Raw genomic sequence first — 127179 nt, forward strand, 5'->3', positions numbered from 1 at the left:
GGAGGGGGCATGGTCGAGGTAGGGGGATGGCGGATGGGTAGCCAAGACAGCGACAAGCATTCGCGTTCGCATCCGCACCGATGACGAACGACAACGACAAACATGTCGAGATATTCACGTCCGAGTGATAATGAGATGCGCGCCTTTTTCCAGTGGCTTGCCTGCTGCTTGTCTCTCCTTCTCCGTCACATTTTTCTTGCTCTCACTGTATTTTCGCTGATAAACAAGATGGAGTTACATTTTTAGGTTAATTATGTGCTAAAGTGTGGGACGGCATTCGAAAAAAGGAGGAGTGGAGGGATAGCTGTTCTCCTTTTGCCGGAGAAAACGTCTTGCTTATATAACTGCATGATATCATATGCCTGAAATTATACATTCACCGCAGACTGATTCAGAAATTGGACGCATCAATGGCTCTGACATTTGGACAATTACAAGGGATGTAATTTTAAGTCAGTCCACTCAGCAACATTCAACGCCCTCCGTCCCCTCAAATACACAAATCTTGTTTGCTCATAAATACATGTATGGGCGGACGCATATGCACCTCATAAGTTAAGTATGGGCTAGATTGGACATGACCAGCAGCTTGAAAGTCCAGTTTTAAACATTATATGTAAAGACTTTTAATGCAGGGTCACTAAGATAAGCTAGCCTTTAAAAAGGTTACTCTAAATAATGGAATCAATAAATCAAAAGTTCGTTTAGTTTACTCTATAAGCATGCCGTCTAATAAACAACACACATATTGTTTAGCTTTTTGAAAATTTTACATTATTTTAAGCAATAATTTCAGAATATATCTTAAAAGAGGACTACAAGATGCAAGAACTATTTCAAAAACGTAAATAAATATTTATAATATATTTATTTAAAATGTTATCTTTCTCCTTATAATTTTTTTTCCCCTTAGGAAAAGCTTTAGATTCGATATCTGCTTAAATTGTACTTGTTATAAAACTTAATTTTGAAAAAGTTTTTTTACTTTAAAAGTTTTTTTTGTATTGAATGTTCGAGAATCCCATTTACGTTGGGTACTACAAAATTCGATCAGTAGCCATAGGCAATAATTTAGGCCTTGATTTGGTATCTGCTGAAATTGTGCTAATTTATCAAAAATGACCAAAAACCAGACATGGTTCAACATGGCACAAGACGTTTGCTGATGCGGCAGGTTGTCCTGGAAAATGGCCGAGCCCCAGAAGCAGAAACAGAAATGGTCGAGCTGCTGATTCATTAAATCTGTGCTGGGAAAATGCCTGTTGTGTTGCCTAGTTTATGGACACGGACACGGAGTACTCAGTCCTCTCAAAGCGAGGGCAAACCCACAGCAGTAGAAGTAGCTATGGCAAAAGCAAAAGCAAAAGCATAAGCAACAAAAGCAGCAACAGCAGTGGCGTTGCACTAGCCGAAAGCTGTGCAAATATTTTATGCAAATGTCCGGGCCCCGTCGTCATTGCACGAACCCGTACCCGGACTATAGCTATACCGTTATACGGTTTATACGGTTATACGGCTACGGCTTTGGCTACTACGGTTGGGGCCACTGAAACGAAATTAATTTGTGTTTATACATAATATGCCTGGGTCCGGGTGTGTCCTGTTTTCCACTCAGTGCATACACGCACACACACACTCCCTGGTAAGAGGGGGCGTGGCAGGCCCTGCCGCAATGAAATTTCATTATGAATATGCCGGCCAGCATCATTATCAAGAGCGGCAAAACAACGCAGTGCAGCGTACACACCAAAGGATATGCATACACACATGTGGATATGCTATACACAAGGATATGCGAGCGGTTTTATATGAGCTGATGTTGCTGTTGCTTTTGCTGCTGCTGCAAATGTTGCTGCTGCTGCTGCTGCTGCTGCGGTGGCCTTACCTCCCACTGTTTGTTGTCGGCACTGTTGTTGCGGTCGGATAGAGAGCGTCCGCCAGATAGGCAACCATAATGCACATGTGTCTAAAATTGAGTTTGAATATACATACGACCATGGGCGGCTCAAAGAGTTTGGTTTAGGTTTTTATGTAGTTAGCAAGTAGTTAAACATATTTTAAAGAACTAAACCTTAATTTTATTTTAATTCATATCCAAGCGCATCAAGTTTACGTATACTTGTAGCAGTAGGCATTATGTATATATCTAATAATTATTTTATTAGTTGTTTAATATTTATATCGAGTGAGATTAATAATCGCCTTTATGGCAAGCTAAAAGTAGATTTTTAGCTGAGATGGAAGAAATGGTACTTACCCATATACTGTAAGACGAAAATTCGTAACATTCTAGATTAAGATATAATTTAGTATATTTCATGTATTTTAAAGTAGAGTTTAAGCTGAGTATAATTTGTATTCTGTTTATATAAACCTGTTTTTACAAAGAAAACTAATAAAATCTGTATGATAAGGGAGTTCTCAGAGAGTTGTAATAGGGGAAACTGCCAATCAATATAGAAAATGTACTGTTTTTTTGTTTTTCCTTGATTAAGCCCTTAGAACTCATTAGACCATCCTCTAGCTATTAATATATATGTATACATAGATATATACATATATATATATATATATGTGCAGGCAGCCTGACGACCAAAATCTGAAGTTAAATATTTCGTGTTGCAGCGGGCCAGAAACTTTGTTCAAGTTGTGCGGGCGACAGCCTCGACGCACAATGGTCACACACCCACACCCACACACACACTCACTATAATTTGTTGATTTTGCCATTTAAAGTCAGCTACAGTTCCCACTGCAAGTCGTGTTTCACGGCTCCTTGAAGAGCTGCATCCTGGCCTCACTTCACCGGGATTTTCCTTTTGCAAAGAGTACACTATGTGTGTGTACATTTTTTTTGGAAATTATGCCGGCACAGCAGAAATCGTTGATTCATACGGTTGACTCCGCTATGCAAACGCAACTGGCTGTAAATCGGGTAAACTGTTGATGCATGTGGCAAAGGCAGTGGCAGTGGCAGTGGAAAGGGTAGCCCGGTAAATTCAGTTACCACCCCACGGGTACTGGCCAAGTCATCAGCCCAGGGCCGTATGCATATGCAGGCAACTGCGATATTGCTGCTGCACTTCCAACTCGCAACTTGCTACTGGCTACTGGTTACTCCACACTGACTACGATTGCTGGTGCTGCTGCTGCCACTGCTGCTGCTGCTGCTGCTGTTGCTTTTGAGCAATCAATCAGCGAGCAAAAGTCAAACATTGACTTACAATCCAATCCACGGATTTAAATTGACGTATTTACCTGCGCAACGACTGTGCCTGGGCAGTAGCAGCCAGCCAAAAAGCCGTATAGCCGTAGAACCGTAGACAATGGCGGTAGGTTGCGGAGTTGCAATGGCCTGCAACTTGGACCACCAGCCAGGCAGCCAGGCAGCCAGGCAGCCAGTCAGCCACCCAATCTCCTCTCCACCATCCTGATTCCCCGCATTAAATTGGGCGATTCGACAAATTATTGAGTTGTCGCCGGCAGGAGGATAGCCATTGAGCAACGAGGTTTACCGGCCGGGGTTGAGGGGTAGATGGCATTTCCAGAGGGGTTGCAACTTTGGACCTCGTGTGCGGGCACGCTGTTTGGCCATTAAAGCTTCATATTTGACTTCTGAATAATTCAAATTACTAATATTGATTCGGGCCACGAGAAAAAATGTGAACGCATTGTTGTTGTTGAGCGAGCGACATTTTGGGACATTTTCCTAGGCAAGAGCAACAGCAACAGCAACAATAACAGCAACAGCGACAATAAAACAGTCAACATGACAAACGCCGCGTCGCTGACGTTGACATTTGGTTGATTGGCGCCCCAGTCGTATACGTAATCAACGGAATGTTGACCACGTCCACCACGCACACGCCCATATAGAGCATATACATATAGTAGAGACTGGCCTAGCTACAAACGATATATGCTTGATTGGATACGCGCGTATACGGAAAACCGTCAGGCTTCCAACGGCCAACGGCCATCAAAATCGAAAATGGAAAATGGCAATGGAAATGGGAAATGGGAAATGGGAGGCGACTGGCCATGGAAATGACTGCTTGTCATGCGAGTGTCAGCTCCATTGGGGCCCCGGATCCGGATTCGGATTCAGTATGGATCCAACTGCTTATTTCCTTTTTATTGACAACCACCCAGATAGACATGGCCGGGTTTGGTGCTGGGGGGCTGTTGGCGGAGTCGTAGCTTTTAACTAGTGTAAATAACGTCCTCATCAAATTGTCATAAGGACTCGCCAACACATCGGCACACACACTCACACACACTCGGTCAAAACGTAATATGCATGGGGACAGAAATGGCAACCAGACACGCTAAGCAGACCCGACTCAATAATAGAATACACTATCCCAGATGAGCAGTTCTCACTTTGGGATTAAGCAGGAAGCATGCAACCAAATTCAAACTAACTCTATGTTATATACCAATAAACCTAATTATTGTAGTTTATACTGTTCAAGCTATTTTATTCTGTTTCTTTCTTTATTAGCTACTTTAAAAGTTCTCAATTTATACCAAAATAGGTTATAGATATTAGTTAATTATTTTAACTTACTTTACTAATAAAATACAGATTTACAGATAAATTATATTATTATTGTTAAATTTAATTCAATGGGTGTTTACATAATTTGACCAAATCAATAAATGTCTTACATTTGTGTTCATGCTTTAGAAGCTCAACGTTATATTATGATATTATGATTTAAAAACTTATTTTTACCATAAAATAATCTTCGTTCCTTTATAGGAACTATTCGTTATCTCTTGAATTAATAAAAATTTGTATTATATTAGCAGGGTATTATTTACGATCGTTCTTTTATAGGAACTGTTCCAGAGTATTCTTAACGATCGTTTATGGAATATTTCAATGCTCTCGCATTAGAAAATCATTTCCTTACTCCAACTTGAGCTTGACATTTGGGTCGCACTTGCTGTGGTCGCTGTCCTGCGGGAAAGTGTCTGACTTTCCCCACCCACCCACGCCCATTGATAGGTCGCGATAAGCAAGGCTAACTATTTTCATTGTCTGTCATGTTTGCCGACTTGTTCTTAATTAAGCCAGGTTGGAGAGCCAGGTATACTTGGTTGGGTCAACAAGCTGTTCACATTTCCGCCAGCTCATTGCCACCATTTTGTCTTTCGTATTTCGCTTTTCGTATATCTCGCCTTAATCAGCAGCCATATGTAGTATATAGTATGGTATAGTATAGTACGGCTGGCCGATAAGGGATTGAGTCTCCTGGAGAGAAGGAGGCATAAGGCATAAGACTTGGGTCTCTGAGCCAACGCTCTATATATAGCCGTGCACACAGGCCCGACCTTTTCGCCAGTGGTTTTTCCTTATCTTCGCGGCTGCCAGAAGAAAGAATTTGCTCTGTTCTTGGGATTGTTTGCTCGGTGTCGTCGTCGTCGTCGTCGTCGTCGTCGTGGTTTTCATCGCCTCTCCGGATGCATTCTCCAGCGGGGCTTATCGCTAACCTCGACGACTGTCTCATTATACGATCTTTCATTTATTTGCATTTATGCAGCGTGTGATTAGATAAGCGTGTACAGATACAGATATAGCAGATATATACGTTTTCCTGTTCTCAGGTACAAAAACCTGATTCAGATAATGAGGTGGTATATCGTTTGCCCACGCCAGAGATAAAAGATAAACGACCTGGGTCTTAGCGTTGATTCTCCGCCATGCCCTGTTTACAAAGTGCAATTTACAACTTTTCCGAGAAGTGTACAAAAAAAAGTATGCCGCCAGTTGGGGTTTAATAAATGCCGTAAAAATCCACCCAACCCATCTGAGAAAGTAACAACGTTGGGCTCTGACTTTGGCTCTGGCTCACTCCAAAACTTCTCATGGACAATCCCCTTAATGCTTTTGCAAATAGTCCGCAAACATCCGGTGAGCGGCGTCGATCTTGTCCATTTGAATAACTAAATTATTGTTTGCCTTGCTGTGGCTTTTGTAGCGAAAAAATTAAGATCATATTGCCGGGGAGACAATGCGTCAAAGTAACCAAAACCACTCAAATGGACAAACAAAGCCAAGGCTGAAAGAAGGCTTGACCGACTGAGTGCTGGCTTGGAGCTGGGCTGGCAGCCCGTCGTCGGTGTGAAAAGCAAAAGCTTAACGATTCCAAGAAATTCCTGCACTTTTACATGGGCTGGCCATTAAGGTGGGTTCCACTCGTTTGGGGAATGATAAGTATTACTTCAGGATGGAAGAGGCCAGAAAAAGTACCCAGGAAAAGTTTTTAAATGAGGCTTAAAGGTTTATTTTCGGTGTCCTAATAAGTGATTTGTTGATTAAAAGCATTCTGAAAAAAATCATTGAATCCCTAAAACTGAAGTTCTTCAAAATGTTTCAGGATTGTATAAAAATCTATCTAAATAACTATGTAGAAAATCCTAGTAAACCCAAATTATTTGTTAATAGTTATTTTAATAATAAAAATATTACAAATTTTTAGACATTTTTCATTAAACTAAGTTTGGAATCGATATTTATATGTATCTGAAAACTTAATTTAAATTTAAACCATATGTTACCAAAATTAAATTAATTTGAATCGAAAGGGAAAAAATTGAAATCTATTCCATGTAAATTAAAATATTTTAATATTAAATCATGCAATTTAATATAAACTGTATTTATTATTTTGATTTAATATTAAATTTAAATTTTAAATATAATTTTTTGAATTCGACAGTTGCATATTTAATTTTACTATAAGCAATAGTTTATATAACAAGGTTATATAATTAGTATCTTTTTTCTGCTTTCCTCTAAATGACAATGGTTTAAAACATGCATAGAATGCTTAACACATAAAGAGATATTTAATATAGACCAGATTTTCGTACAAGTTTCAGGATTTTCTCAATATACTAGATACTAAATCATATTATGCTAATAAAGTAAAACTAATATAATGTAACCCCAGATTTCGAGAATGTTTGTTATCAAAAACAAAAAACTAATCCCCAACTATGCCTCTCGTATCTTATCTATTACGCTATAGGATTTGTCTAAATCCAATGCATCTCGTTGTTTTATCAGCCTTTTTCCAACAATCAACCTAGAGAAAATCCCCCTGTGTAAGACTTGACTTTACTTTGCCCAGACTCAGACAGCTGAAACTCCCTAGAGGCTCCAGCTAATTGTAATCCTCATATTTACCTATGCATATATAGTATGTGTACCTATGCACCTCCCACAAGCACTCTCAAATCACTTCGATTGGCAGTCGTGGGCGTCGTGTTTCGATTGTTTATTATTATCACCTACAGGTGTCGTTCCATAAACATTTTCAAACATGACGACAACATCACCAGCAGAAGCAGCAGCAGCAGCAACAAAAGCCAGGGAGCTGTATATATAGTGGGTATGGCCCAAGTTGGAATTGGAATCGGAATCGTCTCCGTCTCCAATGCCTGTATGAATCGAACAATTGCTGCGTTCGTTTGCACAAAGCAAATATTTTACAAATCAAGCGCTTTTCTGATTTTGTAAATGTGGGCTACCAATTTCCCTTGGCACACACACACACACACACACACTGTACACTTCGTGTGTACACATGGACGAAAGCGCAAGTCATTGGCAATGTGGCCTCCTTCGGAGATCTACATATCCCCACCATCTATACTCACACTTTGGCGGCAGTAAAAAGTAGGAGACCGAAAAAAAGAAGACTCGTGCCGCAGCCAGTTGGCCCTGCAAGTCCGCAAAGAGGCATTCTGCTAACAATATTTAACTGAAAAATATTTATTATTTACCAATTTGTTTGCTAGACTAATAACAATAATCGTAGCAGCACAAGAACAACAACAACAGTGGCGGGCGCAAAGAGAAGCCACAGCGGAAAAGAAAAAGTCATTCATAGAGAGAGGTCTCCCCAATGCACATAGCCCCACCATCGATATACATATACCCAATACACAGCCACTTCCACTTCCACGTCCACATCCACTTCGATTCCAGCCAAGGACACTGCACCGCTATGAAAATCGAATACGAAACAATCACAAATATTGGCAGCCAGCAACTGCAGGCGGGGATTCGGAGGAACAGGATGGGCAGGACGGGCAGGAGGAGCTGGAGCAAAAGCAGGAGCAGGAGGAGCAGGTCGCCCCCATTTCGCACTTGGCAGACATGCGCTAGACGGCGGCTTGTGTACACTCTGCCCGCCATTTGCCTGTGACTCCAGCTGCACTTAAAAAAAAATACGCCTAAATATCACAAAATTCAATAAAAGATGTATCAAAGTCAGTATTATTCAGTTGTGTTATAAAGTCATTTAAAAATCTTGTGTTATAGAGATAATAAAACATTCCATGGCCACGGAAAAAATAACTATATTTATGTATTAACTAATAAAACTGACGAATTCAAAAATAAATTCTTATCAGCTTGCAATCCATGATTAACAAAGATGTTTATTATTATATGTGGTAATAAATAATATTTTTCAAAACAAACAAATAGTTTATAGAATCTAGATTGGGGATAAAGATCTAACAATGGAATAAAAATATAATAGTTAATTTAACTAATAATTAATTTTTAATACGATCAATTAAGTTATTTGTTTAAAATTGGTAAAATTGATCATTTCTGTGCAGTAACTAGAAAATAACTCAATTAATAAATTATTACTTTTTAAATTAAAGTGATATATTTATTAGATAATAATTTTAATTTATTTTGTTCTTTCATAATTTTCACATGGCTTTGAAATAATTTGATTTCCATTTGGCTTTGACTTAGAAACGATTACGTATATAACCTTATTAGTATTTTAAGGAAACCAATTTTTTTGTAGTGTTTCAGCAGCGGTATTGCCTTCTCACCATCGACATCCTTACTGGCACAGCGGCATTGTTTTTGTTTGCCTTTTTGTATTTCTATTTACTCGCAAGCAAGTTTAGTTTGAGTTTAAATTTATTCCCACCGCCGTCGACGAAGCGTCCTGGTTCGAACTGGCATGCGTGGGCGTTTGCCGGTTGGATTTCTTGTTGATTCCGCTTTGCTGCGATGCGACTCTCGCTTCGATCCAATTGGAACGGCCTTGCCACCATCCTCAGTCCCACAGTCCCCTTTACCCTCCTTTTTCTGCCGGGCTGCATTAGAGCCAAAGTTGTTAAGCAGCGCTAGATAAGTGCTCGAATAAACATAAATAATAAATGACATTTACTAAATAAAAATATTTGCGTTCGCATAATATTTGAGCAGCAAACTCAAACTCGACAGCCAGAGCTCCAGCTCCAGCTCCAGCTCCAGAGCTCTCTTCCATGGCTCTTTAGGTTTTGGTTTGGGTCTGGGTTCTAGCCGGGTTTTTCGGCATAGTGTGTGTGTGCTTTTGGTATGGCCAACTCAACATGGCCGACACACACACACACACTTTGCTTGATTTCGGAAGCAATTTTGGCACCAAACGACGCGCTTTTCGTCTAGCTATGGCTATGGCTATGTCTATACCATGAAAGCGGAGAAAAAGCAGTAGTAGTATCCGAAAAAGAAAAAAAAACATCGCAAAATTTGTGCTTTCACTTTCATTTGTTTGCTGTAATAACAAGCGCAAGGTAGCGAGCGCATTTGAAGACTGTATTGTATAGTAGTTGGGCTCTGGGCTTTGTGCTTTGGGAGATGGTGTGTGGAGCCAGTCGCGTTCTTTGTTTATTTTTAGCTTTGACTGTGCATTTGTCAATGCAAATATACACAAAATTAAAACTGGCTAAAGCAACTGCAGAGGGGCGAAAAAGTCATTGACATTGACACATCGATTAGCCATGGAGTTGCTTGGGCTCTTTCGGAACCTTGTTCCACTTTTATTAACCTAAGCAAACCCTGATTAATATTCAGATTCAATGACAATTAACCACGCTAATTATGCAAAGTCAATTAAGAAAATTTTCAAATGCAAAAAGGATGTAAACTCAAGCGGTTTTCGAGCCCTCAATTATAATTATTTCCAGCGATTTTCTTTTGGGCCAAGACAGTCAGTCAACTTTGTGAACCGCGAGTGCAATTAAGCGGAATCAAAAGGGCAGATGAAAGATTAAACTGAAATTGGCCAGGCCAATCAAGTGAAGCTTTCTTTTTTTTCCCGCCTAGATTAATGCAAAAATGCCGGCAATTAGCTTGAAGTGTCTGCAATTGCAATTGGCTTATCCTTCGCGGCGGACAAACAAATGCCGGAATAAAAAAGCAATCACCAACTGCAACAACTTTGCCTGTTAAGCCGCAACAACAACACCAAACAGCCAAACAAAAAAGGCTAAACGCAGTTTTATATTAGCCCATTGCTGGGAATATCAATTGTATTAACGTCGCCGTAATCAAATCAAGATCATCTGTCAGTCACCCTCACCCTCCTCCTCCGTCGTTCAATTCATTCGGGGAAATCAAAGTTCAGTCGGAGTACCGAACTATTAACTGCTAAAACGGCAATGTGCATGAGGGCCATGAAAGCCGAGCACAGTTGGATTAACATCAGCCCAGCCAGCACCACCCCTGCAATCAGTGTCGAGTCGTCACCACATCCACATCCACACCACCACCCCCTCCCCTCAAGGACTCTTACCAAAACCCCCCCATTGGTACGACCTGCTCACAAATTGCTCGCCCCTTGCAGTCACACAAATGAATAATGAAACGCTTATTGTCGCAATTATTTTATTGCCCTGATATCTGTAGCCTCAAACATACACCAAAAATGGGAAAAACGAGACCGAATGGGATGTCGACGTCGATGGAAATGGAAATGACGATGATGAAGAGGAATCTGGCATCAGGCATCACCGAGTTATAGCCTCCCTTGCTCAATAAAAGAAATAAACATATGAAACTTAATAAATACCCTTTAATTTCAAGGGTTGAATGTTTTACAAGATTTGCCTAAACGAAATTATTATTTTAGTTGTAATAAAGTTGACTTAAAAAATAGAGTATGTTTTAATAACAAAAAACCAGTTTTAAAAACATATATACCTTACAAAAAAATAAAAAAATAAATGCCAAATAAAATTTTTAGTTAAGCCAATTCAAATTCAACAAATGGTTGGTCGAAAGTCATAAAAGTTATTAGTTATAAAACAAATTGGTTTAAGTGAAAAGTAATTTATAGTTTAAGCTATTGAAAGAGTATTTCATCATTCACATAAAACCTTTTCCTTATTTTTCGTTCTGTCAGGACAATGCACTCTGTCTCTATCGCTCCTGCGCCCCTTATTTCGGCAGGACCGAGAACGCAGGACGCAGGACCTTCGAGCACGAACCCAAGTCTGAGTCCTGATGTATGGCATAATCCTTGCTATTATTTGGGGTTGATTGTTCGTGAATCGGGAGTGAGCGCGCAGACGGGCGTTTTGTTTTGTTGTTCAGGGGTTGTCCTGGCCAAGAACAACAACAGTGCATTAGCACTTTAATGCGGCTAGTGAGCATAAAATGTAGAAACAAATGCTCTCGCCCCCATTTCAATTAAATGTTATACAGGCCAAGGGTCTGAGGACAAAGCCAAGGAACATGGAACAGCATCAGCAACAATAACAATAACAAAAACAACAACGACGACGACATCCTGCGACATCCTTCCACAACCCACACACAACATTTACCACCCACTTTCATGTCCTGGCAATTTATTTCGAGGGTGTTGATGGGCGGTTTTGTTTTCATTGGATTTCTGTTGCTGTTATTCTAATGCCGGGGATATTTCCAATCAAAAGGCGTTAGCCACCACCGGAACCCAAAAGAACCATAGAGCCAAAGAACCTGCGTGTTAAATGCCAGCATATGCGAAAATAAGCTGTGACAAATGGCTTAATTTAGTTGTCAGTGGGTTTCAAAAGGGTCCCGCGTCAATTGTTTAACATGTTTTTAGGCATGTAAAAATATTGGCACATTACGCAGAGATAACAATAACCTCGAATTGGCCCTAAATAACTAATAAACAGGCAATATTTAGTGCTGGCTAGTTAGTTAGTTGACCTGCTGTTAGCATATTTGTTCAAGAGTTCAAGAGTTTTGATCTGACCCCGGGACTTGCACCTGTCGCTCTGTCGCTCTGTCGCTCTCTGACATTTATATTTGCATGTCAGTCAGGTTTAAAAACATTTTTTGTGGGCCCTAGAACATCTGCCTGGATTTTCCACTTTTCCACGATTCCACGATGATGGGGTTGCTTCTTATGGTACACTGGTGATTGACAGTAGTCGCCTTATGAATGGGCGCCCTTTGTGCCGTCGCAGAGCAGGTACTTAGCCGCAGTATTACGGATTTTTATTGGGATTGCACCCGCGGCGACAGTCGGTAAGCTTCGCTCCATGCGCCGATCAATTACGTAGGATTTGTGAGCCCTGACATTTACATGTGCTACCAGCTATGCGGTGAGCTTTACCGCCGGGGTGCCCATTTTTGCCCCTGCCATATAGATTCTGTTAGTTTTGAAAGCATTGTTGTGGCCCGGCTGCTCAATTGGCCAGAAAAACTGTCTGAGCACTCTCGAACACATGACTAGAAAAGTGCATTTATGCTGCTCATTTGATGTTTTGCGGGGAATTCCGCCTGCTTAAATCATTTTGACTTGCCATTTCGGAAATGATGGCTTATCCTGTTTTCTTTATTGGCTAAAGATGCCGTCTGAATGGTTTTTGTTTTGATGGCTTAGCTGGCTTAACAGTTGCAGTAGGTTCCCTCGCACTAGGGCGCTTTCATGCCGAATTGATTCTGTTGTCCTGTTCGTCCTGCTCATATCCCTAGCCATTCATGAATGGCTTTACCTTGGGCAAAAAGGTATGCCTTCGATCTGTCGAGTGAATGTATCTGAACATCCTGAACAATTTATTTTAATTGAATAATAGTATTTTTGATTATTGCAAGAAACAGTATGTATGATTAATTCAAATTCTTTTTGTTGACTTACCTTGGTAAAAATATAAAACGGAATGTTTGAATGAAAAAAATAATGTTTTTATTTTTGTAGGCTTATAATTTTTGTATTTTTTTTTTAAAATCATTTAAGCCAGATCTTTAAATATAGATTTAGTTTTTAGTTGCGGCTCAACCGATATCGGTGAAGCCATATTGTCCCGACAAAGTTGGTCAACTCGGATGTTTTTCGGAGTCTAACAAGCAGTGGCTCACATGCGATATGCCAAGAAAAACCATGGAAATAGGGCAGCCGGTCTGTGTGTCAGCCGGAGTCGCCTTTTCCCGGGGCTGTTGCTCTACGGCACTTGAGCAATTTGAAGGACACACATGGACCCTACGATTCAAGCGCTTCGGCTTGGGCTTCTTGCTGAGCTATGCAAATCCAAAAGCCCAACACTGGGGATGGGGGGTGGTGAGGGTGAGGGTGAGGGTGAGTGGGGCGAAGTGCCGCCCACTTGACAAATACCATTTTCGAAATTGAAAGACAAACTTTTGAACAGTCGACGTCGGCGTTCAGCTGCTGCTGCTGCTGTTGCTGCTGCTGTTGTTGCTGCTGCTGTTGCTGCTGAAAATGGAAATGGAAATGGAAATGAGACACAATGTGCAGCAGGCACAGGCAGTGGCGACGGCATCCGCATCCTGCTGACGAATTTGCTGAGTGTGTTGATTTGTTGATTCGTTTCGCCTAATCGCACCATCACCACCACGGGCAGCAGGATCCGGAATGCTGGAGCATCACTATATGTACTATGGTACCGGATGGACGAGAAATGGCAGACAAACTTGTCCAGTTGGCGAGCACATTGTGTCCCAAGTTGGAAACGGGCCAGCTCTAGCTCCAGCTCCTTTGGTCCTTCGTACGCAAATGTGTTTGTCCTGTGCACGGACATGTGTGTCTGTGTGTGTGTGTGTGTGTGTGTGTGTGTGCAGGAAAGTCCATGGGAAAGTTTGACTCTCGGCCCCAGAGTGTGTCGAAATGTGTTAAAAATTTATTGACATTATTCAATTAATGATTGTGCAAATATTTTCGCTTGCAAACACAGATACACATGCACATTGGTAGCAGTAGTAAGTGGCAGGGAATTTGTCATTAATTGTGAATTAGATTGCCTGTGCCAAATTTGTTTATCCTTGTTCTGTGCCCCGTTGTTGTTGTTGTTGTGTGTGTATCACATTCAATCGCTCACTCGTCCATTTATGCAGTGAGGCGTTTTTCGCATGTCCATTTCCGCTATACGCTTTTCCCCAACCGGAAATGCCACGTCCACGCCCACGCCCACACTTGCATTAATTTCGCCAGCGTATGCAAATACATTTCGAAACAAATCGAATTAATTTAATACGAGATTTTGATTTGATTTTTGCCAAACGCTATGTCAAATGTGTATATATTTTATCACCGTTTTTGTGGGCATTAACTTAATTGCATTTAAATTAAAAACACAGCAAGTGCATTTCGTGCGCGTTTTAATTAAAAGAAAAATAAATAAAGTAGCCCAGAGCGTGAAGCATTCAATCGGACGAAAAAAACTCTTTTCTCGTGCTGGCTTTATAGCCATTAGAAGACTTTGTTCCGCTGGCCAAACAGGATTCATTCATCATACTCAGGACCTAATGAGTTCCCCCACTATCCCCACTCGCTGGCCTGTCAAAACGCAATTTGATTATTAGATGCCAGCCATGTGGTCGTCTGAAATTTCATCCAATCGAATGGGCTGCTGCTCGGCGATAAAGGTGTGTTCGAACTGCCAATCGATAAGCTGGCTTCTCCTCCTGGCACATCAGTCACTGTCACCCCACCCACCACCAAACCACCCACCAACCACAAATGGGCAACCACCCACTGCCCCATTCCTCACCCAAAAAAGAACCACCTCCACATGCCGAAAACGTGATTAATGCGTTGATGTTGCAGCTAAGCCCGCTGTTTTTGCCGGCCATCAACATCAGATATGATCCAAGATATCGGCCCAGAAACGTATGGCATTTACAGCTTTTTAGATAATGCCCAGCAGATTTCACACCCAACCCACAGAGATTTGTAATGTTTTGATGGCAACGCGTGGCAGGACTTTTTCTCCTTTTTCTCCTTTTGGTCCTTGCACGTGCCAGCGTTTGGCAGCGTAAGGTTTCGCGGATTAATTTCAATTTGCCAGCTAAGCGAGGGGGTTGGCGCAGAGCTTTGCTGCTAATTATGTGTGGAATGTTTTAGATAAACAATGCAGCAAGAAACAAGAGCAGGCTGCAGCAGAAAAAAGGACAATCGCTGGATGTTGTTGTTGGTGGGTGTTGCTCTTGCTGTTGCTGTGTGTTGCTGCTGCTGCTGTTGCTGATGTTGCTGGCCTAATCCGTAAGTGTCGTTCTCAAGCACGCAGCAGCGGCAGGCGCTGATAGAGCACACACACAGAGTTCAGAGTCGCGTTGAAAGGACACTCAGGACATCGACCCCCCCTTCGCCCCCTTGGCCCCCTCCCCGGCCAATTCCTACATAATGATGTGGCGCTGTCGACATCGACGTGTCATCGACAACCGGCAACGGTTTTGGGTGGGGTCACCATCACAGTCACCCAGTCGCAGCCTGTTGGTCAGAGATAACAGCAATTTATTTTCAAGTCATCATTTTAATTATCCCGTTCGCATAACCTTGCGTTCTGGGCGCGGCTGGCATTAAAACGTGACAACAGCAACAGCAACACATTCACAGCAGCCACCATCGCTTGGATGGCAGCCATTTTGCTCATTAAAATATAATATGTATTTTTTAATTTCAGAGAAATGTTTGCACAAAAATTTTCTCGAAACAAAGTTGCGAGCCAGCCGTTGTCTGTTCCTTTTTTCCTCCCCACCAACTTTTCCCGGGCCTTGTACATTTCCATCTTTTATTCCCTGTCTGTCTCTGGCTGCCGAAAATCCTTTTTTTGTTTCACTCTTTTTTTTCCGTTTTTCATTTCCCATTTTCCATTTGCCTAACCGAGACCCACCCACCAAGGCGTAACCCCAAAAAGAAACCCCACCATTCCACAGCCCACTCAACACAACCCCATCCGCCATCATGCGTTTTTATAACCGGAAGCGTTCATGAGAAAGTTTCCGCTTTCATAACCGAATTTTAATTAACTTTCGAAAACCTAATTACAAAGTATTATTATAATGAAAAAGCAGTGCACAAAGCGAGTGGAGAGCCGCCGAAAGGCGGATGAGGGTCCATGGGGCTCCAGTTCCACGTAGAGACGCAGCCATCCAGCCATCCAACCATCCAACCATCCAGATCCAGCCAAAGCAGCCAACCGAGTGAGTGCTGCCCCTGCAGCGACATCCACGACTACATCCTCCGTTTCTCCAGTTTCCCATCCAGTAGATTCATACACTGAGCAAAATAGCGGAACCAACTTTGGGGACTACATTTTTTTTTAGCAAGAAAGTCTTAGTCAATTGAAATACGTTTAACACTTCAGGTTATTTTATATTTCAACTATCACTACCACATTTCCTGTCATTTTCAAGGCTAATGGTAATCAAATAATTAAATAATTAAGAATTGTTTCTTTCTGGATGTATGAAAAACCACTTAAGGTCATTTTAGGAGTGGAAATGTTCAACAATCACATTAATGAATTCTAAAAAAAAAAAATTCTAAAATTATTTCCTTTTTAAATGTTGTCTGTTAAGGTAGTTTAATGAAGATGGTAGAGTTTAAGATTTTAAGATTCAAACTTGTCAACAAGTAAGGTCTTTTTTGATTTTCTATTATGTGGTAATCAAATTAATCAGTATTACTTTCCAAAGTTCAGTAAAAATTATTAAAGGTATTTTTAAGGTATAAATTAAACATTAAAAAATTAGAACATTGATATTAAAGAATTCTTGGACACATGTTAAATGGTTACATTTTAGCTACTGTTAATTTTTAGCTAAATAATTTAAGTTAATTTTGATGCGAAAATTCTTCTGTATTAGTAAAATGGTAAGTTTTAAAACAAACAACAAATAAGGACCTAAATTAACCATTCATTGTTTCTTTCTAGAAGTTAAAAAAATAGTTTAAATTAATTTTAGGGCTAGAAATGTGAGACATTCACATTAAAAAATTCCATTTCAGTTTGGATATGTCCCTTTTTCATTTGAACTTGAATGTAATACCTAACTTAACACTTAGAAAGTGAAATTTCTATAAGTGATAATAGTTAATGGCTTTAGGGACATATAGGTAGTAAAATCTTAAAGTAACCAACTTTTTATAACAGTGAACGTGCGCTGTCTTTGAGTGCCTTGGTTTACGGGGAAAACGGGAGAAGGATAAAGGAGCTCGGGGGATAGCAATGGCACTACTTCCTGTGTATCCATCCGGCATAAGCTCAGGAAAAAAGGGTTGCCCGACCACTTTTTCTACGCCGCCAAAGCAGAGAATTTCCCCCACACTTTGTGTATGCCCCAAGTTGGCTGTGTCTCGTTTTAAAATTAAATATTCCATTAGAAAATTACTACAAGATTGTGGTTCTTTATTAGCAGCAACAACAGCAGCAGCAGCTCCAGCCAGGTCTTTTGGTTGCAAACCCAACCGAATTTAACTTTGCTGCCGCAATCTCTGTTGCGGGAACAAAATGCAATTTAAACTTGATATTTTTAGTAAATTTTGTCTATGCAAATAATACGTTTTATCAAAATAACACATGCACATTCAGAGACATGCAATGACTGTCATGGAACTGTGGCATTCATCAATTTTTAATGACCAACCAAATGTCATGACAATTTTTCCTATTTTGATATTGATTCCAAATGGTTTTCGTTTGTGTGGAGGAGGCTTTAAATCGAACTTGTTTGTGAAACTAGAATTTTAAATCTGTCCTCGGCAAAAATAATTGGAAATTGATGGTGGGCGAGATATAAATATGGAATATAGCTGGGCCGCCTTGTCTACAGAGCTCAATAAACTCTAGGGCTCCCGTGTATTTCAGCGTCTTTAGAGCGCATGTCTGGCATTAAGGCATCGATATATAAACTGTGGACAGGCTCGATGGGGGTTCGAGTGGGCGGTTGGGTGGTCGTCAGTTTAGCCGAACCAACCCCAAAACACAGATTTCCTAAGCCAGCCATCCAGCCAGATGGGGTTGTTTGCCAGCCGGGGTAAAATGAAGAAACTCCGCCAGAACGCCGACAGTCACAATGTCAAGGAAAAATCGAAATTGAAGCGACAACAAACGAAGCGCCATTTTGTTGTCGCTTTTAGAGAACGAAACCCAGACTGAGAACGAGAACGAGAACGAAACCCAGACCCAAGACCCATTTTCAATACCATTCCCCAGCGACAACAAAGCGAGCTCTTTATGGAACAGCTCCAGCTCGGTTTGGAGACTATAAAAAATGTATTAAAGCCAGTACGTCGCCCACATTCCCATCTCCATCCCCTTGCATATAAATAAAATGTCGCCTTTAGATATATAGAAAATTGTGACCTTCCTGCTTAATTAAAAAGAAGAGACACCAGCTTGTCAAACATGGCTTGCAGATAAGTGAATGTCCGAGAAGAGTAGAAACCGCAGGAATCGTAGGTTCTTCCAAATGAATCACACCGATGTTAATCAACGGTGGATGGTTACTGGTCCGACGGATCAGGCTCTGTGGCTTGTTTATATTTCTGCGATAAGGTCTGCGATAGGAAAGGTACTGGTAGTCATTCTACTCCACACTTAGCAAAGTTCTATACTTGGTTTTAATAAAAGCGGACTTCCCTAGTCAAGCTCAAAATGTTCTCCATTTTGTCAAAGTTTCTTGGTTTAAAAGGATTTTGAACAAAATTAAGGAAGAATTCTTATTGTTTTCATAGAATGGGTTAAGTACTAAATATACTTAATTTTTTCTTTTAATTTTGAGAGTATGGTACTTCAACTATTAAATCTGAGTGAGAATACTACTTAAATCTTTTTTAAATTACTTTTATTTATTTTTGTACTTATTTTAAATCTTTTAATTTCAGTGCAAATAGTATCTGTTTAAAGAATTGAACTTTTACTTTTAAAAAGTATTTTAGGGTCTTGAGAACAATTTTTTCTTGATTGAAATACGGAAAATACAAACATTTTCTTTATTTAAGCACGATCACATTTGTTTAAAAGTCCTACTTAAATTTAGAGAGTTTTTTTCTGAGTGCATGAATGTTACTAGAAAGCAAACAAAATGGAATAGTGGCGGGCAGAAGACTTCCCTCCCCGATTTCGGGAAGAGATATATTGGAATAGGGGGTTGTTGGGTTGTTAGGTTGTTGGGTTGTTGGGTTGGGCTGAGATGGGTTAGTCAGTCTATGAGGTCCGGGTGTTCCACCCATCCCAACGTTGTTTACCTTCTTGTTCCGTTGCAATTTATGAGTGCACCACTGCGATAAGGGTTTATCATATAGTGGAAAACTGCACTCTGCATCTGAGTGACAGCGATAAGATAGCGTCTCCTGGAATCGCTTAGCTATCGGTCGTTCAATTCGAATTCGCTGCATTGATATAGATAGTGGTATAGTGGGATAGTAGACCAGCCAAAACCAGACCAATCAATCTATAAATGATTGTTGGAGGTCAGTTGTTTAAATCAACAACGGTGTCCCCTACGATGATTGAAAAAAATGAAAACTAATTTATGATCTTTTTTTCTTTTTTCTTGTATTTCAAACATTAAAATAGTCGATTTTGTTGTCGTTGACGTTGTGTTTGTTTTTGCATGATTTATAATAATATTAATTTTTACTAGCTTTAGAGTTGGATTTTAATTCTTGCATTGACATTTATTGAATTTTATATTGTGTATTTTACAATAATTTTCATTTGTTTCTGTGTCAGTGTGTGTGTATGTGTGTTTATATTTAGACTATTTTTTATCAAGTTTTATTAATTAGCTTAGCTCAATGTAAAAATGGGTCTTTGTTTTGTGTTTGCATTTCGGTTTATTTTTTTTTTTTGTTTTTCTTTACGCACGATATAACTAATATTAAAAATTATTGAATAATAATTGCAGTTTTTTCGCTTTTTATGTGATTTTTTTTTTTTGCCTTTTTGTGTTTTGCTTTAATTATTTATGCTAATTAAATGTTAAATGCTATACAATATTTATATTTATATTATATTTACTTTCAAGTGGTGTGGCATAATTTCATACAATTTGATTAATTCTCGAGTTAGTTAAAAGTTGTTTTGTTTTTAAGTTTTTTTTTTGTTTGGGAGAGGGTGTTGCTTAAATTTATTTATTTATAGGTTATTTACAAAATGTCTTAAACTAACGAATTCGTACAATAACAGAAGACACACAATGTAAATGAAATGCGGGATTTTGCGATATATGTATATATGTTTAAACGCGAATTTGATAAACTACTCAATAAAAAAACATGTCGTTTTGCATGGCCAGATTTTTGTTTGCTTAGTTTGCTTAGTTTGAAGATTCTTAGGGTGTTTTGGTTGCTGGACTGCTGATGATTTAGATTTTCGATTTCTTTTTGGTTTTGATCATTTGCGATTCGAATTCGATTGCGATTGCGATTTGCCTTTGGATAAAGGATTATAGTATTTGTATCTCTCTTTTTGGGACTGTTTTAGTTAGGTTTTGCATTCTGAAAGAACATTACACACGATCCCCACTCTTCACCTCTCAGTGTTACATTTAAAATGTTTCAATTTGTAGTTTTAACCGCTTTGATTGTTATTGCTTGTTTCGAAACAACGAAAACAAATGGCACGGAATTATTATTTTGTGTTAGCAAAACGTAAAAAATGTTAACAAAAGTTCTGCTGCATCTGCTTACAACTACATCACTTTTTCTTTCGCTTTTCTGTCGATTAACTAACCGATATCTGTATAAACCCCCGGTAACAGAACTGAATGGTTGTTATTTTGTGGCTGGAACTCAGGGAACTCGGGAAACTCAGAGAACTCAGGGAAAGGCATATGTACAAGAGCGAGTCGCGGCCTGAAACTCACGTGCTCAAAGGATCTCGACCAGGTCCTAAAAGCCACTGGCCCTGCGCTCGCTAATTGGCCATGGTCGCTATGGCTACAGCTATAGCTACAGCAGATTCTGCAGGGCGGCGGCCCCATTGAAAGCCAGGCTGTGATTCCAGTTTCGGTAGCCAGCCGCTGCGGCATATTGCTGGTAGTTGTTGTACAACTGCTGCTGTGCCGCCTGGTGTTGCTGCAGTTGCTCCTCGCTCAGATCGCTGGTGATGTTCGAGGAGTCCTCCTGTTGCAGCTCCTGCAGCAATTGCTGCTGCTGCTGGTGTTGCTGGTGTTGCTGCTGCTGCTGGGCCTGCTGTTGCTGTTGTTGTTGCTGCTGCTGCTGCTGCTGTTGATGTTGCAGTTTCTGTGAGTAGTTGGAGCTGGAGCCTGATCCCGATCCCGATCCCGAGCCCGCTTTACCGCTGGCCTTGGCTGCTGCTGATGCTGCTGCTGCTGATGTTGCTGGTGTGTTGGAAGCGGATGCCAGTTGCTGCGCCGCCTGCTGCTGCTGCTGTTGCTGCTGCAGCTGCTGCTGTTGCAAGTGCTGTTGCTGCTGCTGGTGCTGCTGCTGCTGCAAGTGCTGCTGCTGCTGGTGCTGCTGCTGCTGCTGCGAGCGCAGCATCTGCTCCGCGCGTCCTTAAGCCAGCGGGTATTGGTGATGTCACAAGCTTGTGGTGCCGGCGGGCGCATGGTAGCCGAGACTCTGGTAGTAGGAGTCCTGGCCTAAGGCAGCGTGTGAGTTGGTCAGCGGACTGAGCGCGTTGTAGCCGGCGTACTGGCTCATGTCGTACATCTTGATGTCCGCCTTCGACTCCGTGGGCAGCAGGCGGTTGATGGAGAAGGGGTGGCTGGAGGGCGTGTAGCCGGAGGGCTCCTGCTTCAGCGGATGCATCGACGAGTGGTAGTCGCTGATCAGCGACGGATGGCACCTTTGGGCCATCATGGCGGACAGCTCCTCCTGCTGCAGCTGGTGGTGCTGGTGGTGGTGGTGGCTGGGCACGTGCTGCGGCTGCTGGCTGAGGCACAGCTCCGCATTGGCATGCAGCATGGCCAGTGCCTCCGCATCCTTGCTGTGCGCCGCACTCAGCACATTCACACCCGCAATGGGGGCCTCCTTGTGGTGCTGGTGGTGGTCCAGCCGGCTGTGATGGTGATGGTGCATGTGGTGCGAGTCCTCGTGGTCCTTCTTACCCGGACTGGTGGCCTCCAAGCTGCTGTGCGACGGACTCTTGTGCAGCTGCCGGATGGCCTCCTTCTTCTCGTCCTTGAAGCGCTTCTGCCGCCTCAGATAGCAGCCGTTCTCGAACATGTTGCCCGAGTCCGGGTGCAGCGTCCAGAAGGAGCCCTTGCCCGGCTTGTCCGGCGTCCGCGGGATCTTCACAAAGCAATCGTTGAAGCTCAACGAATGCCGGATGGAGTTCTGCCAGCGCTGCTGGTTCTGCCTGTAGAACGGAAACAGGTCCATGATGAACTGGTAGATCTCCGACAGCGTCAGCATCCGCGTGGGATTGTTCTGTATGGCCATGGTGATCAGCGAAATGTAGCTGTACGGCGGCTTGGCATGCGTGTAGCTCCTCCTGTACGTGGTGGGCTTGTCCACCCGTGATCTGCCCAGCGAATTGGGGCTGCCTGTCTCCATTTCCCGCGTGCCCGGCGGCATTGCTCCATAGCTGCCGCTCAGCCCCGCCGCCGACATGGCCATGCAGCCGCCCATGTTCCCCAGCGGCGATCCCATGCTGGCATAGCTCATCGAACTGGGCGTCATACAGTTGCCGCCCATCGAGTTCATGGCCGCCGCCGCACCCATGCTGCCATTCATGCTGGCATTCATGCTAGCACTCATACTAGCACTCATACTAGCACTCATACTGGCGCTCATGCTGGCCACCGCCGCTGCGGAATCCAGGACGCTGGAGCTGAAGGTGGCCGCCGCTTGGGGGGAAACGGACGACATGCCGCCCACCGGCAGACCCATGCTGTTCATTGTGTAGGCGGAGCGGGCCAGCGGACTCATGCTGCCTCCGTTGCTGGTGGGATTTGGATTGTTGTTGCTAGGCGGTGGCGGACCACCTCCTCCTCCTCCTCCTCCTCCTCCTCCGCCCCCTCCCCCTCCCGAGGGAGGGCCACTGGCCATGCTCACCGGAGCACTGCTGGGCGGCGGCTCCGCGTAGAGCTTCTGCATGATGTCAATGGTGGTCTGGTGGGGGCTACCCTTCAGAAAGCTGTTCAATAGTTGCGCCGTTATGTTGCCGGCTTTTGGACGCGCTGCCCTCTGGTCAAACGTTTAAAAAGGCAACGCGTTTGTGTCAAACGCGTTATTGAAAACGAAAAATGAATAAAAAATGTTCGTGTATTTTATGTTGTTTTTTCTTCTGTTGTTTTTGTTATTCGATTCAAACAAATATCAATGCACTAACACTGCTTTAAAGGTTTGGCATTTTTCTGGCATTTTATATAGCACTTGTCACTGGTTCAACGAAAGTTTAGATATTATATTTGTTATTTGCGATTATATATATTTGATTTGATTTGATTTGATTTTCTTTTCTATTTTTGTTGTCTGCCGCACGGCGCGGCCACAAAACACCGACGCACGAACGTGGATATTTAACTGAAGTCTGAAGCTGGGAATTGGAATTGGGAGCTGCAGCTGGATTGCTGTTGCTAATGTTGCTGCTGTTGCTGATGTTGCTGATGTTGCTGCTGCTGCTGCGGCTGCTGCTATTGCTGCTGCGGCTGCTGCTGGTGCTGTTGGTCCGCTCGAGTGTCTCTTTGGCTTGAGCTCTTGAATGTGACTGTTTGCAGAGGGGAACGCTTGTCTACTATTTGGCTTGCGCTTGCTGCCAACAAATATTGTTCGAGCCGCGCTCAAGTGTCTGCGCTGGCAGCGACGTCGACCGAAGCAGCGACTGCGGCGGCAGCAGCAGCAGCAACAACAACCGACTCGTTCTCGCCAATGGCCCAGTGGATAGGCCATCTCACCACTTTCGACCGGCGGCTTTGCCAATGAAATTCAGGGGTTCTCTTACGTACACAGTGCTGTGGCGACGCAAGCGCATTGGTCGAGCGGCCTCTTGTATCAACAGAGCACGGCCGGTTGCCAGGCAACTAAACCGAAAACAGGGGGCGTGGCCAGCGTCAGCCAGCGAGCAACGCCCTCCACTCACACACCCTTAAAAGATACGGATACGGCTACAGATACAGATACAGATACAAATACAGATAGAGCTGGCAGAGATACAGATACAAATACATTGGCTAATGCTGAGCGACGCCATGTTACAGTTAACGATTTTCCCTAATGCGATCAATAATCGCTCGCTCTCTTTTCAGTAACCGAATGTAAGAAAATAAAATTACAAAAAAAAAATTGAGGGAAAAATAAAAGATAGATTCTGGAGACGAACGCTTTGTTTTGCCAGAGAAACCAAAAGCCCACCTTGGCTCCCAAAGAAGACATTTAATGTGTATGTGTGTGTGTGTGTGTGTGTGTGTGGTGTGTCAGTGTTTTTTGCGTTCGTTTGGCTGCTTTTTTGTGCTGAGGTTAAGGCATAGTATGTTACTCCCAATGTCACTCTCATTCATTCCCATTCGCATTCGCATTCGTGGCGAGGCATCGCGACCGGCAGCAGCGCAGTTCTCCTTTTTGGCAAGTCATTGCGAAAGTGACCCAGTTTCAGCGGGCGGTCAACACCAGCTCATCATCTCAGCCTCAGCCTCAGCCTCACCTACTAACTGCATCACATCCACATCCTACCTGAAATACCCTGCCAGAATCTGCAATATCAACAGTTCATTGATAGCGCGTGCTGGCGGTTACTTCCTGGTACTGGTACTGCTACTACTACCGTGCATCTCCACGTTTATGGCCACGGATAAAACGCATTTTAATTTCGGCCATAAAACCAGACGCCTTTCATTGTGCATCTTCTCCGCTTAACCCTTTCGCCCGGCCAAGTGTATTTGTGTATCTGTGTGTGTCGTATTTGTGTGTGCTTGTGTTTGGTTGTGTGTGTGTGTGGTCCTGAGCCAGGTTCATTATTACGGCCATAAACGAACAATTGTCTCGTTTCTCAATGAAAGTTTTTACTCAATTAAGATCTACCTGAGTGGGAGGGAATGCGCGGAATTTCCGCATTACGTTTCGTTTTGTCAATGCAGCAATTCCATTTCCTCTCACATTTTGAAAGTCTACATCTAGGCGCATGGTCTATGAATTCATTTAAATGTTTAGAAACATCTTTACTGGGCTATATTCATTTAATTTTAATAAATGTATACCTTTATAAATGTGTATTTCTGAGTACAGTTGAGTTCAACTAACCCAAAGTAATAGTTAGTCATAGAATTATACAAGTTTCAGTCACTTATTGCTCGTAGTATTTATCTTTGAAAAACTGCGCTTCCTGAAAATAAAATCCAATTTCTGAGGAGTATTTAAGCTAAGAAAGATTGAGCTGAATATATTCAAATAGATTTACATAAGTAATCACATGATAAATCACCGTGTAATGATTCACTTTCGTTTTACATCATTCTCATTATCAGTTTTAAGATAAGGTAAAAAGATAAATGTAAATGATTCAGAAACAATTGCCTTTAAAGTCTCAATCAATTTCAGGAATCCCAAATTTATACCAAATTTTCAGCTTTGGCCATTTGGCTAACTACATGTATTCCATCATCATGATTATTATTATTTTACTATTACTTAAAACAAGCTTATAAAGATGATTCACTTTAAAAATCACAGTAAATTTTTAGGAACCCCAAAACTCTCCATAATTAGCTGCCTTCAACTTTGTATGCCCTGCCATTCGGATATCTATATCCCATCATTGTGATCATTAAACACCAAACACTTTTGGCGACTGAGCACACATTTGTACTTAAATCTTTATGTGCACTTCTAATAACCGTAATGTGCTTAAATATTTAATATTTTTATTGTATTTCACAGGCAATTCAAGTGGCTTTGGCTCATTAATGTTTGTGTTCGGTGTGGGCGGGCGCATCCAAATGTGTGTGCTTTTTTTTGGCGTAGACTCTCTGCAAATAGTAATGCCAGGCAGTCCAAAAATTGTGTATTTATTTACCTTTTAGTCATTTATCTATTTATTTATTTGCTTTAAAAGCGCGCCACTGTAGGTCGGATCCGTTGCCGTTTCGGTTGGGTTTCTGCAGCGGTACGATTTGATTCAGTTGGTTCGGCTGCTCTCGGCTCTAAGCCCTGCTCAAACTTTTTAATTAGTTTCAATTGTTTGGCGCCCACCCCGAAAAAACACCTACATGCATACCCAAAATGGATATTTATGGATAGTATTTGCTCTTCCACTTTTTTCCCGCTGTTGTTTTGATTTTGTTGCTGTTGATATGGCTTTAAAATGCGCTTTCTGTTTGTTTTAAGCGTTTTTGTGTGACGCATGCGCCGTGTGGCAATGACTTTACGAAAACACATATATCTATCAAAGCATTTGACCAACATTTCTCAGATAGATGACGTATCTATATCGGTGTATGGCCATAATATGTATAATATTTATTTTTATTGTTATTATTTGCTATTGTTGATTTATTTGTTTGTACAATATTTTCACACAAATTAAAATACCAGACCATCGCACATTGGAAATCGGACATCGGTCGACGAGCATCAATGTCGTTTAAACGATTTTTCGCTGTTTTATTTGTTTTGTATTTTTTTTTTTTTTTGTTTTACCCAATTATTGGGGCTTATTAGAGATTATTTAATCGTTTGCAACAACAGCAAATGATCACAATGTTCTAATATGCAGTTAAAACAAATCGAGATCTTGCAGTCGTTCTGTGAAAACTCAACGTTAAGAGTTTTTTTTTGGTATAATTAAATTATGCTACTCATTAAACATTAAATAAGAAATGCAAAAAGAAGGTGGGATTTTCCATTAATAAAAAAACTGGCAATATTTTGTTTATCTCATTTAAAAACCACATGTGTTGTTAAGCCGGTTTTGGTTAGCAGTTAAATCTTTAAAAAGAGCCGTATTTTTTACTAATTATTGATTCATTAATTTAACAGAGAGAAGTAAGTTTTAAAATTGATTGGTATCAACATTTCCATAATATTGATTAGATAAAAGTAAGTTTTAATGGTAGAATATTTGTTCTTTGTTGATTTCGTGCCTTCATTATTTTCTTAAATACTTTTACGTTACATGATTTCTTTTTTTCAGAAACAACATAGCAAAGAATCGTATTATATTCAATTCTATTTAGAACTTCATCGGATATTGTTCTTATTATAATATTAGTTTTAAGTGTATTGAATAAAATGATTAAATAAATACGAGCTACTCAATCTTTTAAATTGAGACTTAAATACTTTCCAAACTAATATATATTTTATATTTTATAATACGTAAACTACATTCCGCAAATTAAAACAATTTCAAAAGCAAACAACATATTGTTGTTTAAGATAAGAAAAATATTATTCTCTTCCGATTCTTATGTTTAATTTTCATTTGCAGAGTTTTATTGGGCATTGAGAATTTGAGGTGTATCTGCCGGGTATTTCTCCATGGGTCTATGAATTGGTATCCGTATCTCTGTGGCTGCGTGTGCATTTGTATATGTATCTGTAGATAGGTCTTTGTACTGCGTGTGCCTTAATGAGCGTTACCATAAAAGCGTCTTTTGTTTTACGACCGCATTGCGCGCGTGTTTACCGTAGAAAACAATGCCAATTTTATGGCCCGGCAGAACCGCATCCCGGCAGTCCAGCATCCGATACTATGCTCTATATATATATATATACAGTACTTAGTATACCTAACCCAAAGGTGACAGCGAAACTAGAGCAATCGGGTCGAAAAAGGGACGCTGCGTTAATTAGGTTTAAGGATCGCGGTGGAATGTGGATTGTATTACTTTCTTCGGGGCTATAAAACTCGGGGAATGGACTCAACTGGCGGCTCTTATCTAAATTAGGATGTTGCTTGTTTGCGGCTGTGTCTGCACATCGCCTGCACTATTTGCGTAGGTGTTTCATTTCCGTTTCACAATTTATCTGGCAGCGCACCTTTTCGCCGCCTAAAGATTTTCCATTTCCCTTACTTTCACATGTGATTTTCTTTGTTGTCTTATCAGTTTTTGGCGCGTCAGCCGTCGTCGTCGTCGTCGTTTTCGTCATCGTGATTCACATTTTCCTCGTACTGTTTGCACTCGAAACTGCACTTTCAAAAGGCGCTAAAGACGATGCAGTTTTTCAAGTCGAGTCGAGTTGAGTTAAGTTGAGGGAATTTGGCGCATTTCGGGGTGCGTGCCTTATCGGAGCCACTACGATATCGCATAAATCACAGCCTAGTCGCGCTTTTGCTTGATTATTTCCATTTTTATCTATAGTATTTCGCTGCGGTCTCGGCTATAAAGTTTCTGGTTTTTATCTTTGTGCAAACACGGGAAAGCAGCGCCATTAAGGCCCTGGCGACCTTATTTCCTCTGGCCCCAAGAAAACAGCGAATTCTATTCTTTTAATTAAAAAAGACCGAAGGCAGGAAAGAGCCCCCTACCCCAAAATCCAAACATTGAGGTCAGCATGGCAACATGGAATTTAACGATAAAGGTATAAGGGTTTTAAATCGATTAAAGACCGTACTTACAGAATCTTAAAATTTAAGAATCTTATAAATTAAGATTATTAGATTTTAACCTTTTGCCCCAAAATACTTTAAAAATGTTTTGAATTCTTTCGTTCATATAGTTAAATATACAATTTTAAACATTGTTATTTATACCATTTAAAATCCTGAGAAAAATATTATAAGTTTAATGTTGGCAAGTAATTTTTAATTAACATTAAAATAGGAAACAGGAAACTTAAACTTTATCTATTTCTTTAATTTTATTGATTTTGAACCTTTTTTTAAAAGGACCTACGTATTTGTCCAAATAAAATTAATTTCAACCAATTTTCTAAATTTATTGACTTAAAATGTATATGCAATTTTAACTTGCCTTTTATTCGCTTTTTAAGTAATTTTCCAAACAAATTAATTTTTGGCTTAAATCGATTGGAGTCGCTTAATTGATTAATTAGGACCCCGGAACCGGTTTTCACCCGCCAAACCTGTTTATGCAACCCCAAACTACAGAGGCGATTTCGAGAATGACCACCACCACCAGCATCGCCGCCCAAATTGATCATGCGAAAGAATGTTTTGTTCATCGCGAGATTTGTTGCCGTCCGCTCCTCTCAAAATACTCATGGAACTTAGCACATGGCTGCTAATTATTTATTCGTTGCCTGAAAAATTAACTTTCCAGCGTTTGGGCATTGGGCATTGTATGGTAGTACGCCAGTGGCGACAACGAGACTGCTGCCGGTTTTATAAAGCCCAAGAAAAAAAATTTGTGTGTTTTTTATCTACCTAACATATCTACCTATCTATCTAACAATATGTTACGGTCTGAGCCTGGGCCCAGAAGCCTCACGAAAACTCAATGACGAGCGTTGCGGCAGCCGAAAAGCTGTCAAATTGTCGAAAAAATTATTGTTATCGTGCTGCCGCGTTATTGAGTGGCCATGTTCACACGAAGCTCCAAGCTCAAGATACAAAAACAGCTACAGCTGCAGATACATTTACAGATACAGATACAGCCGACAGAGATACATTTGTATCTACACATGTCCGTGCAAACAATTCAATTAATTGTTGTAGAGCGGAATATGTCACATCGGTTGTGGGATATGGATGGATGGTTGGGCGTATTTAGGGGGCGGTAAGGCGGTAAGCCCCGAACTTTTCGGTAGTTTATTGATTTACAAACTCTGTGGCCCCCTATCGCAGATAGATGATAGTTTATGGGTGGCGTCCACTTCGGGAACTGAAACTGAAACTGAAACTGTATCTGAAACCAAAACTGGAACCGACTTATCGCGGTGGCGGCGTTGTGATTTTTGGAGTGTCGAAACGCCAAAGCAAATATGATTGGAGTTTTATTTACTCAGCCCACCGTCCGATTGGGTCTTAATTACTTCCGAAAACAATGACAACCGATGTCCAGTGGCGATAGTCCCCGCGCATTAATCAATTTACAACGAGATTTAAGCAATGGCATCGGTAAATAATAAAATAAATACAATTTGAATACCGGTTTGGCATTTTCTGGCTATCATTCATAAACTGTTGCCCCGGCTGACATGAAAATTAGCTCTTCAGCCAAGGCAGACAGATCGCAGAGATCGCAGTGATCGGAGGGTCCCAGCTTTAGGACTTCGAAGCAGACTATAGCTTTGGAGTTGAAGTTGGAATTGGAGATGGAGATGGAGATGGGGATGGAGATGGAGACCTGAAGAGCACCCGTCCCATGGCTGTTGATCATGGTGATGACTGCGTAAAAACGAAAAAGTAAAAAAACCAAACTGGCACACAGCTTTAGATGCTTGAGATGTGTTGGCCGTTTGTGTTAATCCCATCAAGACCCAGCACATTATGAAGTAGCAACACCAGCAACAATAACAGCAGCACCACCAGCATCGACATAGCACAAACTGGAGCTGCACTGGAAAAAAATTTGCTTAATGTTCTCTTAGTTAATTGCAACTTAAATTTTTATCTACCACAAAAAAATCTCAACATTTAACTCGCAAAAGATATAGATACTAGATTTTGTCTTGTAGAAAAGTTTAAGACAATAAAGGAATTACCTATACTGTGATTTAAATTGTGTCAGTTAAAATAAATTAATAACTTATATAATCAGAAGACTGTCTGCTACTTCGTTTACGAAGATACTAATTAAATATTAAAAAAGTATCAAATCTTACATCAAAGTTTTTACCTTTGATATTTATTTGATAAAGTAAACAAAAAAGTTAATTTGATTTAAATATAAACTCTGATTGTTTTAGTGACAATTAAAATTTGGAAAAGGGTCTGATACAAAGTAATATGAAAATTAATTTGAAATACAAACAAATGCATCTTATATGGAAGTTATATCTTTTGATATCTATTTTTCTTACAAAATATTAATAAAATACATGGTGTTATAGGAAATAGCAATGGATTTCTCTTGATTTCTCCTTGATGAAATATCAAATTGCTATAAATTTATTATTATTTTCTCTGTGTAGAACCTGAAGCTGCGACTGGAACCCGAAGTTGGAGTTGTAGTTGGAGTTGGAGCTGCATGTGGTGAGTGCTCGTGTGCTCCATTGGAGGCTCCATCTCTACATCTCTACATCAACGGCACAAGTGACATAAGTGGCGCTTACCCGATGATGCGTGCGCATCCAACGAGCAGCCAAAAGTCAGTCCCAGAGCTCCATGGCTTGTCTTCATCGTTTTGTAAGAGTCATCACGATCATCGTCATCTTGGTCGTTGGACTTTGGTCGTTGCCATCTGGTTTGGCGGTTCCCTTGGCTGATAAGAAACGTGTGATGTGCCATGGAGTTGTTAAATGCAGCGCCGCTGCTTCGTGTGTGGTCCATCCATCCATCCATCGATGGCGATTGATAAGAGAATTTAGGATATAGTTGGTCCATGGATTCATAACTGACTCTACTTAGTTTTTTTGGTTTTTTTCGGTTTCGGTTTTTAGCCTGGTACGCATGACGTGACGGGCCGCTGACGTGCCAAGTGCCATCGAAAATGGCAAGTCATTGGCATTTCAACTGGACATTGGACATGCGGCACCCTTGTTAGCCCGAGCTGTCTCTGTGCTTCCACTCTCTCTCTATATCTGTGGTTGTTGTGTGTCGGTAAAGGCACATCCTTCGACGCATAACGCATAACGCATAACGGGCTGAAACAGGATAGCCACCTCCAACCTCTCATCGTCCTGTAAGATGACGCAGCAATCGGCAAAAAGCGTTAATTTAATAAAGGCCAAAATTGTTACATTAATTTGGTGCAATAAGGGAAACATGTATGTGTGGCACCTTTCCGGCACGGGAGTTATGTTTGCTTTCCTTGTCACTGCTGCCCATAATTGTTACACTTGGCTGCACCAAAGTCAAAGCTACAAAGTCAATGACATCCAGAGCAAATAGCCCAGGAGCCAAGAGCCCGGCAAAACCGAAAGTTTAAATCAATCGATAAGTGAAAGGGAGGGAAACTCAAGGAATAACTACTGAGCGAAACTGGTACTCTGAAGGTTTATTATTTATTATTTTAATATAAGTTATCGATTTGATAAGATAGAAAACTAGAAAGGTGAAAAACTGAAGTAATTATTTTATATATAATTTTGAACTGTAATTTATTTTGCATTAAGTTATAGACTGAAACAAAAAGTCCTAACATATTCAAAAACTAAAGTACAGCTATTAAAATATTTTAAAGAAATCAGTAAAAGTAAAGACACAACCTTAAAGTAAACAAACAAGTATTTTATATTATACTTTATGATAATTAAATGTTAATTAGGTAAAATACAGTTATTTAAGACAAAAATTAAATAAAATTACTTACATTTCTTAAAACATTTTAAGGAAATCAATCAATAAGGTAGAAACGAAAGATTGAAATATCAGGATGCAAATTTTCGTTTCGCTAAAAATCAAGTGGCACTTAAGGCCCATGACTTTTATTGCCGGCCACAATAATTTGCTAGGCAAACAAAGTTCGCCGGGCGGTGGAGCACAACACTTCATAAATAGTTTGCACTTGACAGCTACTGCAGCAGCCGTTGATTTGATTGCTGCCCCAAGCCACCAGTCCCAAAGTCCCGAAGTCCCCCAGAATACTGGTGTGAAGTTCTTGTGATTCACTCGGTCGGTGCGAAATCAAAGAGATAGCCCAGCCAAAAGCATCATAAAAAGATGGTGTGGTATGGTATCTTGTGTCCAGCAGCAACAGAGTTCATTGATTTTTCTGTTGGGCAACTCAATCAAAAATCAAAAAAGAGTAAAAAAAATAAAGAATCGAGACAGAAAACATAAAACATAAAACAAAACGAAGAAGTTGGGAAAACGCGCACGGCGGTGGCACTCTATTAGCACCTTTAAAGCACAATTTACAACAAACATTTACAACTGTCAATTGGCAACAAAGCAAGGGCCCAGAACAGATCTTGATCTTAGCCAAAGAAGAGATCGGTCAGCACTGAATTAAGGATACAGGTCACACGGGGAACAAAGGGACCGCCAAATCGAAATGAGATGGTTTTTCGGGAACTGCCCGCTGACGAATCGCCGGCAATTTGTTAGCATTAAACAACAACTAAATGGGTGCCATTGATGAGAACGTGCAGCAAGAACCTTTTAATATACTATATGCACAATCGTGTGTGTGTGAGGTGCAGTTTAAAAACGAAATTAATAAAAATTTCACTTGAATTGACAAAGTGCCCGAACGCCGTGACGTTCAACTGACGACAAGTGCCACTTGACAAGCTGCCGAACTTGAAATTTTTTTTATTATTGTTTTTCCCTCGCTCGGCAGCTCAATATTTCATTGTTATATAGAAGTCTGACTCCTTGTCTGGCTCGATTCGCTGGCTAGCTGATGTTACCTGTCCTCCACAGCTGGCGATTAATCTTGACATTGAGTCGCAGTACCCAGATGCAGAGACAATAACCCATTGGCATATATAAATTCGATGACAATAAATAATTTAGCCATACCATAATGGGGCTCTGATGATGAGTGTTTAGTCGATGAAGAGGAGACTATATCCCACACTTTGGCCACTGGCCATGTTGCATGTGAGATCATTATCATGGGAGCTCACGTGCAGAGCACGCGGCGGATGTACTTTACTATAAAAAGACAAGTGCCAGGACATGCAAAGGGATGTACAAATAGATTCCCAGGCCAGCAGAGCTGGTGCTTCACGACAAGTGCAGGTCATCATAATCATCGGCATCATCATCGACATCATTACAATGAACCGCAACTACTTTAATTACACTACCTAGCCGCAGGCCAAACTACACTGGCAAACACGAATTCAAGGCAGTGAATAAAAAGTAAATAAGGTGAGAATTATAAGGGTTGACATACAGATATTTAATATTTATCTTTCTAATACAAACAATTATAATAAACAATAAAAAATTATTCAAAAGTCTTTTATTTATACAAAAAATTAGATTTCTATTTTGAATATAGAACTATAAAGCATTTGGATTTGGTATAAATAAACTTTTATTCAGCCCTCTCTTTTTCAGAGATGAATGTTATGACCTAAACATCTTAGGAGAAACTAGCTATCACGGAAAAATGTGTAGTCAATCAAAAAAAAATTTGTAACAAAAAATTTGACTGCTTGTAATGGTTTGTTAATTGTTATCAAACATATAAATCTCTTCTAATCTATAAACTTAAAAAGTTTGATATATTACTAGGTTTATATGATATGGTTCCCCAGCCCCCAAAAAATCCCTGAAAAAAACACACAACCTAAAATTTAAATAAATTTCCTTTGTAGCTAAGTGTAAGCTGAGGTTAATAACTGTAGCATGCCGTGGGCGTAGGTCGAGGGGGTGGGCGTGCCAGTTCGTCAATTGTAATGCAAAGCGCGCGCGTGTTTGTGCGTGAGTGGTGTGCCAGTGTGTGTGTAAGTGTGTGTAAGTGGAGTGGACTTCCAAGCAGGATCCCCTCGGGCGTATTGCAAAATTCACTACCATTCGATGGCAAAGTTGAGCGTCTCGCCGCTCAAGAGCCAGCCCGCCGGGCTATTGACAGAAATCAAAACGGTCCAAGTTGGGCGGACTCAGTGGGATCTGGCCAAATGGCAAGCGTTGCCGGGATTTTCATCTTCCCTTCCAGATGATGACGTCGTCGGTTGGCGGCTTATCACGGCATCAAAACAAATTCGTTTGAAATTAATGCGGAGATTTGCTTTCATTAGGCGGCTTGCCGGGTGCAAAATGTAACTGTTACAGGGCAAACACAATGGAGAAACCACCAGCCCAACACGCTGATGATTCTGAGCTGCGGCTAATCCCTAAGCCAAACTTTTGGCTGGTGGAAGAAGTAAGGTCGTTCCAAGTTTCAAAACTACCCCTTCCCATTCCCATTTCCACCCCCACCGACACGTGACCCTCAATTGTTAACATGCCACCCATTCAACCCTCCACTGATAAAAAATGGAATTATAAATATAAATATCTGGCTATTGAATCCAATTAAAATTTAATACATCTTAAACTGCATGATTTAATATTAAATTAGTTTAATTAATGTGAAATATTTGTTTAAAACAAATTATATTTAAGTTTAGAATGGTTTAAGAACTTTAAAGTTTTATTTTTTGTCTTTTCCCTTACGGAATACATAGCACTTTACTAATTACTAATATAGTAATTTTCATTACAGCAATTTTAAACAATAAAAATTGTATTTTTATGAGAGAGCTTGAGTTTTTTATTTATATAACATTTTCAGATATTAAAAAATGTTTCAAAAAGAGTCAAATGATATATTAAGAAGTTTGTTTGAATTTAAGAGTGTTAGGTACACCGTACACCAGACTATTTACCAAGAGCAAAAATTATTATAAAATACTTTGGATTTACTGTAGTATTTTTTATCAGTGTCTCCCACTCCATTTCGATTGTGTGCCCGGAATCGCTTTATGGGCTGCGTCATCGCTTTGCATTTCGGTGGAAGAAGAGTTGCTCCTAATGTGACAGTTTAATTGCAGGTGAGGTTCGTAGGTCGCGTGGCCAGGAAAGCGCCGCTGATGCAATTAGACAGCCAACGACTTTCCCATTGTCCTGCCGTGACTTCTTCACTGGGCGGGATGTGTGCGGGTATCCTGGGCTTCCTTGTATCGCTTTCCGTGTCCGGTAGATTCTGTTCTTTGGGGTCTCATTGTGCGGGTGCAGTGCGGCGTACCTGGGTAAAGCTCTTTTCTGGCTCAATTGAGATGACTTTCAAACAGATTTTGGCAGGGGCTGTTGGAGGTGTTGCAATTAGTAGTTGATTCGGTTCCAACATTCCATTGGACAAGCTAAGCTGTTTATAGACGACAATCCTTAAACAAAAAAGTATATTGTACTCTTTTAGAAAGCGGGTACATGTACAGATCAAAATAACAAAAAACTATTAAATAAAGATTTTTAAGGTCACTAAAGATTTATCCCTTCTTTATTTGGATTACCCCTTTTAACGTTCCATTTTAGACGATAATGCTAAACAAAATAGTATATTTATATTCCCACAAGAGTCTAGATGAAGCAAATATATACAAAATTCCTTCTTTTTTCAATTTAAAACCCAGTGAAGATTAGGCCAAACTAGTGGGCAATTAAACTTTGATTTTATACATTTCTCAACCCTGAAAATACGATTTTTGTAACAAAATGTAGTTAAAGAATCATGGCTTAATGAAATATTTTTCAATATACTCGTATTATATGAAAAACCAGCAAGTTATAAATCAGTCAGTGACACTATTCCCTTGGGAAAGCTAAGGTCAATTAACCCGTCGTTATTTTTATAAACTTATTCTCAGGGACTCGCCCTCACGGCCAAATAGATCAAAGGCGTTCCCCTGCGTCGAAAACCCCAGAGCAGAACTCTTCTACCCCTGCACTCGACCAACGACCGAAAAAAAAGTTTCTCACATTACATCACGGACCAGCGAGGACGGCTAAAACAACAAGGACAACTGGAGCGCTCTAAATGGACACCGAACAACATCGTTTAATATTGATGGACATTGTTTGAGGTCTTTATGATGGGAAAGTGAGGCCATCGCTCAGCCACTGCCTACGCTTGTTGTTGCTGCTGGTGCTGCCGGTTCAAGTGAATATTTAATTAAATTGTTTTCTAATAACCACGCGCAACTTTGTTGGACGCGAAACACGCGTTCGCAAGCGGCGGGCGGCGGCAGGACACGCGGCAATCGGTCCGCTACTGGGCCAGGACACACCTTGTTGTGCCAACAACATTAGCAGGGTCCGAAATAAAAAAATAAAAAAAAAAAATGGAAGCAAACTTCGGCTAGCCGCAGTTGACATACCCTTGCAGCTATTACAAAAATTATATATATTTTATAAAGACAATAAAACAATAGTTCTAAAATAGTACACTATTACTACATCTCCAAGCTTATTTGTATGTATTAAAAGAACGGCGAAGTTTTTAATTATTTATGTATGATAAATCGTCCGATTTTAAGAAAGTGTTGTCAGGACATGTTTATAACTGAGAGACTTGTTTGTGTAAAAACGAACGGACCGATAAACGCACAAACGGACAAATGAACAAACGGATGGAAAAACGGACATAAAGATGATGATGAAGAAAACATATTAATATTATAGTGTCGGAAATGTCTTCATTACTGCGTTCCAAACTATTGAGTGAAATTATAAAACCCACTGCAAGAGTATACAAAAAACGAGAGCGAGAACGAGAACGAAAACGAAAACGAGAGCCACCCTTTTTTTGCTGCGTATCCTGGTTCTAATTTTCCAAATTACGCACCATCAATCATCGCAAGCTTTGACGAACGTCGAAGTGGATGATGTTGATGATGACGTTAGAAACTACCTCCACCCATAGGGATAGGGCCATCCACCCAATCCCAATCCGATCCCCTGGCGCAATCACTTGAAGCCAGCGACGTTGTGGCAGCCGCAAGAAGAAATTAAATTAAACTTCAAGTGGCCGCAAGGACCTGCTGCATCCTCTATCCTCCATCCTCCATACTGAAACCCGTAAACCGTAACCCGTAACCATGGGAAGCTCTGCCGCTTCTGCTGTTTTCCAACGTAATTAACGCTAATTGCGTTTGGGTCATAAGCCGGACTTTTTGACTTTTCCACGTGTTTTTCGGATTGTCCAAAGGATTTTCCCACCTTAATCCGAAACCCGAGACTGTGTTTTTGTTATGGCTTGACTTTGGCTGACAGAAATATTTGCATTGCATAAATAAGCAATAGATAATGCCGACGATCGGAAGTGATTATTGTTTATGAGTTTTCTTGGGAAACAGTCTCTGCTGTCCTGCTGAGTCCTAATCTTGGAAATACTTTAAACTCCGGTGGTTAGATAACTCAACTGACCCCTACTACATCTGGCAATTGAGATTGTACTCCGGCTAATGAAAAGCGGTCATTGTGATGTGGAAGTGGCCAAATTGACTGGACAGTGGAAGGATTTGGGGGAGGCAACGGCTCAAGGATTAATATCGCAGTGCAATTAAGAGCTCAATCACAGTGACTCGACGACTCGGGTCTTGTTTGCCTCTCTCTGATTACATTTATGAAATTATTATTGATGTTTGGCAGTGACCACCACCGCCCACTGTCCACTCTTTCCCACCATACCACCATCCCACCGTCTAGCCCCATCATCCACCCCATTTCTAATTTTGTTGAGTAGCCGTAACTCCGATGGCTCGGACATTGCTTTGGACGGCCCACAGACAGGCCATTTTGATTGAAATGCAGACACAAAATGCTGGCAGGCGGCCATTATGTTTAAGCCAGCCCCGATCTATACATAAGTATGTGCAAGTGCGTAAGCACAGAAGGGGACACGTTTTTAGATTAGACTGATTAATTATTTTGAATAATATTAAAACGAATTTTAAAGGATTCAAATCTATGTGTATTTATAGTACAATACATTAAAAGTGTATTTCATAAAGTCGCTAAAATCGAAATGTATATGTTTATTAACTTTATATAAATATATATATTGAAATAAATTAAATCTGTGCAGAAAACATTCCGTTGCATATGAACACTTTAAATTTTAATCAGATTTGTCAAAAACTTATCAATTAGTTCAACGTGATATCTTATTTTAAGAATTACATAAAATGTATACGAATTCTTAAATTACAAAGCTTAAAGCTTTTTAATAATTGCAAGGTGGTTGTACAAAGCATTCCAATGTTTCTTACAATATAGCACCACATTGGATTGCATCCTTATCGCTATTGTTTTGACCGCAGCTGTATGTACATCCATTCCATATCCTCTCACACTAATCTGTACTATGTACACAGTTGATTTGCCTGCCACTCATCCATTCCCGCTACCATTTCGTCCACATCCTCCCCATGGATTCCCCTGCATAAGTAACGCCACATATGATTTCATTCATATGCAGAAGAACTATGCTCCACCCTGCTCCTCCCAACAAGCCACTCATTGATTTGCAATGTCTAAAATGTTTCAGCCTGATGATGGGTCTGCCCCATACCACTTCTAATGCTCCCCCTGAAATCACCCATTGCTGTTGCTGTTCCGCTCTGCCTAACTGCCTAACTGCCTAACTGCCAAACTGCCAAACATTCCCAAATGCCGAAGTGCGTGTGTGTATGTGTGTGTGAGTGTGTGTGCTGTTTGCCATCGTTTTTGGAAATATTATATGCTCATACCTCCGTTTTCGAGTAAATTGTGTAAATATTTGCGCTCGTAAGTGGATTGGAGATGGATGAGTCTATCAACAGAGAAGTCGGCGTCGGCAGCGCCGTTGGCATCGCCATCATCATATGCGTATGGGTTGGCACTCGTATTCCGCACCCTTAGTTCCCCAGTTATCCTCCCTCAAGGAGAAGTTTCTCCCAAAGCCCACTTGCAGCTTGTTGCATTTTACAGAATTGGTACTCTTTGGCAGCTCTTCAATCTGACAAAGAATTTATTTCACTATTACATTGAGAGCAACTTACTTAGTGGGTCTTCTAACAAAAGAGCAAGACATAAACAAAATCAGCCTCATTTAGTGGCCTTCTTGCCGGTTTCCTTCTCTGGCTCACTTTCCGTGGTCTCATCCTCGTCTTCATCATCATCATCATCATCGTCTTCATCGCTCTCATCCTCGTAATCCCCATCGGATTCATCGTCATCATCATCACCGCCGTAGGAGTAGCCTCCGCTGGCTGCACCGCCATAATAGCCACCACCACCGCTTCCACTGGCTCCAAAGTAGCCACCATATCCCTCCTCGTCATCGCTATTGCCACCCTGTTGCTGGCGTCCAAACTTATGCGAACGCGTGGACATGCTGAGGTCCTTGGTCACCGAGGTGTCGTAGTTGCATTTGGGGCACGGAATGGCCTTGTTCTTGTCGTACTTGAAGCCCTTGCGGCGCACATGATCCTCGCAGTAGCAGGTCTTGCAGCGCAGGCAGGAGTACTGACCCAGTTTGTTGCACGACTGGCACTTGTAGTTCTCCGACTCCAGCACCTAGAAGGGATGGAAAGTGAGTTTTAAAAACGATTCAAGAAAGAGTAACTAAAGATGGTTGTAAACGGTGCAGCTGGGATCTTTTAGTATCGGTTTAACTTCTACAAATTCTTGTTAGGTAAGCTATAAGTCCTCTTGGGGAAAGATTTAAATTAAGATTTGTTCTTTAATCTCTTCAACTTTACTTCGAAACACATCAAAAACTTTCAACATGCACACATTTGGAAGTTTGACGCCTCTTAAGATTTCTTGTTATAACTTGGGTAAATGATTTAAAAGTAAAACCCGGACTGCGCCAAATATCTGTTATTTGAACATATTCATGAGAATTACGTTGAAATCTTCTCATATGAGAGAAAATCCAATTTGATAGTTACATAGGTTCCTAGCCAAGAAGCCCCACAATCGCTGCATCGTCTACAAACTGGATGGGGTTACCCACCTGACAGCTGGCCTGGTGCTCGAACTGGTCGTCCTCGCACAGGAATCCGTTGCAAAAGGAGCACTTGAAGATGCGTCCGCCGTGCTCCCAAACGCCCCGCTCGCACTCCAAACAGGTTGCATTCTGCAGCGGACACGTGCAGGCGTGATTCTGCAGGCACTTGCGTCCGTGGCACACCCACGCTTCGCAGAAGTCGCAGATGGCGCCCACCATCCCAAGGCCGGTGGTGTACACCCCGGGATGCTTGACCACACAGTCGCCGGTCTTCAGCATGCACTTGATCTTGCCGCATTGGGCGCAAATGGGCAGTCGCTGGAGGCTCTGGCAGAAATAGCAGAAGGCCCGCGACTTTTGCTTCTTCTCGCACTTGTCGCACTCCATCGGCGCGTTGCAGGGCACATCCGCCAACGGGGTCTCTCTGCTGCGGATCTCCTTGAGCCGCAGCTTCTGCTTCTCGGCCTTTTTGCGCTGCCCCGTTTTCTTTTTCGGCATTTTGCTAATTCAAGAAATTTATTTTCCTTACGTGTGCGGCAGTGTGGCTGCAGCAGGTGCGGCAAAAAATACCATATAAAGCTTTCTAACGGATAGTCAGTATTTTTCATTGCAATTTAATATTTAACCTATGGCCACTCTAACTGCTAAATAACATTTCCTAGAGTTGCCATAACTTTCCAATAAATGGCTAAAATAGACGGTACGAGATACATTTTTAACTCAAGTTTTATATATTAATTAAAAAAAAATTATTTAAATAATGAATCGCTACATCTGTCGAATAACTTGCTGAAAAAGCTATGCAATAAAAGCTAAAAAATACAGTTATAACCATAACCATGTTAAAAATATTAACTTCTTGCAATAATAGGAAATAATGCAATTTGAGAGTATATAAAGAAATACAGTTAATAATTGAATAATGGATCTCTTCACTGTTTGAATTATCATTAACAAATTATTCCTATATGTTGTAGTCCTCCAAAGAAGACAACGAAAAAATTAAGAGACCAAAATATTTTTGTTAAATTAAAAACAAATGTTGGTGGAATCTAGCTATTAGAGGTTGATTTTTAACAGTCGATTTCCAGCAGGTATTTCAGAAACTATGAGCATGGGTCCCTCTTAAAAATATATACGACGTTTTAATGTCACTTTTCATTACATTGTAACTTTTAAAAGAAAAGACAGCTAGAGACAGGCGATTTTCTCAACTTTTACAAAGAAAAACTGTGCAAGTGCATAAAAACAAAACGCATAAGAAACGTGAAATGGGCGGCCACGACAACTGGAACTATAAACGCAATTCCAACGGCAATAGCGACGATGTGAGTACTAACAAATTCTTTACATTTTAATGGCAGATTCCTTTAATTATTAAAATATGTTGTGCAAAAATGATTTACACTTCTTGTAAAATGTTTTAAAAATATTCAGGGCTTTGTTTTCATTTTGGCAAGCTGAAAGAACAGCTTAAAAATAAAATTAATTTATTTGCGAAATTTAGTTTGGCCGGTAAAGCTCGAAACTAGTATAGCTTTTTGGTCATGCGGATGGTGTAAGCCCTAGATAAGACCCCCGATTCTGGTGTTGATATTTGCAGTTTTTATTTCTTTATTATTTAGTACCAAACGAACGTTGTTTTTTTTTGTCATATTGTATACTAATATTAAACTCTTTAATAAAATAAAATAAACTCGGTTATATATATCACTACAGGCGTTCGATTAAGGGGACCATGACATGTTTAGGCAAATATATGAGAAAAAACGAATTTTTTCAAGAAAATATATTTTATTTATAGGTTGTCAGATTTATTGCAGATATTGGCTTAGTTTTGTATTGTTTTTTTTTTTTTGGGGACCGTTTATTAAATTTTCAAGACTCGTTAGAGATGGGAAACTATCGATGATGCACTGTCAAAGTACCGATGGTTCAAAAACATCGAACTTGGCATCGACGTTTCGCCATCTCTAATTTTCAATTTTTTCAACGAGAGAGGTTGTGTCAGGGGACTTTCTCCGTTTTGAAAAGGGAAAAATAGTCAAAGTACAGCTCACAAACGATTAAAAACAGTAAAATGGTGAACAACTCGAACCAGAATGGAAATTCCAACGGCCACGATGATGTAAGTACCCCCATATATAGGAATAGAAAAAACAATGCGTGCTGGTGTCTCACCTCACCGGCCGCCATTTTGAAAATTACGCATGTGTCCCATGGGGGCAGAAGAAGTGAGGTTAGGTCTGAAGGTGAAAAAATCAATAACTTACGATTTCGCTTAGGATTCCATCACCGAGCCGGAGCATATGCGGAAATTGTTCATCGGTGGGCTGGATTACCGCACCACCGATGAGAACCTGAAGGGTCACTTCGAGAAATGGGGCAACATCGTTGACGTGGTGGTCATGAAGGATCCGCGCACGAAGCGATCCCGTGGTTTCGGATTCATTACCTATTCCCATTCGAGTATGATCGACGAGGCCCAGAAGTCGCGTCCCCACAAGATCGATGGCCGCGTGGTGGAACCCAAGAGGGCTGTGCCCCGCCAGGACATCGATTCCCCGAACGCCGGCGCCACCGTCAAGAAACTGTTTGTCGGCGCCCTCAAGGACGATCACGATGAGCAGAGCATCCGGGATTACTTCCAGCACTTTGGTAACATCGTAGACATCAACATCGTCATGGACAAGGAGACGGGCAAGAAGCGCGGATTCGCCTTCGTGGAGTTCGACGACTACGATCCCGTCGACAAAGTTGTGTGTAAGTAGAAGAATTTAACCATCATAAGATAGTAGCAACGTTTAGAAGATATCCTCTCTTGAAGATTTACAAATCAAATAGACAAAGAGCCTTTTATAAACAACATTTTAAAATTAATATACAAGTGACTTGCACAACCTTAACCTTTGAGTACAGTACCATGTTTAAAATATAAGAAGAATATCCATTTCTTAAGATGGAAACCATACAGATGATACACTATTCCCACAGTCCCAGCTCCGCATAGCAATGTTTGATGTGTTCATGCGGCGTTTGCGACTGTTAGATAAAATTCGGCTCATATTATATCTTTGTTGCCTGCTCACCCTGCCTGTGCAGTCGATGAAAACGTATGCGCCACAATTGGCTTCTGGTTAAAACAACCCCTAATTATATGCTCGGACAGCACTGACAAATTGACGGGCTTCATGTAAACACCCGGCCAGTTTTCCTTTAAACGCTGTTAGACAAATCATAGCGTCGGCTAAGCTATGTTATGCGAATGTAAATTATAACCCAATTCAGTTTAACACGCAGCCTCGTTACAATTGCATTAATTAGATTAAATGCACAGTCCCAGCTCCGCATAGCAATGTTTGATGAGCTCATGCGGCGTTTGCGACTGTAAGATTAAAACCCAGCCAGTATTATATCATTGTTGTTGGTGCTTTGCTGTGCACCAACGATGAAAGAGTATATGGCACAATACCACCTGGATAAAGAATTTAAATTACAAATCAGATCACAGTACTGACAAATTGTCGGGCTTGAATCCGATGCCTGGATAGTTTTCCTTTAAATGCTGTGAGATGAATAAAAGCGTCGGCTAAGCTATGTTATGCGAATGTAAATCTTTACCCTATTCAGTATAACACGCAGCCTCGTTACAATTCCATCTTTTAGACCTCTTTTCACAGTCCCAGCTCCGCATAGAAATGTTTGATGAGCTCATGCGGCGTTTGCGACTGTAAGATTAAAACCCAGCCAGTATTATATTATTGTTACTGGTGCTGTTTCGTGCACCAATGATGAAAGAGTATATGGCACACTACCATCTATATTAACACATCATCTGGAACTATTTATAATCTTGTTTAGGAATCGAAAGTACCCCTTAATTTTAACTCCACAGTACTGACAAATTGACAGGTTTGAAACAAACGCCTGGATGGTTTCCCTTTAAATGCTGTGAGATTAATAATAGCGTCGGCTCAGCTATGTTATGCGAATGTATATATAAATCCTATTCTGTGTAACACGCAGCCTCGTTACAACTTATAAAAGTTCTCTCTTTCTTAGTTGCTTTCTATGTGACTAGAAATCGAGACGCATCTTTCTAGAAGGATTGATAGGTACTCTATGGACACTGAAAAATATAGCAATGTTTTATATAGAACTCGAATTCCACAGTCCCAGCTCCGCATAGCAATGATTGATGTGCTCATGCGGCGTTTGCGACTGTAAGATGAAAACCCAGCCAGTATTATATTATTGTTGCTGGTGCTGTTTCGTGCACCAATGATGAAAGAGTATATGGCACACTTACCCCTGGATGCAGCAATTGTAATTTATTTTTGGACCAATTATTAATAGCATGTTTCTTCTACCATTTGCAGTGCAAAAGCAGCATCAGCTCAATGGCAAAATGGTGGACGTGAAGAAGGCCCTGCCCAAGCAAAACGACCAGCAGGGAGGCGGCGGTGGAGGTGGACGTGGGGGTCAGGGAGGTCGTGCCGGTGGAAACCGCGGCAACATGGGCGGCGGTGGCGGCAACTACGGCAACCAGAATGGAGGCGGCAACTGGGTAAGTACAATTAAATGGGTTTTAACACTCGAATTGTGTTTTCTATAGCTGGTTAATTCGACTTTGCAGAATGGCGGTGGTAACAACTGGGGCAACAACCGCGGAGGCAACGATAACTGGGGCAGCAACAACTTTGGCGGCGGCGGCGGATACGGCGGTGGCAACAACAACTGGGGCAACAACAACCCCTGGGATAATGGCAATGGCGGCGGCAACTTTGGCGGTGGTGGTGGCTCCAACTGGAACGGTGGTGGCAATGACTTTGGTGGCTACCAGCAGAACTATGGCGGCGGTCCTCAGCGAGGTGGCGGCAACTTTAACAACAACCGCATGCAACCCTACCAAGGAGGTGGCAACTTCAAAGCAGGTGAGCCCGAGAACACACTGAATTAACTTAACACCAGATAACAAGACACAGTACCCTGACACCTAACTGTTAGAACGTCGATAGAGTTTGGCAGTTAGCTTATTGAAATGCTGTGAGATTAACTGACGATGGCCATCGCTATGTTATGCGTATGTAAGATAAACCCAATACAGCGTAACACGCAGCCACGTTACAGTTTTGAAATAGCCATATCCACTAGTGTGGATTAGTTGTTAGAGGAGAAAGACAAAGATTGGATGCTTTCCTAACGAACCTCCTGGGTTTTCTTTTAGGCGGTGGCAATCAAGGCAACTATGGCGGCAACAATCAGGGCTTCAATAACGGTGGCAACAACCGCAGATATTGAGACACATACCAGACGAGGTGAGACACTTCTATTACCACCATTAACACATAGTTATAGTCCAAGGCGAAGTTAGACCATTAACCAACCAACAACTAACCCGTATGATCATTAACATTTGGCTTGATTTGACAAGAGTTTGTCGTTTTTTTTTTTTTTTTTTTTTTTTTTGTTTTAAACTAGCGCCCTTATCGGCATTTTTGGTAGTCTGTAACAACATCTCTGGGACTGAAAAGCAAAACCGGCTCAGACAGTCCGACCCACGTCAACTCAACAACCTAAATTAAGCCTTACGTATTTACTCTATAAACGTATTTAGCGAACAAAACCAACCCATCATCCAATTAAGAAACCCTCTTTTGCATACCAATTGTTTTAAATAACGTTTCTCATTTATCGACATTTTATAGGTGATAATGTAAAAGTCGCTCAGTATAAGCCCAAAATTCAAAGTCAAGTAAACGATACGCAATTCAATGATCAATAACGAGTATGAACGCACGTTCGTTCATAGACCTAAGAAGTTTTCCGAGCACCACAAACCAAACCAAACCAAACCATACATGACAGAGAAGAGAAGAGAAGAGATTGATCAGGATCAGTGCAGTGCAGTGCAGTGCAGTCGTAAGGAGTTTGGTTCAGACTTGGATTAGAACAGAAAAAGAGAAATATCAGTACCAGAACCAGACCAGTGCAGTACAGAGCAGAGCAGTGTGTGAGCTAAGCAAAAGAGACTTACAAATCCAAATCATTCAGAGAGAGATCGCACACAGCAAGTGGCAGTACACGTACACAGCAGCTGGCCAGGATTCCGTTCGATTTGTGTTTGCACACGGTGATTGGTGATTGATTGATTTTTAAGGCGCATCGAAAACTATCCAATTACCCATAGAATTGTAATCTTATCTCACATTGTAGCAAACCCACTCTTAAGTAACATTGTAATTAGCAACAAGCCGACAGGCCAAACATTTGTATCTCCACACAACAACCAACCTATATAACCGCAGCCATATAAATGAATCAGCTATATATGTAAAATTCAAGGCGGCAGCCGAGAGAGATATATGTTTATTTGTATCTAGACAGCTCATCCAGCCCATCGGCCGCCGAAAACTTTTGATAATCAGTGCAGAAAACACAAAATATAAAAAAAATGTATTACCATTTATGACTTCACTAGACTAAGTTCTCATAGATTTAAATCGAGTAGAGCGTGCGGCGATCTTCAGCAGTCGCACGCTGCCCTAGACTTAATTATTTACTATTCAAGTTCTAAGCGAACTTGACGGTGTGTGGAGGAACCTAGATACTTAGATTTCTTTGTAAGTGTCTTGACATGGAATTAACCTATCCCCGCTGTTTAGATGTAACCAATGAACAAAAACAACACTTAATGTAATCTATACCTTTTAGCAAGCAGTCTGTCTGAGGTCAGCGCAATTATAATTAACAAAATTTACATTTTAATGTAGCGAAAAAATACAAGATTTCAAATATACACAAGTGTCCAGCAATTGATGTAAACTTCGAGCGAATAACCGAACCAACTTTTAGCTATTTAGCTAAGCCTAAGCATCGTAGTTTTGTATTTATTTTTGTAGCAGCAGCAGCAGAAGGATCTCGATCAGAAAAAGAGGAGGAGTATTGGCGAGGTAAAAAAAAGGAGCAAGCAAGCAAGTAGGACCAAGTCCAAAAGCCAGCCAAAAGCAAAGCAATTGTTGTTACCGTAGCGTTTGTTGTGGGCGGGCCATTAACATCATTCGATTCGAGAGTTTTCTTGTTATTCGCTTAACAGGTTTCATTCTCCCCGTTTATTTGAATTGCAATTGCCCACACCGCCTGTACACCATGTCATTTACAACCATGTATATTATTGTAATTTCTGTTGCAAGTTGGCTGTGAAAAGTATGCGGAGCGCTGAAAGACTACCGCCGCGCTACTAAGCAGCCACGGATCTTCGCCTCCGCACTTGCTTGCAACCTCCTCCAGCCATGGGACTCGATTCCTCCCGTCCTCTGTCCCTGATACAAAGGGTAAGTAATTTTCCGCAGATCCCAAAACTGGAAAAAGTTGTAACTTTCAGGTGGTGATGGTTGTCATTGTCTGTCTGGTCGATGATCGAAGTTGAAGGAAGTTCCAGTCCAAAGCGGCGTAAATATACAACTAATTCTTATTTTTGATTTTGTTTTTATTTTACATATTACATTTTTTTAATAAAGAAATTGCTGAACTTATTTGAATGGTTTTTATTTCAACGGTTCTGGGTTTTTTGAATTTGAATAGCGCAAGTGTGTGCACACTGAAACATTCTAACAGTTCTGCGCTACTGTTAGCAGTGACACTATAACAGTTTTCTTTGCTGCTAACAGCACTAAATTTTGTTCACAAAAAAAATGTTTAAAATATGGCTCGGAACTAAATGTTAAATTGTCTAACAGAGTGCAGTGTATTACAGTTGAATTGGTTTGAGTCCGTGCTAAACGAAATTAATTATTTCGCGGTATTTTTAAGCGGTCGCAATGCGGTCTCACTAATTGCATTTTTTGGGAGGGGGCGTTAACTTGCGAATTAATGACTCTAACTAACTAAGAAACCAACAAGAGACCCCCAAAATGGACTCTACTGCCACTCGCACGCTGCCGTTTGTGTATAAATACAAAAACCATGAAGGCCAAGACTGCGAATCACGACTGGACGTCACATTTCCCTTCGACCAGGAGAATTTGGAGGAGTGTATCACCCAGTTGATGGCTCCCAACCAGATGGATCCCATGATGCGGTATCTGGACGAGAATGTCAGTGAGTATCGGTGGGATACTGGCATAAAGCGACCTTCTAAAGAGATATAAACATCTGTAAAAAACAGATCTGGAGAAGCAACTGCAGGAGTTCGTGGACACGGAGCAGCAAAAGTTCATGGATGACCAGGCCGAAAAGCTGATCGATCAGGCGGTCAACGATGAACTGGACGTGGAGGCCATTGTGCGGGACACGGAGCGACTGTACAAGGAGGAGCTGCTGCAGTTTGCCGATCGCGTGGGTCCCAGCGATGCGGACATCTTTGCCCAGAGTTTCCACCGCCTGGTGCACTCCTCCTCCCTGGAGGAGATCCTCAAGCGGGAGCGCACCTACGCCAAGGTGGTGGCCGACATGACCGAGCACATGGACAGCGAGGTGGAGACGCTGAACAACTCGCAGCAGCAGGAGATGGACAGCCAGATCAACCAGCTGGACATCACCACCACCTCGGAGGATATCAATAATCTGCTGGCGCAGCAGTACACCACACAGAATTTCGTGCGCAAACGCTATGAGTCGGAGCTGGAGGCCTTGATGGGGCATCAGAAGAACGAGTATCGCGACTGGATCACCAGCCAAGTCAGCCAGATGTTTCAGGTGTCACCGGTGGCCACGCCACTGGGCAATCGCTCCTCCATGTTCGTCTCACAGCAGCCCTCGATGGAGGAGAGCTTCACCATTCACCTGGGCTCCCAGCTGAAGCACATGCACAACATACGCATCCTCAGCGCCAACGTCACCGAGCTCTGTAGCCCGCTGCACGCCGAGGAGAGCCTGAATGGCCTGAATATGGCTCTGGGCCTGTACTCCAGCTCCTTGTGCGGCGTCGTCGTGCTGACCCCATCGATTCAGGCCCAGGCCAACAAGAGTATCATTAAGAATGCCAACAAATCCACCGAGTTCCATTTCGAGCAGATCGATGTTCAGCTGGAGAAGATCGAGAAGCAGATTAAGAACCTGAGCACGGCGGGGGATTCCAGCGGCAGTAGCAATAGTAACAGCAGTGCCGAGGGCAGTGCCACACCGTCGCCCACCAAGAAAAGCGTGCCCAGACTGAAAACGGGCGACTTCTTCATCACCAAGCACTCGAATCTCTCGCAAACCCATGTCATATTCCACCTGGTTTCGGATGAGCCCATCAACAGTCCCAGTGAGATCAACTCCAGGCATCCGGTGATCTTGGGCCTGCGGAATATACTGAAGACAGCCAGCAGGCATGACATAACCACGCTGACCATTCCGGCTCTTTTACGGCATGAGATGAGCGAGGACATGACCGTGCAGTGGTGCATCCGCAGGGCGGAGCTGGTTTTCAAGTGCGCCAAGGGATTTATGATAGAATCTGCATCTTGGGGAGGCGCCGAACTGAGGTGGGTTATTGGCAGAGTTTGAAAAATTGTGAGCAAGGAAGCTGTGCTGTGAAAGCAAAGCAAAAGCAGAAAAATCTGTTCTTTCTGTTTTTATTGTAAAAGCTTTTAATTTATCTTTCGCTTTGCTTTGAATTTGGGAAGCAAAGCTAAGTTAACAGGATTTTTAACTTCCAAAAGCGATTTTAATGCAAATCTTACATTCATAAACAATGTTATAGTTATCTTTTTTCATTTGCTGTTGCTTTCAAAGCTTTCACAAAAAAATCAGAAACATTGCTTTTGATCATATTACTTTTGCATTGCTTTCGGCTCTTAAAATGTTTTCAGCAAAGCAAAATATGTAAAGCATTGACTGCATTTTCAAACCCTGTTTTCTTTTTTGCTGTTAAAGCTAACAGATTGTAATTCAATTTATAATTTCAGCACTTTGCAATTGCTACTGCCTGATGACATATCGGAGAGCCTATTCACCACGTTGGCGGGAATGGTTCCTAGTGTTTTCCATGTGGCCAATCCCAAGATACTTGTGGACACCAGCAAATAGACGACTGCATCAACATTCCTCAAAGAATATTCAAAAAAGACTTTAAATTATTTGTATGAATATACAGTTTATTCAGATTCAGAGTTATATATGTATGTATATGCTTCGTTATTCGTCGCTTCGCTCAAAAAGTGTTTTTTTGTTTTGTTTTTTTAGCTTCAACACACTCAGAATTTTCTGTAAATGTTCCTGTATCAATTTTTGTCAATAATTCATCGCAACCTTTTTCAAAACTACAACACTACAATGTATAAGTACATATTCTCATATATATAGTTATATGTTAGGTATAGGTATCATGTGTATATTACTTCCAAATGTAAATGTTTATCTTTGGTTTCGACCCCTCGTGCATTTTGTGTGTAATATGTGTGTATCTCTGCGGATTGTATTTTAGTCTGTTCGGTTATCTGTTATCTGGTTATAATTATGATACTTTGAATAACTCTGATTGGTAACTTGTAAATATGCTTTTGAAATATATATATATTTATATGTATCTCTAAACAATTGTATTCTGCGGTATTTTATAGGTTTTGTTTAACAATTAATTAGGTTCTGTTCTGTTCATTAACATATTTCGCTGTTCGACTTTCTTCGTTTCTTTTTGTTTTGTTTTTTCTTGGTTTTAGCCCAGTGCGTTGTTTGCTGCGTGTCTGTGATTTGCTGCTTTGCAGTGGGGAGTAGAGTTTCAGAAAATATTTAATTAATGCTTCAGTTGTGCATTTGATTGGTTTTTTAGTCCGGCTTAAGGGTTACATAAAATTAGTGACAAGTGTTAAGGTACAGGAACGGACCGTTTTGAGTTTTAGGTGCGAGCAATATAATACACATATATTAATCATTTCTCTTGGATCTCTTGCGTGCCATTAAAAGCACTTTATGGGAAAGGATAATGGATTATGGATAATGGGTTTTTGGTACTTTGGGGTACTGCATTTGAAAAAATTGACAGACAGCGTAATTAAGTATTAAAGTAGCAAGTATAAATAAATTACATTTCTATAGCCGTTCGCCAATAAATTTCGCATTGGAGTAGTATGGCTTTCAGAACTTTATCCCTTTTTTTTCGGGAAGCTCGGTTTCAGCACAAATTATTTTATCGTTAAATTATAAGCCATTGCGCTCTGTCTTATGCAAGGTGATTTAATAAATACTTTTAAATTAATTCTGAGAACAGTGTGGTGATCTGAGCCCTCTTAAGTATACATTCGTGTTGTGATCTATTTAAATTTCGTTAGATTTTTCGCTACATTAAAGAAGAATTCTGCCTACAATTCGCATGCCAAAATGGTAATGAAGTACTTTATATATGGGTTTTTAGCTTAATACTTGGCTCGTGCCTTAAACTACTTTGTATGGGTAGTAGTATGCCTAAATATATTTAGTTAAATCAGAATACGTATTAAAAAAGTTTACTAAAATTGAAACTATCACAAAAAACAAATACTTTATCAAAAAGTACAATGGTATAAAAAACTCAAATAAATTATGGGTGTAAAGGTTGAGTATGCAAGTGGGTGTTGGTTGCTGTGTAAAGGGAGTGAGTTTATTTTGTAATCCGGCTTTTTTTCCCGTGCTTGCGTTTACATTTGACTCTCCTTGCGCCACTGGAAGGTACCGGACTTGACGCCAATGCTGGAGGAGCCCTGATTGCTGCTTGAGGAGAGTATGTTGTTGGTGCGTCGGATCAACTGGGAGGCGGCATCGAAGCGACTGCGGATGAGCCGCATCGCCGGGTTACTGGATACCCCACTGCGCTTGCTTTTGCTGTGGGCGTAGAAACATAGGAACGAATAAGTTATTGGGTTCGGTAAATCGACTTTAAAATAGTTGTACTTACCCCGAAGAGCTGGGCTGGTTCTCCTTGAGGTTGCCCAGAATAATACGCATGTGCGTGTCGCGGGCGAAGTGATTATCCGGCAGCTTGGCCCCTCCGCCACTGCTTGTTCCCGCTCTTTCATCGTCCACGAAGGCATTCAGACCTGGTAGTTGGCCGGGTGAGCTCAACTCGCTGCTGGGAGAATGTGGGGGCGTGGCATACAGTGGCGACATGCACTCCATGTCGTACATGTCCGCCTCGTTGGTCATGTTGGATGCTATTTGGTGGTAAGTCAAGTTAATTTGGTATTTAGGTGCTTCGATTAATTGCACCTACCAAGCTGATGCTCGCTGAGATCGGGTAGAACCTGCGAGTGCCGCTGAGCACCTCCGCCTCCTCCGCCACTGGACTTGTGTCCAGCTGCTCCTGAACTGGAGGCGTGCTTCGAGTTGACCATCAGATTGTTGCGTGAGCTGAGTTTGCTTTGTCGCTGCAATTGCTGGGTGAAGGTAAGCGGCGCTTGCTGTGGGGAGATTATACGGTTAAAGATGGGCTTACAGAGTTAAAATATAACAAGATGAAATGCTAAAATAAAGTGCCCACTTCTTTTAGGTGACCGTTACTTAGGGGCTTTATGTGGCGCCATCTGCCGAACTGCAGGGCCAAGTATAGCAATTGCGTTGTTCAACAATGACGTCATATTTAAAACTTTCCTAGTAACTTCTAAAATATTGGTTAGATCTGAACAATTTTTGGTGTGTCGATAGATATTGACAGAATAAACACACATCGCCCAAAAATTAGACTCTACCATGACAGAATTGAAATAAACTTGCGCTTCGTAGGTATTAGTATAATCTTTTTGTTAAATCCCTGGACTGGCATGGCCATTGAGTCGAAAAGTTTTAAACGCTTCCTTCTTCCTGGTAAATACTTTTCTACGAGTACAATATACCCTTTAAATCTAAATCAGTTACTCACATCATTGCTGCTGCCCGTGGACTGACTAGAGATGACGCTCTTGCGCTTATGCAAACTGCTCGTATCCGACTGCATGGTGTTCTGATAGAAGTTGTTCGAGCTGTGCGTGGAGCTGGAGGCATTTAGCACGTGCAGGTGGCTGCCATTGTGCACCGTGGCCGTGGTGGCCGCCGAGCAGACCGACGTGGCGGAGGCGTGCGCCGGATAGGGAGCCAGGTTCTGGTGGAGCGGCAGTGCCGGCGGCTGGTCTGGAGATCTCAGCATGCTGGTATGGGCATGGAACTTGGGTTCGTTGGGATTGCTAGCTTCATCTAGATAAGGGGGATAGGAGATTGGGAAAAGCGTTAGTAACAGAGCAAGAGGCTTCTCCTGCGGTGGACTGGTGGACTACTCTTACTTTTGGTGTAGCTCTCGAAGATCTTGAGGATGCTGGTGCGACTCGACTTGGCCGCCAGCTTGATGGGCGTTCGTCCGCAGTGGTCCGACTTGTAGGGATTGGCACCGAACTGCAGCAGAGCGATTACACACTTCTCGTGCCCCTCCTGGGCCGAGATGCCCAGTGCAGTGGCTCCCTGTTTGCAGGCATGATCCGCCAGAGCTCCGTAGTAGAGCAGAATGTTCATCACATCGTGGTTGCCCTGCCAGGCACAAGAGTGCAGTGGCGTTCGCGCCTCCAGGTCCATGGAGTTCACATCCGCCCCCGCCTCGATCAGGGTCTTGACCATGTCCGCATGTCCCTGCCAGGCGGCCACATGCAGAGCCGTCCGGCCCTCGCTGTCCGGAATGTTCACATCCACATTGGTCATGTCCAGCAGGTACTTGACAATCTCCAGCTTGTTCTCCAGCGCCAAAATGTACAGAGTGGTGCGCGAGTCCGCATCCTTGGAGTTCACATCGCAGCAGAACTTCAGCAGGAACTCCACGGTGTCCATGTGTCCCTCCAGGCAAGAAAGTCGAAAGGCTGTCTTGCCATCGTGCGCCTTTTGGTCCACGAAACTGGAGTGGATATCCAGCAGGGCCTGGACGCACTGCAGCCGTCCCTCCTGAGCGGCCAGATGCAAGGCCGTCTTGCCCTCGTTGTCGCACTCATCGATCTTGGCTCCCGACTCCAGCAGTTGCAGGCACACCTCGTGGAAGCCCTCGAAGGCGGCATAGTGCAGTGGCGTCCATCCGGCATTATCCCGGTGCGTTTCATCCAGCCCGCGATCGAGCAGCTGCCTCACCGTCTCCACATTTCCCTGGGCGGCGCCAATACTCAGCACTGTGCGTCCCTCGGAGTCCATGCAATCGATGCCGCAGCCCCAGAAGAGCAGTAGTTTGACTACCGTAGCATGTCCGGCCGTGCAGGCCGCCCACAATGGAGTGCGACCCATGAAATCGGCCAGATCCGGATCGGCGGCGTTCTCCAGCAGCAGTTCGCACACCTCGGCGTTGCCCTCGAAGGAGCTGACCAGCAGTGGCGACATGCCATCGTTGTCCAACTGATCCGTGTTAGCTCCATGGTCCAAGAGCGTGGATATGACCTTACTATAACCAGATGATCCACACAGGGCGGCCACGCACAGGGCACTGCGTCCATCCAGATCCAGATGGTTGACATTGGCACCATTCTCCAGGAGAATCTCCACGATGTCATAGTGGCCCATGTAGGAGGCGGCTATCAGGGAAGTGCGTCCCTGGCGATCCACCGAGTTCACGTCCGCCCCCGACTCAATCAGCAGCTTCAGGATGTCCTCGTGCCCGCTCCAGGCGGCGGCCCTCAGAGCAGTGCGTCCCTCCTTGTCGGCCAGATCGATCTTGCAGGCCGGCTGGGCGATCAGCAGGCGCACCACCTCACTGTGTCCGCCCCAGGAGGCGGATCTCAGGGGTGTCCAGCCATCGCGATCGGCATGGTTGACATCCACCCGCTTCATCCGACCAGTGCCATCGTTGCAGGGCTGGGAGAAGCTCAGGAGCAGCTTGACCACCTCTAGATGCCCATTCCGAGCAGCTATATTCAAGGCAGTCTGCCCGTTGTAGTCCTCGATCTCCAGATCAATGGGACTCTTGCAGGCATTGAGCGCCCTCTCCAGCAGCTGATGGTTGCCATCGTTGGCCAGGATGTGGATCAGAGCCTTGCCCTTGTGCAGTTCGATGTGGTGCGAATCGGACAGCTGGTGCAGCGTGCTCGAGGCATTCTCGTCCTGGCTCTCCGCCGGTGGCTCACTGTGCTCCGAGGGACTTCCAGCCCGCTGGGTCTCCATCAGGCAGCTCTTCTCACTCGACAAAAGCAGGTCAGCCAGCTCAAAGTCTATGTTTTGCGATTTCTCAGAGAGTTCCGGCGACATGAGCGAGGATTCACAGGAGTTCTGCGATTCGGCGTTATTAATGCCCGTTTCAATGAGCAGCTTCAGCATCTTGGCATCCGTGGGCAAACTAGGCTTGAAGAAATCGCACAGGAACTGGGCGAAAGGTTCGCTCAGCTCGCTGGACAAGAAACGCTCCAACATGGCCCGCGTCTTGGGCAAAAAGTTGACATCGTACTTGAAATCATGCTCACACTGGGCACAGCAGTTCATTTGGTTTGTGTAGAAACAGTCGCTCAGATTGAGTCGCGATTCCAAGAGCATCAGGATGAGATCCAGGTCCACATGCCGACTGGTCAGATACTCCCCCGATCTTATGAGATGGTAGGCAAACCTGCGAACCGTATTCGCACAGAGAGTGTCCGCCACGAGCAGGTAATACATGGAGATCATGACATGACCCTCGTTCACATCGCAGATGAACTTCTTGGTGGCGAACTTCACGTCCACCAGCCAATCGGCAAAGGAGTTGTGGAAGATCTTCAGACGCTGGGCATTGGAGTCGTAGGCCAGGATGTTGCGCATCAGCTGCAAACGCTTCTCAAACTCCTGACAGTCGATTGTGTAGTTGTGGGTACGCAGGCAATTGAAAAGGAAGAGCTTATCCACGTAGCCAGAGGAGGCCAGCAGGACATTCAGCAGAGGTCTGATCTTCATGTACTGTTTCTTATTAAAGGACTTCTGGCAGATGTACAAGTAGAGGCCATTTAGAGTGCAGGGAATCAGCTTGATCTCCCGGAAACTGAAAAAGTTGTCCTTAATGCCATGCAGCACCTTCTCCAAATACAGGATGCAGCCATTCGACTTGATGTACAGCTGATGCAACGATTCGATTATCTCCTTGGTTAGCATTATGCTGTCCTTGAAGTCCGAGTTCAGCCGATTGATGATGTACTCCTGGACATCCTTCACAACATGCGACTTGCGCAGATCGTCCAGGGTGATCTTCTTGAAGCCGGTAAACATCTTGGTGATCTGCTTCGTCTGCTTCTTGGTGGTGCACACCAGGAAAAGCCACTTGGGAAACAGGTGGATGTGATTGGAGAGGAGCTCGGCCACATTACGACTCTTGTGGTTGGTGGCCGTGCCCCTGCCGCCCTTCAAAGTGGAGATCAGGTTGCCCTCGTTGATGTAATTCTCATCGATGGAGTCGATCAGCAGGAGTAGAGCCGTCTTTGGAGGAGTGAGTTCCAGGAGGGGAAACAGAAATGCCTTTTTGAAGCACTCATCGGGATTCTTCTCGATGCTGTCCACGCTGAGGCACTCGAGGATCTCCGGATTGGAGAGCAGTAGCTCGTAGTAGCCATCGGCTATGATGGTGCGACAACTTTTGGTCTTGGGCAGCGGTGGTGGCAAAGTGTTGGTGCTTATTCTGGGCTTGTCACCTGGCAGTGGCGGCGGTGCCTGCTGCACTTCCTCCAGTTTGCCATTGGCTTTGGTCTCTGCGAAGTCAATCAAGGGTTCAGCGCTGCTATTGGTTGCACTCTCCACTTTGGACTCCACCGCCTTGCCTTCCCCATTTGTCGATTTATCCAGCTCCTCTTTGAGGCTCTCATTAAGATCCTTATCCACCTCGGGCTTATCCTCCTCTTTGTCTTCGTTGTTGCTCGGTGGCTCTTCAACCTTGTCATCCTTGATTGCCGCTTCGATTTCGTGCTTTTCCTGGTCTGTATTTAGATCGGCTATGTCCTCGCCACCACCTTGTTGGATGGACTGGCTACCATTGCTGACGGTGGCTAGTTTCGAGGGCGAGAGCACACCGCTGCCAGAACGTCCTCGCTTGACGGGTATCTTTGACTTGGTTTTGGCGGGACTTGCCTTGACAGGCTCCCTTTGTTCCTGCGCTAGCTTCTGCTCCTTCTCGCTGCCCATGTCCTTGTCCTGTTCGGGGTCAACTGCTCGTTCTCGGGAGACTCTCTTCGGTGGATGTGTGCCATAGTTACAGGTGGTCTTCTCATCCGCATCCACTGCCAGGACGCTTTGCAAAGGAGCCGGCTCCGATTGCTGACGTGTGAGACTCGTCCTGGCCGACGCCGCCTTGTTGACCGTGGAGGTACGCTGCGACTGGAAGTTGTCCAGCTCCTTGGTGTCGCACTCACTGGCCCCCCTCTTCAGCTCCTCGATCAGCAGCTCCTCGGCATTCTCACTCAGACTAATGTTGTTCATGGCCTCGTCCAGCTTGAACTCCTGCTGCTGGGCCTCTTCGCGCAGAAAGGAGAAGCCCTCGTCGATGATGCGCTGGCTCTCGTCCCGACTGATCAACGAGGCATGGCTGAGCAGCTGCAGCACAATCTTACGCATGAACAGCGATAGACTATGGCACTCGGGATTCTGGGACTCGATGAGGTAGCAGGCCAGCAGCTTTCGGTTGAGTATGCCCTTGGTGCCGGAGTTGCCCTTCATGATGGCCTGGCAAATGGAGGTCTTGCCGGAGCCGTTAGACCCTAAAACCAGGCAGCCATTGTAGCTGGAGCTGGACACGGCTGCCGCCTTTGCTCTGGCGGATACATAGCTGGAGGAGGCTGCTCCCAAAGCCACTGGCACTGGCTTCTTGCCCGCCGTTCGCTGCTCCAGGCAGAGGGCAATCTTCTTTAGCACCCACTCGCGATGAATGTAAACGGTGCTCACAATGCGATTATTTGGTTCCACTCCGCCACTGTGCACCAAACCATTGACCTCCTTGTCCGGCGACACCTTGCGTTGCATCAGAGCCTCCAGGTTGCCATCTGTGTCCTCGGCACCCTGCGGCTTGGCTCCACCTCCGGCCGCCTCCTGACCGTCCTCCTCTGGCGCTGATCCGCCATTGGCTTCACCATTCAATGGGTGAGAGCCCATTTCCTGGGGGAAATTCTGCTGCACCAGATTGGCAAAGTGCTCCTCGCGCGCCAAGTTGGAGAAACTGGCATTTGGACAATCGCGTCCGCTGATCTCCAGCTTCTTCTGCAGCTGTGTGGTGTCCTTGAGGAAGTTGAGGATGCGCCGATCCTCCAGGTGTTGGTTGGGTGTGCCACCACCACCACCACCCGTGGGCTGATTGCTGTACTTGGAGGCGCTGGTCGAGGCACAGATGTCCACACCCACACCCTCGCCCTTGGCCTCCTCCTCGTCCGCATCTAGATCGGTGACTTGAACGGGGTTGCCATTGCGAGCACTGGCCAGGCGATTGGAGTCCCTGAAGTTTGACAGCTTCGTTTCGGGATTTCCTGTGGTAACCACATGACGACTCCTTTCGCCGCTCTTATACCGATCCGATTTACGCAGAGGTGTGGCATACAACATCTCCTTGGGCAGATTGCTTTGGGCTGGCTTGGTTATCGCCGGCGTGGAGTTACAGTTGCCAATGGAGTTGGCATTTTGGTTGTTACTCACTGCATTCTGCTGCTGCTGCTGCTGCTGCTGCATCTTGCGCACCGAATCGTTGTACATCGCCTGACAGGGCAGATTTTCGTAGATGTCATTGCGCAGATTATCGTTGTCCGTGTGCTTAGACATTGTGGTTGGAGCAAAAGAGTGCTCTGCAGGATGTGCGTAATCCGTTTGCCGACTGTCTGCTCCCCAGTGGCAAGTTCGTTGGCTTTTGCCGCCTGCCTTTCACTTATAGTAAGCCGCTCGCTCGGTTCGGTTGACTGCAAAGAGAGAAGACAGGGGAAATGGGCTTAGTTTTATCACTTTAATATGCAAGCAAGCAGGCAACTCGAAAAAACTAATCGCTGCAAGCGAATGGCAAATGGTTTTAATTGCGTTTTTATGAGGAGATCAGTTGATGTTGAGTAACTCGTTGGGTAGTTCGCTAGCTTGCACATTGATTTGATTACCAAATGGTAATTCAATTTATAGAGTTATCCATTTCGTAAACTCTTCTAATCAGTAAACTCTTAAACTTGCACATTGATTTGATTACCAAAAGGTAATTCAATTTATTGATTTATCCATTTTGTTAAATATTATTGAGTAAACTAAATTGAATGAGCATGCATAATTAATATAGAACATCAACGTTAACATAAATGGGCATTGCTACTTTTATTTTGAAATGGTAGTTTGAAGCAATGGTAGTAAAATGGAAAGCCTCTACACATATTTTCAATGAAGCATTAAAATGTTTAAAACTTCTTCTTCCCCGTTAATTCTTTTATGTAAAAAAAAAGCACTTTAATTAAATGGTAATTCAATTTGATTTCTGGTAATGGTAATGCTAATTCAATTTTAATTGATTTTTATGAGTCTTAAGGAGCATTAGACTTTAAAGTCTTCCCATAAAACTTAAACTTGCATGTACCATAAACCTATTTAAACTTTAATAACTTTAACTTTAAACTTTGAGAACCTCCAAGAATGCTGCTAAGGGAAAAAACAAATGATAATCATCAAATGAGATTTAAAATAAAAAACCTTTATACACAATCTCATGGAAGCATTCAAATGATTAAAATTGTTACATCCTCGTTAGTTCCATTATATCCTTAAGATAACAGAAATTACGTAGCATCCCCCCATCTTGTGACTTTTGTGTGCCATTACTTGAGCTTAACTACCACTTTCTTCTACCATGTTTTCCAGTGGCTTCACTTTTTTTAGCATCCTGCAAACAATTGACCTGATTTCTATACATTTTTAACCCTTTGGCAGCTCTGGCGGGGCGGGACGGGGCGGGGCGGTTTCTTTCCACCCAGTCCAGCCATTCACCTCATCTACGCCCACTCACTGCCACCCACTCGCTGTGCACACAAAAATACATATACTTGTCATCATTTCTCCTGCGCTTGTCTTTACGCGCAGTGTCTTTTGTTCTCGGGGCTTTAGCCACATCTAAGCTTATATGCCATTTATGTACGTCGTTCAAAGGATGAGTAGGAGCTCGGAGCTCGGAACTCTGTGTAAATAATGTTCTTCATGCCACAAAGTTTTTATTTTAAACTTCAATTTACTCGTTTGGGGCGGGGGTTTGGTTGGTGCAATGTAAAATGTAACTAATGATACGTCCCAGCACGCTTGTTGTGCAACTTTCAGCCAGAAAATGGAGCAAATTCAGCACGTCCGCTGATGGCGAGGCTACGAAACTCTTGCCCGTAAAAAAAGAATCCGGGCCAAGTGAAATGAATGATTTACGCCGGCCTGTAAAGGAGAAAACCATTTCCAAAATGACAGCGTGGAAAGGACCAGCGACGACGGATTACCATAATGTTCAGCAAGTCAGCTGTAAAAACCAGTGATTGAGTGGGATGCTTCAGGTAGACAGGATGGCAGGATAGCAGGTTAACAGGGAGCAGGAAAGTCAAATGGAAATGGTCCGGACAGCAACACATCACCATCAGCATCAGCTTCCTGACCGCAACGGCACGTGAGTGCTTTTGCTTCTGCTTTTGGCACTGCGGCCGTTTAAGCGTAATTATTGGATGGATGCCGGTATTGTTCAACCCGGTTTGCCGCCAACGCGGTTTTCCATCTACTCAGCCACACAACCACACAACCACCCAACCATCCACAACAATGCGGCACGTACACAGTTGCATTGGACTTTGCCACATTCGAGTATCGCACGTTCTCCGTGATTCTCCTCTTTTATGTGGGAGCAAATTGATTTGCCATGGTAAACGAAATGGAAATGTGATTTCTCCTAAGGATTTTAAAGATTTTTAGCAGTGCTAATTATGCAAGTTTATTGGCTCTTGACGAGACGAGTGCGTGTAGCAGGCAATGCAGAGGGAATAGAAACTGGGGGAGCCCAGCTAATTGCAATTTCCACAGCTCGGCATAAGTTTTCCCTTTTCCCCTTTGGAAAAACTTGACAAACTGGCAGACCGTGTAACTCCCGATAAAGTTTCCTTGGCTATTACGGCAGGCTTCCCCATTTTTCGCAGTTTCTCAAGTTTAATTGATGTTCTGCTGGCAATTATGCTAATTAAACGCCAAGCACCTATCACGCATTGTAATTGAGCCAATTTTTGCATATGATTCAGCTGCTAGGTATTTCCGATATCGCTCTCGCACATTGTAAATGCCAAAATAAACAGAGGAGGGAAATTGTTCAACAAATAGCCGAAAAGAGATTTAATTAAATGGGCAAAATATTTGTTGCTCTCGGGAAAACATATACATTTGGTAGTAATCACACAAGTACGAAGACAGACAGATAGACAGACAAGCCACATGGGGCATGGTTCCACAGACATCTGGAGCTTGAAATGTATCTGCGGCTGGCAGCTGGTTGAACTTGAGCCATGGCGGCGTGGGAATATATTTTTCGCCTGCTGCCGTGGGCCCACAAAAAAAAAAAATGCAAATGGTTTTCCACATTTTCGCCTGGAAAAACAGCTCTCCGATGCTTGGGCCCGCCCCAAAAAAACCCAAGAAAAGGGAGCCAGTGGTCGGTTTGTTGGTCGTAATTGAAATGTTGCACCCACAGACAGGGCGTTTAATGCACTTCACATTTACATTTGCATTCGCCGCCTGCCTGGCATTCAAAAGGATGCAGACAGGAAGTACTCCATTAATTCGCATTTACATATTTACATATTTCGGTTTCGCATTTCACTCTTTTTTTTTTTGGCCTTTTTTCTGTGTTGATTATGATGGGCGCTCTGCTCATGTTTAAATAATCACTCTCTGCCTTGCCGACTTGCTCAATTATTCAGGCAATAACTTTTTCGTAAACAAAATATATTCCATGCATGGCAAACAGTGTTTTGCAGTCGCAAATATAGTAAATGTATGCAAGCCGAGTTAGATACAGCATATATTTATTGCATGTCTAGGTGGCTGTTCCACCGATTCGATTCATCAGTGCGACAATTGAGTGTGCAGATACACAATCAAATATTGCATCAAATGGATGGTTTTTGTTTGCCAGACAGGCAGCGAATGGAAAACAGGTAAAAATCAGGCGAATTTCGCTGTACGTGCAGAATCATGTGAAAAAAACAGCAGCACAAGCAGCTTAGAGGCATCCAGAGTTTGCGAAACTCAGGAGCACTTCCGTATCGATTTTCAGGCTCCCTCGAGTCCCTCGACTGCAAACCATGACAAACGAGACTGAAAAGGCGGCAAACTAAGCTCAAAGCCTGCATACTCTGCAATAAAATGCAACCAGAAAAAAGAAACACTTTAAATGATGATCAATGGTCTAAAGTTTTGTGAAGAGAAACTTTATCCCCGGCTTTTTTAATCGATAATTTATATTCCTTTCTGATTTTTCAGAGAGAAGTCAAATTTTGTTACGAAAAATAAATATAACAAATGAAATCTTGTTTAAATACAAATTGTTTGGTTAAAAAAACATTTTTGCAGCTAAACTAAACTTAATCCAATTTAAAATTCATATGGTTTTGTAACTCCAAAGTCGTTTTCAGATCTCTCAAGGTAATTCAATCCATAACCGATTTTCGAAGTGCCACCTTCTAAGGCGGAGAATAGAATCGTTTGAAGCTGAAATCAAAACGAATGCTCTGGGCTCTGTTTTCAGATGCGCTTAATTTTGTAATACAATGCCGCTGGAGGCTGAGCAATTCCCAACCACCTAGACGCTAAGGACTCCCAGTTGGATAAGGGGTTTGCAGCTTGGAACGTGCCCAAAATCGATGGCATTGTGTTTGGCTGGCTTTTGGTGTTGCCCCAGGTCACCGCTCCTTCAATATTTGCGGCTGCACCGGAAGTGGATTCAATGCGGGCATCGGAAAGGACAATGGTGTGTGTTCATGGCACGAATGGGAACAGGATGTCACAGAGCTGCCGCCAGGATGCGATGTCCGTGGGCCCTCGGGGTGAACGCTTAATTAAACTTAAATTTTTCATGCCTCCGTAAATGCATTTTGTGCATTCACAGGACATTATGGCTTTATGGAAAATGGGGAAAAACAGCGCATAAGGGCAAACATTAACTCTGACACTGCCATCATCATCATCATCATCATCACCATCATCATTCTTGGCAGGGATTTCTGTGTAATATTCCCAGAAATGCCTGACGGCCTGCACATCCTTGCTCCATGGCATGCCAATCCAACTTCCTGCCATGCATTTTTCAACACTCGCTGAGAACGAACAAAAATTTGGACGAAAAAGACGAGAGTTCTTAAGTGCACATGCCAGCCATTACGCTGCTTTTATTTTATTTACTTGGAAAAGCAACTAAGTTGAGCGCTGTATGATAGTCTGGAAAACGCCCATTTTATCTCTTATTCCAGTCACTTTCTTCTGCGAATGACTGCTATTTTTAGTGCCAAAAAATGGCAACGGGCCAAAGCAAATTGGCCACCAATTAAATTCACAAACCATATCAATTATTCGAGTCATGCATTCTAACGGCTGAAAACGCATTTGTTTTTGCAACAGTTTCTGTTATCAGCCAGCTGCATTGTATCTACATATTGAAATGCTGGCCTGGCCCCCTGAAGCTCTCCCCTGGTTTATCTGTGTCAACTGCCTTGTTCGTTGTCTGTTTTGCTCCGAGCACACATATGGACATGGTTTTTGACAACACTATGTGCCCCCGATATCACCTTTTCATCTTAACTACACCCATCCTCACACTTCGCCCTTTTCCCTTGGAAAACGCAGGCGCACGCACTTGCCTTTTGGCATTTCCGCCCACTGCTCCCTGTTTTCCCATTTCCCATTTTCCCGTTTCCTCGTTTCCGCTCCATGTTTCTGTGTATGCCTTTCAATAACTGCGTGCTTGGTCGTCTTGTGTAAATGTCACCAGATATGTACACTGGGAAAATTCACAAGTTTAACAACCTGACATCATAGTTCACTACTTTGAGGTGTTATTTTTAAAAGGTTTCAATGATTTTATTGTAAGGGACATAATTGTAAGAGTGTTATGCTGTAGTAGTTTAAATCTGTCTAAAAAAAAAGTCTGTTCTCTTTAACAATTTGAAAAATGATTTTTAAAGCAATATCACTTGCTTTAAATATGTTAATATTTATGAAACGAACAAGTTTACTCCAGTAGCTCTTCAAGAAAATTAAAATAAATCGTCTCCTATATGTTAATCAATTTTATTATTTTACATTAAATAAATGCTTATAAATTGTGTAAATACTTTTAAACACCCCTGTATATTCCAATAAAAAGACATACAACAATTTATTCTTTTGAAGTTCCTTAAAAAAGTACAAAAAATACAAAAAATTAAGAAAATTAAAAAGAGAAACTGTTATCAACATTTTCACATATGTGAAAGCCCAATATTGTAATTGCATAAATATACAATTTTATACCAAACTATTAATATCTTTTTCTCCGTGCCAGGGCTAAAACCTGCCAAAGATGAAAAAATTTGTTGCATTTGGGTTATGTTTCATGTGTGTGCCGAGCAACATTTAATCAAATTAATACACACACAGGCGGACTGAAAGACGGGCAGACGGACAGAAGGAGCCGCATGTCCTGACAGCTGCCTGACATTTTACAACCTTGTCCTTTCCGCCGTTTATTGATGAACGAGCAGGAGTGGCTGTGGGCTGTGGACTGAAAAGAAGGAAGTGGTGGTGCTGGAAGCATGAATACTAAATTAAATTCATGGCCTCTTTTTTGTGTTAACTTTAATGGGAAATTGTGTTCCCCTTTGGGAGGAGCAATTCTCTCTGCAGTTGCCTTTCATTACTTTGACTTGCAATCTAATTGAACTGAATACGTTGGCAAGTCTCCGAAAGGATGAAAGGGCATTGGCAAGTAGCTTTTCGGGGGTTGGCCAAAGAAAATGGAATTAATTCAATCGCAGGAGCAGTCGAGCTTGTCCATTGGCCAGACACACAACTTCAGTTCAATTAAAGTGAAATGCAGGAACGCGTTGCCGTTGTCTGGCATCCTAAGCTCAGTTTTAATTAATGCTGCTGCTGCTGCTGCTGATTACTAAGAAGTAGGGACGACCAGAAGGGCCAAGTCGCTCCAAAGTAAGCAGTAACAAACGGCCCTCGTTTTGGCATTGATTTAACCCATGTTGTCGCCGTTGTCGCTGCGAAAATGGTAGAGGAAAATCCCGGAGAAAATAGGGAAAATGTGGGCGGTGCGTGTGCACTTTGGGTCAGCTTATTGCCGCTTAATTGCGGAATTTCCGCTGGGTGCAGAAGTGGTCAAGTGCAAGACCGCACATCAGCGGAATTAAACTTGACATTAAGTGAGCTGGCTGGCTGGATTAAGTTCGACTAACCTCAACCTAGAACAAGGACAAAGTGAGAGCTGAAGTGCACTCATAAACATGATGAGGAGTGCCATCAATTTCATAACAGTTGTGGTGGCAGTCCATTGTTTAAATTTATTATAGAAGATAACTTGACAAAACCCCAATTGAGCTAAATGACAGGTAGAATTAGGTTAAAATGTGCAATTTGAGTTCGCAAGCTAATTAGTTTATTAAATATCTGCACAAAATTTAATTTCGTTTATTGTAAACAATTTAACTTGAAAAAGTGATACAAATATCCGCCCTAATTGGGCAAAAATCAATAAACCGAATTTCGTGCCCACATAAGCGGGTGCTTGTTAATGATCAACCAAGGGGTTTTGCCCTAATGAAGCATGTAATCATGGCGTGGCATCAATTTGGGCCAGCGATGTGTTAACCAGCTGCCTCCAACTTATGGGCTAAGTGAACTTTCGTGATGGATGACGCTAATTCCGGAGGCAGGTGGCAGCATCATCAGGTGAACGGGATGCTAATCAAAATCAACAACACCCAAATGAGCAACGCACGCCGAAGAACACCAGTGAAGACCAACGCACGGGCCTTAAACTCTTCTGTAGAAGTTTTCAATTTGCCAGACAAGTTTAGACCATATTTTGTTGGCTTTCCTGTCAAGCGTAAATTGAATCAGAGCAGAAGCTTTGCCAGGACGCAGGATGTGTGGGAAAAGGCTTAGATAGATTAAGGTCTCTGACATGGGCTACATTTTCGATAGTAATACTGTGCAAGTAAAATTGTCTATCGTGTTCTAAAATTTAAGACAGAAAAGCTGTTATTATTTAATCTAAAATAAATTGCCAATTGAAAGATGTTTAGCTAATATGTTGCGAGGCTTTAGTCATGTTTAAACATTAGTTAAGTTTGACTTATTGACATTAGAGATTTAATTAAAATTTAAGACAGAAAAGCTGTTATTATTTAAACGGAGTCAAACGCCAATCGAATGATTTTTAGGTAATATGTTTTAATGCTTTAGTTATGTTTAAATTTTATTTAATTTTGGCTTATTGATAGAATAAGAAGAATACAATTTTTATTTTAGTTTGACTTATTAAAAGAGAAAATCTGGCCATAGAAGGATTTTCAGTTTTAGTGATTCTGAAGTTATGATTTAATTTTATTTAAGTTTAAGTTCATATATGAGTAAGAACTTTGCCAGTTACTCTTACAATATAAACTGTATTTGTTTTTTCATAGAATAGTTTCTGTCACATTTTTACTGCTTAATTTTTTGCCATTCCGGAATATCTCTCGTCCGGAAGTTGACACAATTTCGACCTTGAGCACGGCTCACTTCGCAGCGCCGTACCAGCGCGATAACAACAATAGCGGATCGCATAAATTACAGCGCTGTTCCATTAGCATGTAAATGCAGGCGCACCACCAGCCACGCCCCCAACCACTCGGTTTTTGCCCCACGCAAAAAGTAGATGCGACAGTGACAACGCTCATATTTTACTCTGCACACATTGCATATTTTATTTAATTTATTGCCGCACATATTTTGATGGCAATGCATGTGGACGGGGCACGTGTTTCGGTTGGTTTGAATTGGATTGGGACTGGAACCGCAAGCTTAGATTGTGCTGTATAGGAATTGAAAGTGTGTCAGTTGGACGCAGTTGGGCTCGGGCATGGTCATGGCATCCACATACCCATCCCGTGTTCGGCGCGTGTTGTTGTTTGTCCTGATATACATTTCAAACGCTCGACAAACAGTGGTTAAATATAGGGGAAAATAAAATACATAGAAAGAAGAGCATGTATGTAATTATTTGTATTTTATATTAAACAAAAAATAAAATACCCCCTTTTTGTGTAAAAAGATTTAGTATTGTCAAATTAATGGATCACACTTAAGCGGATTAATCCATCAACTGAAACTACTTAAAATTGCTCACCTACAGTCGTTTATAGTTTTACAACAACAGATAAATAATTTTGTAATTTTACCCAAATAAACTAGAATTAATTTAATTTTCATTTTTGCTACTTTTCCTACAGGTGGCAAATCATATAATTTTGCATTTAAGTCTTAAGAAAGTTTAGGCGGAATTTTTTGACTTTAAATTCTTAAATTACTTAATTTCTTTGTGTGTACCTTGCGCTGTTATCGCTCAACAGTCGACGAAACAATTTAAATGACATCTGAACAATGTTTTGCCACTGTTCGGCCACAGTGTTTTGCGATTTATTTTTGTTGCTGTAGGGTTTCGCTCGCTGGCCATATATTTCAAAGAAACGACAGCCGTGGGAGCCATGCAAATGACCCATTCCAACAAAGCTAGCCAATTGGTCACTTGATACACATTTCGACTCGTTCGTTCGCCACCACAACTCCATTTTCTTCCTGGATTGTCTGTCTTTTTTATTTTTGTGCCGGCAATGTTTGTCCATTGCTTTAACTAATTAAAATGCTGTTTGGCCAGTGCCACTTGCAGCTGTCTCCTCGTCGTCATAGTCATCGTCGTCATCAGAGTCATCCACGCGACTTTGGCCAAGCCTACGTTGGCTTCTTGGCCGCCTTCTTCAAAGCCAAAGTCAGTTGGCAAACTCAGAGTTTGCTGGCCGGCCAGCACTTTGCATAATGCAAAATAAAGTCCCAACGGTGGCTTGCAGTTGGTTTTCGTGCCGCCGCCGAATGTGGGTTAAATGCTTTTTGCGGCTTTTTGTAACCACAGCAGCACAGAGCGACTGAGTTAAATTTCTTGCCCGGCTTTTGTTTGTCCAATGGAAATTTTCAATTTGCCGCAAAAGTTTTTCATTTAATTTAATTGAAACACTCAACAAATTGCGAATGCTAATGCAAATGAAAACGATGAAAAAAAAAACACTACGGAAAATTAAGAAAATAATGTTTCCGAGAGTGATAAACTAAAAATAAAGTCAATTATTTTGCAATTAAGAGCAGTTGACTCTTTGCGGTGGTGGCACTACTAAATGCAATTGAGAGTGCAGAGTGGCGCCTGTGTGGGCGGTGGTTGGGGTCAATTGGCGTGGCCAACTAATAAGCTTTTGAGTCGTAAAAAGACTGGGATACTCGAGTGCTGCCATTAATCTCGGCTATTTGCGTTGAATAGCCGCCGACGAACCTTATCTCAACTCAGTACAAAAAGAAACCATATCAGTGCATATAAATAATTGATGTAAACGCTTGCGGCCTGTTGGTTTTCCATATAGCGCTAAATAAACAAAGGAAGTGCATTACAAATACGCCCTGCAGTGCGTCATATTTTTGGAAGCGTTGCCCGTTTATCGTTGATTTAAATCGGTTTATTTGTCATTTCAATTTGACCATAAAAACAGACTCTTTTCTTTTTTCTGCTGGTCAGTGGGCGATATCGGGCTAACTGCAATTTGAATTGTAAAAGCCGCAAACGAGTTTGTTGCTCTCCGTTTGGCTGGTGAATAATAAAATAGCCTGCGGAGAGACAGGCTGGTAAATAAACTTGTTTGCTGCTAAAAACTGCTAATAATGACAATCGAATTTCCGCCTAGCATCGAGCAGTTTAGTTGACTTAACTATGTCAACCCGATAAGATTTGCATTTGCATCACAAAGAGGAGGCTGTCTCGTCTGTCAGTCAATTATTTGTGCTGACACTTTGTGCGGTTGGGAACTGCATGGGTAATTGGCAGGCCCGAACATGGTTTGCTGCACACGTGGCGTATGCGTAATGCTTGTTGCCCACTGCATGTTAATGCGTTGGCAAACAGCATTAACGCCAAATCCGCGTTGAGAATCGAGCGAAACAGACTTTGACCATAGACACCGCAAATACCCGAAACCCTCTGCACAACTTAATGGCTACGATTGGCGCTGCAGCAATTTGCTGATTTGGAGGTCCCAATGCCAAAAATGCCGCATTTAATTGCAGCACCCTGTGGCATGGCTAGTGGTAGTGGTAAGCGCCAAAATGCAGTGCTAATATTCTCATAATTGAATTTTGTCGCTGTTAAGTGTGTGCTTTGCAACGGAAGCACCGGGCCTGAATGATGAAGAAATCAGTCGGAAAAGATAAGCGCTAATAGAAGTGGAGTAAGCGTTCAAGAATGCTTGACGTTTGAGTCAACAGAAAAGAGGAATGGAAATAAGATTATGACGGGAACAATGAAAAGCTTGCGTTCAAAGATTCCTTACTGATTGGCCATTGTTCTTGCCAGTTGCTAAGTAAGTTCTCAACAAACTTATTCAAAGCTTTTTCGGCTTATCGGTTTTGGTTTTGGCCAAGAAAAACAGAGAAGCCACTTGCCACCAACAATTAGCCCAAGTCATTGGCATTTTCCGACATTGTGGGTTCCGTTTTTAAGCCCCTCAGACGACATATGTGCATATAATGCCGGTAAAACCTTGGTAAACAACAAACTGGCGCCAGACAACAGTTGCCCCTAGAAATACGCACAGAGCAATTCATTCATGGAACTTTTGGCCAGATTGTTGTTCACGCTTCATTTGGCTATTATTTTCTACCACGCTTCATTTGCTGGCTTTTCTGTGCCTGCCGCTTTTGGCGTTTTGGGGCAGGCAGCAGCGCTAATTAACAGTTGGTCCCAAATCGCATACATTAACGTTGATATATTTATTGCCATAATTGTGCGCTGCCTGGCCATAGTTATATATAGATTAAAGGCATTTAACTATAAGCTTCGATTGCCTCACTTCTGTTGGAGGGGCAAACGAAAAACAAAACCAAAACAAAAATAAATAAATAAAAAAGGCCAGAGCGAAAAGTAATGAATAAACAATTTGAGTATTGTGTGTACTTTGGAATTAGCGTAGTGCAAAATGTGAGGGGCTGTTTTGGCACAGATTGCACAATTTAAAGTCGCACCTTAGCACTTAAGTAATATAGCAAAAGCAGAGTTAGATTTTATTACACTAGTGATTGGTGGTATCCTGCGGCGAGGACATGGTTTTGTAGCTAATGAACAAAGATTTCCCAAGCATGGAGAGCCGAACAACTTCATTGGGGCAATAAAACAAAGCAATTAAAATGGCTGCCCGGAACCGGCAGACGTATATGGGTCAGGCTGGCAAAAGTTTTGGCCACTTGTCGGCCAGCTGGAGTGGTAGTGAAAGGCCATTACAATGCCAATCGGCAAACTAAAGTGGCAGCTCCGCTAATGCAACCGGGGATGGGTATGGGGATGGCAAGTACTCTAAACTTTTAGTTGTGGATGCAATGGAGGTTGCACAAAAACTGCACAGGGTTGACAGACAGAGACCCGTATTCCTTTTCCCTTCGAACAATCCTCCCCGAAAAGCACTCTCACTTCAAATTACATTTATAATATGCAATAACGAGACGTAGCATTTAAGCAGAATGAGTCAGCGACGCTGTTTACGTAAGGATTTCTCCGTTTTGTTGTCAACATTTTCCCTTGCCTTGTTTTGTTGTATCCATCCAGCGACTGGAGCCGTAAATTAAACAACATTTCTGTCACTTGACTTGGGTATTCATTCATTAATCAGGCCTCCCCCGTCCATAGAAATTGAAATTGTCGCTACACAATAAAGCTAAATGGCAACCCAAGAGATAGCAAGTTGGACACATCAGAGGCGTACTCGAGAGTTGGGTGCGATGGAGGGAAATGTAGGAAAAAATCCTCCAGCCACGACACAGACCACCCACTCACAGATGGCAACACTTTCCATTGCGTAAATTGCCTGGGCGCCCATCCAAACGTGCCATTTGAGCTCTGCCATCGATGATAAATGTTTGCTGCATGTTGCACAAGGCTTTCCAATCGACTATCAATGATGGACTCCAAGATACCAAGGGGCGAAGCATGGTAAAATGTAACCCATTAAAAGCCGACACCCTTTAAAACCAAAAGCCATTCCATTCTATAGTTTGCCCTGGGGGAAAAGAACCATAAAAGTGACTTACAATGCCTGGAAACTTTCAGATCTATACAAGTTCTTGTTTTTCTGTAATTCGGAAAAATGCATAAAATATTTATTTCAGTTCCAAACTAACAAGCTTATACATTTTAAATATACCAAATATTAATTAGGAAATCTAAAATGTAAGTTACTCAATTGCTTAAAAAATTTTAATGTAAGATTTGTTAACCATTGATTTGGCCGAAAATTTTAGAAAGCATTTGATTATTTTCTAGGTGAAAGGCTAAATGGCTCATAATAATAAATTATGTTTGTAAATGTTGTGTACTACAATATAGACAAACATACAAAAAATATTAACCACCATTCATTGGGCGGTTAAAGTGCCCTAATGGCTTTTCTCTATTTTCCTAGTCCTGCCGCAAAACGAATTAAGCAAATTGCTGAATTTATGAATATTTAGCTAGAGCTCTAAATAGACCCGCATTACGAGCATTTTCGCTTTCACCTCACGCCTTTTGAGGTAGACACGAAATCCCTGACCTTTGCGGTTGCCTCCGCTCTTCCCCCCCATGTTAATTACACAGCCCGCGATCTCTGGATTTTCCCGGGGCTGCCTACTACCACCTACCATTTCCACCTTTTCCACACAAAGAGCCCCATGGAATTTCCTTTCTGGCAGCGACAGCTTCGTTAGCAGGTGGCTGTCAAATTTAGGTCAGGCACTAAGTGCAAGTGAGTGTTATGTAAATTATGGTGCGCTGCTTAAAAGGACCTGCAAGGTCTGCCCATGCCACATTCTCGTCCCAGTTTAATTTTTAGGAGTATTCCGCTGCTGTATGGTGTGTATTTGTTTGCATTCATCTTTTGAGCAAATGGAAAACTAACTGAAAATAACAGCACCACCGCCACGCCCATTTGACAGCCCGTTAGTTAAACTAAGCGGCACTTTTTTCTTTTTCTTCATCTTTTTATTTGACACCCCTTTCCCCTCAACCCGTGTTTTAATTTAACCATTGGTACTGGCTGTTGCCAGCTGACAAAGCTGAAATGTGTGGATATGGTGAGTACTTTGTTACTCTGGGGATCCCAGAACAAATGATGGAGCTGACACCAACAGCAGCAGCATGGAAGTCTTAGAAGAAGAAATGTTATTCTAGTTGCTGGGTAACCGCAGATTATATCATAACACAGCTGAAGCGCTCGGCATTGCCGCCGCCCATGCCACATGCCATGCCCATCCCCCAGCCACAAAGCCCCACTTTATGCAGCGGATCGGCCATTGACCATGGCGAAGAGCTCCGCCAAAGCGAAATGTAAATACGGCACAATAACAAGACGAGCTGCGTAAAAGTGCCTGATACCCAAGTACACACAGTTGCCGTCAGAAAAAGAGAAAAATAATTGTAAATCCCTTTTAAATCCTACTGTTAGAAGGAACTTTTCTATGATATTTTTATGTTTTAGATATTACAAAGCAAATTGAATTTGGAAACATTGTTTAGGGTTCACCACAAATTTAAAAGTTTATATTATTTTGATCGTTAAAAGAAATTGTGTAGGCAATAACCTTTCAATGTAGTTTTAAATGTCTGTAATAACTCTTTCAATATTTACAATATCATAAAATAATTGATAAAATATGTATGAAATTTTAATAAATGTACTAGAGAAAATATGAGAATGGGAATTTAAAAGATTAGGAGTTGGGAATATACCCAGTGGAAAAAAGGTTGATAGAATAACTATTTTTCCTACTGAGCTTTTGTTAGGTAACAAAAGTACAAACAAGTTTGGAAGCTGACAATTGTTTTTTCTTTTGTCTGACCCCCCTAAAGACTTAATTTTTTAATAGTCAAATAAGAAAAAACATATTATTTTCACAGCGCTCTGATTGTGACTCCCATTGTATTTATTTATAGCACAAGCCCCAGCACTTTTTCCCCTTTTCCACAAAACATAACGCACAGGAAGAGAAGGCGCACACACGAGTCAACAATCTCATAATCAGTTGAATTTCAAGAGGCAAAGCCAGCACATGGGCAAATACAGTGAATACAGAGGGGGGGCGACTTGTCTCGATGGCAATTTCACTTAATGAGTGGGGCCTGTGGGGCAGACAACCGATAGACACATAGGCTGCACAACTTGCAACAATTTAACATGCCAATAAAACGCAATAACCAAATTTATCTGATTCTGGAGCAAGGGCCAAAAGGGCAAATTACTTTATGGGCGTGGCATGGAGAGCGTGACGCAACATGGGCTTATAATCATGATCGTCAAACAAAAGGCAGGAAACTGCCTGCCCGGCTTACAATTGCTGACCCATTTCAGAGTTGAGGTGAGTTGATGTGAACCGAGCCGACCAAAAATTGTTTGGCCAATGCAATGAATTAATTATTTCCCCTCGTCATGTGCAGTACCTTTGCCTCTTGGGTGCGTCCAGCATTTGTGCTAAAAATATCAAACTACACACACTTGACGCCGGAAAAAAAAACGTAAAATCTCTCAACGAGTTGGGCCTTTGAACTATTTGTCATGGGTTTTTTTACCCCATTTTTTTCTGTGCCTGGTTGCAATGGTCACAAAAATAGCCGTGTGCACAAATCTCATTTTTGGGAGTTGCGCCGTGTGCTCCATTTGGTCCATAGAAAAGCACGGAAAAAGTGTTGACTTACAGAGAAGGACGACTAGATGCTCTTTAATTTATATATAAATCTGGAAACAAATGGATACTTGATTGGTAATAATCTTAAAAAAGCTATTTTTAAAGGGACTTGACTAGAATAGAATGAAACCTAAAATATAGGGATTATTAAAAGCAATATTTTAATTTTGCTGTCAAATCTTTTTAGCTGCACCTCAGATTCACCCAAAGCGATAATTAAGCACACTTTTGTAATGGCTAATTTTAGCATCTTCTACAATCCGTTTAATTCTCAGACGGTTTTTGATCGTTTGATTTCCTCAATAAATTCTCATTTCGTGTGATTAATCAGTGACCAATCTGCTGCCCTGGGAAAACAAACTGCACGCGACGAACATAGCCTGAATCATACTTCTTAACCCCGCCGAAAAAATAAAATGTGTAAAAGATGCTGGATGAGAACGTAAATCTCTGGGGTCCCAGCTGGCTGGCTGGCTGGCCGATCAAATTGAAACGGGCTGGGTTGGCTGGTTATGCGGCTTTTCATTTCGCTGGGCCTCTCTGGAAGTGTTCCAAAAAAAAAACGTTTGTTAGAGAGGAAAATTTAATGCGGTCACTGGCTTTTTGACATGCCGCACAAACTATTTTCGAATGTGTACGAGACGGAGTCGCCGCCGCATTCGTTTCTTTTATGCGAGTATTATTCATTTCGCTTTGGTCAGCGCATTGGGAGTTTTATTTTTGTTATTTTTAGCGCCGGCTAGAGTGAAGTGTGCCCGGCCCGTGGAGCATCCTTCAGCGTTTCTTATGTAAATTTTCTGTCGATTTTCTGTCTATTTTTTTTCTCGTTTGCCATAAGAGATGACGACAATAATGATGATGATAGTGGTGATGATGATGTTGTCGGTTTGTTAGAGTGTGGCTGCTTGGGGGCGGCTACAGTTGGAAACTAATAAAACGTCAAAGCAATTTTGACAACATGCAACTTGAAGATCTCGAGAAGGCACTGAAAAACACACAAAAACCTACACAGCACAGCCTGCTCCTCTCCGCAAACTAAAAGTTAGTCTGTAAGTTTTTCATCTTCTGCGAGGTTTTGCGTTTTTCTTTGGCAATGCTTTCATTTGCCATATTTCTTTTGGCCCTTGTTTGTGTCTGGAGGGAAATTGGGGAGTTGAGCCGGGCTTAAAGCTATCTAACTGGCATATCAGCCATAAAACTGAGCATTAAAGCCGTGTGAAAATTGAGGTTCAAGTGCTGAACTGTGTGGAACTGAAAATGGAGAGGCTTCAGAGGGTTGAGGAGATGTTGTTCTCGTGGCGATAATCGTTCTGTGTTTATAGAGTTGTCAAGTGCCCATAAAATCGCTGCCTGCTTTGACCCGACGACAATGTAGACTACCTGACGGGCGGCATTGGGCACGCCTATTTTTGGGTAACATGGGTTAAGTGCGGCGTCATTAGCACACACCCGCAGTGGGCCAAAATACTGAGGATGGACAGCGCAGCGTGTTGCCAACATATAAACAATACTCTCTGCTACAAGGTTGCACGACAGTCAAACATGCGCTGTTTTATGGCCGGTCCTAAGCGGCGCTTCACACTCCTCAGCTCAGCTCATTTCACTCGACTCGACTGCGAATGACTCAGACCGGATTGCCCCTAGACTTGGAAAAACTAGTCCCTTATTTATTTATTGTAATTTCTTTAAAAGATGCTTAAAATAAGCAGTCAAATACTTTAATAGTATCTTTTCAGTACGCAACAAAGTACAATTCGAAATGGAATTACAAAAAGTTCATACATCTTTAAAATATTAGTTTAAATACAGAGCGACACATTTTTTTTCAGGGTATTTTTTGCCTCTGTCATGGTGTGCGTGAATACCGAACATTAACGGCCAAGGACCTTTAATTTGCCTGTCATTCCGGTGAATGGAAAAAACTCTCCTAATAAAATTATAAATGTGTTTGATGTGCCAGCCAGCCGCCCGCCCACAAGAATTATTCCCAAAATAATTTCTCTTTTTTTGCGGCAACTCGAAAATGTGTCTCAATTCAATTAATTTGTGCTCGGGGCGGCGGAGTTGTTTTGGGGCAAGTGTTGGGCTCTAAAGTGGCCCCAGCCCCAGCCCCAGACAGTAGGCAATTTGGCCGCAGGACCTGCTGCGTTGTTAAATTTTAATACTGCGGTTTATGTGCCCTGCTATATCTCGAGGTTTGGGCGAATTAAATTTTAATTGCTTGTGGTCCGCCCAAATTGGCCGTCAGCGGTGCTGCTCCAGTGCTGTTTGGTCTGCTGGCCTTACTAGGCATCCAGAATATATTAGACCATTCATTACTTTTGTGCGATTCCTACAATAACACAAAAATTTTGCCAAAAACTTTCAACCAAAAGCTTGACGAAAGTGCAACGAACCGTGCAGCAAGGCAAAAGGAAAAATTGTGCTGGAAAATCGGAGTGCGCAGCAAATTATGAAAAATACCCGCTGAAAATAGGAGAATTTTCCAGGCGACCACAAATGCAAATTCATGAAAAGACCAAGGCAGAGGCAGCCGGCTGCTCTTGAGCTTGAAAACGGCAGACGGGAGCGCGAGTTCCAAATGGAAATTGAAATGCAAGCGGCCATGGAGCCGGGATTTCTGGAGTGGCGGTGTCAGACTGACGGCTCAGTTCAGTTCAGTTCAGTTGAGTAGTGTGTCTGGGCCGGGTCTGACAATTACGTCAATGGCCCAAATGTCGAAAAATGTAGCCAACAAACAAAAAACCCGTTAAGGACAGAATGCCATCGCAATTTATAGCAGACTCATCGTCGGGATCTTTGTCATGGCATTTGATACACTCCGAAACCAATGGGCTATAAAGCTAGAACATTGTTGAGTTCATTTAATAGTTAGTCAGCGCTGCACAAGTTTGTTATAATATGTAAGAAACAACATAACGGTTATATAGTTTATTTTTTAGTTAACTTATACTCTGGCGCATTTTTGTTTTTATTATTTAGTTATATTCGAAAAACTGTATATAGAAGACAAGTCATGTATTTGTTGTATATGAATCTTTTCTTAATTTGCTTTTAATATTGCAGAAGTTTTTAAGGATATTCATTTGTAACAATAAAAACGGTATAAAATTTGCATTTTAAGTCTAGATTATTTGTCACTGCTAGACTTAGACTATGACTTATGTTATGTTAAGATACGTTTTGTATAAGCAGAAATTTCTTCACATAAAAGGGTATAAAGCTACCAGCTATCACTTTTCGTGTTGCCCCTTTTTTTCTGGTTTTTCCTTCTGATTCATTGCAGATTCTAGTGAAACTTTAGTGCAATTGTTTTTGCCGTTTTGTTTGTTGTTTGTTGATAATAGCAACCAGAGAGCTGGGCAGACGATGCGTCTGCTGACTGTTGCCTTTTGGCGCTTTGCCTTCGCTCTCTGATTAACTCATTCATACATTCAGGCTTTTCCAGAGAAATAAAAAGCAAATAGTAAGGGAAAACTGCTGGGGAATTTGAGTGGGTGTGGCATTGTTGAAGAGCCGCCTGCCCTTTCGCTCCCAACCCCTTGATTATTTTCATTTCAAAAGTTGGCGGCGCAGAAAAAAACCGCAATCCGAGCAGAGTTCTGTATGTAGTTAGGTGAAATATTTAAAGTGCGCGACTTGGGTGTACTATTGCGAAAACACATACACCCACAAAGTTGCACCAACACTCACGAAACCTTTGCAGCCTCTATACACTTTTCCTTCTGTAACTTGAATTTTATAAAGATGAAATCATATGCATATTTACTTTGCATGGATGACTTCTTAATTATATTAATAATACAAAGATGATAATTTGCATCTATTTGCTTACAAACAATATTCATGGTAAGCTAAAAACATGTTGTAAGCTAAAAAAACTTATGAACAATTTAAACCCAGCTTAAGCTTACCGTGAGGATGAGAAAACGGTAAGGCTTTGGAACTTATGCTCAACGAGTAGAGGATTCAAACATGGCAAATGGTCTTTCCCATGAGAAGTTCCACTGTAGTTGATGCGTGGTTTTTGTTGTTTCTGCAGTTACTTGGCTCGTTTAACTTTGGCAGCTCTGAATTGCAGCAGCCGGCATGCCGGTTTTTCATTTCTTTCTTTTTTTCCCCGCTGCAACTTTAATTGGACATGGGTTGTTTTTGCTGCTGTTGGCGTTGGCAAACGTGTTTTTTTTTGGTTTTTTATTTTAGGTAAATTTGGCATTCGTTTCGTTTCCTACGCGACTTGCAAGCGAGGTCAAAACTCATCATCGTTTTGTTGAGTGCATTTTTGTAGAATGATTCTGATGATTTACTTACCTCCTGGCTTGTGACCTATGACCTTAGAAGGCGGGGGTTGCTGGTGGTGAGGACATCCCCTTGGTATGGAAATTCAGCCGCTCTCGTTGGTTTTGTAATTGCAAAATCGAAGGAAATTAAACGATTATTTGTTGGACACACACACACGCGAGAACGCACTGTTCGAAACACAGATACGCCAAACACTCCCTCTCCCTTCTCTCTTTCTCTCTCACACACTTTGTGTATTTTGTTTGTTCTGACTTTGGTTTTGCTTTTGCTTCTGCGTTTGCTTTGCTTTGTTTTGCTTTGCTTTTACTTGGCAATGCAAGTAGCGCGACGTTGCAACATAGTTCACATTTCACATTTCCCCCCGCTGAATGCACTTTTTGTCTCGCTTTTGTTGGATATTTCCTCTTGTGTTTTGACTGCGGCAGATGCGGCTCCGCCTTCTGCTTCTTCTTCTTCTGCCACTTCTCCCCCTCCTTCTAATCCTCGCTTCGTTCGCTTCACACAGCTATCCTGCGTGGGCCAGGATATTTTACGTTTTCTTGTACTCGGCTTCCTGAACGGCACGTTTCGGTTTCGCACAGTTAACTCGGTATTTTCACTACAATCGAGTCCGCACTCATCGCGATTAGTTTTTCCTAATTTTTCCGACGGTCCATTTTTCCCGTTTTTCCAATCGAATCGCTCGAAATGCTTGTTCAGTGTGACCGTGGAAAAATTATTAAAGCAGCTCACACTTGAATGTAACGAAAATTTGAGTAGTTATCGATAGGTTTTCAAAGTATCGATAGACTATATCTATAAATTTTTAAAATTTTACATCTTTCTAACAGAGAGGTTGCATGTGTATTAAAAACTTTTTTACATTTACCCGAGTTTCTCACCAAATCATCATATGAAGTGGATAGCTCCGCTAAGCGAAAAATTTAAGAAATTGCTTAAAATCTACCTGAACTACATTTAAATATAAATAATTTAAACAAGAAAAATAGAAAGTTTAAGAACAATATTTATTCAACTAATTAAGAAAATACTTGAAAACAACCTCCGTATTAACACGCTTGCAGAAATATTGAACTTCACTGAAACCATTGAACCAAATATATATATAATTACTTTTTGAGAATTGAATTAAAAAGTCATAATCGTCAATTTACTAATGCATTATTTTATGAGAATTTTGTAATTAGTATATCATGAACTCTTCAGGCATGAAGTTCGCATTTGTCGTTTGGCTGATGTGGGCATTCAGTGTCCTAGTAACTGGCGGTATAGTTACTCGACACACTAACATCAAGTGTGAAATTCACGATCAATCCTTTGCCGAAGTAAAAGTGTGTCGATTGAAAGTCCTGGGTCGTGGCATTATCGGAGCTAACGTGCACTTGCATATTCTAAGCCTGCCAATAAAGACGACACTAATCAATTTTAGCGTATTTAAAAAAATGTCCGGCTATCATCCATTCCTGTTTAACATCACCGCGGACCTTTGTCACTACATGAAGCACCCGAATCCCTCAAATGTGTTCTTTTACTTTTACAGGGCTCTAACGCCCTACATAAACGTGAATCACACTTGCCCAATTAACGTAAGAATGGTTCGGAATTTATTGAATGATTATCTAATAATAGTATTTCTCAAAACAGCACGATGTCATTTTAAAGGACTTTGTTCTAGATGACAAAATGTTCTCCATTGTTCCCGCGCCCGTGGGCAGCTATATGTTTCTGATTAAATTAATAGCTAATGGTGCCTTGAGGGCAACTATTTATTCCTACTTGGACATTAACGTTGATAAACCATAGTATGTTAATTTATAAACTTTCCAATTTAAAACATATATTCTTTGTAAGATTAAAATGCATTCACAGACTGTGTATTTAGTTTGCGGTTGTATGAATTGTGTTAGCGCATCTAAAATTTTGGTAAGGTCTGTTAAAAAAAAAGTAAATGATGACTTGAATTTTATTAAATTATCAGTTCTATCACCATCATGTATGACTTCCTTTACGAAACAAAAATAGAATTATCTGACATGTGTAACAAACATTTTTAATTTGTTAGTTAGTTGCAAATCGGTTGTTAAGTTCTTCCAAAAGAGCTGATAACGCATGATGGTTGGAATCAGTAAATGCTAGAAGTCAGTGGCAAGTCTACTCAGTCTGAAAACGAACTTCAAAGGCTAAACAGCCATGATCAAATTATTCTACCCGATTCTTAAATGGCTTTGCCTTTGCTTTATAGCCGTAATTGTGATTCTCAATCTGAAAAATCAAACTGCGAATACTATATACCGGAAACTAAGGGTTTCGGAACTTACAGTGGAAGGATATGAAAGTCCTGTGACTAGTGCTTATACTGCTAAGGAAAATCCGGAAGCAGATCTGCCCCTTTTCTTTGTGGAGACCGCAAAGTGCAAGATTCCGTATGTGAATCCGTTTGAGGCGGATGTCATGGATAGTTTCCATCCCGAGCACTTCGAGACCTGCTCCAACGAATCCGCTTTGGTGACCCCGATTTATGACATCAGCCGAAGGCGGTATGTGCTGTTCATCAACAAGACGTTAGCCTCGATTTTACTGAACTCCAGCGAGGGGGAGTATAACTGTTATTATCAGGAGATAACACGCGATCGGCAGCACGACAGTTACGATAAGTTAGTGTCTTTTGTCGTTTCGATATCGCTCACATTAAGTGGCATTCTTGGAAGTTGCTGATTAGAGACATCAATTATGATTTCGCAGGGTGGAGCGGAAGTATTTTACGCAGAACTACGAGTTGCCGCTGCATGTTCAGGGAATGATTTTGGCCTGTCATCGCCTGGGCAACGAGTCGGATGTCCTGCAGAGCGATGCATATACCCTCATCCAATACAAGCCATTGCCCAAAGGACTCTCCCTGGAACCGGCCAAACGGAAGCCAAGTGTACTTATGTTCGGCATAGACAGCATGTCGCGGATAAACCTACGACGAACCATGCCAAAGGTTTATAGCTTTCTACAGAGCAGTGGTTGGTACGAGCTGCAAGGCTACAATAAGGTGAGTGAGCTTAATATAGACAATCCATATACTCCACGAACCCTTTGCACTTTTCCATGATATATGCGTACACCAGAGTAGAAGTCCCATATAAAGTAATACTCCATCACTTACCTTAAAAAACAAAAATCCTATGTTTTTAATTATCTAGCAAATATAATTGGAACTATTTAATTCAAGCTGAAATATACTTTTAAAAATATGTCCCTGGCCTTGTTGTTAATATTTAAACCTCTAAATTTACACAATTTTTCTGATTTTAAGGATGTTTAAGTTTTGATTAGCAAAATAAATTCATACATTTTTCTTATTAAATTGAAGAAAAATAACAAAAATAGTTATCATTTACTGCTACAAGAATTTTGATAAAATATCCTTAAAATACTTTTAAGATCGAAATATAAGCATTTAGATCACAGAAGATCTTAGCAAAGAAATAAAATTATATTGAAGTTACACTCATGAGCACCCAATTATCATGGAAAAGTACAAATGGTTCGAATGACATAACATAATCCAAAAATAATTGACCTAATCTAATTGTTAGGTAGGCGACAACACCTTTCCCAATCTAATGGCCATCTTGACGGGGTACAGTGAGGATTCGGCCTTGAAAAATGTGTGCGACTGGAAGAAGAAAGGCTGCCTGGACGAGACCCCCTTTATATGGAAGTACCTCCGCAATGCCAGCTATCTGACAGCCTATGCCGAGGATGAAACTGGCATGGACACATTTAACTACTGTAAACCCGGGTTTGTGGAACAACCCACCGACTTTTACTTGAGGCCCTCTCAGAAGGCCTTCGAATCGGGTCTGAACACCTGGAAATGCCATGATTGCACGATGAAGTACTGCATTGGCAGGCGGATCACGAGTAGTTATGTCTACGACATGGCCAAAGAGTTTGCCAAACGCTTCGTCGACGAGCGTCCCATTTGGGGTTTGTTCTGGTCGAATAGCTTCAGCCACGACAGCTGGGAAATGCCCTCGAAAATGGATGATTATGTGCTGCAGTATTTGCTGGACTTCGAGGCAGATGGCGTGTTCGAACAGAGTATAATGGTGTTCCTCTCGGATCATGGATCTCGGTATGGCAAGCTCATGTCGCTGTCCAGTGGATTTCTGGAGGAGCGTCTGCCCTCGATGTTTATCTACTTGCCGCCCTGGTTTCGAGCTCAATATCCGGAATATGCCAGTGCCTTGCAGGTGAATCAAAACCGACTGACCTCCAACTACGATCTACACAACACCCTGAAGCATATCATCGAACTGGACGGCAGTACGGTATTGCCAAAATCAGCCGATTGTCCCCTTTGCCAGTCTTTATTCCTTCCCATCGCAGAGGTGAGATCTTGTGAGGAAGCCGGCATACCGGATCACTACTGTACCTGCGTGCCCTACAAGAGAATCCAAGCGAATTGGGCCAAGAGAATTGCGCCTGGAGTAATAGGTCGGATCAACGAGTATCTGGCCGGCAGGAATCTCAGTGGCATTTGCTGGGAACTAACTCTGAGCTATATTCACGAGACGGAAATGAAAATTGGGCTGGATCAGAATTATCACGGTGACTTGCCCCTCGCAGAAGTGGCCACCTATCGCACCATGTTCAAGGTTAAACAGAACTCCGCCGATTTCCGAGCCACCGTACTCTTTAACAATGTTACGGGTTCTGTGGAAGTCTCAGTGCCCAGCATAAGTCGACTAGATAGTTATAAAGATGTTTCAACTTGTGTCGACGACAAAACCGACAAAAAGTATTGCATTTGCAAAAGTGATCTCAAAGAGTAGTCTCTATCAAAGTACAATCTTATTGATTTTATCTTAAATAGTACGCAGGAAACACCGTGTTGGCTCGGTTATTTTTGGCAATTTTGGCAATGAAATGTACTTTCTCGTTGGGTCATGCGTTTTAATTGATTGAATTGGAAAGCATTTCTGTTTAAAACAATGCGATTCTTTTAAAAACTATGTTTACATAAAACCAAACGCATATCTCAATTTAGTGTCGGCTATTTATTAAGTATATAGTAAGGAATACAAATTTTTCGAGCTATTAATTATTAATAATTGCTTCACGCCAAATGACTCCCACAATCTGTCAAATTTTACTTACATGTTACATTTAGTTTTCACGATTACTGTGCGACATCTAGCGTGGGTGGATATGTATACTACATTGTACATTTTAATTTTACAATAAATTTACAAAGTAAAGTATAAAGTTCAAGTACCCTTGATTTTTAGTGAAACTTAATAATGATCATGAATGGTCTTACGTTTAACCCTGTTAAGCATACGCAGAACTCATGTAATGATAATTTTGGTAGTAGCTCTATTTTTTACGATCTTTAAAATAATATTCATTTTTCTACATATAAGATTGATAATTTCGTGTAAGCCGAATCCATTTGAAATATACTCTGGTAAAAAAACGAAGAAACACCAAATATTTTGTACACAATTTTAATATTTTCGCTTCGATTTTAATCCATTGCGGTTTTGAGTTTTTTGCCTCTTAAATCTGCTATCAACTTCACACTCCCAAATTTTTTCGTAATAAATTGATTAACAAAAAAAAGGCCAGTGTACTAGGCGGATTCTAATATATTTGAAATTATTTATTGATGAAATGTATGTAGCATAATTATAGGCGTTCAATTCCTCGTACTGTTAAATGCCAATATTTTAATTTTTATACTCTACCCTACTTTCAAAAAAAATCAAACCCAGGCTGACCCTGATTGCCTTTCATCTCAGCAAATACCCGACAGATGATTAATATTTCTCAAAATAAAATCGTATGGATTGCAGCAGACAGTGTATCCCACTCCATTCAGATTAAGATTTGGATGGCAATTGGTTGTTGTGCAGATCTGATTTAGGTCTTGACGACTAGGGGGATTCACATCGTTGTAGGTTAATATCACCCATTTATCTCCGGAAAGGTGACCAACTATTTTGTACGTCCACTTGGGAACGGGAATTTTGTCTCCCAATAGGTAAAGGGGTACCCTATTGTTATTACTCAACTCATGCACTCGCAGTGCGCCTGTGCAAACTTTCAGGACATCGTAGGTTCGACTATGAGTATCATAACGTCCCATAACCAGATTGTTTACCCAGGCCTCTATGTTTTTCCAGTTGCCAATATTGACTAGTTTGTTTTGGGGAACAACATTTAAGTACTTGTCAGTCGACTTCCTAAACTCTTTAAAAATAAAAGCAGAACTTGGTGTCATGTGACCTCGATCGAGCTCACAATTCTGTTGACCTGCACCCAAGTTGGGGGATAGGCAGGCTCGATATTTCTTGGCCATGTAAGCGCTAGCTTGTGCAACTGTCATTATCCCATCCGTTGTAAAGTAAGCTGCAGGACGCAGAGCGGCTAAAAATTGAGGGTTACAGATAACAAGTTGGTTAAACAATATTTTAAGCTTACAATGTATGTAGCGGTAAGCCTTATAGATGGAATGCTGCAATGCCAAGTGTTGACCATCGAAGCAGTTTCGATAGAGCTCAAAAAAGTGTGTGCCTTCTTGTATACCCACGGCGTATGTGAGATAGGGAGATGGGCAAGACGAGTCTATTATCGTTTTAACGGACGCTTTGACTCCCCTTGCACAATTAGACGTGGATAAAGGCGGATTGAAAACATTGTTTTGGCACACGAATGCGGTTTGGTAGATTCCTTCTGCACAGAGCAAATGCACTGATTGTCCTGTGGCCACAATATCGCCGCGCTGAATATCGAAGTTACCATTGCTGCCACTTAAGTAAACGTTTTTGGAATTCAGTTGATCTTCAGGGATAATGCATGCAGTGCTGGCAGCTCCTACAACTGAGAGTCGAATTTTTGTATACAATGCTGAGCAATCTATTAAAATAACTCACAGAAAAACAGACTCAGACTGAGCAAGAGATTGTGCAAATCGTGCATCTTGACAGCTTAAGCTTCCAGCTAGAACTGAAGCTAATATTATCTCAACGGGTTTTATAAAAGGGCAACGCAACGAAAGTTGTATATATTATATTATATATTATATTAGTAATCAGATTAAATTTTTTTAGTTTACTATAAAATCGGCTACAGGCCGAAGTTTAAATGCTCTTTCAGCTAGCTTATATATTCTTGATCAGGATCAATAGCCGAGTCGATCTAGCCATGTCCGTCCATCTGTCCGTTTGTCCGTTTGTATCGGAAACTTTTAAAACTAAAGATTTGGATTTGACATGCAAATTATAGTTATGACAGAAACTGCGTACTATAGATGTGAATAAGATCGTAGTTGCTAAAGAATACGTAATGGGACGACAAAGTCCGGGCATTTCCCAAAACTAAAAATCAGATTACTGGGTCATAAGTTTTGCTGATAGCCAAGTAATCTTCGATGTTCATTTTTAAAAAAAATCAGACCCAGGCTGACCCAGAGATATATCAGATCATTTAATTGAGGATCACGATGAGTTCACTTGTGTTTTATACTCCTTTAAAGGGTCTTGTAAACATCCGAGTGATCAGCGTAAAAGAGCAGACATGTATATTTCATCAGCATCATCACTGTAATAAATATTCCGAATTTTTGATGCACAATAGTCTCTTCGCTTTAAAGTGTTCCTTATAATAATTATATCTTTATATCTTGTAACATATAAAATAATAATATAATATAAAAATTGACCCAACAGAGTATTGGAATTTCGCCTGTATTCTTTTGTATATTCTTATCACTCAAATTGAAATTAAATTATATAGTTAGCTGAGATGTCACTCTCTCAAAAGCTCGACTGCCTGCCTTCTCAGCAAACACCAACGACATTTAAGTACTTGTCGTACTTTATAAATTCTAAGAAAACAAATGCAGAACTTGGTGTCATATGACCTCGATTGAGCTCACAATAGGGTTGACCTGCACCCAAGTTGGTGGATAGGCAGGCTTGAAGACATTGATGTCTTGGCACTCGAATCCAGTAGGCTGGATTCCTGTTTTTCAAAGCAAATACAATGTTTGACCTGTAGCCACAATATCGCTGCATTGAATATCGAAGATCCCATTGTTGCCATTCACATACGGATTTTTTGAATTCAGAAAATTCAGAACACAATTGCGACTGTAAGAAATATATATAGCCTCAATCGAATTATGTATTTTATTATAAACAAGAAAGAAAGCTTACTTCAGCAAGAAGTTCACTTTGTGTAGCAAATGCATTCTTATCAATATTACAGTCAGTCGTGGCATTCCCATAAATAAAAATATATTTATGAATACGATAAAGCAAACAGTGTCAGCTTAGTTCACAGAGAAATAGATTCAGACAGACACACAGATACAGTTTGGACCCCTACCTAGAATAGAGGATCTAAAAATGAGCTAAGTAATCAAGGGCTAGAGCTTGTTTCTTATCTCCCTAGTTCCCTAAAATCGCGACGTTCATCAAGGCTCTTCGCAGGTCATCAGTGATAAGCGACTGGGTACCTTGCTCTGGGCCTTTAAGTTGGTTGGATGAGTGGGGGGGTAAGCCACCCACTTCACCTCTGTTCAGTGTCTTTCACCCTGTCTTATCTGCACTTATTATCTCCCATCGCCGGGTGGTTTGAGCTCTGCCTTGTTTACCATGCCAGCGCTCGTTTGATAACAAAGGAGTGGCCCTACCGCTCTTTTCAACCTGCATCCAATGAACTTTATGTGGCTTGCATTTTGTCAGCAGCACCAGCACTCATAAAAACCTATCTAAAATTGAATCTAAGGTGCAGCAGGGGAAAATAAAATAGGATTCCGCACTTGAAACCGTTCGTCGGAGCAATCATTAAGCATCAGCTACTTGAATTTCTTAATGGGATGGGCTGGGTTTACGTGACTCAGTCAACGGTACGGAAGAGGTTCAGGAAGATTATGGATTTCTCAATCGCAATGTTTTTTTTTTTTTCTTAAATGGATTCCTATGTAAATAACAAAATTTGTATATGTTAAGATAAAACTAATATGAATATGACTTTAATTACTAATAAAAAGATCAGATAAAAAATGCTCTTATTACTTTGCGTGTATGACAAAAAAAAACTTGATCTTAATAAGAATACCACATTCATACTAAATAAAGAAGTTAAAAATAGCAAAGTGACATGAATTATTTTGACCTTAAATACTGCTTATAAATATAACCCTACGTAATAAATTAAGAAAAAACTCAAAATAAAATAAAATTATTTCTTAAAAGCCAAGTATTTGCTGCTTTCAAATTTTTCGGAACCCATCTCCAAGTGTCTGTAATAAGTTTCAAACCATATTTTTTTTGGTTGTTGTTTTTTTTTAATAATTTTTCCAATCAATTTTGTGTTTAAAGGGTAAAGGTGGTGGCATTGCAGCAGTAGGTGTGTCCGGCGGCTGCCACATTCTCAAGGGTCATGGGGCAGGGAATACTGGTGCAGAATGCGGGGGCAGCGGGTCGGGCAGTTGCATAAATGTTGTTGAGGGTGACGAACACGCTGTGCGGTGCATTGGCGGATGTGCGCACCACCTTATAGAGCCACATGGGCATGACGTTCTTGGTGCCGGCACCCAGAATAATGCGACGCTGGCGATTTCGGTTGTCGGGCAGTGTAAGATCGCCATTGGTTCCGGTCTTGATCCTCAGCGATCCGCCGGCACTAATGCGGGTTCGCACCCACCTTTCGATCGTCTGCCAGTTGCGATCGTTGATGCTCTTCCACATGGGCGCCACGTTAATGTACTTGAAGGTGGCGCACATCTGGTCCCCATAGAGATAGTCTGCCGACGGGGTCAGATGTCCACGATTGATTACCGTATCCCGTTCGTTGGGAATGTACCGCTGGTTGTTGCCAAAAATGGTGCGGAATGCCCGGAAAATTGTGCGGGGTAGGAAACTTTGGGCATCCGTATCGCTGATGACGCCATCTCTGGTGAAATCGGAGCAAGGACGTTGCGGGACTGTAAAGAATTATTACTCAGTAAATAAAGTACAAACAAGACTTTTTAGTGGACTCACAGAAGGTCTTGTGGTACACCGAATGGGTAGTGAACCGGGCCCGGACAGCAGAGCCTTGGTAGCAGGCGCGGTACAGCTCCAGATGGCGATTGTTGATGGTGTAGCCCACGGAGTACATGGTGGCCGGACAGGAGGCATCGGTGACCACCGTGGCCGAGGCAGCAATGGGTCTTTGGCAGCGCAGCGGCAGAGGTCGACTGAAGTTGGTATTCTGCTGGCAGGTCGTCTGGACAATGTCCGTCGCAGTGCAGAACATGTGGAGCACCTCGCTGGTGCGGACTCTCTGGAGTCGCTTCAGCTCGTATTGGCCGGCAGCATTGCGGTTGGTGAATATCCGATTGGTGCCCTCGATCATGGCCCTGGACAGCGGGCAGTCCGCCTGCGACAGGAGCACTGAAAGCACGAGGATAATTAGTCAGCAATATTTAACACCAATGGATGTGCTTCTAAATTTCAAATCCTAATAAGTAAGCAATTTAAACTTTTCTTACATAGATTTTAAAATGCAATCATTTTATTAGCTGCAGTTAAAAAGGTTTTCTTAAAACTATTCCTTGGTATTTTAGAAATCTCATTTAACCCAATTCGTATAAAAATTGCACATAAATTCGATTGGAAGAGTAAAGTTAAAATCCATTTAAAATAAGAAGCAAGTAAATTACGCAAATATGACTTTTACTATTAAAATCTTTGGCAAAATTTAGTAGGGATATGCTCTAAACATTTAAGGGACTCATTTTAAAATGTTATATGTTAAAATCCATATTATTTCCAGCAAATATTTAAATTGTATACCTCTTATTCGCTCCATTATACAGTGCTTTCTCATTACTAAATTTAGGAGGACGTGTATTAAAGTAAACGTTTTTATTTGTGTATTTTAATTGCCAGGAGTCGAGTTTTTTGGAGCCCTTGTTTGTTTTTTCTTACCCAGTCCCAGTCCAATGGCAACGATAAGCAGCAGTTGTTGAGCTTCCATGATGTTTGTTGATCAATGAGCTGAGCCTCTGGTGCTTATATACCTTCAAGGGCGGCTTGATTGGGCTGCCTTCATTGTTCTGGCCAAGCACGTGCATTTCAGACAACAGACTATTTTTGGCTGTAAACATATTTCCCCATTTTCTTCATGCTTAAATGCTCGAAAAACGCTTTTATTACGTTGCATTGTGCTGGCACTGGATGGGCGGCTGCATACGGAAATATTTTCCATTTTGTAACTGTAACTTTGCCCACATATGAAATTTATTTTCCAAAACCATGCAGTTGATTTTGCAGCAACAAGCAAAAATGTACAGTTTATCCCTGGATGAGCATTAGTGCGGCATATAAAACTGGTATTTAGATGGGAGTTTTGTAGGTGTTGTCTTAGACTGCTAAACCGTTGTTCTCTATAGATCATTGTGGTTTGCGAATAAGGCACAACTCTGAGCAAGACGGGAGCCAAATAAAAGCCCTGTTTAATTCGTCTGTCAGTCGTTGTCTGGTCATTGAATTGCTCCTTGTCTAAGTGGCCATGCATTTGAATGTAGAAGCTGCGAAATGGTTAATGCTAGGCTTTTGTCTGCCTTCCCTTTGACTGGATTTGGAGAGGGCGTAACGCAATTTCCGCAGCTTACGAGCAATTTGGCGCTATTTGGGCACTTTTAATGCATGCTCACAGGGGCGAACCAAATTATGCCATATAAAATTTATGACTCAAATCGTGGCTGTCTGTTTTGCTCGGGTTGAATCGTAATGGTCAATAAAAATAAAAGGGGCAAGACAGCAAAATCAACAAGCCGGCCACAAAACAGGGCATAAATTAAATTGTGCCGCAGTGCAGGATGGATATGGATGCATAGGCATGGATGGGATGTGGGTGGTGGGTGGTTGGGTGGCTGCAGCCCATTCACAATGCCATTGAGTTGCGTGTTTACAGCACAATTACAACTGTTAGGTTTTATGAGAGCCCAGTTCAACGCATGTCCGGGTTGCTAAATTTATTCCGCACTTTTATGAGCTCCCACTGTCCCTATTTTTCCGTCCCCTTGGCTCCATGGATATTCATCAGCTTCCACAACGCACAGCACACGCACACGCACACACACACACACACGCACAAAACAATTTCGCAGACGTGCGTATTTAAAAGCAACGCAAACGCAGCCATACCCTGCTGAATAATTTATTTAATGTCTACTTTTAGGCGCAATCCCCGACGAAGCAATTGCCATGGCCTTTATTGCACTCGCACTCGCACTCGCACTCGCAATCCCAATCGCAATCGCAATCGGAGGCATTGAAAAGCGCTCGCCTTCGCTCCACAATCGCAGCTTGAATTTAAATGGGCCACAACCACAAGCAAGTTGCCGGGGGAATTTATGAGAAGCCGCTGAATGACCATTAAAACAAGCGGCTGGAGTCCATTCCGAATGAGGCATGAATTCGAAGAGTTTGCAATGCGTTTTAAACTGCCACGCGAACTTTTACGATTTATGAAAATTGATTTGCGGCATGAAGACATAACAATATATTTAATTTGACTTTAATTGGTCTTAAGTGCCGTTTTATGCGGTTTTGCAAGGGAAATGCAGTATAATTGGTATTTCTTAACATAATATAAAACAACACACATAGGAATTACGTATTAATCCTTTCGTAATTTTAATTTAACTTAATTTTACTTATTCTTAAGTACGATTTTAAAATTAATCAATCAAGCGGCTGGAATTTATTCCAAAAAGAGGTATTAAATCAAAGAGTTTTTTACGACTTATTAAAAACTATGTGTGCTTTTGCAAGAATAATTCAGTATAAGCTTACGCTTTTATACTCAATTAACTTTATTTTTCGAAGTCCCATGAAGAGAATCCAGTAGATAAAATTTACAAAATATTTATTTTGAGTAGCAATGAAAACTACAAATATTTTAAAGTAGTTTATATGTTGAAATGTTTTTTAATTGGCAGAAACTTTACGGATTAGGGTCTGAAAGTAGCGGGATTGCAACAGAAGGAATATCCGGCCTGTGCTGTGTTGACCAGGTTAACTGGACAGTTCACGGGTTGGCAGAAATTGGGAGCCGCTGGACGTTGACGGGCGAATATGTTGTTGAGGGTAAGGAAGGCCACGGTGGGCTGGTTGTTCGCGTTCCTCACTATCTTGTACATCCACAATGGCACTGGGTTCTTGTTGCCGCTGAGGAAGACGTTCTTGGGCCCTGGGCCCGCGGGATTGGGTCCAGATGGTGTCAGTGAGAGGACATCCCTGGCCCCTGTCCGCACATTCACGAATGCGTTTCCGGTCACCGAATTGCGCACCCACCGCTCAATGGCCTCCCAGTTGCCATCGTTGATCGACTTGAATTGCGGCACTGCGTTCACATACTTGAAGGTGGCGCACATCTGATCGCCAAAGAAAAAGTCTGCCGAGGCGGCCAGATGTCCACGATTGATGACCACATCCCGGTTGTTGGCTATGTAGTTCTGGTTATTGCCAAAGAGCCTGCGGAAGGTAGAGTAAATGTTGCGAGTTGTATAACTGGCTTCGTCAACCGGACTGATCACTCCATCGGCACTGAATTGCACGCAGGGCCGAGCGGCATCTAAGTAGGTTAGAAAATAAACACTTTATTAAATAAGAAGTTCTATATATAATTTATACATTATGGTATTTTGAAGACCGTTAATAATATCTTATTTTGTATAAGTATAAATGTTCCTGATTTCCACAAAAAACGTTTTTGTTTAAGATTTTTTAAAATTTTCACACTATAATTTTTTTATAAAAAACAGTTTTTATATAAATTGAAAAGCAATTTCATTAGTGTTGAACAAGTTTTGAAAAAATTTACTCTAAGGTTGGTATTAGTTTTTAAAGCCTCTATTTTATTATTTTTTTAATCTCTTCTCAAAGTTAGGAAAATACTTGTGGCCGAATGGCTTAATTTTTTTTGGAAAGATATTTATATACATTTTATTTTACGGAAAGTTACTTACAGAAGGGCTTGGCGTACACCCGATGCTCCACGAAGACCGCCCGCGCGGCTCTCGTGTTGAAGCAGGCACGATAGAGCTCCAGGAACTGATTGTTGCCCGCGTTGTAGCCCACTCGGTACATTTGGGCAGGACAGCTGCGATCTTGAACAGGCGTGGTCAAGGCGGCAGGAGGAGCTCGACAGGTCATGGGCAACGCTGGCTGGAAGGCCGCCGGACGCCTCTGTACCGACTGGCAGGTTGAGGTCACAATGTCCTGGGGAGAGCAAAACATCTGCAGGACCTCGCCAACTGCCGAACTGGCCGTTCGCTTCAGTGAGAGCTGACGATTCTGGCCACGCAGCATGAAAATGCGGGTGGTTTGCTCCACCTGTTGCCTGGTGAATCGGCATTGGCCATTGGCTAAAAGAATAAATATTATATGCTCATTTCATGGCAAAAATAATATTTATATTACCCAAGGAACAAAATGCCAGCAGCGGTAGCAGAACTCTCAACATTTCCGTAAGATTCGCCAGCTGATGACATGCAGGTTTATTTATATTGTTTGTTAATTGGCTACCTGCTTTTTAATAAAATGTATGCACAACTGTTTCATGATAATTGCCATTCATTGTTGAACATTTATTTATTTAGTTGCACTTGCGACCCAAAATTAAAAGTAGGTTTTGATACTTATCAAAACGGTGCTTAAAAGTATGCAACAATATATTTTCAAAGATATAAGTTCCCTGGTTAAAGTAATTACATTGTTCACTACTTTTAAAGTGATTTTAAAACCCTAGTGATTAAAGCCAGAATATACATGAAAAGGCAACAATTTAAAGCTGATTTAAAATCTGCCCTGTATTATCAGCTTGCTTTGGCTTAATTGCTTCTAGAAGATTCACAGTCAGGTAACATGCCCCGACCTCATGTGGATAATGTCAACTTTTGTGTGCATATGATGCCATCCGATTGCAAATGTGCTTGGCAGAGTAAATGAAATTAGTTATTGGCCCGATGCCAAAACCTGACCAGAGCCGAAGCGAATCACTTTCGATTTGCCCAGCACCCCATGATTTCATTATCGTTGTTTGTTCCACAAATAACATTAGTTCGGTTTGGTTTAGCATTGATTTTGTCCCATGTCCATGTCCAGTGACCAACAACAAGTCGTGCTGTGGCTGCAGATTGTATTTGTTGCCGTGTAGCTATACAGCTATATAACATGGCCAAAACTTTCTGGCTTTCTGGTTTTCTGTTTGCGAAAAGGTGCAATAGCAATCTCCCGAACAACTCGTTGTTCTCCAGTCGAATATACGAATATTTCATAAATTTATATTTGCCTGCTAAATCCCTTAACGACTGTAAGCTTTACCGTTTGTACGGCATTGCACGGCCAAAACTAATACATGCGCATATATAACGCCGACTTAGAGAGCTATGTGTATGCCAAAACGTGCTAACTTTGCATGTGTATGTGTATTGGAATCTGCGTGTGTGCCAAGTGGCATGTGGAAAGTGGCAAGTGCCCAGGAAAAGCTTTTTGGGCAAAAGGCGGAGACATTTGACTTTTACGCGCAATTGAGCCTGAGGAGCCGGAGAAGCTGAGATAGTTTGGATTTGGAGTAGCTCTTAGCAGCAGATCTAGGGCTGCCATCGACGGCCCACTCAAGTCACGCCCATCGCACCGCTTATAAATATTTATAACAGCCCACTCGACACCCACTAAATTATTAAGTTAATGTGTCGCGCTATTCAAAAAAGGTATGCCTCATTCGCCCGCCAAGGGGGACCAATAAAATTCCTAAGCTCCGCATGAATGTGGTTGTGCGGAAATGTGTGTGTGTGGCTGGCCAAACATTTTGACAATTTCACGCCAACTACACTGATACAAAAAATGGAATGGTAATAATAAATACCTTGCTATTGAAGACATACTGTCGTGTTATATATATAAATAATATATGAAATTATCATATTAAATACTATGCATATTAAAATTCATGATTTTATGATATACTAAAATTAATGTGAATATATATGACTTATATACTTTAAAATAAGATTATTATTGAAATCAATTTCCAAAATCGTAAGCTTACATATGAAAGCACAAATGTAATGATTTCATATAACTAAAAGCCACCAATCATAAATATTAAAAGATTTTAAATAGTGTGTAAAATATTGGATTTAGATCAGATAATAAAATCTTTTTCTAAAATAGTGTACTTAAATATAGAAACAAAAAAATTTCACACAATGCGAAAAATGTAAAAATTAAAATTTGTTTGCGCTTTGAACTGAGTAAGAACTTCTTAAATTAACTATATTTTTTTTATATCAGTGCACACTTCAGGATCACAGTCATAATCAAGAGACGTGCTTGATGTTTCTGCCTGCGTGCGGGCAACGATTAATAAGCCTGTTAATGTTGCGCGAAATTATCGGGGAAATGGGAAAAGTTTAGCAAGTCTTAGATTTATAAATGGTCCATGTTTAGAAGTGCAATTATAAGGCGGCAAGGACATATGAGCGATGGCGCATTAAGCAAGTTAAGGACCATAAATCAGAGATGGGTCTTAGACGGGGCAATCTCGGGGGAGACTTATGAAGTTTCCTGATATCAGGGATCAACTGATGTCAGTCCGGCATTTGCTTGTCTCCAAAATGTGTCACGGGTCGTATACGTTATATTACATATCTTTGCACCGACCCGTATGGACAATACGTATACGTCGTGGTTATACAAGTATGCATTTCGGAGTGCCACCTTTTCGCTAACATTCCCGAATGCGGTCAACGGCAGGTGCAATGTTTGGTCCGTCGTTCTTTTGCCTCTCAGCTTGACGTTTATTAAATTTTTCGCCCCGGCCACAGGAAGCGAACAACCAAGGATGCTGAATTCTCGCAGGGAGCTGGATGAGGGGTCTGCACTTTATGCTCCAGTGCGCGGCAGCTTAAACTCTTTTATGGCCAGCAGAGTCTTTAAGCTTTTCTCCATTGACTGCCATCGCTTGAGCAAACACTTGCCAAGTATTTCACTTCATTTTACTGTTTTCCACGCCGCCAGGCCAGGCGCTTTATTTGATTCAGTTCTTTTCAGTTTTTATTTTGTTTTTTTTGGGAAATATCATCATTAGGACTACACATGCGACGACGTTCAAAGCGAAACGGCTCCATTACATTACAGTTTGCATGGCCCCAATTTCTGGGGCAATTATTTGCTTTGTAGCCTGCCAAAAAGGCTGCCTCTGCCTGCCAGTAGCAGAATGTAGCAGAAAGTAGCAGAAAGACAGTCAGACAGACAAGGCTTGCTGCTTTTACACAATTTCCTTCCGCTTTGCTTTCGCCGGCAAAGTATTACGATGATTTGCATAATTTTAGCGCACCTACAGCAGCCGCACGAATAAAAAAAGAGGGAAGAAAAAAGAAAGCGCAAAACGAGGCCTAAACCACGAATCCTCCAGCGCATCCTTGTGTGTGCTTCACAGCCCTTCATTCTTGTTCGTTTTTTCGGCTCGTCTTTATCTGCTCCGCTTTCAGAGGTCCTTTGTTGAGGTGTGGGTGTCGGTTTTCCAGGGTTTTCCTGGTCCTGGGTTTCCCAAAGGGGAGAGGTAGCCTACATTTTGTAACTGATGTGCTGCGTTGGCCCTCTCTGCTCGAATCCGCTCCTTATCTTTGCGCCTGATCGAAATTGCTTTTGTGTGGTTGCCGTGCTGTCCTCCTTGCTGAGCCCCACCCACCCTCCGCCCCAAAAATATCCTCATCTTCTCGAAACTCGGCAGTTGCTGTTGCTATTTTAATTTCAGTCATGTGTGCAGCTCCGCCGCCCTTTTCTCTGAATTCTTTTCTAAGCACTTTTGCAATTTTCTGCCTGTTTTGGGCTAGATATTCATATCAGCTCTATACATATTATAGCTATTTTCCGCTATAACTGTTACTGATTGCCGCTTTGTGGCAGCATTTTTCCACCCATCTCCCATCTGCACCGACCAATCCCACCCGTCGCCCCTCGATTTTTGAGCACCAATTGAGATGCAAATTGCTTTTGCCTAGAATGATTTGAAAATAATTCAGTTGGTTAGCATTTTTGCCTTTACATATTTTGCTCCTTTTTTTATCTTCATTTTCCGCACTCGAATTAATTTGATTCACTGGCGATAATCTTTGGCATTAAAGTGGGGTATTAAATTTTTAATCATGATATTGGTTCAGACTTTGTTCTTTAATCAATGGTTTCAGTCCCAGAGGAAGAAACCTTTTTGGTCTATATTTGAGAAAAGCTGATGAAGAATTAAAGAATTTTTGTTTTATTATTTAAGGGAAATCAATCTGAAAGTATTTTAAAATTTTTAAATTGTACTTAGCAATGATAACCTATATATTGATTTAATATTTATTCTCAGCCTTAGAAAAAATATGTTAAAAATTTAAATTTGATTTCAAGCGCTTAGAAACCTGGAAAAAATTAGTTCGACCTTTTTGTAAAAAAAGGAATGGCTTTCTTGCCCCACTATTCAGCATTAGAACAATGCACAAATTTTCCAAGAATTTTCTTTGAGGTATTTCGGGATCAGGGTTGCTGCAAATTGTTGTGTGGCCAAACAGCCGCATTTATTATCGTTTCGGACACATGCTAGTATATAAAACGATTTAGCGCTTGTCGCTGCCACATGGCGCTTCCATTTCCATTTCCTTGTTCATTTTCATTTGCAAATATTTATTTATACATTTCCTCCCTGCACTATTTACCCACTTCCGCTGCACACCACCATGTGCATGTGCACCATGCACACACCATGCACACCATATACACACAGACACTAAGGATAAGGGCTTTCGTTTTCACTTGCCAGAAACTTGGGCAGGCCAACACATTGCACACTCGCACATTGCTGACCCAGACTCGAATGCAGCTCAGCTCTGCAGATGTGAGTGCGAAATGCGACGTTTTAGTTTTAGTTTTCATTTCGGTTTCGTTTCTGGTTGGGGAAAATGCCTCCCTGCAATTTGCTAAAACCTAGCCAAAATGCCAAGCCTTTCAGGCGATGTAAGGAAGGCCAAAGCCGAAAAACCGAGCTCCAAAAACCCAAGAGTTGGTTTTTATTAAATTCTTTAGAGCAGGGACTTTTAATTAACGTTTTATTGGTTGTCAAGTGCAGATGTCTTCTAAGTCAATCTGTCAAAAATCACTTGATTGCTTCGAGAGTTGCCCAATTAAATGCAACTTATTTGGGTAATTTATTATTTGTTTTCCAATAATTTTGAAGACGGATGTTAAACTAAAGCGTTTTATGAAGGCCAAGCCAAAAACCGAGATCCGAAAATCTCGTGATTATCAAGAGCTGCTCAATAAAATTCAACTTATAAATAGAAAAAAATTGAATATCTCTTTATAGGTTCTCAAAAGCAAATGTCTTTTAAATGAGTATGTTCAAAATTACTGTCAAAAATCACTTGATTTTGTTGGATACTGCCAAATTCAATTCCACTTATCAGGGCAATTGATTTTGAAGAAGATGTTACTTTTCATCATCAAAGCAGATAATAAAGACCCAAAAACCCATGAAATTCTTAAAAACAGATACTTTTGGCCAATATGACTTTCAAAAATCATTTGATTTTGTTGAGAATTGCCCAACTAAATGCAATTTACCAGGAAAATCGATAATGTTGATTTAAAGCCTTTCAGGTGGTGCAAACCCAGAGTTCATTTTTATTAAACTCTTGAAAATAGAGATTTTTGATTATCACTTTATTGGCCGTCAAGAGCTGATGTCTTTAAAATTAATCTGCTGTCAAAAATCACTTGATTTCGTTGAGAGCTGTCCAATTAAATGGAAATTATCAGGTCAATTGATTAATTTTCTTATGATTCTTAAGCCAGGCTGTTGAATTAAAGCAGCCCATCCTGAAAGTCCGGTGCAGCGCAGGTCGCCAGGGAAATCAGTGCAACAATGGGTTCTGCAAATCCTGCGAGTCCTGCGAGTCCTGCGAATCCTGCCTGGAGCTGCCTGGAACTCCAACGCTGACATGAGCATCATAAATGCTTAATGGGCACACACGCACTGCAACAGCAACTGCTTTCACATTCACATTCACAATCACATTTACATTCACATCTGCAACTGCATCTGCATCCTTGGCTGACATTCGACTGCAGCGATGCAAAAATTCGAATTGCTCGATATCACAGCGGATGTCAGGAATCGCATCGAGATAACTCCATGTGCATTGCGTGTCTGTTAAATTAATAAATAATTGCTCGTTCAATTTCCCGCTGGCTGTCCTCCATTCAGCCAGTTTGGTTTACCTGCTCTTTTCTTCCTCGATGTCCGAGTCCGGCGAAACAGCAGTTTCCTATGCAGGTTATTCTCGCGGACCCACCTGTCGACAGCTGAGCCAGATTAATTGCCTATTTATTTGCCACCGCCGCCACCCCAATCCCAAACCAATGCCATCCATCTGCTGCGTGGCTTTTCCTTTGTTTAATGATAAGCCGTGGCCGAAAATCTCTGACACTGACATGCTAATTAATAAATTAGTTTGCAACAAATTAATTAGATCGCTGCGTCTGTTGAAAGTGATTGGTCATGTTGCGGCGAATCAAAGGGAGTTGGAATCCGGCCCTTAACGAAGCGGTGCGGCATTGGACGATTGATTGATGGTTTACTGCAGTAAAGACAGTTTTCATTGGGTTTTTAAAATTATAGAGAATTTATTCATAGAAATATTGAATATATATTTTTTAATACTTCTAAATGTACCACTCAGAACAGACATTTATCAAGACTGGCTGTAGGTTGCCATGACGTTATTAATATTTAAAAAAAAAAGTAGTATATAATAACCCAAAATTTGTAATTTTTATGAAGAAAATAAGATATTCAATTATATATCTTTATGCATACCCGAAACTTATAGGTACAGAGGACTTTAGATTTTAAGAAAAACTAAAACTATTTGTAAAAAATCAAATTTTCATGGGCACTTAAATATCGGAGAAATTTGCATAAAATCAGGGGTTCAAACTATAATGAATGTTTTTTTTATAGAGTTGTTGAAATAAATATAATTTAAATTTTACGGGTTTCATGATAAATGTCACCTTGGTTGCATCAGAATTCCTAGTTATAATGCAAAACTTTTAGGTGATGGAACACAAGTTTGTATGGGACTTTTACTCAGTAGAACCCAATTATCATGGAAAGTACAAATGGTTGGTGAAATTTTGTTGGCTGTGTATTTACTTTATGCACCGATTTCTTCACATGTGGCTAATATTAGTGGCTACCTGTGGCCCATCCTTGGCCCGGATTTTCTTGGCTTTTGTCCTGGCACGCACAGGTTCCTGAGTCCTCGTCTGTCATCATTAAAATAATTTATCTTTCCTGAATCTAGTGCTTCTTACACCTTGCTCCACAGCCATTGCTTTTTTTTCTTCTTCCTCATATATCTAATTTAATAATAAATATTTTAATTAAAGGAAAGTAATTATTGGTCAATGCTTTTATCGCATGCTCAAGCTTTTGAGTTAATTAAAATGGGTGCTCTTTTTATTTGTTTTGGCAAAAATAGTTGTTAAAGTTTTATGACAGCCGCATAAAATATGAACTCTGTCTGTTTTCAATTACAAAAGCAGAGCAGAGAAAAAACAAAGCAATTTCGGTTTAAATATCGTTTATTACTTTGCGCTCAACCATTAATTAAGGGCAAATGCCGGGCGATTATTGCGTGCCGGGGCTGGCAAGCAGTCGCAACCGTGACCAAGCGACTGCCCACCTTGCCCCCTTGACCCCTGACCCCAGATACCCCTCCCCCAACTGTGCCTCCCCTTATAAAAAACCATCTGGCATCTTGGCGAAGGGCAAATGAATGCGGAGACAATTAATTGTTGCGCTGTGTGTTCAGTTCGCGCTTTCAACATTTCATCTGCAGTTGTCAGTTACTTTTGTCGTAAGCCTCAGTTCGCTCCCCCTTCCCCCTCCCCCTCTCAATGCCCACCCCCTTCATACCACTGCAGCGCGCTTATGATAAATGAGTTGTTTTCACAATGCGGTGGCAGTCCGCCGCCTTTGTGTGTGCAGCGAGCATTTAATCCTTTGGGCTTCAAGGCATTTCAAGCGGCCATTCATTCAGTTTCCATTCCCAATGCAGGAGCCACTTAGCGCGGATACGGTTACTCACCTGTATCCTCGGCAATGGGTACATAATGAGCACCCGGTCACCAAGGGTCAGCCTTATGCACTCGCAAAAAGAATTACTGTTCTAAATATTAGAACTTATGATCATTTCATGATTTTATATATTTTGTATGTCAATAGCTAGTAAACTTTTACTTGGATATTTTCGATTTCTTCTTTTATTTTTAAAAGTGTCTTTAAATAATGTCGAATAAAAACTACTCATAACTTTGACGACATAGTATCTTCTTCATTTAAACTTAAAACTATTTTTTCAAAGTGTGAGCGGTAAGTCTGGCAGTGGCATAAATAGCGTTGCTTTAAAGCGATCCACAACCGAATAGGAAAAGTTAGCTGGGCCAAGTTCGCGCCCAGTTGGGCAAGTGGTGGGTGGAAATGTCGCAACTTGCATGTGCTGCCACATTCAGAGGAAAGTTAACCACTTCGGCTTTGGCCAGTGCTCAACACACCTGGTGGCTGCATCAAGCACATGGCCATATATAGTATTTATTTGAAACTGGAAAATGGAGCCCCAGCCCCCATCAACTTTGGCGTGCACTTGGCCAATTAATGTGTCAAGGGCCTGCATACGATGATGATGATGATGATGGGTCGGTTTGGGAAAAGTGATTGGAGGGGGCCATATCGCCTTTGTGTGCATATTCGATTAACCAAATCCCGGCGGAAGCGCGTGCCACAACTTTTGTAATTTATTATTTTGCTTATTTTGTCAACAGAACTTACAAATCCCTGCCCCTGAAACAACGGTGCCACAGAGCCCTGACAAGCCGCCGCAATGCGACCAAATCACATATAAATTATTTGCGTCAAATTGAAGCTGCTGGCCGACCAGAAAGCCGATTTAAAACTTGACACTCTGTGACTGATATACACATGTGTATTTATCGCACGCGGTCCAGGTCGAATCGAAATCCAGCACATAAGCCGAGGGCATTAAATGTTTTATTTTATTTTACTTTTAAACTCAACGCATTCTCGGCAAGCTGAAAGTGTGTCCTTGGTTTCTATATCATCCTTTTTGCAAATACGCATAATAAACTTTGCCAAAAGAGCTTAACATTTCAGACATAAAACCCATTTAGTTGAGGGTGCTATACGATAATTTTGAAAAGTTTGTTGTGGAACTTCAGAGGAAAATATTGCATTTTTAGATGGCAAGTATAAACAGCTTTTCTTTCATCTAGAGCTAGAAAATTCTTCCTATTTAGACTTATTGGCTTAGAATTGGATAATTTTAAAGACTAAAACAAATTGCAAACATATTTTGATATTTTCGGACAGCTCAATTGACGTTTTTTTCTTTGTGTATAAAAAAATGTAAATACATTACTTATATAGAAGTTATTTTATGAAATTATAAGAAATTCATAATTTGTAAGTATTCCATTAGGCTTCCGGTCTCAAAGTATAGTGTTGCATACCTTGAGATATATACTTTGGTTATTTTTGTAGCTTCTCTTAGTATAAAAAGTTATTTTAAATCTCGTGATCTATATTTAACTATCAATTAATTTTATTGATGATTGTTACAATTTTGGCTCGTCAGCACTACCAAGGAGGCAACAATTTAATGGGTGAAAGGGTTCCGGTTTGTCCTTCGGCGCGAGTCCAATGCACGACCAGTTTCGCATCACTCTGGCGCTCAAGGAATTGCAATGGGTTCTTCTGTTCAACAGGCTGATCCAATTTCGACTTGCCTGCGGGCGGTAATTAATGCGTGCATTTTTTGGCTTAGTAAAACAGTTTAGGGGAAGGGACTTACAAAGGCATGACTGCTTGGGTGGGTCAATTCCATAGCGTTGTGGTACTTGACGAGGCATTTTGTTTAACCGAAATCCAGGCACACAAACTTTACAAATGTATAAAGATTTTAACACTACGAATATATACAGATGTGTTGAGAGTGACACGTAAGTCGTAACAAATCGTGTGTATTGATACAAACAAGCACGTGAGTAATCCCCCACAATTGTTGTGGGGATCATGAGAGGCCTTGGGGGGATGGCGAATAACACCCATACGCAGTGTTGTCATCGTTCCGCTGATAAATCTAAAGAGATTTGTTGCGCATCCATCAAAAAGAGCATTCTTATTATTCAAAGTACTTACACTTGCGTTGGATGGAAATAAAACGTTGATTCGGGCAAGTGCGTGTCCTGTGTCTGAGTTGTTTGCTGGTGTTGCTTGGTGATACTCTGATATGTTAAGGAGCAAAAGTGGCAAATCCAAGGCGCACAGATAAAAAGTAAGCGCCACAAATAGCACACTCACACACACAAAATCCATTAACTAAAGTGTCAATTTAGTGACAGAGATAAAACGTCACACGCACAAAGACTTGGACTTGGACACCCACAAATACACACACATATGTCCTTGCTGGGGGGCGGTAAAGGAAAACAAAAAGCACGGGAATGTAGAAAGTGGAAAGTGGAGGAAAGGACAGGAGAATGTCAGTGGGACTGCCTTGTCTCGACCTGCTTTGCCTTCTCTTGCCTTGGCAAATAGCACAGCACAACACACAATGAATGACAGCACTTTGTATTTTTCCACGTTTTTTTCCTCTGCATTTCTATCGCATTTGCTCCTTTGGCTGTTGCGTGTGCTTTCTTCTTTATTTGTTTGCTCATGTCAAAAGATCTTGGGATAACTTATCGTTATCGGTTTTTCTGCCATTGTCTGCGTTTGCTTGGCTAGGTCAAATCACCTGTTACGTGTCACATTCTGCTGTCCTGACTCCCCATGTCTAAATTACGCATACGCCGCTTGGTCTTTGGGTTCCTTAATAAGCGATTGCAGGCCAACGTTGCGTTTCGAAAAGCAAAAGTAGGCAGTAAAAGAAAGAACAGAGAATTTGACTCACATTAAATTAGCTGTCAAATATTATCGGTGCTTTTAGTTAATGAGGGTTGAACTGATTTACAACTATGAATATTTATAAATATGTTTAATCTTATTATTAATCAAATAACATTAGACTCATAATGCGGTTTATTTATAATCTGTAGACTGAACTGTAATGATTTCTTTTCATTTTGCAATTAAAATATTTAGAAAGTTTCATTAAATTTGTAAAAAAGTAAATAGCTTTGACAGTTCAACATAAATACAACAATTAAAAATACAACAAGGTAGTTAATAAATATCGATTACAGAAAAAGGTAAATAAACGCATGATACGGCTTATATTGATTAATTTTGTATACTTATAAAGTAATTATTTTTTTGCCTATTTGTGGAGCAGTGTATATGTGGAGCAGTATATATTGTCAAAGTGTAAACTTTAGGTTTACAAGCAGCCCACAATCGGTTGCAAAAACAGAACAAAATCCGAAAATAAAATCCGCTCAATGACGGAACCGCGAATGAAACTGGTTTTTTGCACCCTTTTTTTCCGGCCACTGACGCTGACGCTTCATTTTGGCGAATTGTCTTGCAGGCATTTCGAATGCGCCACGCAATGCCGCAAAAAGCTTCAAAGTGCAAGTCAATATAAGAGGAGCTGCAGTTGCCATTGCCGATGCAACTGGAGCGTCTTCTTTCAATCCATTGCCTGCCAATATAGAATACGCCACGTGCGTGCCGCTCACGCCGTTGCTGAATTTCCACGGCTATGCAAACATCGGCAAGAACACACATAAGCACGGCGCTGAAAATGTTTCGATTTGCTTTTATGCAAAGTACGGCAAATTTCATAAGCTGCATTGAAATTCAAGAGCAGAACCACTGATAAACGACAAGCTCGTGCAAATGCAGCTTCAGCTTCAGCTTCAGCTTCATCTTCAGTTCGGCCACTCGAGCAATTTGAATGGGGATGGGGATGACAGGAGTGCCATAACGATGTGCCTCCTTGTGTGGCAGCAAAAAAATAAATTGAAGAGGCGTGTAAATTGAGCGGAATTGCCCGACACGTTTTAATTATTGGCCCCTGTGGGCGGTGTACCAGCCCTTCGGGTTGTGAACACTTCATTAGGCCTCTGGCGCGGCTTAAAGTAAGACACGCATATTTTTCATACTTTACAAAATCCACAAACAAAGCGAAGCTCGATTATTCAAAACAGCTGCAGAGTACCAAACCAAAAAAAAGAATACGGAGAAAAAGGGAAAATGCTATAAGGAAACGAATGAAAAATACCCAATAAACAAATTTGGTAAATTATAAAACTGTAAATATATTTAGGCAATGATTTATGATATTCATGATTAAAACTCATTTCACTATTATATAAAAACGCTTTGGCATCACAGGGATCTGCAAAACATATCTAGATATAATAAAATCTTAAACTTTTTAGAGTCCTTTCCTAAATCTAAATAAGCACGAATACAATATACCCTTTACTTCACCGATTACCGCGTATACGGGAAGGGAGATATGAGGGCCTAGACTTGGGTACTCCCTTACACGACATTGACTAATGTTGATATGTCGTCGTTTTTTGTTGTCGGTTTTTGCCAGCCTTGGCCTGGTTGATGGTTTATTTTTGATGTGTGTGCAGTTGAGCTTTGGCGACGTGCGTCTCCGGTGCCGAAGGATGTTCGGAACCCAGGATATAGGGATTCGAGGGATACAAGGGGATACGAGGGATACTGGGGATACTGGATACACGGATACACTCGGATACGGGTGTACTCGGGTGGTGGTCGTCCCTTTGTAGCAATTGCTGTCGTTGCTGCCAATTTGCTGCTGTGCGTTTTGTCCTGTGACAGGAAGCGTAGGCTTCTATTGCGCTACTCCTTCACCCTGCAAGGATGTGAATGCGAGTGTGTGTATACGTCCTTTGGAATAGCGAGTGGGTGGCTGCGTTTTGACGTGACACATGGTCGTAAAGGATTTTCTTTGATGATGTTATCGTTAATGGTGCATGGTCGCAGCTTAGCTCAACTCGGTTCAGTTCGGCTCGATTTCGCATCAGTTTCAGTTTGAGCTCCAGCATCATCTCGACATTGGCAGATCGTTAGCGCTGCCAGAGAACTTTTTCCCAACATCGTACTCCTTGAATAATGGTGTTGTGGATGCCACCCCACGACGACTAAAGTCTTTAAAAGCATGCCAGCTTAATTTATCCCACCGGACTGTGACTGTATTCAAAACAAAACAACAAAGCAATACATTTTAATTAGCCACCCGGGCCCAAGGACTAAAACTTGGTGCTAATTCAACTGCTGCTACTGACCATTGCCAAGCAAATAAGCTTGGCGGCTCGGCTCGGCTCGGCTCGACTTGTTGTTCTGTCATGTTTTCGGTTGGCGGCTTTATCACAAGAGTGTCGTAGTTGTTATTGTTAATTACCTGGCGTTGGACGTTAGTGAGTGGTGGTAGTGGTATAAGAAGGCCTTCACATTCGCCTTCGCCTTCTTGGCCAACTGGAATGCTAATTAAAATTGAAGAGCCTGGACTGGCAGTTGCTTATTTGCGTTGGCAAGTTATTTGGCTTAGCCGGGCTGGTCTTACTTCTTGGCCAAACTGTTTGCCAGCCCAACCAGATGGAACAGAATGCACTCAGCTCGGTCATAATGCAGCACTTAATGTCTTATTTAATTTAACCACACAACATAAATTCATCATGTAATGGGGCCTGGAATTTAATTTCCTGCTGGAATGCTGTGCACTCCGTGCCGAGCGTCTGCATTAAAATTCCTATTAAATGATATGCACTGCCCACAGACACTTCCTTTTGCTCCTTAACAACCACGTTCGGCCACAATAATGCAAAACACATGGCAACATAGCATAAATATCATCAGGCTGTGTGGGCGTTTGGATCCTCCAGCAGCTGGAAGCCACAAAAACCTATGTTGACCGCACATTAATTAACTTGTGGGGGCGGTTGGAGATGTTCTGTGTTTCCAAAATAGAATACGCATACGCAAGGGGTGCACAGTGCGTGTGCATAAATCATTTTAAAATTGGCAGCAGAACACCTCAAATTTGCAATGCAATCCATTACGAACTCTCGATAGGTGTAATTTTATTTGGGTTGATTGGGTCGTCATTTATATGCCCCACCGCGGCACGCCCCTTTGCTGTTTTTCCAGCTAATTAGCTAAGGTAAGGGTAGGGGAGGAGGGTAATATACCCCTTTCAAAAAGAAAACAGGTACAACTGCAGTTTGGCTGTCTAGTCAATTAGCTGAAGCGTTTGGTTAATTCAAAACTTGGCTGGTTAAATGGAAATTGCGAGGTCTGTTCAACAATTCGCAGTCGTGTTTAGCATTGCTGTTGTTGCAATTGCTGTTGTTGCAATTGCTGTTGCAATTGCTGTTGCATGTACCCTAAACAAGCGGACTGCACAAATAACAATTTCGGTTTTACGTTTTACATGCATAAGGAAGCACTTTAGAGGGAGACTACCCCATTATCCTTAGTTCCGAATATCGTAAAAGTAAACTCTTAGGGGTTGGTACTTTCTCTTAGCTGGTTTAGAACAGGCAAAAGCTCTCTCTTTCTCTCTCCGTAGATTATAATTTCTCTGAGCTTCGTGTTGGTTCGGTGGTTGGTTGCATGTCCTGTCGTTTTTCAATTCCTAGGACAACGACAGTTCAGTTGCCTTTTGCCTCGACCACTCCGTGGTTTGCTTTCGAGCGTTTTACTGGGAAATTATGCCAGGACCTAATGCGTAAACTATGTAGTTTATTAGTTCACCAAAGCCCGTGGGCCAAGCGCAGATGCTCCCCTTGTAGTTACAGCTGTTGCTAAACATCCATCTTGCCCGATGCAACTACAGCTGAACTGATTTCATTCCGGACACGTGACAAAATGCTTAGGAGTAATCCCGAATAGCAGCGTCACCCGCTGGCTGTTCTACAATATATCCGCTTGTTAAGTTTTATGATATTTTGCTTATAAATAATGAATGCATATCGCTGCAAGGGCTCCCGAGACTACTCTGCCCGGTGTCTGCTGAGCAGTGGGGGTCACGTTCATTGCAGACGTTTCACACCAATTACTCGCAATTTGCATACAACGGAGAACCGCATGCAAATGACACAATGCAAAGTTCTACTGGTTGCTTGTCCCTATTCCTGTCCCTACTCCTGTTCCTGTTCCTGTTCCAGTCCCCCATTTGCATTGGCCATGCATCTGAAATGTAATCAACGAAAGCCGAAACCAAAGCAAACTTTGCTCCCTAACCGCCAACCAGGCAGCCCAGCCATCCAGTCTGTCTGACGTTGACTCTATTAAGTAATGAATTAAGATGCGAATCGAGATCAATTGTTCGAAAAACGCCGCAGCGTCGAGTTTCGGGTGAGGGTGTTGGATGCTGGATGCTGGTTGCTCGATGGCTGCAAAAATGCATTCGGCAAATTGCAAAAGTTTCCACTTTTCATTGGTTTTGCATTGGAGTTAGAGAGTTTCCGGTCGCACTTATAAATTAATGATTTTGCCCGAAAACTTTCTGCCAGTGAATTTAGTCGATTGCCATGGCTGACAAGTAATCAATGCCAGAGTTCCTTGACTGCTGCTGCAGCTGCTGCTGACTGTCCAATGCTTAATGAGGTTTAATTGTGTCCTCCGATAGCCGCATTTAATTAACAGCCCCATCGTATGCACGGGGCGTATAAGTAACTTGTCTATGCGTGACGTGTCATTAGCCAACCTATAAATACGCATACGGCCAACATGGCCCGAAATCAATTTGTCGAGCTCTGCTCAACTGGTGTAAGTGGCGTTTCAATTTCACTTGAATAATTTATAAAGACGAATCGTTAATTGGCCAAGCCGGGGCACAACCATATGCGTGCGATGTCATAAGCCAGAGTTCAACAAGTGCCAAATGAAATTTGCCGCTGATTTTGCCTGTGCGTCTCGTCTTGTTTGCAAAATAAACAGGCGAAAAAAAAATTGTTGTGCTGTAAACAAGCAGATAAGCCCTTGGTATAAAGCCCCACCATACATCGCCTGTACATATAATTTAGAATGCAAATGGAAATTGGCATCGACGGGGCGATACTTTGCGAGGTCATGTAGGTATATAGTGGGATCAGGATCGAGTATATAATACGAAATCATTTGATACACCTTATTGAGAATTGAAGATTATAAAAATGATTGTAAATTGAGTCCTGGCTTGCAGTGTTTAATATAGGTGCCTGTACATATAGTTTCAAAAGCTAATTGGCACCGATGGCGGATTAGTTAGTAAGAATAGAGCATAAAAGTGCATTCAAAAATAGGCCCTGGTCAAATAACATTTTTGTTTTGTTTATCTTTTAAAAATTTAATATTCAAGCAATGTAAATTAAAAATCCAATCCCGTCTTTCAGTGTTTAATACATATTAAACTTATTTTTTCCTCTACTTAATTAAGGTGTAACCAATCAGATACCCACTCCATATTACCCTCAATGAAAAGGGTATCTTATGAGATCATTTGCATACACGATATGGCGAAAAGGCTCGCAAGAAGGACGAGAGCTGGGAGCTAGCTGGTAGCTGTTTGCCGACGCAAAGTCGATTGTCGATATACCAAATTGACGTTTAGTATAATAAATTGTATGCCATGCCTCGCATTGTTGTGTTGTGTCCCCATATTGTTTGTTGGGGATCCTGGGATCTGGATGAGCACAAGCAGTTGCCATTTCGCATTGTAAATTATATTAAATATGCAAGACAATGCTTTCATATAAATCCTCTAAATGAATTTCAAGCACGCAAACACACGCGCCACAGCACACAGATTCTATATATATATAAAGTACAACACCCACACTGGTACATGTGTAAGTGGATACTTTTGTTGTGCCACAAATACGGAGACATTTGTATTAGGGGCGAATCCTGAGCAATTTGCTCCGCTGTTTTACACGCGCGTCGCTAAAAAACTTTCGGGCTGTTTATTGGAAATTAGTTAAAGCAACCCCCAGGACACACACAAGTCCTTCGGCTAGTTAAGCTGCTCAGCTGCTCAGTTGCGAGCTGCTCAGTGGCTTAATTTCTAGCTAGGGCTCGTAAATCTCTGCAAAATGCTGCAGACTGTTTAAAAATTACCAAACCCGATCACGTTCTGAAGCGTAGAAAGTTTCGACTTCCTATAAACACTTGAGTTGCTTTGTATTGTGTCGTAAACGGAAATGGGAAACAATTGCATAAGCGTTTTGGCTGGTTTTGGGGGTCCTCCCCTTTACGATTGATGCGCTTAGCAGTTTGTGCGCAATGCACACGTCGCCAAGGTGAACCGCACTACGAGGCGTATACTTAACCCCATTGACACTGGGCTTAACCCAACATGGCATGGCCCATTTGTTGCCGCTGCTCTTTGGCACGCTGTCGCATTGAATGCTTTACGTTCGATTGAGTATTTATTTGATTTCTCATTTGTGTCTGCCATTTGACTACTTTTTTTTTTTCTTCTCTACCCTTCTCGTTTTCTCGACTTTTCTCTCCATTGGCTTGGCTTCTTCGTGTCGCATTGCTTGGGGGCAATATTCCTTCTTCTCCTGCTGTTGTAATTCAAGTCCTGTGGCCAAAAGTTAGCCACAGTTGATTGGTTAGACAAGGCTTTTTGTTCCTGCGAACTTCGATGGCTGTTTCTGGTTTATTTTGCAAGGATTGGACGGCACCAAGTTAATGAAACTTCTGCCATGTAACAGTAAACTGCATTAAAGGTGCCGGAAAATTGCAGAATCAGGGGGAAAATTGGCGGTGGCATGGCATCCATTTTCCATTTTCCATTTCGCACCCGTCGCACTCGGTTCATTGTATTTTTTCGCTGAGAGAGTGCAATATATATGGCCTGCCATTTGTCGCTGTTGCCTGTTGTTGAATGCACTAAATATTTGTTCAGTTGATATAGTGAGCAATATAGCGCATACGCCACGTGGCCATAAAATACTCAACGAAAAAGCCGCCAAAACATCAGCATCGATGCTGGGCAACAACTTTAGCATACTTTATGCTCCGCGGCAATATCGTTTAAGCGGAACACGTGTCCGAACTGCCAATGGCCATGGGGTAATTGCTATCGTCTCCGTTCTGCCACATCAGATTATCTTGGCCATGGCCAATCGGTCTTTATTCCGCGCTTCGCTTTTTAGTGGCTACAGTTTAATGTGCCGCCAGCTGAATTCAATTCACTTTGATTGGCAAAGCGATTCCTTCAGTTGACATTTTTAAGTGGCCCTAAAATCAGAAGATAGCGATAATTATGTCATGAAAGTTTGTCCTGTTTCACGACAGCTTATCTCTGTGCAGTTGGGAAGCTTCTGTCCCGATCTGTCAACGGCTTGAAGTTTCTCCTTTAAAGCAAGGCCTTGGCGTTTATTAAAAAATACCTTCTGCCAGGGCAATATGTCGCTGGGCAAAATGTGTGTGATAGACAGACAGCCAGCATGCCATGACCTGTCATCTCCTGAGCCATTCCCACAAACGTGTCTACTGCGGCCAACCATTGACGCTGATTTGCAACTGCCACTCACCGAGCGTTCGAGTTAAAAGCCCATGCTCAAATTATAGATTCCGTTTTTAAATGTTAATAAAAATGAAGCAGATTTTTTTGTAAGCAATTAAAATGCCAGCATTTCAATTTGATAGAATTATAAAAGGCTTTCGGTTTGCTGTTGGATTTTATTTCGCCCACAGAATAAACCATTTTTCCGTTTTAAAAGTGCATTCACCAGATTTACTGGTTGATTTCATCGAAGCGTAAGCTTTTTGCAAATATACAGCTATGTTCAAAACAATAGAGGTGTTATAAAAACGGATTTTTTAAATAAAAAACGAAATTTTGTCAAAAATATCAATATGTAACAGAAATTCTTGCAAATAATTTATAAGGATTGATACCCTTCATCTAAAAAATATATATTTTCCATTAAAAGTGTTAAATAAATTTAAATTGGCTTAAATATATTTTTTTCCAAATTTAAAGCTATGTTTAATTCGAGAGAAGTTTTTGTATACATTTACCGCAAAATCCAATATGTAAGAGAAATTCTTGAAAAATAAAAATGTATTACGCTTCACTCAAAAAATTTTTATTGTCGAAATTAAGGGATAACTGCATTCATAATTTTCCATAAAAATTTATTAGAGTATGTTGAGTAGTTATTGACTTAAGTATATTTCCTAAATATTTACCACACTTGCTCATATTATTTGTAAAACATCTGTAGAGAGTTTATGCATCTGCTTGGCCGGAGTTCATTGCAGTTGAGTGTGCAGCTGTATGTGCTCACTCGTTTCTCATTAAACTAACATGGATTTTTGGCAAAGTTGGCGTACCCAACATAATCATCCTGCCAGGCAGCACCACAAATGTCAAATAAATCTGACAAATTACTCGGGGCGCAGCTGGATGGCACGCACAAATTTCTATATACTACCATTCTTGTACTTTACATTTGACAGAAGTTGTGCGAGTGCAGCTCAGGATTAGGATCAGAAACGTTGTCATTTATTTGCGAGAGCAGCAGCTTTTTTGCGTCAAACAATGCGAATGCAAATGAATGCAGGATGCAATGAAATGCTATCAGTTTGTGTATTTTTCATATGCATATCTCGGCACTAAGCAAGCTAAATTACAAAAACTCCAGACATTCCATTTGAGATTCCCATGGAGTCCAACGTCCGATAGCATTTGAATATTTAAATTCGATTAGAATGGCAGGCAGGCCTTCTCTTCATTGTCGATGCCCAATGCCCAATGCCCAATGTCCAATGTCGAAGGACCATTGTCCAATGTCTGATTTTACTTGTACAGTGTTACTGGGAGATTGTTTCTGTGGCAGCTACACGTGTGTGCATTACCTTTTAGCATCGGCGCCTCTGGGGCATTGCTACGATTTGGTAGTAATCTGCTTTCGAGCTCGGCTCCTCTTTCCCGGATGCCAATCGACCTGCTTTCGGGTCTGCTTTCTTTGAGTGCTCAGCCTGAATACAATAAAAGCCTCCTTCACTGCGTACAATCAACAAATACTTTTCAATATTTAACTTGCACATTTGCGGATTTCCGCCCCAAAGGCGTGGCACACATCCCAAGTCCTTAGTTGCTTAACTTGTGGGCCCGAAAACCCTTTGAAACTCGCTTGAGTGGCTCTCATAAATTTCAGTTCGGCCTCCCCGAACACGCCCCCCTATTTACACTCACCATATAATTTGGCTACCAATTTATGTGCCATGTGCCACGAGTCGTTTTTCCTGGGCTCTGCTCTGCTCCACTCTAACTACCAATTTGTTGTCATAACTCATTGACGAAATTATTATACGGCAACGGCAACCGTTTTCAAATTTAATTGGCACTCTCCGCAAAAGTGGTAAAACACTTGGTCAATCACCCGATTCCAGTTAACTTTTTGCTTACACTAAATGCCGGCCCCGGGGGTTTTATTCTGTGTATGCTTCATAAGTGGCCTTTATCTGGTATGCAAGCTTTCGTAAAAAAGGAATATGGCTGGCTTAATCTAACAAACAGTTGCCAAAACTTTAGCATAGAATAGAAGTCGTCGCCCCGAAGCAGTTTGCAAAAATGTTCCTCCATCTGTGGGTTTTTTGTTTATTTTTCCTTAGTTTTTCATAAATTATTCACGACAAAAGGACTTGCCAGCTACTGCAGCAATAAATGCAAAATAGTTGACAATGTTTTATTGCAGTCAGCTAAAAAGATGGCGTATAAAGCAAAGTGGGACATGCAGACATTTGGCAGAGAGGCTCAGATATTATGTTGTTTTCACTATAACAGAGTTTTTCTTATGTACACAAAAATTCATCTTAAACTGGGTGAGTGGCCTATTTCTTTAAAGATTGCACTATCGCAAAATTCCTACCCTAAGATAAAAGAAAATATATATATAGATATATATTAAGTTTCATATTTTATATATATTTATTTAATATGAATCTCAAGCTTATAAGTCTCAAACAAAAAGTTTTCAGATTGTTTTCGCTTTTTTTTTTCTTTTACTCTTTTTTTTACCAATGGTAAAAATAAAGATATTGGTTAAGCTTACATACCCCATATAATAGGTATTACTTTTTATACAATTAATTTCAAGCTTTTAAGTCTTCAATAAATATTTTTATAGCCCTCTTTATTTATGAAAACACTTTTTTTTTTTGGAAATTTTCCCATTGCGCTTCGCTTTAGCATCCACTCTGATTTAGCTTTGAGAGGTTTTCCTCCTCTAGAGTTTTCCGACTGTGGTAATGCATTAACGGCAAATAGAAGCACACTTATCTAGCCAAATGAGTGCGTTCAGGAGCTCACACACAGGCGTGGCCAGCACACATGCTGCCAGTCTCACCTTTTGCAGGTGCATAATGACCGCAATAATGGATGTTGCGTCTATGTGCCACCAGTTCGGGCTGGCCCACTTTCCTACTATTTTCTTTTTTGTTGATTCTCGCTTTGGTGTTCGGCGTTCTCCTTTTTTTGTGCCACAAGTGGGTTAAGTGATTTTCCAGCTCAATTAAACTGGCTGGAAAAGTCGAGCGGCCAATGGGGCGTATGAGTGCTCTCACCGCTGACCGGCAAACAAGGCTGCAAGGCTCTAAGGCTCTGTCATATTAACTCGACACTCCACAGCCAGGACATAGAGCCCGACAGGCTGACAGCCTGTCAACCGTAAAACACTAAAGGCCACTTGCGGGTCGGTTCGTTGCTGCTGGTGAGTATAGTCGACTCCAGCTCGACTCGACTCGAGTCTTCCTTTGCAAACTTGAGCGTGAATTGCTACTAAATTGCAACATCACAGTTAACTGCTCTAAACTTACGTGACATAATTATGCGTTTGACTAAGGAGTACCAACAACAGTCTGGGAAAAGGAGGGGGGTGATAGAGGCTTTCTGGGGGCAGGCATATGGCCGCCCGGGAGTGTCTGTTGTGCTGTTGTTGTATGAGCGTGTGTGAGGTTGTTTACACAATTACTACGAAATGCATGCACCACGCAGAACGTGCAGACAGCAGGACAGCAGACAAGCACACAAACAAACACTCGGAGAAAATACTTCGTTTTCTCTTCATTCAATTTATATATTTATTAGTTTAGTGTATACCCGAATATGAATATTGGAGATAACACTTAACTATTAATATGTTTAAAAGTGTGCAATATAAAATATATTTTTAATACAAAATTGGAATTGGAAATAAAAATGTTGTGGGCATAAATATTATATATGACACTAAATATAAGACAAGGCTTTCCTTTTCTTAAATATTTATGGCTAATGGAATGCAAAATACAATATACAACCATACACACTGTAACAAAGGTAAGGTAAGGTAGGATCCAATAATCTTTTCTCAGTTTAAGAAAAAGTAAGCATACTTTTCGGTGTTCGAGTGTGGCAATTATTAATTAAGGCATGCAGTTTGGTATGTGAATGAATACAAGAAAGTCATGTGTGTAATATTTATACTTAAAATTATAGAAATTTGGGAGCAAGAGAATAACACTAATCAAAAGTATATATTCCAAATACATGCTCTTCAGACTGATTAGGCCATGGAATACTGCGAAAACTATATGTTTATGTACCTACCTATTACGTTCTCTATTTTGGCAAGCAGCAAGTTAACTTTTTGTCAGTGCAAAGGAAATAAACGGCAGTAGCAACCCCTCAGTTCGTGCCTGGCTACATTTACATAAGAGTGCGCTGATGTCCCCCGAAAGCCCCTTTCTCTATCGTCAACTCACACATTCGCAGCTGTTTGCCAGCGGAAGATGCTTAATGAGCAGGCACACACTCGGCACCATAAAACAGATTTTTATTGTGCCAGAATTAACTTTGCAGCACGCGCACACAGCCAGAAACCCCTAAAACCAAACATAAGGACAGACGGATGGGCGGCGATTTCAATGAAGTGGCCCAAACATTTGGCTGGCCAAAAATCACTTCAAGGTCGCTAAATGGAATTCCCCGACATGTCATAATGCCATGGTCTCCTGTCTGTGTAAGCCATCTCATTGAATTAGTGTAGGTGTAGGTGCGTATGTAAGTGGGTGGGCATGTGGGTTTTTGGGTGTGGGAATGTGGAAATGTGTAGATGGGGAGATGGGGGTTTGGGTGCCTCGATGTCGGCATAGGTCGCATAGCTCCCATTCGCCAGGATTCACCCAACCATTGACATTCGACACATGCCAGGCATTAGGCTGCCAGTTGTTGGATTCGGGATTTCAGATTCGGGACTCTCACTCCTGAATGTTGGGATACTTGGACTCGAAAGCATTTTGATTAACGACATTGTGCACTAATGTCAAAAGTCATTCAATCAGCTTGTGAGCCGAGAGTAAAGCAAAGTCGACTCGAATCGAATCCAGTTAGACGATGCTTCATTCATGGCTCCGCATCGCTGGCATTGTATTCTACGTTGACAGTATCGATTGATCATTGGCACGTGATTGAATTCAATTTGATGAAATACTTTAGCCAATATGTCGTGGCGTTTGCGCAAATTTTTAACGATGTGGATTTTTATTTGTCGCGCCGAGCGAACAGAAATAATAAAATCGCTCTAAATAGATGATGATGTTCGGTTTTAATGGTTGGCACTTTCCCCAGCCATGATGACATTATAATAAAGCCCTGACATTGGATGACAAATGTGTTTTCGTATCGAATTGGCTGATCCAAAGTTATGCGGCACATTAGCATTCCTTCCGGCCGATCCATTCCAATTAGAGTTTGTACATCGGTACGCATCGATGGGTGGGTGGTTCGATTTAAACATTGCCTCTCATTCCAGGGACTCGTCACATCTAGCAAATCAGCGAAAATGTGCTGGCATTGCAAACTAAAAACCACCAAAAACAATCTGCCCCGAAACGTACCAAATGCAAATCAATTAAAATGAACGAAGCGGTCGATCCTGACCAAAAGTTGACAGCCAGCAGAGCGAAATCCGCTTAAAATGTTGTTGCTACTTCGGATGCTGATGCTGATGCTGCTGCAGCAAACAAGCAACAAACAGACAAATGGATATTATCTTTTTATCTCCTGGGTTTGCCATTATTGTAACTGTTGTTCTTCTTGCTTCTCAGTTGTTGTTGCAAATGGGGCAAAGCTTTTAGAGCAGCAACAGCCGATGGCCAAAAGTACGGATCCGGATGGCTGGGAGCTAAAAAAAAAAATAAAAAAAGGAGCTGGAAACTCAACTTAACTGAGCTGAGAGCTGTTAAAAATACTTTAACTTGCACAGAGGGATAACGAAAAAGGGAAGTTTTATGTGCAAAGCTACGTATACGTAATGTGCTTAAGCCTCGAAATTTAATTTGATTTTCCAATTAAACCAGGAGCACCAGCACCAGCAACCAGCACCAGGATTCACGGAGTCAAAATGTAAAATGTGTAAAACCTGTGCAAACTCGCGTCGCACAAACTATATATAAATGTGTACAAAAATATGCAATTCTTAATTGAAAATTGATTTCGGCTGGAAGGCAGGAGAAGGCAGACGAAGGCAGCCTCAAGTGCAAATTGCTTCATTTGTATGCAATTTGTGGGTTTGCCTGTGCGTTTCGGCTTTTGGGTTGCTTCGGTTTGGTTTGGTTTGGTTTTACGGTTGCAACTGCATTTACGTTCTGTCTGCTGGCATTTTTCTCCCGTATACCCACAAAAGTGGCTTTTACCTGACAGCTGTTTACTTTGGCCTCCCGACCATCGACCATTAAATTTAATGCATTATTTAAGGCAAACAATTTGGATCTGGCTGCCAACTAACTAATGCCTAACGACATGGCCTAATTCGTGACATGCTGCCATGACCCCCGCATCGGCCATAATATCAATCATTGCATACATTAAGGCGCATCCGCTGATTGCACGCCAGGTTGTGGGTATTTCGGAAATTCGCATTATTATTATTATTGTTATCATGGCCACTGACAGGAGACCAGAAACCGCATGACAGCTCTCCACAGTCCCCTTTCCAATCCCCCAATCCAGTTAAATAAGCGATGACTGTGCATACAGTGGCTCACAGTTTGTTTAAGCCAAACACCATTCAAAACTTACTAGCCTACATAAAGCTATTGATGGTATTAAAACCCTTCTGTTGATTAAAAATTTAATGTTTTTTAAGGATATTTCGTATTTATAATCTAAAATGTAAGATATCGGTTATGTTTGGAAAAATCCTTTAATGAGGACGGATCTACATTAACCTGGAAAGCTTTTTAAAATTATTTAATCGACCGGAAGAGTAATTTTTATTATTTTTGACATCAATAACTTACTATTTAATACGCTAGTCACAAAAAATGACAATATAAGAAACAATATAATAAACAACATAAGAAACAATATAAAAAGTAATATAAGAAACAAACTAACCGTTCTATGCATTGTACCATTACTTTAGTTAAATTACAAATAAAGTATTGTAAGATTCTCAACATTTTGAAACCAATTATCCTTCAGGATATGAAGGTAAACTAGATTTTGAATTGCAGGATCCATTCAAAATTTCTTTGGAGGACCAGCACTTGACATTTAGCCACTGTATATGGTGGGGAATCATCAGAGGCTGGCTGTGTTGACGTGGGGATTAACATGTTGCGGCTTGTCGCATGTAATTTATTCAAGCAACATATCGGGACTTTACCAATGGACCCATGGACCACAAAAGATGTTAATTAAGAAGCCAAAGTTAATCGATTTGCGGGCCGGCATGTTGATAGCTCTGCGGATGCTTTTAATGTTGATTTTGAGGGGGGTCAGAACCAAGCAGCCTAGCAACCAACCAACTGTGGCTGATACCGTTGACTTAACTTGGCCAGCTGGCCGGTTCAGATTCCATTTTTGCTGGATGGGAAACGCGGCTTAGCGCAGTCAAAGCAAAGTCATGCAAGCTTTGCTATTCCAAAAAAAAAACCTGTCAAACAGAAATAGAAAGAGAAAGATGAAAAAAATATAAGACTGAAAACACACAAATGACCAGTAGATAGATGGATCAGTTTCCCCTTTGGCCCTTACAATTGTTGCAATGCAACCGAGATTGCAGATAACAAAAAAAATAAATAAACAGAATTAAAAACATTTTTACCAGTTACAGAGTTGTTGCCACCGGAAATTCACTAATTCAAAGATGGAGTCCGTTGCTGCAAACTTTAACTTGCACTGTTTCCGTTTCCCCTGTTAGACCCGCCTTTCCTGCTACAGTTTTCCGCCTTCTCAGCCATTTTTCTTTGGAGGGGTCAGAATTTTCTCCTTTTTCATTTCTTTCGAGCGATTGCTGTGCCATTTCTTTCGTGCTACTTGGGGAGCTTTTAATGTTTTATGCCTGATTGAGTTCTGCTTTCGGGTTTTTGCAGACTTTTGTTCTGTTTGCGTTCGCTGGACATTTCTATGAGATTTCCGCCTTTGTGGCTTATGTTTTGAGCATTGCTGTTATTAAACTTACAGCCACTTCAACTGGCTTTGTGCTCCCGGCCGTTGCTAAGTAATGAGATCGATTCTCTTTATTTTCCGTTATTTATCCCCTCGCCTTCCAATTGTTTTGTTTTTCTTGCCAGCACTCGTTCTATGTTTTTTTAATTGTTGTTCTGGGCCTGATAAATTGGAATTCATAAACGGTTGGCGTTGACTTTGCTTTTGGATTTGGTTTATTTGCACCGCAACGCTTATTGATTTCGCCAGTTTTTTTCCGGCCACATGAAAATAACAATTTGAAAAGGATACCCATTGTAGAATTTTAATACAAAACTTGGTTAAAAACTGTGTATTAAAAATTGGATTGTGGCATGTCTAGATTACTTCTTCCTTTAATATAGAGTCCTGCAGAGTTAACGTACATTTGTCAAATAATAATTTTAATACTACTTTATTTAATAATTTTCCACGTTCACATGAAAATCACAATTTAAAATAGGTTACCCAGTGTGGAATGAAAAGATATTGATACAAAATTGCAATGTCAGAGGTTTTTTTTTTAAATATATAGTGCTGTTGAGAAATATAAATTATTGCAAAGTATTTCATTTTTGATATATATTGTTTTATTGGGAAAGGTAACAATTGTTAAAAAACGTTGATCAAAAAATGCATTGTAAGGAATCTACAGAATATCTCAATAAAATAAATAATTATTTCAAACAATACACTACTTTTGAAAAAAATAAATTATTGCATATTATTGCTTTTACGATACATAATTTGTAATCCTACCCATTTAGACCACATAGTTACATTCACAATGTTATGACAAGGATTAAACTATTGTTTTAATCGGACAGCCCTTGCAGGCTGAAAATTTCTGTAAAGGTTCGCGTTGCATGTGAACAAATCGAGTACTCAATTAGTCATTACATTAGTCGGCTCTCCTATGTATCTAATTGATGTATTTGCCCGCCAACGTTTTGTTTTATTTTCAGTCCAGGCTCGACTTCACCCCCTTTTGGTTTATTCATTGTGCTGTGCTAAATAAATAAAGCAATTTGTAACTGAGTCACGTAAATTGTAATCTGGCAAATAAATTGATTTGTTTGTTAAAATCGCTGCAAGCCAGCACGAAGGACCAACAGTACCGGCTGTCAGGCAGAGCAGCTTTGATGGAACTGGAACCGTGGCATCCACAATCCCACCTTTCTACCAACTATCTAAAAAATATCGATATCCATTACGGATAGCCTGTCAGTGTGTATTGTTTTGCCGTTTTGCTTAAACAGGTCATGGTACAAAGAAGCTGGTGGAAAGGCAAAAAGAAACACAAAAAGATAGAACCATACAAAGCTTTGGTTTTTCAAGGATGAGGTCTTGCATTCTGCCAGAGGCATGTTTTTCCTGGCTTCGGATTGAATTGTATGCCTTTCGACACCTGAGACACATTGGCATTTGTGTAAAACCCAAAATTGTGTTTAAATTATTAACCGAATTGCAATGCAATTAATATAATTTATTACTGTTAATTTGTTGCATACCGTTTACAAGCGTTTATCTTATTATTACTCATGTTCAACTTCAACTTGTGGCTGCTGCATTACTGACATTATAGTAAATAATTAAATGCAAAATGCCTGGCATGAGCAAATATTTGTCTATCTGTCTGACGTGCAACGTTTTGGGCCTGCCAAAATGAAATTTATCTCAAGGAATTTGATTTTAATATTAAACAGGTAAGCCCACCACACACTCTCCACTTTTCATCCCAATGCTGGAGTCACATGCAGAGTGTTCTGCCAGGTTCAACCTGACACTCAACTATTTTCCAATGCGAACTTTTTGGTTTTTGCCCGGTTTTTGTCCGGTTTTTGCTTGAACTGAACTGAACCGTCTGGCTGTCTGCCTGTGGCTTGGACTTGGACTCTGATTTACAAGCGTAAAATAGCAGTGGCATAAAATATTTAACTATTTTGTATCGACCGAGTCTGAGAGTCTATGGCGTTTTACTCTGTGGTTTTTTGAGTTCGACGGTCTGAACTGGACTGCCATTTTGTTTCTGCGGATGCTGTGAAGCAGGCTTCATTTTTGCGGGGTGGCTTTTCTGGTCTAATCCATTCGCACTCGAGTCTGTGTGTGTTTTTAGAAAGGCTTATGTTCATTTTTAATTACGCTGTTATGAAATATTCGCCATTTAAAGCCGCAACACCATCATATAATTGCTTAAATTTCCATGTTAACAATGGCTGGTCAAAAAGTCTCTCACTCTCTCTCTCTTTCTGTCCGACGCATTTATTAAATTTTCATTAAAATTTATAGTTGCCTCGCTGTGGCCTGGGCGGTCATAAATCAGCAAATTAATATTAGGTTGTGGCAATGCCGACGGAAGGTCGGCTAGCCATTGTGCATAACACGTGGATAAGCATAATTCATGTTCGCCAGTGGGCTGGGTGTTCTGGGTGTTCTGGGTCTCTCGTTTTCCTTTCGTCTGTGTGCAAAATTTGTGACACATTCGAAAATATTTCGTCCAAATATGCGGCACGGCACCCTGGCATGTGACAAATTGAATGTACAGCCTCTGGCCTCCCATTCTCATATCCATTCCCATTTTATTTTAAAGGACCAGAGTGCACTTTAAGGATGTGCCAGTTTCTCATCCATTAGACCCTTTTCAGCCATTGGTATCGGTATCGGTAACGGTATCGGTTTGGTCATGGCTGCCGGCTGCCTGGCTTTTGGTCCTGTATCCATCGTCCTTCGTCCTGCGCCCTGAGATTGTGGACTCTGAACTCTGGCTGCCATGTAACGTGCAAATAACAAATAAATGGCCAACTAAAACCAACATCAATCAGGTCATGTTTATGCGGGCGTGATGCGACGAGTTTGCCCATTTCTCTGGCTCTGAGCACTGATGCAGTTCAAAACTGGCCAACAGTTTGCTTGGCTGTTTTGGGCCGACAGAAACAGCCAACTTAATATCAGCCAGTGACATTAAGAGCTAAGTTATTGCAACTGGCATTCCATAAGTATGCAATAAGTTATGAAGGCCTTGAAAGGGTAAAGAAAAATTATCTTCCATTTAACATAATTTTGAGCTCATCACATTTTAAAATTCTAAATGTAATATTTCATATGATTAAATATACCACAGTAAAAATATTTGAGCTAATATAAAGAATGTTTTATTTATAATGGTCCAAATTGAATTAAAATTACATTTTCGGATATTAAAATGTAGTCAAATATAGTCAAATATAAAAAAATATTAAATATTTTCATATTTAAAATAACTTAAAACCGCAATGGATGAAAATCACAGCAACAAATATTTAAATTAAGTAAATAAGACAATAAAAAATAAGAAAATAAGAAAAAACGGAATTACTATGTTTTTTTGCCAGTGGAGGTATCTTAATATAAAGGCAGAACTTTAAGAATCGAAATTCTTGGAATTCCCCAGATCGCAATAAACATTAAATTAATTTAAGGACTTGAAAGATAAGATGTAAACAGAGACAATAGTCTTTTGCTTATAGAATTATAACAAGAAGTAATTGTCTTTTGTTTATGGAGTACCTGATTACCCGAAGGTGATTCAGGTTTTTATCTTATCGGTAAGAAGTTTCTTTATTGCCAATTTGTCTGCGATCCTCAGTCAAACTTTTTTGCTCATACTGTAAAGATGTACAAGCTGCGATACCTTGTTATAAGTCTAAGTCTGTTCCTAAGTGAGGAAGAAGGTTACCACTATATAGAATATTTAAAATGACAACTTTATTTTCAGTTATAGGAGATGTCCAGGGGTTTTGTCAGCTAACACAGACAAATACATGGACCGATCGTATTTTTGCCCACAGCGTTAACAATCACTACGAACTCTTGCTCACGGATCGATTGGAGATCAATCAGCAAATAAGTCTGCTTTGCGGTGGCAACCAGGCTGTTTTTAACACCACTTGCCAGAAAAATGGTAAATTTAACCCACAGCTGCCCAAGGCGAATTGTACCAAGGCTATTCCACCATCTGTGGTCCCAGCTTCAAGTTCGATTTGTGCTCATACCATGTACCACGTGGGTTTTTGGTTTGGGAAAACTTTCATGGAGCTATATCGAAATTGCTACGCGGCGAATACAATGACAGCATTCTTTTCCATCAGCACTGTCTACCCAACGTATTTAAGTAAGTTAATTTATTCTCATTATTGATGTAGTTTCTAAATCCGCTTTAAATTCAGACTCTCTTCGACCGCCGACGGCTTTCGACCAAGATGGATTAATTTCAGCCGCAGATGCGGCTTCTTTTCAGATGAGTAGTATCTATAATCGATTTGTGTACCTTTTCGGCAGCGGACAGCCGTATATAGCTTCTCCACAAAGCCTCTCCTTCGACCGAGGACATCTAACTCCGGTCGCGGACTATACCTTTCCCAACGTGTTGCGACAAACTAACAAATACTTAAACGTCGTGCCCCAATTCTATAGTATCAATCGCAGCAATTGGAAGATCGTAGAGAATTGGGTTCGTGACCAGAAACAAGTACTGAATGTCTGCACGGGGGCGTTGGGTGTACTTGAGTTGGGCAACACGCAGATTTATTTGGCGCCCGGCAAAAATCCCGTTCCCAGGTGGACATATAAAATCGTTCACAGAGCAAACACCAGCCAGAAGTACGTGATTTTGACCTCCAACAACGGATGGGAAACCCAGATGCCAAACCCAGCATCGGTCTGCAAAGTTATAGCATGCCCCAGCAGTTTGAAACCAACAGGAACTGGATTTACCTTCTGCTGCGATCCAATTGATTTTATTAACAGAAATGTGCCTAATCTTAGAGGTTCTTGCTAGTATATACATATATGTCGATATATATACGAGTGAAACTGAGTGAGGTTTAGCTAAAGCCAACAACCAAGCTTTTATCAGCCAATACTATTAAGAGCCAAGTTATTTCAAAATATTATATACGCTTTCCCGCTGTAAAAGCTACAAAAATAAAATATTCTTTCAATTTATAAATTTTCCTATGAGAGTTTTGGGATATAGTCGGCCGACTCTGTTCATTGCGATTTATGTACTTCATGCAATGAACAAAGGGATTTTGGGAAAGTTTCTGTAGGATAGCTTCAAAAGAGATGTTGAGGGATGTTGAAGAAAAATATATATACTTATGGGGTCGGTAATATTTTCTTCACTGCTTTGTAAGCTTCTTACTAACTTTATCACACCCTTTGCAAGGGAATAAAAGTTAGCATTGATAGTCAAACATTTTTTTTCTCTTATTTTTTCGTATGCACACATACGTGAGTTTCTTGAAAACATAGAAAATATTTCTGCTTTTATTTATGCTATAAACTTTGGTACACTTTATGGTTTCAGCATTTGCCGCACAGATGTCGCACATAAGCAATAACCAATAGGTGGCGCCAGGTATCAGCTGCTGGCACCATCTATAGGATTATTTAAAATGATGTGCGAGGGAGTACACTATATGCGCAACTTGAAAGAAAAGGAAAGAAATAAGAGCGAATGAATACACAATCTAAGCAAAAAGGGACAACTATATGCGCAAGTGCGCGCATTTCAAAAAGGGGAAATTTTTCTGTTTTCAATTGAAAAAAAAAGCACATTGATAAAACATGAATTTAACAGAATAAAATTTAATTGGAAGAAAATGTAAAATTTTTAACAACATTATAATTTATAAAACTTTATTTTTTTTAGAACATTATAATTTATAAAACTTTATTTTTTTAAACAAAAGTTTGAGATTAGAAAAAAACCCAAATTCGCAAGTTTTATTTCTTAAAATTAACTTTAAAGAAACTGCATTGACTTTGGAGGAAAATATTTATGTTCAAGACTTAACTGATTATGTAAGTCAATAAATTACTGGATGCTAATCAAATCATAATTTTTTTGCACCTCATTTACACCATAGTCCATTTGCAATTGTTGACAAATAAATAACATTAAATTGACTTTTAAGTGGCTGTAAACTATATAGCCGTTTAGATGAAACTCCACTTCCGATTAATGACCAACTACCACAATAAAACCAAACGGCAATTGATGTTGCTTTTGGCCAATTTACTTATTGGCTTACTCTACATACATCGCCGCTGAACGTTGACCATGTTTGATAATTACACGCATTTTTTCCCGTCTGTTGAAAGTTTATTCAACTAATTTCATGCTCTTGGAAAAACGATTTTCCCGTGGAACTATCTTTTCCCGACTTCCGTCAAGGCGGCTCTGGCAAGCCGGTCGCCCAGTCGTTATGTAACGTTTGCAAATTGCAGTTTTTCTTCTTTTGCGGTTTGGTATTTGTTCGCCAGCCACTGTCGACTCGTTGCTCATACGACGTGTGTACAGTGTACAGTAGTGGTGTTTCGGTGGTCTGATGTCGGTCGGCTTCGGCTCTTTGGGCATTGTGCAACTTGTGACACAAATTCTTTGGCGCAGACGGTGGTGGTTTTGTAATTTTGGTTATTTACCCGGCATCGACGAGAAAGGGAACTGGTCGCCGCCGCCTTTATTGAATCACCTAGCTTACTCTCGTAATTATCAAAATGCAGTTTTGCCCATTTGCAGCGTTACAGCCACGGCGGCAAGCAAACGAACAGACAAAAACCAAAATTCGAATTCAAAACCGCCAACGAAACGATATCAAAAGGCAGGGGTAAAAAAGTGTGCTTTAAACTTTCTTTTCATGCGCCACTTTTAGCATTCATTTCTTTGGGCAAACATTCGTAGTTCGTAGTTGTCTCGCGATTCGTTTCTTCGTTTGTTAGCCGCTTCATTGATTTTCATTTACACCGACAACTCGCCACCGTAATTGTTGCAATTTAACGACGCCCGCCGATGAGGTAACCCATCCTCCGGTTTTTGGCGGCAAGTGAAAGAGCATTTTTTGTTGTGGCTAAGAGAGCAGCCGACTCCCATTTGCATTTTGGGAAATGCTACGACAGTTTGCCCACCATTTGCATACCAATACGGCCTATTCAAAACGATATAAATATTTAGATAAGCTTTTATTTAAGTCTGCGGCTGCTTAGTTTGTGCTGCAATTTGCGCAAGACTTACCTCCGCTTTCACTGACCACCCGAAACTTGGAATCTGACCTGGGAGATCTGGGAAATCGCCTTGTTTTGACTTTGTTTTAATGCATTTGATTGGATTTAATGCCTGACCAATGCAGCGTGAAATTTTATTGTTATTTTAAATGGAGATCTCAACAAAATATGCGATTTTCTAATTTGATCTCTGTCACGTTAACGCAAATGTGTGAATTATACAAGTCGTATGTGGAGAAGTTTTCACCGACTCAAGTTTAGTTTCGTTTTTTATTAACGCTACTAATTAAACTTGGTAAATGTGGTACATAAATTTATAATTTACTGGCATAAAGATACCTTTCCGTTGATGGGTTAATGGTAAATGGCCACGGCTTTATAATCGCCTTTAAAGTTCATCACACTGCCGAGTAGTTCACAATTTGTTGTGGCGCGTAACGCGACAGTAAGAGGTGGTTATTTAGGACCCATAAGACGCTTAGGGGGACTGTTAACGGTATCGTGTAAGGTCTTAATTAAACCGCAACAAATGCCGTGAAAAATGGTTAAATGAAGCCCAGTGGGCGTAGCTGAAACATCCTACAAATATGCTCATGGTATTGCTATAATTATGGCTTTTAATGTAGAGATTTTCTAAGATTTGTTGATTGATGTGTTGGAAAAAATTACAATTGGGAAGCTTGGTGGTAATAGTATTTCGCTTGATACTCTAACTCTTTATCTTTTATTTTTGGTAAAACAAATCCTACAATATAAACAAATACCATAAACCGGTTATGTATTTAATTACTCCCCCAGGTCATTTATCTCATCGATGTTTTTCTCAGATTTTATGATAGATGTGTTGAGGAAAACTCAAGAAGGAAGTTTGGTGGTAATATCATTGCTTGATACTCTTAAAAAT

The 127179-nt window shown here is 41.3% G+C and overlaps 12 protein-coding genes and 1 long non-coding RNA gene across 17 annotated transcripts; 6 read left to right on the forward strand and 7 right to left on the reverse strand.

The window, feature by feature from the left end:
* Positions 1-20435: 20435 nt before the first annotated feature.
* Positions 20436-23749, reverse strand: LOC108148915 (protein fork head). The gene is given in 1 exon segment (XM_017276231.2): positions 20436-23749. A coding segment is annotated over 1 exon segment (2112 nt). The 5' UTR covers positions 23112-23749; the 3' UTR covers positions 20436-20999.
* Positions 23750-39472: 15723 nt separating this feature from the next.
* Positions 39473-41066, reverse strand: LOC108148780 (zinc finger protein 330 homolog). The gene is made up of 2 exons (XM_017275991.2): positions 40511-41066; positions 39473-40068 (listed from the first exon to the last, which is right to left on the reverse strand). The coding sequence occupies exons 1-2, from the start codon at positions 41000-41002 to the stop codon at positions 39598-39600; spliced, it is 963 nt and encodes a 320-aa protein (XP_017131480.1). The 5' UTR covers positions 41003-41066; the 3' UTR covers positions 39473-39597.
* Positions 41067-41674: 608 nt separating this feature from the next.
* On the forward strand, positions 41675-48039 carry LOC108148856 (heterogeneous nuclear ribonucleoprotein A1). 5 transcript variants are annotated; one of them, XM_017276149.2, is made up of 6 exons: positions 41680-41832; positions 42790-43267; positions 44884-45071; positions 45141-45438; positions 45732-45822; positions 47698-48039. In XM_017276149.2, the coding sequence occupies exons 1-5, from the start codon at positions 41776-41778 to the stop codon at positions 45803-45805; spliced, it is 1095 nt and encodes a 364-aa protein (XP_017131638.1). In that variant the 5' UTR covers positions 41680-41775; the 3' UTR covers positions 45806-45822; positions 47698-48039. The 5 variants fall into 5 exon arrangements, with proteins under 5 accessions (XP_017131636.1, XP_017131638.1, XP_017131637.1 ...); XM_017276148.2 differs by lacking the exon at positions 47698-48039 and adding an exon at positions 46213-47303 and having other exon boundaries at positions 41682-41832; XM_017276151.2 differs by lacking the exons at positions 41680-41832; positions 47698-48039 and adding exons at positions 42483-42632; positions 46213-47303.
* Positions 48040-48308: 269 nt separating this feature from the next.
* LOC108148673 (protein C12orf4 homolog) lies at positions 48309-50605 on the forward strand. Its single transcript, XM_017275807.2, has 3 exons — positions 48309-48604; positions 48672-49974; positions 50398-50605. The coding sequence occupies exons 1-3, from the start codon at positions 48418-48420 to the stop codon at positions 50516-50518; spliced, it is 1611 nt and encodes a 536-aa protein (XP_017131296.1). The 5' UTR covers positions 48309-48417; the 3' UTR covers positions 50519-50605.
* Positions 50566-79369, reverse strand: LOC108148672 (ankyrin repeat domain-containing protein 50). Its single transcript, XM_017275806.2, has 6 exons — positions 78683-79369; positions 53719-59292; positions 53322-53632; positions 52677-52863; positions 52362-52617; positions 50566-52288 (listed from the first exon to the last, which is right to left on the reverse strand). The coding sequence occupies exons 2-6, from the start codon at positions 59156-59158 to the stop codon at positions 52105-52107; spliced, it is 6378 nt and encodes a 2125-aa protein (XP_017131295.1). The 5' UTR covers positions 59159-59292; positions 78683-79369; the 3' UTR covers positions 50566-52104.
* LOC108148674 lies at positions 66941-74180 on the forward strand. Its single transcript, XR_001774571.2, has 2 exons — positions 66941-71645; positions 71707-74180. It is a non-coding gene; the product is annotated as an uncharacterized LOC108148674 (long non-coding RNA).
* Positions 79370-79866: 497 nt separating the features above from the next.
* Positions 79867-80476, forward strand: LOC108148460. The gene is made up of 2 exons (XM_017275492.1): positions 79867-80259; positions 80303-80476. Exons 1-2 carry the CDS (start codon positions 79867-79869, stop codon positions 80474-80476), a joined length of 567 nt encoding a protein of 188 aa, XP_017130981.1.
* Positions 80477-80847: 371 nt separating this feature from the next.
* Positions 80848-83823, forward strand: LOC108148992. Its single transcript, XM_017276334.2, has 3 exons — positions 80848-81327; positions 81416-81710; positions 82258-83823. Exons 1-3 carry the CDS (start codon positions 80864-80866, stop codon positions 83497-83499), a joined length of 2001 nt encoding a protein of 666 aa, XP_017131823.1. The 5' UTR covers positions 80848-80863; the 3' UTR covers positions 83500-83823.
* A 491-nt stretch (positions 83824-84314) lies between these two features.
* Positions 84315-85677, reverse strand: LOC108148993. The gene is made up of 3 exons (XM_017276335.2): positions 85603-85677; positions 85151-85549; positions 84315-85096 (listed from the first exon to the last, which is right to left on the reverse strand). The coding sequence occupies exons 1-3, from the start codon at positions 85646-85648 to the stop codon at positions 84465-84467; spliced, it is 1077 nt and encodes a 358-aa protein (XP_017131824.1). The 5' UTR covers positions 85649-85677; the 3' UTR covers positions 84315-84464.
* A 2373-nt stretch (positions 85678-88050) lies between these two features.
* On the reverse strand, positions 88051-89723 carry LOC108148459. The gene is made up of 3 exons (XM_017275491.2): positions 89650-89723; positions 88720-89112; positions 88051-88661 (listed from the first exon to the last, which is right to left on the reverse strand). Exons 1-3 carry the CDS (start codon positions 89696-89698, stop codon positions 88051-88053), a joined length of 1053 nt encoding a protein of 350 aa, XP_017130980.1. The 5' UTR covers positions 89699-89723.
* Positions 89724-91672: 1949 nt separating this feature from the next.
* LOC108148597 lies at positions 91673-93587 on the reverse strand. Its single transcript, XM_017275674.2, has 3 exons — positions 93151-93587; positions 92697-93095; positions 91673-92302 (listed from the first exon to the last, which is right to left on the reverse strand). Exons 1-3 carry the CDS (start codon positions 93191-93193, stop codon positions 91680-91682), a joined length of 1065 nt encoding a protein of 354 aa, XP_017131163.1. The 5' UTR covers positions 93194-93587; the 3' UTR covers positions 91673-91679.
* Positions 93588-102376: 8789 nt separating this feature from the next.
* LOC108148598 lies at positions 102377-102802 on the reverse strand. Its single transcript, XM_017275676.2, has 2 exons — positions 102648-102802; positions 102377-102582 (listed from the first exon to the last, which is right to left on the reverse strand). The coding sequence occupies exons 1-2, from the start codon at positions 102703-102705 to the stop codon at positions 102434-102436; spliced, it is 207 nt and encodes a 68-aa protein (XP_017131165.1). The 5' UTR covers positions 102706-102802; the 3' UTR covers positions 102377-102433.
* A 14783-nt stretch (positions 102803-117585) lies between these two features.
* Positions 117586-124218, forward strand: LOC108148518. The gene is made up of 4 exons (XM_017275556.2): positions 117586-117657; positions 122857-122929; positions 122986-123381; positions 123437-124218. The coding sequence occupies exons 1-4, from the start codon at positions 117586-117588 to the stop codon at positions 124045-124047; spliced, it is 1152 nt and encodes a 383-aa protein (XP_017131045.2). The 3' UTR covers positions 124048-124218.
* The last annotated feature ends 2961 nt before the right edge of the window (positions 124219-127179 follow it).

This window comes from Drosophila elegans, unplaced genomic scaffold, assembly GCF_018152505.1.
Source record: "Drosophila elegans isolate 14027-0461.03 unplaced genomic scaffold, ASM1815250v1 contig_476, whole genome shotgun sequence".
Taxonomy (NCBI): Eukaryota; Metazoa; Arthropoda; class Insecta; order Diptera; family Drosophilidae; genus Drosophila; species Drosophila elegans.

Bases quoted from the DNA above. Each gene is read 5' to 3' on its own strand.
- LOC108148780 (XM_017275991.2), bottom strand. From the start codon at position 41,002: ATGCCGAAAAAGAAAACGGGGCAGCGCAAAAAGGCCGAGAAGCAGAAG. The intron at 40,069-40,510 runs GTGGGTAACCCC...CATCCCTTCTAG, and splicing joins AGCACCAGGCCAGCTGTCAG to GTGCTGGAGTCGGAGAACTA.
- LOC108148856 (XM_017276147.2), top strand. From the start codon at position 41,776: ATGGGCGGCCACGACAACTGGAACTATAAACGCAATTCCAACGGCAAT. The intron at 41,833-42,789 runs GTGAGTACTAAC...GATTTCGCTTAG, and splicing joins CCAACGGCAATAGCGACGAT to GATTCCATCACCGAGCCGGA. The intron at 45,439-46,212 runs GTGAGCCCGAGA...GACATTTTATAG, and splicing joins AGGTGGCAACTTCAAAGCAG to GTGATAATGTAAAAGTCGCT.
- LOC108148673 (XM_017275807.2), top strand. From the start codon at position 48,418: ATGGACTCTACTGCCACTCGCACGCTGCCGTTTGTGTATAAATACAAA. The intron at 48,605-48,671 runs GTGAGTATCGGT...TGTAAAAAACAG, and splicing joins GTATCTGGACGAGAATGTCA to ATCTGGAGAAGCAACTGCAG. The intron at 49,975-50,397 runs GTGGGTTATTGG...TTATAATTTCAG, and splicing joins TGGGGAGGCGCCGAACTGAG to CACTTTGCAATTGCTACTGC.
- LOC108148672 (XM_017275806.2), bottom strand. From the start codon at position 59,158: ATGTCTAAGCACACGGACAACGATAATCTGCGCAATGACATCTACGAA. The intron at 53,633-53,718 runs GTAAGAGTAGTC...CCCCTTATCTAG, and splicing joins CTTCGAGAGCTACACCAAAA to ATGAAGCTAGCAATCCCAAC. The intron at 52,289-52,361 runs GTAAGTACAACT...CTACGCCCACAG, and splicing joins AACCAGCCCAGCTCTTCGGG to CAAAAGCAAGCGCAGTGGGG.
- LOC108148460 (XM_017275492.1), top strand. From the start codon at position 79,867: ATGAACTCTTCAGGCATGAAGTTCGCATTTGTCGTTTGGCTGATGTGG. The intron at 80,260-80,302 runs GTAAGAATGGTT...ATCTAATAATAG, and splicing joins ATCACACTTGCCCAATTAAC to TATTTCTCAAAACAGCACGA.
- LOC108148992 (XM_017276334.2), top strand. From the start codon at position 80,864: ATGATCAAATTATTCTACCCGATTCTTAAATGGCTTTGCCTTTGCTTT. The intron at 81,328-81,415 runs GTTAGTGTCTTT...ATGATTTCGCAG, and splicing joins CAGCACGACAGTTACGATAA to GGTGGAGCGGAAGTATTTTA. The intron at 81,711-82,257 runs GTGAGTGAGCTT...TCTAATTGTTAG, and splicing joins AGCTGCAAGGCTACAATAAG to GTAGGCGACAACACCTTTCC.
- LOC108148993 (XM_017276335.2), bottom strand. From the start codon at position 85,648: ATGCACGATTTGCACAATCTCTTGCTCAGTCTGAGTCTGTTTTTCT. The intron at 85,550-85,602 runs GTGAGTTATTTT...TTCGACTCTCAG, and splicing joins CAGTCTGAGTCTGTTTTTCT to TTGTAGGAGCTGCCAGCACT. The intron at 85,097-85,150 runs GTAAGCTTAAAA...CTCAATTTTTAG, and splicing joins GGCTTACCGCTACATACATT to CCGCTCTGCGTCCTGCAGCT.
- LOC108148459 (XM_017275491.2), bottom strand. From the start codon at position 89,698: ATGGAAGCTCAACAACTGCTGCTTATCGTTGCCATTGGACTGGGACTG. The intron at 89,113-89,649 runs GTAAGAAAAAAC...TCGTGCTTTCAG, and splicing joins TGCCATTGGACTGGGACTGG to TGCTCCTGTCGCAGGCGGAC. The intron at 88,662-88,719 runs GTGAGTCCACTA...AATTCTTTACAG, and splicing joins GGTGTACCACAAGACCTTCT to TCCCGCAACGTCCTTGCTCC.
- LOC108148597 (XM_017275674.2), bottom strand. From the start codon at position 93,193: ATGTTGAGAGTTCTGCTACCGCTGCTGGCATTTTGTTCCTTGG. The intron at 93,096-93,150 runs GTAATATAAATA...TTATTCTTTTAG, and splicing joins GCTGGCATTTTGTTCCTTGG to CCAATGGCCAATGCCGATTC. The intron at 92,303-92,696 runs GTAAGTAACTTT...TAACCTACTTAG, and splicing joins GGTGTACGCCAAGCCCTTCT to ATGCCGCTCGGCCCTGCGTG.
- LOC108148598 (XM_017275676.2), bottom strand. From the start codon at position 102,705: ATGCCTCGTCAAGTACCACAACGCTATGGAATTGACCCACCCAAGCAG. The intron at 102,583-102,647 runs GTAAGTCCCTTC...TACCGCCCGCAG, and splicing joins ACCCAAGCAGTCATGCCTTT to GCAAGTCGAAATTGGATCAG.
- LOC108148518 (XM_017275556.2), top strand. From the start codon at position 117,586: ATGACCCCCGCATCGGCCATAATATCAATCATTGCATACATTAAGGCG. The intron at 117,658-122,856 runs GTGGGTATTTCG...TGCGATCCTCAG, and splicing joins CGCTGATTGCACGCCAGGTT to TCAAACTTTTTTGCTCATAC. The intron at 122,930-122,985 runs GTGAGGAAGAAG...CTTTATTTTCAG, and splicing joins AAGTCTAAGTCTGTTCCTAA to TTATAGGAGATGTCCAGGGG.